This window comes from Tasmannia lanceolata, unplaced genomic scaffold, assembly GCF_043159265.1.
Source record: "Tasmannia lanceolata isolate RefF3 unplaced genomic scaffold, GAP_Taslan_0.1 ptg000019l, whole genome shotgun sequence".
Lineage (NCBI taxonomy): Eukaryota > Viridiplantae > Streptophyta > Magnoliopsida > Canellales > Winteraceae > Tasmannia > Tasmannia lanceolata.
This window is the reverse complement of record NW_027518696.1, coordinates 12,472,163-12,616,341: the sequence shown is the minus strand read 5'-3', so window position 1 is coordinate 12,616,341 and position 144,179 is coordinate 12,472,163. Positions and strand designations below refer to the sequence as shown.

Here is a 144,179-nt window from a genome sequence, read left to right as displayed (position 1 = left end):
ATCCAAACCAAATAGGGACTAACAATTAACAAAGGGAAATGTTATCCGCACTACTATATTTTGATGATCACACTCCTCACTTTATTAAAGTATGGTATGGCTCGCACCATAGGATTATCCAAACCGTCCATTGTCGACTGTGGAGACTATGTCAATGTTGAAAAAGAAAAACCCATATACAGAACTTCTTCAGATGGAACCCAAATTCGAGTTTCGGGTCAGGTGGGATTGCCCGACAGCCCAACCCGACCCGACCCGATTTCCAATTCAGGTTGATTTTTCCCAACCCAACCCAACCCGATTTGCGAAAAAGCTTAACCCGACCCAACCCAAATTCAACCCGTCGGGTTTGGGTTGAACACGTCGGGTTCGGGTTGAACCCGACCCGCGTGGGAACATCCAAGTAACAACGATGGTTTCAAATTATATATAGTGCTAATGTCCTCACTACCATATTTTATAATGGCACTACTCACCGTATTTTGATGATTGCAGTCCTCACTTTATTAAAATGTACGGTATGGCCCGTACCATAGGATGATCCAAACCATCCATTACATGGGCCACTGCCTACATAGGTTGTGCCCCAAAAATAATTTTCATAGGTTGATCCGAACCCTCCGATCTATAGAGGGTTATAGGTTGATCCAAACCGTCCATGTGATAAAACACAACATCAATTGGTTGTGCCTGTAAACTCATTTCCACTGGTTGATCCTAGCCCTGCAATCGATATAGGCTGATCCCTGCGGTTTCCATAATTGTTGTTCCTCTTCAGGTGTCTGGAATCCGTCAATATTTTACAAGTGTCCTGCATGAGTAATATAAGGTAGTTCTTTCGTCATTGTCATATATGTCTTTACCTCTTCTTGGTAGTTTTTTTCCGAAATTGTCATAGACTCGGTACTTTTTGTATGTAGATTACGATTTTACGCTAAAATAATTTCTCATAGAGATAGATGTTAGATATCAGCAAAGGGGTTAATGGTAAAAGAGTAATGCTGACGTGTAAATCCCAGATAAAAAGAAAAGAAATTTATTTTTCCTCCCGCTATATATATATATATATATATATATATATAGAGAGAGAGAGAGAGAGAGAGAGAGAAAACGGTTCCTACACACGTGTAGATAAGTTATCTACACACTAGCTTAAAATACAGTGGGGGCCACATTATTGGGGTGATCAAAACCATTCATTTTTAAGGCCCTCACATAGATAGGGTGTCCACAAAAAATCAGATCCATAGGATCATCCTAACCATTCGAACTGTGGAGGCAAAAAATGGACTAATTTGTGAAGGTTTAAAGACATCCATTTTACCTCCACAAATCGTAGGGTTGGGATGATCCTATGGATCTGATGTTTTGTAGACACCCTATCTATGTGAGGGTCTTTAAAATGGATGGCTTGGATCACCCAAACAATGTGGGTCCCCACTGTATTTTAAGTTAGTGTGTAGAGAACTCTCTACACATATGTGTATGAACCGTTTTCTCATATATATATATATATATATATATATATATATATATATATATATATGAGGAAAATGATTGTGAGCTTGAAGCTCATATAGCATATATGAGCTTGAGGGCCCAAACACATGTGGGCCCACGTTGTTAGGATGATCCGAAGCATTCATTTGAAAGCTCCTTACATAGATAGGGTGTGTACAAAAAATCAGCTCCATAGGATCATCCTAACCCATCCAAAAGTGGAGGGCAAAATAGACAGACACCGTTTGCCACAAATCTGCCCATTTTTGCCCTCCGCTTTTGGAGGGTTAGGATGATCCAATGGAGCTGATTTTTGGTATACACCCTATCTATGATGGGGCCTTGCAAATGAATGGTTTGGATCACCACAAAAAATGTGGGACCCATGTGTTTGGGCCCTCAAGCTCATATAAGCTATATGAGCTTCAAGCTCACAATTATTTTCCTCTATATATATATACTAGTAAAAACCCCGTGCGATGCACGGGCTGATAAAGAACTATACGGACCACATCATAGGTTGATCCAAACCGTCCATGTGATGGAACACAACATCAATAGGTTGTGCCTATGGGGTGTTCATTATTTGGTTATAACCAAATAACCGAAACGAACCGAACTGAATTGGTTCGATCGGTTCGGTTCGGTTTTTTTCCTTTTGGGTTCTGTTTCAGTTGTGTTTTTTTTTTGGAAATTCGGTTATTCGGTTATGGTTTCGATTATCTCAAAAAAAATTCGGTTAACCGAAATTATGATAAAAACCATTATTGTTTTTAAAAAAAGTGCTATATGGGCACTCCTTAGGATGATCAAAACTATCCATTGGTCGATCACAACTTAATTAGGGTGTGCGCAAAAAATCATTTCGATTGGATGATCCTAGCCCTCCAATCGAAACCGAGATTTTGTTTTTTTCCCTCTTTTTCTCACACTACTCAGTTAACCGAAATAACCTGCAAAAATGATAACGTCCGTATGTCAAGATCATAGACTACGATTCTTATCTGAATGCAAATAGAATTGACTTCCAGCTGACATAAAAGAAGAGAGAAATCGAAGCCGGAAAGGGGTAGGCACCACGCATTCCCACGTGAACACTGAGAATGGTAAAACATAGTACCGTTTATATTATCACTAGTAAAAAACCCGTGCGATGCACGGGCCGACAAAGAACTGTACGGACCACGTCATAGGTTGATCCAAACCGTCCATGTGATGGAACACAACATAAATAGGTTGTGCCCCAAAAATCATTTCCATAGGCCGATCCTAGCCCTCCAATCTATAGATGTTTCCATAATTCCTCTTATCTTAAATTGGATGGTCAAGATCACCCTATAGTTTTTTAATTAAAAAACCATAAAGGAGGGGGGTAAGATCGAAATTATACGGCTTTAATGGGTGCCTTTGTTAAAAGCATAAAAGAGGGGGTAGGATTGAAATTATATGATTTAATGGGTGCCTTTGTTAAAAGCATAAAGGAGAGGGGGTAGGATTGAATTTATATGAGTTGAATGGGTGCATTTGTTCAAAAAAGTCAAGAAATGTGACGTGTAATTCTCACGTAATTTTCAAAAAAATCGAAAAAACTCTCTTCTTTTCATCCCAGCTTATTGTAGTATATATATTGTGTGTGTGTGTGTGTGGGGTGGGGGGGGGTGGGGGGGGGTGGAAGGTATCTAACCAGTACTCTGAAAGCATGATGGAATGTGTTAGGCTAGGCCCTAACTAGTCACATACAGGGATAGGGCCACTTAGGACAGTAACAATCAGCCACGATTCCACATCCTCCATTCTAGGCGGTGTACTCTTTTGTGGCATTCACTCTTGCCTTTTTTTAGGTAGTCGTTTCCATAGGTTGCCCCAGCCCTCTGGTGTGACTCACTATGTGGTAACTCTCACTCTGGCTTTGTTTGTTTTATCTGGTAGCCCTTTCTAGGTAGTCCGTTATCTCCACCTGTGATCACTTTTAAGTCTAAAACACGTGACGTTGTGGCTGCTCTAAAACCAAATGTTAGTTATGAGCAAAAGCCTTATGACTGATGGAATGCAATAAACCCCTTAACCATGTTCCATACCTCAGTCCCACCTAGTCTCATAGGCACAGCCCCCGACTTAGGACCGTAAAATTGGAGAAAAAAAAAATCTTTTGAGCGAGTGGAAATCCTAAATTGTTGGACCCTCAACTCAGCTGTGTGGAGTGCTTATAAAGTTTTAGATGCTAAGAATTTTATCAACGATATGACACCCATGTGCTTCGAATATATGTCAGTTTTTCTTTCCACACTCTTAGTAGTGCACTTGATCCCCTTTCCCTTTTTAAAAAGAAATTCTAACACTCAATGACCACCACTTATGCCACATACATGTGATCAGATCCCTTGGTTGGTCGGACGTGACAAGAAATCCAATCGACATTGTTTGTGTAGTTGTCTCCTCAGGATACACAGTCGTTTGTCACTCCTAATTTGAAGAAATCTTTGTTGCATATTTTCTAAGGGCCGGCGATGATTTTTCCACCCCGTGTAGGATTATGTGCCCCACTTTTGACATGATTTGAGGTCAAAAACCGTTGAAAGTTGGCCCATAATTCTCGTTAAAAGGGGGCCGCACAATCCTACAGAGGGCGAAAAAATCATCTCTCTTTTCTAAATATGAGTTTTTTAAAGGGAGGTGATTTCTTCACCCCTCCCCTCTGTAGGATTATGCACCCCGTTTTAACGGAATGTGGGCAAACTCTAACGCTTTTTGAGAATCCTACTATGATTTAAAATTTAATCGGCATATATATAGTGAAACGATATAGGCACAACTATGTTTTGATAAGAGGTGTGAACTCACCTTGTCCTATATGCTGTCAAAACATGGTTGTTCTTATATCATCTCCATATATATATGTGTGTGTGTGAGACATTGGTACAACTCTCTAGCATGTAGATGGGGGGGGGGGGGGGGGGGTGGGGGGGGAACACAAAGGTATCGGATATGCAAAGGGTCATCTGTTAAATGAATATTTTATGGAATACTAAGGCCCTGTTCGTTTCGGATTGTAGCTGTTGTAAAATCTGTTTTGGAGATGGGAGAAATAGAGTAGAGAGGAGATGCTTCAAGGCGCGATTTCGCTTTCCGTAAGACAATATTCGCCCCCACCAGTTAGTGTGCAAGGGGTACCACGAATATGCCTCCAAGATACAATGAAGCCTGGTGTTATCACCACCAAGATATCTGTTGACGTTTTGCACCAAACAGAAACAGACCCAAGAATCACCTTTAGAATGGAACAAGTATTTGAGACCCCTAGTTACTGTTTCTGCAGAAAACAGTACACTAGAATTGTTTCTGGAATAAAATTGTAAACAGTAATTGTAAAGGCTTTTTTATGAGAGTTTAAGGCTCTTGAATTTGTAAAAATCAAGTCACACAAAGTGGATTCCGAATTTTCTTATCAATGGTGAGATTCTGCTCTTTTTATAGAGCTACTGGTGTCTTTTCTGTTGAAAACACACCCCTACAGGGCACCTCTTTAGAGCGGGCTTGATTCTGGCCGTTAGATCGCGCCCATCCGCGACTCTGCGGTCCAGATCAATCCTGGATTGACCATTGGATTGTGTAAAAACCCTTTCAACCCCGCACCCCTGGATGTCATGACCGTTGGGGCGACGTGCGAAGTGCAAAGTGCGCCTAAAAAAGCGCCAATAAAGCCCATCGCGCGCGTGTGCGAACCGTGCGTTGCACCGTCCCGCGGGTCCACCCAATGGCTAAAGCCCATTGTTTATTTAAAACAATAAAGAGAAGAGGGAAAAGCTATTTAAGCTCTTCTCCAACTTTTCTCCAATCCGATGTGGAACTATCTTTCAAAAGCAACTTCTCAAAAAGCAACCCCTTTTTACTAAATAAAAGCATTTTGTTCATAAAATACTTGAAAAACAACTTTGTTTTGAAAATTACACTAACAGTAGCCACTGTCTGTGAGCCCCCAACCGATTATTGAACCAATAATCGGTTGGCGGCTCACAGACAGTGGCTACAATCCGAAACGAGCAAGGCCCTCATTTTTTTACTATAACGTCCAAAATATGAGATTGGACTTAAAATTTGAGTCAAATAATCAATTTAAAAGGAACAAGGCCTAAGTGAGAGCTTATTTCATCTCATTTACAAATCAAAATTATTTGAGTAGATTTATGGTTGGAGACATCATCATAATCCTACCTTAGGCAATGAATCTATCTTCCAATGCCCTGTTCATTTTAGATTTTGCCAATTGATGATGAGTCCAACAACAAATATTGGACTCAAAATTAGGTGGGATTTGAGTCCAATAATCAGATTTGGACTCACAATCGGTTGTCAAAATCTGAAACGAACATGGCCTAGGAGAACTCAAAATCTATTTTCCAAATCTATCGTAAGGTCAATTGCATGTAGGCCTTGTTTCGTTTGGATTTTTAAAACCGACTGTCAGTCCAAAAATGATTATTGTACTCAAAATTAACTTTGAGTTCTCTGTTTTGGACTTAGTCGGTTCTCAAAATCCAAACCGATCAGGGCTTTAATTTTGAGTCCAATGAACTGTTAAGGAAATTGAATTCAAAATTTCCGTATCCAATGAAAAGAAAGGAAATAGGAGTCCATAAAAGTGATAGAACAGTCCTATCCATTGAAAATTCGACAAAATTACCAATTTCTAATAGAAAGTTACGTATCTCGGGAAATTAGAAAAAAAATACTCATATGTCGTGGAAAATGAAAAAAAAATTTGGGGGGTTCGTTCGTCTTAGACATAAGGGGGCTGACCCAATTGAGTTGGACCTATTAAGGAGTTTGGCCCAACACAACAGGGGCAGCTGCTCCCCGGCTCCCCTTATGCCACATGTAGCTCTGCCCTGTATACCATGGAGAAGGAAAAAGTGCCCCTATCTCTGTATCTCATTTTCCGTAATATATGAGTATTTTTGTCATTTTATGAGATTTGGGTACTGTAGTCATTTTATATGAGACAGGAGTATTTATGTCATTTCTTATGACATATGAGTATTATTTTCATTTTCCAAAAGATATGCCTATTTCTATCACTTTCAGTGAGAGATTGGTAGTTTTATCAATCATTTTCTAGATATGGAAATTTTGGTCATTTTCTATGAGATAAAGGTATTTTGGTTTTTCCCATGTGGTATGGATTTTTTTTTTTTTTTTGGGAGAAAGATGAGATCTTATTAATAATAAAGAGTAGAGAGCGTGACAAGGAAGTCAATGCTATAAAGGGTATAACAAGAAAACGAAATCAATGGGGAGTGATAATCGAAGATCTCCAAACTTGTCGGGTAACCCCTGCTCGGGCTAGGTGATCCGCCTCACTATTTGTCGATCTTCGAACTTACCGTGGTGGTAGATTCTAACTAGGTAATGGGCAAGACGATCCTGGATCTAGTCAAATAGCTTCACAAACCCACCCATCTAAAAGCATTGAAGGAATCTCCCTCAATCAAAAGGTGATCCATGTCTGCCCTATCAATCATCCAGACTCCTCAGTATTTTCGTCATTTAAATGAGACAGTGGTAACTTTTGTTATTTTTCCATGAGATATAGATATTTTTGTCATTTTCTACTAGGTATGAGTATTTTAGTCATTTAAATCAGCATCTTCCCCCATCGATGAAGTATGATTCTATCTTTATATTTTTTCCTAATTAATCTGTCTTTCTATATTTAGGCTTTAATTAAGTTAGATTAGGATGATTCTATCTTTATATTTTTTCCTAATTATATTTAGGCTTTGCGTGTTCTATATGAAGTATAAACACAATTAGTCTCTTTGTAATTTAGCCAAGATTAGTGAAATATTATCAAATTTATCAGTATCTATCATCCCTCCCAATATTAAAATGAGTTCCAAATTCCACACTTTCACTGTCTCATCGATTTCGTGCATCAATTATCATCATACCAGAATACTCTACCAAACTACTGAATTGGCAGAAATCAGAAAAATTGCCAACGTGATGCTCACAATTCCGTGTTGTATCACAACTTTCCAATCTCTCTCTCTCTACTCCACAATTGTCTCCATGAGGTTTTTTCTCATATATTTGTTTCCCAATATAAAATAAATTTATGTTATAGAACGAGAGAGGGAAAGACAACATATCTTTGTTTCCCAATATGTTTCCCAATATAAAATAAATATTTTATAGAAAGAGAGGAGAAAGTGTTGATTCACACCACTCCACGTTGCTAGACTGATTGTATAGTTTACCTACTGGTTCTAATTTAATTAAGTTTCAATATCATTTTCCTTTTTAAGTAAGATTTTACTACCCACAGATTTAGAGGAACTTTGGATTAGATTTGAAGATCGTGAAAAACGGGCTCTGACCAATCCCAAAAGCTTCGTGTTTCATGAAATCTCTCTACTGTGAGAAGAAACTCCATATCCATACATTAAGTGAAATGGGTATAAATACATTCACCGTTTGTCCTACTAATCATAGCTTAGTTAAGACAAGCTCTTCATCTTTTATTCTTCCTCTTTACCTTGCCCCTCCTCTACCAAGATCTCAGATAAAGTTCAAAATGGCTAATCAGGTTTCATGCGTTCCAAGCACTCAAACATTGAAGCCGACTATCACGACTATCGCCCGAAGATCAGCAAATTATGAAGAAAGCTTTGCGGATTATGATTTCATTCAGTCATTAAAGTGTGATTACACGGTGATCATTCGCATTCCCTAGTGTTTTTCCCATAGTTTCAAACCTCCTCTGTGTCATCATTGGCTCCTCAGAGTTGACTCTCTTTTACCTTGGCTACATTCTTATTCAGTCCATATATTTTTCCTACAAATTAGTCAAAACTCTTTTGGCTCTCGGAGCTATGATCGTGTCAACTGATCGTAATAGATCACGTCGCACCCGAGTTGATTGGGATTTGCTTTGGCTGAATTTTGGCCTGCATCCACATTTTGTAACATTGATTTTCCCATAATTGTGGTGTGGATCTTATTGTAACTTGTTTGAACATTATGCAGGGTGAGATGTACGAGAGGCGGCTCGAAAAGCTAAAGGAAGAAGTTAGGCTTTTGCTCGAAAAAGTAGACCAAAGTGTAGTAGATAGACTAAAGCTGATCGATACTCTCCAACGCTTAGGTGTGGGGTATCACTTTAAGAAGGAGATCAAGGAAGCACTAAGGATAATCTCAACGGATGACTCCAACACGAGGTTGAAAGACGATCTCTATGCCACAGCTCTCCGATTTAGGCTCCTCAGACAACATGGGTTTGAGGTCTCACAAGGTGCATATGCTCTCATTTCACACAATGTTGCCTATAAACTTTGCTATGATTACTACTTTTTTTTTAGCAAAAGATAACTATATAAAAGAGAGAAAAGATTACACTAGGTCAACGGACAAAGCTTGCCCAAAATACAAGGAATCCCACAAAGCTCATGATTTGGCCAATCGATCTGCAAGATCGCTGGCGCTCGTAGGAACGTCATGGACAAAAGATCAAAATCTTTAATCATACATTGAAGAAATTTCATCCATTAACCTAGCTATGATCTCTAATTTTACAATGTTTGTGAAAAACAGATGTTCTCAATGGCTTCAAGGGCGATAAGGGTGATTTCATGGCATCTCTTTGTGAAGATACAAAGGGGATGTTGAGCTTGTATGAAGCTTCACACCTTGCTTATGAAGGAGAAATTTTATTGGACGAGGCCAAAGCTTTCACAACCGTGCATCTCCACGATGCTCTCAAAGGAAAGAGGATAGAACAGAAGCTAGCAAGACAAGTACATCATGCTTTGAAGCTTCCTTTGCATTGGAGATTGCCAAAGTTAGAGTCTAGGTGGTATATTGAAGAAATATATGTTGAAGAAGAGGACAGTAACCCTTTGTTATTTGAGCTGGCTAAGTTGGATTACAACATGGTACAAGGCATATACCAGACCAACGTTAAAGCCACGTCCAGGTAAGGACATCAAAGATGCCAGTAACATATATCTATCTATCATTATATATATAGGGCATGATAAATTCACACCCCCTGTAGGATAATTCGCACCCCTTTAAGGTGAATTGACGTTAAAAAGCGTTAAAGTCTGCCATATACCCTCCTTTAAAGAGGTGCGAATTATCCTCCAGGAAGTGGGAATTTATCATCGCCCTATATATATAATGATAGAGTGGAGATATCATACATAGTACAAGTTATAATGATAGAGTGTAGATAACATACATACTGTACAATGAAATATGGAGTGGGGACATCATTTCCATCTATAATATAAGTTATAACATATAATCTTATATCTAGGGAAGTAATATTAATTAAAAAGTGGCACTCCTCTCTTTCTTTACACTTTTGTTAAAAGCTGCAATCCCCCAAAGATGTGCATCAAAAGCTAATCCGGAAAGCCCTCCACCCTATCTCGAATCTTATCTTATCTGTTGCTCTTATTTCTTAGGTGGTGGAAGAATTTGGGTCTTGGAAAGCAATTGAGCTTTGCTAGAGACCGTTTGATAGAGTGCTTTTTATGGGCTCTTGGACCTTTATCCGAACCTGAGTTTGGGCTTAGTAGAGAGGTGGTTACAAAAGCATTTCAACTAATAACATCCATTGACGATATCTACGATCTCCATGGCTCCCTAGAAGAACTAGAGCTTTTTACTGATGTTGTGGAAAGGTTGGTAGTTCAATATTCACCATTTTTCTTTTAGACAGTTTGTCAATGCTTCTTGTTTAATTCTCATACTCGCGATCTTTTGATGGAATTTTTTCAGATGGGATGTTAACGTGATGGAACAACTTCCACATTACATGAAGTTATGTTTTCTTGCTCTCTTCAACACTATCAATGAAATTGCTTATGACACCCTAAAAGAACAGGGATGGGAAATTACCCAATACCTAAAGAAACTGGTACTACATTAATCTTATTTCATTGATGCAAAGTCTAATTTAATTATCATACTTGCTAGTGTTCAACTTATCTAGTAAGTGGTTTAATTTCTTTAATTCAGTGGGCAGATTTATGTAAAGCATACCTTCAAGAGGCAAAATGGTACAGCAACAGATATACACCGACGCTTGATGAGTATATTAAAAATGGAGTGATGTCGATAGCAGGACCCGTCGTACTAGGACATGCTTATTTTTCAATGAAATCAAAGATAAGAAAGGAAGCAATAGAATGCATAGAAAACAATAAGGGTATTATTCTCTGGGCATCGATGTTTGCTCGACTTTGGGATGATTTGGCGACCTCAACGGTACATAAGCTATATTTCTATTATTCTTCGTCTTGGTTTTACACTGTTTATGTTGGATATTTAATTTCAAAATATTTTATTTGAAAAATAAGTTTTTTCAAAGAGACACTTCTTTTTGTGAAATAGTATTTCCAATCAAAAGAGTATTTTTAAATGAAAGGGTACTTTCATTTGAAAAGGTACCTTCATGTCTTTTTAATTATCTTCTATAAAAGAAGAAGGCTTAGTGTCTCATTTCCAAAAAAGATTCTCTCCTCTTTCACTCCTCTTTTTTCTCTAAGTGCGGGCATACAGGTTATCTTAACTTTGGGTGCAGCCATTGTTCTTGACGTAGGCATTGTATCATCAGGACTTATTTTCTGGTAGCCACCTGCAAAAGCGGAGAAATTAAAGTCTTTAAATGGCTCTGTGTCTTTCGACGTAAAACTGGACGTAAATTTTGTTTTATGTTCATTTTTACAACATAAAACAAATTTTGGTCCATTTTTACATCGAAAGAAACGGAGCCTTGAGAGAAAGCCTCGGCTTTCCTTGCCTGCCTCCTATTTCTATCTTTCTAATTTTCTTTTGTGTTTCTTGCTTTGATTATTTGCGTCACTCCCTTTTGATCATTCACCATACCAATTTGTCCCAACAGTTTATTTAAATGATAGACTTCACTGCTTGTGTATATATTCTTCTGCAGGCAGAGATAGAGAGAGGTGATGTTCCCAAATCTATCCAATGTTATATGCATGAAACTGGCGCTTCAGAGGCAGTTGCTCGCCAACATATACTTGGTATAATTAGCGATACGTGGAAGAAGATGAATAAAGATTCAATATCTAGTTCCTTGTTTCCAGAACCATTTATCAAGATTGTAGTGGATGCGGGACGGATTTGCCATCACTATTACCATGAGAGCGATGGATTTGGTGCTCCAAACAGCCAAACGAAAGAGCAAATCATTTTACTGTTGGTTGAACCTATTTTGGTTAAGAAATAATATGCCCAGTTGGGTTCAGGTGGTTGTTGAGGATTGATGAGAGTTACCAATATATACCCAAATGTCTTTATGGGCAATGATATTTTCACTCCCCTTACAGTACGCATTCGCTCCCCTTTTAACTTGATTTGACGTCAAAAAGCATTAATAAGGGGAGTGAATGCGTACTGCAGGGGGAGTGAAAATATCATCGCCCGTCTTTATTTGTATACAATGATTTGAGTCATTGAGACATAAAATTGGAATGTAATCATGTTTAAATATTAAATAAATATTAAATTATATATGTCACGCCCCAAACCCAAGATCCTAAGCTCAGCCTGCGACAACGCCGCCACACACCTGCAAGGCCAACCCTACAAGCATGCAAGGCATTCGATATCACAAGCAATACAATCATATGTCCAAAATTGTATCCACGCATACATCAGAGTACTAAAATCAATGTAAAACTAACACATCAATATCTACCAGTTGTCTAAGGTAGTATACTCACTCAAGTGTAAATTGAATGTACTAGTATTTTTCCCAAAATAAAATGAGACTACGCTCCGACTCCAAATCCTTGCAAGAGTCGAGGCTTAAAATCTGAAAAAATATAATCCACGGGTGAGCTACTGCTGAAAAAATATTATCCTCTTTTCCTCTTTTTGATAGACTTTATCTACACTTCCTCTTTTAAAGATAATTAAAGGAGAAAACTTTTACATAGGGATTTTTGCCAAAGGAATTCCGTGGCTGGCTGTTGCATGAGAGAGCAGCCACCTCAAATGAATAAATGAATTAGACAAAATCTACTGAAACTTTTGCAACAACCAGCCGTGAAATTCCTTTATGAGTAAGTCCCTAGCAAATCCCAGTATAGAAGGGATTTGCTAGGGAATTTCTCAGAAAGGAATTTAGCGGCTAGTTGTTGAATGACTTTATGTGAAAGTCCCTAGCGAAATTCCTTTATGCAGAAGTCCCCAGTGGAAAAGTTTGAAGAAAAAAAGCTTTTCAAAAATTTCTTAGTTTTCCATTGGTTGATTACAAATGGAAAAAGTAATTTGTATCACACCAGTTCAAGTTTTATTTAGAGGGACCTTCAATTTACTAAGACATCCATCCAAATATGCGATAATTTTTTATGGGGTGTAAAAAGACCAGCCTATCAACTGCCGACACGTGTCTCGGGGAGGGCCCGCCACAGACACCACAGACCAGCCTATTAGCTGTCGACACGTGTCTCGAAGGGGCCCACCGCAGACCCCGCGTCAGCCGAGGTAGTTTGGTAATTACAGCAGAGTAGGTGAGCTTGAACCTATAGCTGGTCGGCACCTGTCTTGGAGCATTAACTCCCCCAACTACCCCATTTTTCCTCTATAAAAGGGCTCCTAAAGCTCATAAACGGGGTAATAACTTCTTCACCCACCACTCTAAAACTAACTCTGCACTCTTGCTCATACTGACTTGAGTGTCGAAGGGCCTGTCCGGAGTAACACTCCGGTTGGTCATTCTGACCTCGTTGGCTTCTGTGCAGAACGCAAAACGCAGAACGCAGCAGAACTCAGTTCCACAAGACTCATTCCCTTCACTTCGGCTCCTCGAGTCCTCCAGCTCGGCTCTTACGTCACTGTCATATCTGTTACCGATTTTAGGCCTAACAGATTGGCGCCATCCGTGGGACCCCGAACTAAAGGCTGTTCCAATCACTTTACAAAAATGACAGAGCGCAGGAGTGCGCGAGTGCCAACCGCGCGGACTACCCGAGCCGTGCTGCCCCGCAGGACCCGGAGTGAGCGAATCGCCTCGCTGGTGGTGGCAGCTTCTGCTACAGCTGAACAGAGCCAACCTCGTTCGGAACACCTCAACCCCATGCCCACTCCGGAGCAAGTCCAAGCTCTCTTCCAGCAAATGACAACTCTTGTTGGTCAGTACCAGCAGCTACTCCAGGCGCCTCCCCAACCTCCTCCGGAAGCTCCACGACCTGTCCAAGAAAGGCCAGATATCCACAGGGGAGAGTCATCGCACCACGGTGAGGACCGGACTCATCACTCCACCAGACAAGTCCGTCACCCCACAGCCAGGCATGCACAGACAGAGCCTCACAGCCGTCGGAGGTCGCAGTCTCGCTCTGCCCAAAGGCGCCAAGCTCACAAAGAGCGCGCACCACAAGCCAAATCCCGGTCCCGTCATTGGAGTCCGAAAAGCTACTCCGGCTCCGCGACCAGCCGATCGGTGGAAAGAAACAGGTCACCGGACCGTAGAGCTGACCCGATGCTGCAGAGAATGGAGGAGATGGATCACAGGATAGAAGAACTGGCTAAGGACCAAAGCTGGCCCGTTTCTAGAGCGTTCTCAAGCAGAACGCCATTCACCAATGACGTCATGGGTGCCCCAGCACCCAGAGCATTTAAAATACCAACTGTCCCGCAGTATGATGGGACCACCGACCCAATGGACCACCTGGAGACGTTCAGGACGATGATGCTCCTCCACGGTGCGTCGGACGGCTTCCTCTGCCGAGCATTCCCAACGACCCTGACCGGTACAGCAAGGGACTGGTACTCAAGGATCAGGCCGAACTCCATCAGCAACTTCGACGACTTCGGGGAAGATCTAGTCCGCCACTTCATGAGCAGCCGCAGGCCAAGGAAAACGACAGCATCCCTGATGGCCTTGCGGCAGGAGGATAATGAACATCTCAAAGCCTTCGTCAACCGCTTCAACAGGGAGGCACTCCAAGTGCCAAATCTAGACCCCTCAGCCGCTACAAACGCACTTCTCGTGGGTGCTAGATCTAATGATTTCCGCCAAGCAGTGGCCCGCCGGAATCCTCACTCCCTAGCGGATCTAATGGCCGGGGCAGAGGAGTATATATCAGTAGAGGAGACCCTGGCTGCCCTGGACTCTAATTGGAGGAGAACCTCTGAAGACAAGAACCCTGCTAAACACCGTAGGGATGACAAGGCCGTCAGAAGAGAAAAATCCCCCCAGAGGAGGGAGGAGAACTTCACCCCTCTCAACACTTCCCGAAGAAATATCCTGGCCGCTATCAGCGGAGAAGAGTTCGTAAAGTGGCCAACCCCGATGATCTCCAAAGGAAACAGGAGAGACAAGTCGAAGTACTGTCATTTCCACAGGGACCACGGCCACGACACGGATGAATGCTGGCAGCTGAAGGAGGAAATAGAACAGTTGATTAGTAGGGGCTATTTGAAAAAATACGTCCGAAGCGACGCCCGCCGAAGTGAGCCCAAGGAGAAAGGTCCCCAGGGCCGGGGCCCTCGGCGGTCACAACCGCCCCCCGCCCAGGGTCAATCTCCTCCGCCGTCCAGTCCGCAACTAGAGACACACCGTTCCCAACCAAGGGGAGTCATTGGCACAATTATGGGTGGCCCGGCAGCTGGGGGCACCTCGTCCGCTGCTCGAAAAGCATACGCACGTTGTGGACCCCGATCCGAGAGAGGCGGCGGGGACGTGTGCCCCCACGCGAGTCAGTCTCAGGATCATCCACGTGAATGGAGAGCTCTACCAAGGAACTCTCGAAAGAAAGTGCCTCTCACAGCATGAGTGGCGATACAAAGGTGAGATGCCTCTCGATTCGGGGACTAGCCCAGATTCGAGGCGTACCTTAAACAAAGAAGAGTCGCCATCCAAGGAAAGTGGGCCAAGGATCCCATACTATGCTCTGTTGCAACGGATAACCAGAGATATAAAATAGGGTTCGTGCCTGGTTACGAATTCGGAAGGTCTGAAGAGAACATCATCCGCCCAAGTGCAAGCACCTGGTCTCTTATGCCATTTGTTATTGATTTTAAAGAATTTTGAGCGAAAGTCATATGAAATGGGAATGAATATCTCCGAGAAGACGTCTATCTAATCATACATGTCTCGGAGAGGAAATCAAAGGCACACAAGATAAAATAAAAGGAACATGTGTCACCTAAGCATAGCTAGGTTATAAGTGACATGCCTAATGGGTGTCTAAGTTCTGATGAACAAACACATGCATGACACACCAAAAAGTATAAGGTCTGTGCAATAAAGTAAGAAAACACTGCAAAACATAGAAAATGACTCGATACCATACAACCCTAAGACTCTAATTTATACCTAGGCCCGAGTCTTTAGATGATCTGATGTTCATCCAAAGAAGCCTACGTATCCCCGCCTCCACGAGAATCAAGGCAACGTAGTTCTTCGCACCTATTCTAAGCTATGATACCTAAGACATCTAGACCTCTATCCTAGACTCGATCTAAAAGACCGGACTAGTTCTTAAAGCTTCTTGTGTGATTATTTAAATTCCAATGGATTGTAGATTTTAGGACACCCTATATGGCTTAACTAAATGCAGGTTAGCCCTAAGCTAATGCAGGTGGTTTCTATAATCTATGTGTAGCTAGGCTGTATATCCTAAGAAAAAACAGTAGGATCTATCGCATCTTAGACCTAGTCATCAATTGGCGATGTGGATCGCCAACTGACCGGACGGAGGCGTAAAACTCCTAACTAGGACTCACTCCTAACTCTAGCACAAACAAATAAAACACACAACAAACAAACAACGAACAAGGGAGCAACTCCCGACTCAAAAACTCTCTATCTAGGACAACCTCCTAACTCTAGAGGAAGATCTTTTCGAAAAAAATAATATTTTGAAAGATTTTTGTAATTTTGAAAGATTTAAAATGCTTATTTTTAAAGGTTTGGCTGGACTTGGGATGTGGATCCCAAGCTGCACTACGTACCCTGTTGAAAGGGATCAAGCCAACGTAGTTCGGAACAGATTTCCTAACTACTTCTAATGACTCAAGATTTTTGAGATTTTTGGTTTTTCAGATGTTTTTGTTGTTTTTAAGTGTTTTTGACTCAAGGGGGATAAATCCTATCATCATAAGGGGAGGACAGACTCCTGATATCCCGCAAAGGTTGGACAGCATCCTATGCTTTGCGGGGGAAAAGAACAGAAACACAACTCTGCAAGGGTTGGACAGCATCCTATACCTTGCAAGAGTGGATAGAAAAACACATGATTTGACGAAAGGTAGGATAGAATCCTAACCCCTATGATGATAGAATTTGATTCCTGAAAAAGAGGACTGACTCTCTAGACTAAGGACAGATTCCTATGCTAGGGACTGACTCTGAAAATAGGATTCTAAGAAGGAGGTGCTAATGAGATAAAGCCTGTCTCCTAAAAGAAAATGAGTAAAGAAGGGTGCTAGTGAGACTATCAAGCTAAGATAAAGCTCACAAGTAATAAGGAAAAAGAGACCTTGCGCATATTCAGCAAAGGTAAAACACCCAGCCGGGTCGGACAGCTACCTAGCCCTAGGGTGCAACAAATGTGCAACCCAATACCCATAAGGGTAAGGGGTATGTTGCCAAGCCGAGTAAGGTGTTCTCCCAAAATCAAACGACGCACAAAGAGGAGGTTTAGCAAGAGAATGAGACTGGGTAAGTCTCTTAGACACAGAGGTAGGATAGAGAAAAATGCTAGCAAGACTGGGCAAGTCTCCTCAGCATAAGGATGAGACAGAGAAAAATGCTAGCAAGACTGGGCAAGTCTCCTAGGATGGGCTTAGGCTAGCGCCTTCATCGCCCTTGCAACGAGAGGGAATTCTAATATCTAAAGAATTTAACAAAAATCTAAAAGACTGTGTTAGTCTATCAAAGAGAGAAGGAAAGTCTACCAGATAATCACAAATTCCATTATATTCTTATAAAAATAAATCAAGTACTAAACAAAAAAAAAATTCAATTAAACAATACACGATCTATAACAATTATAAAATGATAAACAACATTAATTAGTCCAGACCAGCCGCTGGATAGCCTAATAAAGTAAAAACAATATCAAACACTTCAAAACCAACCACAAATCCCAATACGGGGACTCCAATGAAATCAGATGATGCCAAAGTAATCATCTGATATCAAATACACATGATAATATTTCTAATCCCGCCTTGAGATCAGACAGTACTCATGTCGATAATATCGAACAGAGTAGTCATCTGATCTCCTTCTTCCTATTAACAATTTATTTAAATAAATAGGAATGAGTATAAGAAGCTTTGAGATAATCACACCTGAATAATCCATTTATCTTCAGAATCTAACTCAAAACTATAAGATGAAAGAGAAATATTAAATTTCCAACAGATTATAGAAACACATTAAATGATATTTACATCACCCTAAAAGATGGGCTTGGGATAACTCCTTCATCGCCCTTTATAATGAAAGAATGAAATGACCAAAGAGCTATGGTACGGAAAATGTCAGAACAAAAGAGATTGTAATCATTGATACCATTTGATGCTGCATTCTTCCAGATAAACTTCTCACCGTTAGGGAATATTTAACTATCCCAACATCTGAGTGTTCTTTTTTTAAATTAACCAATACAAGCAAGGGATAAGATGAGCTAATATAGTTATCAAGTCATACTCATATTCACGCTGGTAAATGAAATAGCTTTGCTAAGAGCACTATCATATTATTTAAAAAAATTTAGAAGCTACCACTTAAACCATTACAATTATTTTAATGAAGAGGAATGAGAAACAAAATACAAATGACAGCATATACTGGAATCTTTAGTAGATTATCTAAATTCTAAGGTATTCATGAACAACAAAGGCAAAATTAAACTTACTTGAATCTGGATTGTTTGGATTACCTTCGATCTTCAAATCAGAGTGTTATTCTTGTGCATTGAATTTGCTCTTTCTCCTCTTTTCAAAGGGTCAACGAAACTTCCAATTTCTTTTCCGATGAAGTTTCCCTCAGAAAAATCCAATTCGCTATTGTGGGTCATTGGCCTAACTTTCAAGTGTCTTCATTGTTCGCAATATTTTGGGTCTCTTTCTTCAATTTCAAACCTAAGTGCTGAAGCTCCTATCCTCTGTGCTTTCCACTTGCATGCTCTTACTCTCAGGCTGAAACTTGAGTTTGGTGTAGTCAATTCCTCGACCTTGGCTCTATGAAACAGCGACCTAAGACATTGGGAATTTCGCCAGCAAAATAAAAAGTCACTGAGCTGGAGTCAGCATTTGTGGCACCCAAATAAGATGCTGCTTTAGCTTCTTTTGACATGAGAAGCCTCACTTCTTTTTCGACTCTCAGTCTCATCAAGAGAATTTTGCAATTTCAATAACATCTCCTCCCCAAGTTTTTCTTTGGATCCATAAAGCTGACTTCTCAGCTCTTGCAACTTAGTTTCACACTGTTCTCTGATAAAAGCAATCCGCAAGAACTCCTGCATAGCAACTGATGGGCTTTCGGTATCTGTTTTTTTCACGAACTTGCAAACATTTGGCATCGGCTTTGTCTTTAAGCTCTTTTATATGGATAGACAAGTTCTTGAACTCTTCTGTCTTAAAAATTTGTTCAGAGAATCGATAACTAAGCTCATTGTGCTGGTTTCGTAACTTCATTAACTCATCACCAAATTCCTACAACAATGATATCTGGGCACATTGTTCGTCCAGTTTGGATTTGAGGACTATTGCAGTAACTTCTAATTCAAGCCGTGAGGACCTTAGGTTGTCAATCTCTTCTTGTGAAGCCATTACCACACTTCTCAGTCGTTCAATCTCAACTTCGAGCCTGCCCATCTCTTGACTATAACCAACTTCCACAATCATTTCCCTGGTCTTATATGTCTCAATTTCAACACACATAGCAGTTCTTTTATCCACATAATCCTCAAGTTCTTTTTTTTTTCTCGTTGATAACGGTTTCTAATTCAGACCTCAATGACTGAAGGGCTGTCATCAATCATGCATTTTCTTCAACGTATTGTGCTTCCCTAGCCATGCATCCATCTAGCCTTGTAACTACATCCAGATGCTTTAAATGAAACTCCACATTGTGCCCATCTACAAACTTAAGTTGGTCAAGAAGATCTTGTATCCTGCTATGGAACTGATTTTAAAAAAAAAAGAAAAAAACAAGGGTCTGATATTGGAGAATTTGCAGAAATTAAGCAACACGCTTATAATCTAGCAGATCTGAGGTCACTACAATGGAAAATGATCGGAAGAAATTACAAATGTTCAGATTGTAAGTAGTTCCCTGGATCTACAAGAAAATCATCGGAATTTGAGAAATTCTGATCGAAAAATGGGTTAGGGTTTCAAAGCTTGGATTAGATATCAAAGAACAGAGAATATAAGAAAAAAAAAGTGTAGAAAAGCTTGCTGACTACAAAAATGGCAGAAATCTGCCAAAATTTCACCAGCGATTGGTCGGAGAAGAGAGAAAATGGTGAGGGTTAGCAATTTCGGGTTATGGCTTAAAAAAAAAACAAAAGAAAAAAGAAGGGAAAAAAAAACAGAGCTAATGAAATCAATTAGTGCTTTTTTAGCCGAAATCAAACTGGAGAAGATGATTCGGTCAGAGGTTTGCCGGAATTTTTGATCGGAAACGAGTAGCTCGCCGGAGAAGATGAGATGATCGACCGGAGAAGACGAAGTTCGTCGGAACTCAGATCCGCCAGAAAATAGAAATCTGCCGGAGAAGGAAGCCGGAAAATGAGGATCTTGATCAGAATCCCTGGATCTCGCTCATAAAACGAAGATCTTTGAAGCTACAAACTTCTCAGAACTGAATCTATCATTGATCGGCCACTGACCGGAGCTTTGCCTGAGGCTAGCCGGTGATCGATCGGAGATTTGAGGAATTGGCCAGAGAAGAAGGTAAACATGAAGGTTCGAAATTGGGGATCTCTCTCTCTTAGATTTTCTCTCTAAAAATGCTTTTTTACGAAAATGAAAATTTCCCCTCCCTGCAAAAATGGTTTTTTTCTGATTTTATAGAATAAAGAATGAAGGGATATTGGCACTACTATTATTTGATGGGCGCACAATTGCACCAGAATTTGATAAGCGCGCGGTTCATCGTGTCTTATCCGGATTTGGATTGCCTCCTCTAGGATAATCCACCCCCCTTCTGCGAACTTGCACCACGACATTGCTTGACTCATTCACTAGGCAAACGCGCTCGGATTTCGACGAAATTTCGCAGGAACCCTGGTGGGACCCAAAGCTAGCCTAGGATGAAGCTTGGGACCCTAACTCATTGATTTGATGGGGTTTTGCATAAAAAAGAGAGGTTTAGGGCACGGTCAAAATGGGGTGTCTACACACGCCGAGTCAATGTCGTGCACACATGCAGCAAGAAGGCGAAGACGGAGAATGAGATCTCCTTCTCGGATGTGGACCTTGACAGCCTGATATTACCACATGACGACGCCTTGGTTCTTACCATGGTCGTCGCAAACTGGGAGCTGAAGAAAATCCTGGTAGACAATGGGAGCTCAGCCGACATTTTGTACTATCACGCCTTCGAAAGAATGATGATAGGTGACGACCGCTTAAGGCCGGCGAATTCAGATCTTTTCGGCTTCTCTGGAGAGGTCGTCAAGGTAGAGGGACAAATCGAACTTCCTGTCCTCGTCGGAGAGCCACCGTGCCAAGCTTTCGCCATGGACAACTTCCTAGTAGTAAGGGCCACTTCGGTCTATAATGCAATTTTAGGACGGCCTGGCCAGAACCTGATCCGCGCCGTCGCATCAGCATATCACCAGAAGATGAAGTTTATTACGCCAAACGGCGTTGGAGAAGTCAGAGGGGACCAGCCGCAATCTAGGGAGTGTTATGCGATGGCTCTAAAGGGCAAAAATGCGGTGGAGTCGTTGCCAATTAAGTTACTCGACCTTAGGGATGAAGCCTAGGGAACTCGGCCAGCCGAGGACCTCATCTCCATCCCCTTGTGCAAAAATGATGATGAAAAGTAGTTCAGATCGGCTCCTCTCTGGGCGACGACACTCGGCACACCCTCACCCAATTCCTTCAAGACAACGCAGATGTCTTTGCATGGGCCCCCGCGGACATGCCCGGTATAGACCCGGAGGTCAGTACGCACAGACTCGGTGTTGACCCAACCTGCAGGCCGGTGAAGCAGAAAAGAAGACACTTCGCCCCCGAGAGGCGGCAGGCGATCAAAGAAGAATTGGAGAGGCTCCTGAGGGCTGACTTCATTCGAGAAATCCAATCCCCGGACTGGTTGGCAAACGTAGTCCTGGTGAAAAAAGCAAGTGAGAAATGGAGAACCTGTGTTGACTTCACTGATCTGAATAAAGCCTATCCCAAGGACAGCTACCCGCTCCCAAAGATCGATCAACTGATCGACGCAACTGCAGGTCACGAGTTGTTGAGCTTCATGGACACCTTCTCCGGATATAACCAGATCAGAATGTATGAGTCAGATATACCGAAGACTTCCTTTGTAACAGAGCAGGAGACCTACTGCTACCGTGTCATGCCCTTCGGCCTGAAAAATGCCGGAGCCACATATCAGAGGCTTGTAAACAAGCTCTTCCGGAATCAGATCGGCCGCAACATGGAAGTCTATGTCGATGACATGCTGGTCAAAAACCGAAGCGCGCGAGATCACGTCTCCGACTTGAAAGAAACATGTCGATGACATCCGTCTGCAGAGACGACATCCGTCTGTAGAGAGGTGCCTCCCCTTCTTCAACGCAGTCAAAGGTCTCAAGACCGCGCCCTGGACAGAGGAATGCCAGGCAGCCTTCGAGGAGTTAAAACAATACTTATCCTCTCCACCGCTACTGACAAAGCCGGAGCCTGGTGAAGAGCTACTCTTGTATCTGTCCGTAAGCCCCCTGGCTCTGGCAGCGGTCTTAGTTCACGAAGAGCACAGCCGGCAAAAACCAGTCTACTATGTTAGCAAAAACCTGCACGATGCGGAAGTCAGGTACCAGCGGGTCGAGAAGCTGGCCTGCGCCCTGGTTATGGCAACCAGGAAGTTGAGACCGTATTTTCAAGCTCACACGATAAAGGTCCTGACTGACCAGCCTCTCAGGCAAGTTCTCCATAAGCCGGGCACCTCAGGACGACTCGTGAAATGGGCCGTGGAACTAAGTGAGTTCGACATCCGATACATGCCGAGGCCCGCAATCAAGGCTCGGGCACTAGCAGATTTCGTGGCTGAATGCACCATCCCCCAACAGATCACCGAGCCTGAAGGCGCGCAAGCCCAGGCGGCGGAAAAGGCAATTGCAGCTGAGGAGCTAGCAGAAGATGGGGCTGGAACAAAAATCATCCCCGTACCACCAGCGGAACTGGGTCCTTCAACCACCGAACCGCTCTGGGAAGTGCACGTGGACGGATCTTCGAACAAAGTTGGCTGCGGAGCCGGTCTGATTCTAACCGGGCCGGACAGCTTCACTCTACACCTTGAGGTTCGGATTCCGCGCATCTAACAATGAGGCTGAATATGAAGCCCTCCTTGCCGGAATGAATCTTGCAGTCCAAACTGGCGCCCAAAGATTGAAAGCCTATTGTGATTCCCAGTTGGTTGCAAACCAGATTCAAGGAATATACGAAGCCCGCGACGAGCGTATGATCAAATACTTCTCCCACGTCCGGCAGTTATCCACCAAGTTCAAAAGTTTTGAGGTCGTCAGAATCCCCAGAACTGGAAACACGAAAGCAGACGTGCTGTCTAAGCTAGCCGCATCCGGGTATACGACTCTCGGAAACATATGTATGGAGTTTCTACAGAAATCCAGTATCGAAAGAAAGCCCGCTGAAGTCATGCAGGTGGAGCACGAGTCCTGCTGGATGGACGAGATCATCGACTACCTGCATAGTGGGAAACTGCCTGAGGCCAAGAAAGAAGCCCGCAAAGTGACGCAAAGAGCAGCCCTGTTTTCACTCGACGGTGAGAACCTGTATAAAAGGTCCTACACCCACCCATAATTGAAGTGTATCCGGCCCAGCGATGCCGCGTACGCCCTGCAAGAGACTCATGAAGGAATTTGTGGGGAGCATCTGGGGGCAAGGCCCTGGCGATCAAAGTTTTGCTGAGAGGTCTGTACTGGCCGACATTGAGACAAGACGCACTGACCCTGGTCAAGAAGTGTGAGAGATGCCAGAAATTTTCCCCCACCATTCATCAGCCCACTGTATCTATGGCTCCAATCATCAGCCCACTACCCTTCGCAATTTGGGGGATGGACATCTTGGGCCCCTTCCCGCCAGCCTCCTGAAGGCGCACCTTCGTAATAGTGGCCATCGATTATTTTACCAAGTGGGTGGAGGCTGAACCTCTAGCCCAGATCACGGAGCAGAATGTGCAGAACTTCTTTTGGAAGCCAGTGGTCTGCAGATTCGGGATCCCTCGTGTCTTGATAACAGATAACGATAAACAGTTCGACTGCCGGAACTTGCGGAAGTTTTGCTCCGACTTGAAAATTGAGCAGAGGTTCTCCTCAGTGGCGCATCCACAGACCAATGGACAGATGGAAGTGACGAACCGAATCTTACTGCAAGGGATAAAGAAAAGGCTGGACGAGAAAGCGGGCCGATGGGCAGATGAGCTTTATCACGTCCTATGGGCGTATTGCACCACCCGCGCGCACCAACGGGTGAATCACCATTCAACTTGTCCTTTGGAACAGAGGCAGTAATACCGGTTGATGTAGGCACCCCGTCCCCCGGAGTCATCAACTTCAATGAACAGCTCAATGGTGACGGGCTCCGCGCAAATCTCGACTTATTGGAGGAAGCCAGAGAAGAATCCCGAATAAGAGTCGCCGCCTACAAGCAGAAAGTGTCCCGCTATCATGACTCCAGAGTACGCCCCAGAGAATTCTGAGTAGGGGATCTGGTCTTAAAGAAAGCTGCTATCTCCCAACCCAAGAAGGTCGGAAAACTCTCCCCAACCTGGGAGGGGCCCTACCGAGTAAAAGAGGTGGTTCGTCCGGGGAGTTATAAACTGGAAACGCTTGGGGAACAGCTACTACCCCATGCCTGGAACTCAAAGAACCTTCGCAAATACAACCAGTAGCGAGCTACCCAGCGCAAAAATGACTTTGTAAATATATACTGAATATGAATGAAAGAAGCCCTTTTGCAAATCTCTTCGTACTCATCAAATTGGAAACCCAGTTCACTAAAACTAGGGTACTTGACGCTTGGTTCGCCACGGCTCGTCTCCGTAATGACCGGGAGCCCACTCCTGGTCCGGAACCAGCCCGGATGCAAAAACCAAAGCTCCTTGGAAACCCAGTTCACTAAAACTAGGGTACTTGACGCTTGGTTCGCCACGGCTCGTCTCCGCAAAGACCGGGAGCCCACTCCTGGTCCTGAATCAGCCCGGATGCAAAAACCAAAGCTCCTTGGAAACCCAGTTCACTAAAACTAGGGTATTTGACACTTGGTTTGCCACGGCTCGTCTCCGCAAAGACCGGGAGCCCACTCCTGGTCCGGAACCAGCCCGGATGCAAAAACCAAAGTTCCTTGGAAACCCAGTTCACTAAAATTAGGGTACTTGACGCTTGGTTCGCCACGGCTCGTCCCCGCAAAGACCGGGAGCCCACTCCTGGTCCGGAACCAGCCCGGATGCAAAAACCAAAGTTCCTTGGAAACCCAGTTCACTAAAACTAGGGTACTTGACGCCTGGTTCGCCGCGGCTCGTCTCCGTAAAGACCGGGAGCCCACTCCTGGTCCAGAGCCAGTCCGGATTGTGAAACCAAAGCTCCTTAGAAGCCCGGTCTGCTAGGATCAACCTAAAGCCAGGGCGCCTGTCTGGAGCAATATCAACACAGTATACGGCCAAACGGTATAAAACAGAGACGGACAAGCGAAGAGGAGGTAGATAATAAAAGTTTACTTTCCATTCATGAGTTAAGGCCTCGAAGGACCATTACAAGATTAATGCCTCAAAAGGATGTTACAAAAAGTTGGGCCTCCTAGGGGCCATTACAAAAAGAAATCGCTCAAAATAGAAGGAAGAAGGGGGGATCAAGGCGCCTCCTTGCTACCCTCCGGCGCTGAATCAATCTCCGGGACCACGGGTGCTTCCGTGGTGGCCAGCTCGTCACTCCCAATCGTCGGTGGATCAGGGAGAACCATTCCGGTCAAAACCACCGCCGGATTGGATTCCTTAACCTGCCCAAGGCAGTCAAAGAACCCGATCTTGTAGGCCTCACTGGACAGAGCAAGGAGTTTGTCCTCCTTTGCCTGAACGGCCGCATCCTGCCTCTCTCGGGCTCTCTCTCTCTCTGAGCGTTGAGGGCCTCTGCTACCTTCTCCTTCTGAGCGGCCAACTGAGCGGCAAAATCCTCCTTGAGCCGCTTGTTTTCCGCGGCTGTCTTCTCAGCGGACTTCTTCAGCTCTTTCACCTCCAGTGTCAATCTCCCGTTCGCCTCCTTGGACTTTGTTATAGCATCAGAAAATTTCTGGCTCTTTTTCCGGAGGTCGTTATAGTACAGCAAAATCTGCAGACCGAACAGCGTTAACACAGGAAAGCGAGGCAAGAGCCGAAGAATAAACAAAACTCGAGTATATCTCACCTGGTAAGCGGACGAAAAGATGGCCTCATCGGCCGCAGCCGGCGGTTCGTTAAGGACCTGGAGTTTGTCGTTGCTAAGGAGGACTTTGCTGAGAAGCTCCTTAGCTACCCGGCTCTCACCAAGGCCGGTGTCATTCTTTTGAACGGCCCAATTGGGCCGAAAGACGTTGTCTCCGGACCTCGCCGGGGGAGGCAGGGTCCCAGCTGATGTCCCCGCCGACTTCGAGGACACCGAGCCCCGGCCATAGGCGCCCACCACTTTCACTGTACTTTTTGCTTTGGGAGGCGGCGGCATGTCCTGGGTTGGGGCCGGGCTCGCTGTCTCGGGAGCCTTTCTTTCTTGGCTCTGCTGGACTTTCCCAAAGGCCCCCTTCCTCATTTTATCCACCAAGGACTGCTGCTGCATCTCTGAAAGATGATAGACAAACAAAACAAGTCAGAATAAAGGACAGGAGGAAAAATAAGTTTTGCACAACACTAGCAACGTACGTGCCCGGGTCTCAGTACTAAGGCGCAACCCAACCAGAACCTCTTCCCCTTGGAAGTCCGAACAATCAGTAGGTCCCTCACTGTCCAGCAGCTCCCGAAGTAAAGCAAACGTCCTCACATCTTCACCCTCAAGAAATGGCTTGCGACTCATCGCGACTGTATCCGGGGCACCCCATTCCAAAGGAACCGGCCAGAGCTTGCTGGACTCCCTGTCCTCGACATAAAAGAACCTGTTTCTCCACAAGTGTATCGAGGAAGGAATGCCAGTGATCATTTTCACCTCTGGGCGCTGGCTAATGTAAATCCAACCCCCGCCCTTGTGCCTCTTCAGTTGCGCACACGCGCGGAATAACGGCACTGACAAGTTCCTCTGAAGCTGGCCCTGGACGAGGTACACAAACCCAGTCAGTAACCTCCACGAGTTTGGGGCAACCTGAGCTGGGGCCAGCCCGTAGTGTCTAAGCACCGAGGCGAAGAACGGGTGCAGAGGAAACCTGAGTCCGGCCCTCAACGACTCATCGTATATGCAAACATCAGAGCTTTCATTACAAGCCCTATCTCCCTCCGTCGCCTCCCTCAGCCCAAACCTGGATGGAATGCAGTTTTATCCCTAATCACCGCCATCGTGGACTCACCCAGGTAATTCTCCTCGTTGAGAGCCTGTATGTTGTATTTAGGATTGGCACCCATCCGGGCCCTCGCCACGACCTCAACGGCCCGGCCAGGGAGAAACGTTGTGGACACCTTGTCGGCGTCACTACCAACACTCCCCTCCACTGGGACACAACTATCTGTCGGAAGCGGAACGGTGTTCAAGTCCAATATCACTTCGTCCTCCACCACTTCCTCATCGCTACCTATGATATCCACACTGACATCTGGGCTTGCCATTTTCGGGGCGGGTGACCAGGTCGGCCTATCCTGGGTCCTAATCGACGATCTAGACCTTGGACTATTAGAAGACGACTCCCCCGAACTGGACTCGGAACTAGAGCTACTACTTGACATGAAAGCAGGAAAAGAAACGAATGAGACGCGCTCAAGAAAATTACCAGTCAGGACTGAAATCCCACGGTACCGAACTGAAGGCTCCCGAATCCACCGCCGTTCACAACCACAAACTATACGAGCCGAACTGGCCTTAGCTGAACTAGCAGAGCTAAAGACAGAGAAAAGAAGGAGGAGGAGAAGTAAAAAGTGAAAAAAAGTGAAGGGTGAAAACCCCCTTCTTATAGGTTTACCTAAGGAGGTGTGCATTAAATGAAGGGCACGCATTTCGAGGGCGTTTGACGATGCCACATGTCTTTCACTGTGGAGGATAACTCTCAAAACAGATTCGAGTCCGGCGACAAAAAGCAGTCCGGCCCAAGCCGGACTGGATATGACGCGTCTCGCTAAACGACAAAAAGCAGTCCGGCCCAAGGCGGATTGCATATGACGCGTCTCGCTAAACGACAAAAAGCAGTTCGGCCCAAGCCGGACTGGATATGACGCGTCTCGCTAAACGACAAAAAGCAGTCCGGCCCAAGCCGGACTGGATATGACGCGTCTCACTAAACGACAAAAAGCAGTCCGGCAAGCCGGACTGGATATGACGCGTCTCACTAAAGGACAAAAAGCAGTCCGGCCCAAGCCGGACTGAATATGACGTGTCTCGCTACACGACAAAAAACAGTCCGGCTTGAGCCGGAACTGGATATGACGCATCTCGCCACTTGACAAAAATCAATCCGGCCCAATTTCCGGACTGATAATTTTCGGACTGCTCCAATCTCCGGACTGGTAATTTCCGGACTGCTCCAATTTCCGGACTGGTAATTTCCGGACTGCTCCAATTTATGGACTGATAATTTCCGGACTGCTCCAATTTCCTGACTGATGGTTTCCGGACCGCTCCGATCTCCGGATTGGTAATTTCCAAACTACTCCAATTTCCGGACTACACTAATTTCCGGACTGCTCCAATTTCCGGACTGATGATTTCCAGACTGCTCCGATCTCCGGACTAGTAATCTCCGGACTGCTCCAATTTTCGGACTGGTAATTTCCGGACTGCTCCAATTTCCATACTGATAATTTCCGGACTGCTCCAATTTCCGGACTGATGATTTCCGGACTGCTCCGATCTCCAGACTGGTAATTTCCGGACTGCACCAATTTCCGGACTGCTCCAATTTCCGGACTGGTAATTTCCGGACTGCTCCAATCTCCGGACTGGTAGTTTCCGGACCACCACCAATCAGAGATGTACTCGCCACATTTCCCCAAGTCATCATAATAACTTGGAGAACTGGGGGGCAACTGATGGGGTGTAAAAAGATCAGCCTATCAGCTGTCGACACGTGTCTCGGGGAGGGCCCGCCACAGACACCACAGACCAGCCTATTAGCTGTCGACACGTGTTTCGAAGGGGCCCACCGCAGACCCCGCGTCAGCCGGGGTAGTTTGGTAATTACAGCAGAGTAGGTGAGCTTGAACCTATAGCTGGTCGGCACCTGTCTTGGAGCATTAACTCCCCCAACTACCCCATTTTCCCTCTATAAAAGGGCTCCTAAAGCTCAAAACGGGGTAATAACTTCTTCACCCACCACTCTAAAACTAGCTCTGCACTCTTGCTCATACTGACTTGAGTGTCGAAGGGCCTGTCCGGAGTAACACTCCGGTTGGTCATTCTGACCTCGTTTGCTTCTGTGCAGAACGCAGAACGCAGCAGAACTCAGTTCCACAAGACTCATTCCCTTCACTTCGGCTCCTCGAGTCCTCCAGCTCGGCTCTTACGTCACTGTCATATCTGTTACCGATTTTAGGCCTAACAATTTTATCATTCTCCTCTTCCCAACAAATGTTTTTCCTGCCATCCAAACAGGAAAAGAAAGAGACAACAATGCTTTGGGAAGAAACTCCCAAAATACAATAGGAAAGAAACTCCTTACAAAATATAAACATTTATTAACTATAAAGTCTTACTCCCTCCACTTAAGCCCAAAATCTTACAATCAAGTGATATGGGTAAGTTGTTGGAGTAGAAAATGATCAACCCCAACTATAGGATTCCTTATTTGTCTCCCAACGATGGAATTTCTTATTTATGAGAATTTAAAACGAAGGGGTTTCCACCTCGACCGTTTCCGGAACTTCCTTTCATATGTCTTTGTAACGAAATCTTGGAAGACTCCGTGACATGTCTCCTATATAATTATTGTTGTAGGGTCCAGCCCCATGTGGGTCCTACACACAACGATTCCTATTAAATTAGGAAACGGGACCTTTCCTTATTGAAAAAGGAAGAGAAGAAAGTCGATGGTGTGTGTAGCGTTTGGGAAAACGGAAATAAATAAATAAAAAATGTGAAAACAAGATTAGAATATAGAAAGAAAATAAAAAGGAAAACCTGGAAGGGTGTGGCTCTTTGGCGTAAAGTCATGGGTTTGCTCCCCAGTGACGAGCGTTCGAATCCCCCCTTGCTTACCCGATGCGCTTGGTTTCCGGGTGATTGCGCGTATCCGTAGGGAAATAGTCCTACCCCCGAAGGGGGGGGGGGACACCTTTCGTTACCAAAAAAACAAAAAAGGAAAGAGAGAGGGAAGAAGAAGAGAACTAGGATTTTCTTGTTGGCTCTTTTAGAGGGTTTTTGTGTGGGATCAAAACCAAGGATTTGAAGCGTTCTTCTTGGACATTTTCACCACGCCGTTGGATCATCTCATTGTACGGAGACTTCGTGAGGATTTGGGTTTCTTCGACTTGAAGATCGAAGTGGATATTTTTTGGTGAGAAAGTGGGTTTCGTTGTTCGCAACGAGGTAACCTTTTATCTCTCTTATTTCTTGTATTGGCTCAAGTTTCGGGTGAAAACTTGAGAGAAAGACGTTGTATTACTTATTTTGATTGGTGGATATTTCGTCGGATTCACCCCGTGGTTTTTCCCTCTTCATTGGAGGGTTTTCCACGTAAATCTTTATGCTCTTTTGTGTGATTGCTCTCTTGATTGTTTGATTTCTTTAATCCACATATTTATTTGCTTCGTAATTTGAGTGGGTTTTCTTCGGCGAAAAACCCAACAAGTGGTATCAGAGTTGAAGTTGTTTGGAAATAGTTGTTTGTGTGGATTGAGATGGAGAGTTCTACGGGAACCATGATCAAGCTTACAGGATCAAATTGGAAGATTTGAAAACCAAAGATGGAGGATATTCTTTATTGTAAGGATTTGTATGAACCCATTCAATGTGAAAAAGCCAAGCCTACTAGCATGTCTGATAGAGATTGGCAAAACTTAAATAGAAAGGCTATCGGACATATTAGACAATGGTTGGATGACAGTGTGTTCCACCATATGTCTAATGAAACATATGCATATTCTCTTTGGAAAAAGTTAGTCTTTATGAGAGGAAGGCTGCTGGGAACAAAGCTTTCTTAATTAGAAAGCTTGTGAACCTAAAATTCAAAGAAGGTGGTTCGATCGCAGAGCATCTGAATGAAGTTCAAAGCATAGTGAACCAATTGTCTTCAATGAAGATAGTGTTAGATGATGAGTTGCAGGCATTGTTATTTTTGAGCTCGCTACCTGACAGTTGGGAAACTTTGGTGTGTCACTTAGTAACTCTATTCCAGATGGTGTACTTAGTACGAACCAAGTTACTAGTAGCTTGCTTAATGAAAAGACTAGAAGGAAATCAACGAGTACAGACCATGCACAGGCTCTTGTCACAGAGAACAGGGTAGAAGTAAAAGCAGAGGGTCAAAAAATTATGACAAATCCATAGAAATGTCAAATTCAAGAGAGAAGAAAAAAATGCTTCCATTGTGGCAAAAAAGGCCGTGTAAGGAAGAATCGTTGGGTTTACAAAAGAGAACAAAAAGAAGGTAAAATTCAGAAAAATGATGATGATAAAGACACTACGGCTACCGTATCTAATGAAAATGTGATAACACTCTCTTTTGGAGAAGAAGAGTATCTACATGTTGCAGATCAGGGTATAGAGTGGGTTATTGATATAGGTTCTTCTTGCCACGCTACTCCCAACAGGGAGTTCTTCACTTCATATAAAGTAGGGGACTTTGGTATGGTGAACATGGGCAACACTAGTCTCTCAAAGATTGTTGGATTTGGTGATGTGTGCATAGAAACCAATGTTGGGTGCACATTGACTTTGAGGGATGTACGATATGTTCCTGGTATGCGCCTTAATCTGATTTCTGGGATAGCTATGCATAGGAAAGGTTATGAAAGCTACTTGGTAAGGAAACCTGGAAGCTCACCAAAGGTTCACTCGTTGTTGTAAAGGGGAAGGTTTGTCGCACATTATACAAGACTTATGCAAAGGTGTGCAAGGATATGGTAAATGTTACTAAAAACAGTTCTCCTAACTTGTGGCATAAGAGGCTTGCTCACATGAGTGAGAAGGAGTTGCAGCAAAGAAGGCACATATTCCATTCGTCAAAGGTACGCATCTTGACCCATGTGATCATTGTTTATTTCGTAGATAATATAGGGTCTCTTTTGTTACGTCATCAGAAAGAAAATTTGATATTTTAGACATGGTCTTTTCTGATGTGTGTGGTCCCTTTGAGGTAGAATTCATTGGTGGCAATCGTTATTTTGTCACTTTTATTGATGATGCATCAAGGAAAGTGTGGATTTATTTTTTGAAAACAAAAGACCAGGTGTTCCAATGTTTTCAAAGATTTCATTTCATGGTAGAAAGAGAGACAAGAAAACCTTTAAAGTGCCTCCGTACTGATAACGGTGGAGAGTATACATCAAAAGAGTTTGAAAGTTATTGTTCTAAACATGGTATAAGGCATGAGAAGACAGTTTATGGTACTCCGCTGCTCAAGGTAGCAAACATGTCGGGCCGGGCCGGCATGGCACGACCAAATGAGGCCCAGATAGGCCTGCAGCCCGGGCACGGCACGGAAGGGTTCATGGGCCGTGTCGTGCCGGGCCGAAATCCTTGAGGCTAGGCATGGCCTGCCGTGCCGAGCCGGGCCGGCCCGTGTTTTTTTTTTTTTTTTTGAATTTAAACATATCTCGTGGGATCCCCACGGAGTTCCAAGAATTTTTTTTTGAAACTGAACATTTCTCGGAACTCCGTGGGATCCCACGGGGTTCCGAGAAATGTTCTGTTTTAAAAAAAAAAATCAAATTTTGTGAACAATTTTCTTGGTCCCCTTTTGTCAATTTCTGTTTACAATTTTCTTGGTACACCTTTTGTCAATTTCATTTACAATTACTTTACAATAGTAATTTATAAACAAAGATCAATTGTGCTCGGAGTATTTATCCAGGAACCTGGGCGGCACCTTTAAATTTTATTAATATCAAATATTATAACAAGAAAAAAGGAGCTGAGAATGACATAGAACCTTGGCTCTAACCCTTTAAAGGAAAGAAAAGAGAAAAAATAAATACAACTTTGAAATTATAATAACTTCTAAATTAAAAGTCTTCAACAATCTTCAGATGATGAGCTTGAGCCTTCCAGTCCTTGCATCCTAGCATCTGCATCAAGCCAGTCCTTCAAGCACACACATACCACCAATGTTTTTTATGGCATTATGATTTTTTTGTCTTCTAAAACCCTATTACCTGCACTAAAAGCGGACTCCGATGCTACTGTAGACACCGGGGGGGTTAGTAGATCAGGTGCAATGACGGATAGCACTGGATATGTTTTCTCATTTGCTTTCCACCAAGGCAAAATTTTAAAAGTTTCACATTCTTCGGGATTGATATAATATTCATTTTCCAAATACAATGATAACTTATTGCAAGATGCTTCACCAACACTACTAGGTTTTGCTCTTTTTAGGCTTATTAAAGTAAAAATTAGATTATTTTTAGGCCCCGAGCTCATAGAAGAACTGGGTCTTCTTTGTCCATATTCCACCTCATATATATGATACATAGACCTTAATAATGATTTAATTTCATTTATACTATTCCCTGAATCTTCATAATCATCATTACCGAGGTTGTTATTGCACTCTTCTAACAAGACTTCTAAACCTTGTAACTTAAACCTAAGGTTCATTACTGTAGTGAAGGAATATAAAAGTGGAATTTCATTAAAATATTTTTAAATTTAGCCTCCATGACTTCAATTATTTGTTCATGTCTTTCAGTTCTATTTCTTTTTAAAGTAAGCGATATGTTATATAAGTTACTCATAATTATGTTTGAGGTTGGTTTGTAAACAGCAGAAAAAGTATTAGTTGCAGTATAAAAAACTTCAGAAAAACTCATGAAACCCTCATAAGTGTTCCAATCTAGGAGACCTACAGTGTAACGGAGAGGTTGATGTATATTTTCATTACCAAATGATTGAATTAAATTTTTAAATGGAAGGCAATGTTTCAACATTAAATAAGTTGAATTCCACCTATGTCTAACATCTAATTTGAATTTAGAAAATTCTTTTCCATAACTGTTGCATAATTTTGTAAATTCGTGTCTTCTAGACATTGAAGAATTGATAAATGTAATATAAGTTTTAATATTTTCTATTTGTGGGTCAATAAGAGCTAAACCATCTTGCACAGCCAAATTTAAAATATGGCATGCACATCTAATATGAAAAAGTTTTCCACTTAAAATTGGTTTCAATTCAGTTTTTAATAACTCTACTACAGAAGTATTATTACTAGCATTATCTAGAGTTATAGAAAAAAAAATTTGTAATATTATATTCACAAGCAGTATTTAAAATATGTATTGATATAACATTTTCGGTATGTGGGTAATCAATAAGACTAAAGCTAATAATTCTTTTTTCTAAAAGCCAATTAGATTTGATATAGTGTGCGGTTACACAAATATATGAATAACCCTTTTTGGTACTCCAAATATCAGAAGTAAGTGCAATTTCCCATTAAATCCTTCAAAGTATGAAATCAGTTATTGTTTACGTTCATTAAAAAGTTTACAACTGTCTGATTTTAGAGTGTTTCTAGGTACCCTTTAAAAAATAGGATTTAAAGCTTGTTTAACATACTTTTCAAAATGTTTATCTTCTCTAAAAACAAATGGTTGTTCGGAGTGTATAACGTATGCGGCTAGTTCTCTTCTATTATTATCATGTGAGTAGGAAAATGTTGCTATTGAACTAGACGTGCGACTTAGTTGGGTTTGCTTAGGGTCTAACGGCCCATGCTTTTTACCACAAGCGTCGGCATGCCGTTTTAAGTGGCCCGTTCCACTCGAAATATTACAACTAAGATCCATTTTACAATGTTTACAATTTGCCCTAACTTCTACTTTCCCATCGGGACGTCTTATCTCTTCACGAGTGAAGGTAGACCAAACAGTTGAAGTTCTACCCCTTTTAACTTTAGAGCGAGAAGGAGCTTGGCTCCCACTAGCACTAAGGTTAGGTTCATTTTGGACTTCAAATTCAACCTCGTTTTCACTCCACTGACCTCCAAAATAAGCTTCCATTAACTCATCATTGCCCATGACTTAGTTGTTGTCATGGCCAATGTTGGGGTAGAAAACTTCTTCCGAATCGGCCATTAAGAGAGGTTTAAAAAAAATAGTTAAAGGAGAATTACAATTAAATATTTAAATGGGTACCAACCTCAATCTATTTGAACAAAATCTCATCTTCTTGTTGATCGTCAATCACCGCCGTCGTGTTAATCGCCAATCGCCGCCCTCTTGATGAGGAGTTAGTGCTACTAACTAGAGAGAGAAGTAGATTGAAGAGAGAGAGGGAGAGGTTGATTGGGAGAGAGAGAGGGAGAACTTGATTAGGGAGAGAGAGAAGTTAGTTGGAGAGTTTGACTATTAGAAAGAGAGTGAGCTTTGGTGAGAAATGAAGGGGTGGAAAGTTGTATTTATAGGATTGGGTGGGTTATTTTTTAACTTCCCAAAATACCCCCCAAAACTAGTTGTGGGGGGGGGGGGTTAATTTGGTAAAAGACATGAAATGACTTAAATATGCAAAAAAAGAGTTGTTGGGGAGGGTATTTAGGGAAGGTAAAATATTTAAACAATAAAAATCCAAAATACCCCCCAAAATTAGTTGTTGGAGGGGTTAATTTGTTAAAAGACATGAAATGACTTAAACATCCATCAAAAGAGTTGTTGGGGAGGGTATTTAGGGAAGATAAAAGATTTAAACAATGAAAATCCAAAATACCCCCCAAAACTAGTTGTTGGGGGGGTAATTTGGTAAAAAGCTTTTAACTTCCCAAAATACCCCCAAAAAGAGTTGTTGGAGGTATTTTCAGGATTTTATGAAAATATATGTTTTGGACGAAAATACCCCCCAAACTAGCCGTTTGAAATAACTTTTGGGGGGTATTTTCAGATTTTTTTTAAAAAAAATACATTTTATAAAGGGGGAACCGGGCTCGCGGGCCGTGCCGGGCCGCCCAACAAAGCCTGGCACGGCCCGCAGCTTCATGTCGTGCCGACACAGCACGCGTCATTGTAGCTATCCGTGGCATGCCGTGCTTTGCCTTGCCGGGCCGCGGGGCGGCACGGCCTGTTTGCCACCTTGATCCACTGCATAATGGGGTGGCAGAGAGGATAAACCGCACTATTAGTGAGACAGACAGATGCATGGTGAAGATGGCTAAGTTGGCAAAGTCATTTTGGGGTGAAGCAGTTCGCACTACTTGCTACTTAATTAACAGGTCTCCCTCGACTACATTGGATTTTTATATTCCAGAAATAGTGTTGACAGGAAAAGATGTTTTCTACTCTCATTTGATGGTGTTTGGGTGTAAAGCTTTTACTCATGTGCCGAAAGAGCAAAGGTTGAAGCTTGATGATAAAGCTACTCCGTGCATATTTGTGGGCTATGGAAATGAAGAATTTTGCTACAGACTATGGGATCTTTAAAAAGAAAAAGATAGTCAGAAACATAGATGTTGTGTTCCATGAAGACCAGACTTTTACTTGTTTTGAGAGTGTTGAAAAACCTAAGAGTGTGGTTGATGGTATTATTGATCTTACATCTATTCGTTCTCCATTCGAGCATGTTACACATGGGGTATAAGTGCAAGAAGATGATAGTGATCATGGATCAGATGTGGGTGGTCATGGTATTGTGATAGATCGTGAGCAGGGAGAGCAGCCCCTACAGACAGAGATAGTGGAATCTCAGGTTAGAAGATCTACTAAAGAGCATCGGCCATCAACGAGATATCCTACCTTAGATTATATATTGGTTACTAGTGAGGGGGAGCCAAAAAGGTTTCAGGAGATACAATCTCATAAAGGCAAAGCATACTTGGCAATAGTGGAATGGTTTTTCAGGAACCGATAGATCCATGATGTGTTCGACACAGTTGGTGCAGTTGAAGAAGATTCGTACTGACAAGAATCTGTTTAATATGTTGACTATGGTTGTTTCCAAAGGAAAGCTTGAGCTATGCCTAGACATAGCTCATATGGACTCCAAGTGAGAGTCAAGGTTGGTGTATCCTTCTTCATGGGCCTGGAGAGGGAGATTGTTCTGGGGTCCAGCCCCATGTGGGTCCTACACACACAACGATTTCTATTAAATTAGGAAACGATACCTTTTCTTATTAAAAAAGGAAGAGAAGAAAGTCGGTGGTGTGTGTGTGTGCGCCGTTTGTGAAAACGGAAATAAAAAAAAGAAACGTGAAACGAGATTAGAATATAGAAAGAAAATAAAAAGGGAGAGACAGAGAGAGAGAGAGAGAGAGAGGAGGAGGAGAAGAAGAAAACTAGGGTTTTCTTGTTGGCTCTTTTAGAGGGTTTTGTGTGGGATCAAAACCAAGGATTTGAAGCGTTCTTCTTGGACATTTTCACCGCGCCGTTGGATCTTCTCGTTGCACGAAAACTTTGTGAGGATTTGAGTTTCTTCGACTTGAAGATCGAAGTGGATATTTTTTGGTGAGAAAGTGGGTTTTGTTGTTCGCAATGAGGTAACATTTTATCTCTCTTATTTCTTGTATTGGCTCAAGTTTCGGGTGAAAACTTGAGAGAAAGACGTTTTATTACTTATTTTGATTAGTGGATATTTTATCAGATTCGCCCTGTGGTTTTCCCCTCTTCGTTGGAGGATTTTCCACATAAATCTTTGTGTTCTTTTGTGTGATTGCTCTCTTGATTGTTTGATTTATTTAATCCACATATTTATTTGCTTCGTAATTTGAGTGGGTTTTCTTCGGCGAAAAACCCAACAATTATTGCATGTTAGCTGATGTGGAATTCCCTTTGCTTTCAAAACAAATCCCCCCCCCCCCCCACAAAGATAGAATTTTGTTTGAAAAATCTTACAAATGATGCCCTTTCTCTCTGTTGCCACTTATTGCCCTACTCTCTGAATCTGTGCCACGCAACTAAACAATAATTACTGCTATCCTCTGAGGTAATTCTAGGCAAATCCAATGCTTGTCTCCTCCATGTTGGGCTTCTTATTCCACTACTCTCCAAGTCTACACCACTCATCCAGACATACCCAAGGTACCACAACGAATGAAAATAAATGATTGATAAATTAATAGCTGTGATAAAATTAAATGACTTGAAAGTAAATGATAGTTGGGAATTAAAAAACTGAATTGGAATGTAAAATAAACAAAACGTACTTTGATCTTTCGGCAACAAAATGAAATGATAAATAACCTCGGAGGTGCCGAGGGGTATCGGCAAATGTAAAGACAAATAAAAGTGCAATCGATCGTAGGATCCGGGTGATCAGAGTGTTGCTTCTCCATGCTCAAGACTCGACTATTATGTACCCACTCTGGGATAATCTGTAACGCCACATTAAGCATCTTCGGTTCGTGACCCATGGAACCATTTTCCACCCTAAAGCAGAAATCCCACATCGGAAAAAGTGAGAGATGTGGATGGGCTTATAAGGAATTGGGCACCCTCCCCGTAACGGCTAGCTTTCAAGGGTGAGTTCTACCCGGTTAAATTACCCAACAAGTGATATTAGAGCCAGGTTGTGGTAACCCCGTTGTTGCCTCGAAGGACAGAAAATTCCCTTGAGAAAGATTTCGGTAACCCCGGTATGCCTCCGTGGACGGAAAAAACCCTCGGGGAAGATCTTGTAGTTCCCATATTCCTATAGTGTGGTGGGCCGAGATTGTCCACGGTGCTTCTACGTGTATGGGGAGATTGTTGGGGGTTCCACATGAAAGCAAAGATCCCTCATCGGAAAAAGTGAGAGACGTGGATGGGGGACGTTGGCACCTTCCGTTTGGTTGCCGGGTTTTTTTCTTTTCCTGGGATTTATGTGGGTAAAGGTAGGATGTCGGAGGGGACAAGCATTAATTAGAGAAAGATATTATGATGAGTAGAGAGAGAAGGTAGAGAAAGAAAGAGAGACCACCATTTTTAAGACAAGATTTTGTTGATGTCACCAAGAAAAAGCTGATGTGACCACTAAATATTCTCCAACATAAATCCTAAGAAAAAAAAAAACCCAGCAACCAAACGGAGGTATCGATAATTGTCCATATCTCCTGCCATCACTTAACTCGTTCTTGGGGCGGGGAGCAGCAGATTAATGCTTTTTCCATACGTGGCAGTGCCCTCCCAAATTCTCCTTCCAAATTCCAATCATGTCCTCTAAAACTTTGTGCCGCATATGGGGAAAATACAAACCCAGGGACTTTGTTCCCCCGTGGTCCAAAAAAATCCATCAAAAGCTCATCCAAGGTCTCGTTCAAGTTACTCATGTCCCAATAAAACCATGGGTTTTGTAGTGGTCCATACCTCCCTCCCATTGCTCCATTTGTAGCCGAATCAGTTTCCTGGATAAGCTTTGATGGATTTTGGATCATAGCGGAACCTTAGGAGGGTCCCACTTGTTTCTAAAACACATCCTTTGGAAGAGTAGCACGTGGCAAATCATGGAATTACACTTGAATGATTATTATAGATGACAAATGAGTCTCATGCGTGGGACCCATTGGTGATGACGATATCGAGTCCATCTGTATACGGCTCTATCATCAGTAGCTAGTGGGGCCCACTCTAAGGATCGTATCCCACATGATAACGTTACTTTATAGGGAATTGCTGGCGTCCATTTTCAAAAGGCATTCTGTGGTTGGTCTGTCGCACCTTGTGAATAGAGACAAAAGCTGCTGTTTTCATTCACGAGGCGGGTGGTCTGACATGCGACAGACCAGCTGCGAAATGCTTTTTGTGATAGACCCTTGCAAATCGCTTCTTTCTATACCATGGCCCACAAGTCTTTTAGGCCATTTGAGATTCAGATCAGGAAGGAATTTATCTTTGGATTACTAATAGGCCACATTTAGATTCCTCATGTTTTTGTATTTGCATTTGGATTTGAGTATTGGATACAGAATATATCAATCATCCTTGTGCTCATGTTTTACAAGGAAGGGACATCTTGTTGTTGTTGTTGTAGGCTTGTAACAAGGTCGAGGAGCAGCGAGGGTAAAGGCGATTGCCACAAATATGGATTTCCAAATAATGTCTTGCATAACAGATTTGAAAAATAGATTTTTTTTCACTGTGTAAGCTGATTTGGAAATCTAAGGATCCGGTCCAGATCCAAATCTCAACTACAAATGTGAGAAATCTAAATCTAAATCTTGTGGGTATCCAAATGTGGCCTTAATGTACGAGCGTCACAAGCCTTGTCCATGTAGGCCATTTCATATCCATGCTCCATTATGACCAAAACCTCTCATTTTGCCATTGATCTTAAAAGTAAGTAGCAGAATGCTAAACTGAATGGCGCTCTTGCAAAATTAAGCACCAAAAAAAACTAACAATGGGTGCGCTCGCAGCTTGTTTTTAAAAGGGCGTCCTTCAGTTTAGCATTCCTCGAATAACTAACATTCTCTTACTTTAATATAAACACTACACAAACCTTATCTACGCAACTTAAAGAAAATTATCCTTAAAATCTTATAATCTTGTCGGTTAGAAAAGACAGCAAGTCCAAATGGAATGTTTGAAGCGAGTGGAAAATGAAAAAGAGCGGGTAGAAGCAACGGAACTGCTGCCCAAACCGAAACCAAAAAAACATGGGGCGGTTTCACAGAATCCACGGAAAATTCAATACATTGTTTCTCTTGTCTTTTTCCATGGATATGTCCATGCAAAATCATCATCATCATCATCATCTCTCTCCTTTTTCAAAACCTTATCTACGCAACATAATTTCCTCTCATCTTACTCTTTTTTTTTTTCTTCCTCTTCCTAAAAGAAAAACCTATCTGAATTCTAGAACTAAGAAGAAATCATGGGAACTCCTAAATTAGGGCGTATTCCTAGCATTCGAGAGAAGGTGGAGGACACTCTCTCTGCTCATCGCAACGAACTCGTGTCTCTCCTATCCAGGTTAACCTAGGGTTTTGATAGTTTCTGTTTTGATTCATCTTATTAGGTGCTAGGGTTTTTATAGTTTATGTTTTGGTTGTTTTTTATTAGGTGCTAGGGTTTTGATAGTTTCTGTTTTGATTCTTTTTATTAGGTCCTACGGTTTTTATAGTTTTTATTTTGATTCTACTTATTAAGTGCTAGGGTTTTGATAGTTTCTGTTTTGATTCTTTTTATTAGGTGCTAGGGTTTTGGTAGTTTCTGTTTTGATTCTTCTTATTAAGTGCTAGGGTTTTGACATTGTCTGTTTTGATTCTTCATTTTAGGTGCTAGGTTTTGATTCTTCTTATTAGGTGCTAGGGTTTTGATAGTTTCTGTTTTGATTCTTCTTATTAGGTGCTAGGGTTTTGATAGTGTCTGTTTTGATTCTTCTTATTTGGTGCTAGGGTTTTGATAGTGTCTGTTTTGATTCTTCTCTTTTTTTTTGTTGGTTCTTGAAGGTATGTGGCTCAAGGTAAGGGGATTTTGCAGCCTCATCATCTATCAGATGAGCTAGCAAAGGTAATTGCAGAGGATCCTTCAAGGCAGAACCTCATAGATGGGCCTTTTAGCGAGATTCTCAATTCTGCTCAGGTAAAATCTGGAAAAAGAGAGGTAAAAAACCCTTTCTTTTGCCTCAAATTTTAAATATGTGATGGGTGATTTTGATTTTTTTTAGGAAGCTATAGTTCTACCCCCGTTTGTTGCTATAGCTGTTCGTCCGAGGCCTGGCGTTTGGGAATATGTTCGTGTTAATGTTTATGAACTTAGCGTTGAGCAATTGAGCGTGTCGGAGTACTTGGGATTCAAAGAAGATCTTGTCAATGATCAGTAATATTCGATTTCCCCCCTTTTTAATTATAGCTCTGTTGTTAGAATTTCGCATAATTGTGTGTATACTATGGAATTCTGCCTTGGCCTGATTTTTGTCAACTTGTTTTTTCTTTTCCTCTATTTCATTTTGTTGTGTTTTACTTAATTTGTGTGTTCTGTATTCTAGTCTTCAATTCCCCCATTTTTTAATTATAACTCTCTGTTGTTAGCAATTCACAGATTTGTATGTATACTATAGAATTCTGTCTTGGACTGATTTCTGTCAACTTCTAGTTTTCCATTCCCCCCTTTTGTAATCATAAATCTCTGTTGTTAACAATTCGCAGAATTGTAGCATGCTATGGAATTCTGTCTTGGGCTGGTTTCTGTTAACTTCTTTTTCTTTTCCTCTATTCTATTTTGTTGTGTTTTAATTAATTTGTGTGTTTTGTATTCTAATTTTCAATCTTTCTCCCTCTTAATTATAACTCTCTGTTGTTAACGATTCGCATATATTATATGCTTACTATGGAATTCTGTCTTGGGCTGTTTTCTCTCAACTTCTTTTTTCTTTTCCTCTGTTTCTTTTGTTGTGTTTTAATTAATTTGTGTTTTTGTATTCTAAATTTTAATCTCTCCCTTTTTTAATCATAACTCTCTGTTGTTAGCAATTCACATATTTGTATGTCTTGGGCTGATTTTTGTCAACTTCTTTTTTCTTTTCCTCTATTTCATTTTGTTATGTTTGAATTAATCTATGTGTTCTGTATTCTTATTTGTGCAATAGTGTCAAGGATGCCTTTGCACTTGAGCTGGACTTTGAACCCTTCAATGCCACTTTTCCTCGCCCAAGCCGGTCGTCGTACATTGGCAACGGTGTGCAATTCCTCAACCGGCACCTTTCTTCGCTGTTGTTTCGCGACAAAGATTGTTTGGAGCCTTTGCTCGACTTTCTCAGAGCGCACAAATACAGGGGTCATGTGAGTCTGCTTCCAGACTTAATTCTCCTTTTATCTTTAGTTGTTTCTTTGTTATCAACTACCTCCTTTGTATTGTCTGTTTGATTGTATGTTTATTGTTAGAAAACCTTTTCTGTTCTATTAATGCTTTTTTTGTGGCCGATTCTCCTAGGGTTCTGCTTCATTCAATGTAGCATAGCTGTAAAACCAATTTTACGCCAATTTTCCCACTTAAAAATGGGCATAAGATTTGTTTTATGCTCATTTTACGTGGAAAGAAACAGAGCCTAGGGCACATATTTTACTTGCATTATTCTCTGTGGATCCATCTAAAAGAATGTTCTTGTCACAGTTGTGCTTTTGTACTCTGTTTTAAAATGCATATACAATTATGTAAAGCAGTGGATTTTCATGTAAATAATGGATTTTCAACAAAATTTCATCAATGAATACATTCTATGCTTTGTACTTTACCTTTATTATTCTAGTGGTGATTACGTTCATATGTGACAACCTGTTCCTCTATGTAAATGTTCAAGACTTTGCTTTGCTCAGTTGATTTTTCACGATTGCCAGAGCAAGCACTGTGAAATAGCATTTGAATTTTCACAGCTGATAAGGAGCACGGGATGCCCAATCTCCATGCGTAACATTGCTTTGCATGATGATATAGTTGATATTTTGTTCTATTTTAGTTCATGTTTGTGGACATTGGTTTTTGTCATTCCTTTGTGGTAGTACTACTCATTGTTTCAAAATGTGGATGTGGGTCAAAATACGACCAGAGCAAATCCTAGTCGATTTTGTACGACACGGTTGAGTACTTGGTTGATGCGGCTGAGTACTCTGTTGATGCGATCATATCTTGGGAGAGTCAAAGGAGTTTTGATTGACTTTACGTTGCAAAACGTGGACTCAGACAAGAAGGCGGCCAAGGTAAAAGTGAGTCGACTCGGGGACTCTATGATGATGTGGGGGGGGAGGCTGGTGAAACTATGGTAATACCGAGAGGTGCTAAAGGGGCCGTGAAGTCAAGGGACTAAGGTGTACTCTCTCTTTCTTTGCTTTATCTTGGTGGCTGTTGGGGGTGCAAAATTGCATTATGCTGCACGCTTAAGGCTTTTGAGCTGGTGCCATTTTGGTGTATCATGTCATTGTAAAGAGGACAATCAAGGTTCTACATCCATTGGGTAACTATGCTTGGAGTTCCGGCCCATTGAAAGACAACCGAGTATGCATAGATTTCCTCATTGAGAGCAGTGCTTCTGTTTGGATTGATTGGTTTTACCGTACTACTCCTGATTTGCCTTTTTCGTTTCCTGTTCATTGCAAATGACATTATACTTTCTTAAACTCGTAGTCCTTTCTTATTCGGTCTAACTTGGGGCTAGATGTAGAGCAATGCCTTTGCATTTTTTTAATATGAAACCAAAGCTTAGGAAAATAGAAGCACACACACACACACACAACACACACACAACACACACACACACACACACACACACACACACACACATATATGCAGTCAGACCTCAGAGCTGAATGAGTTCATTATTATGTTATGCAGGTGATGATGCTGAATGATAGGATACATAGCATATCCAGGCTTCAATCTGCTTTGGGTAAGGCAGAGGAGTATCTATCCAAGCTCCAACCTGAAGCACCATATTCCGAATTTGCCTATGTGTAAGTGATCATATGTATGTTCTTGCATGCCAAGGTCCAACTTTGCATGTGATTATGGTGGGGTGTTCATTTCAGGGTCCTCTCATGAGAAACATATTGCTATACAAATATTAGGAGAACTCAAGCATATCAAGTTTTCAAATTGGAGTAGGATTAAATTGATGTTTAACATCTTGAATTGCTTGTTTGTTACTAACATGCAGACTCCAAGAGATGGGATTAGAGAAAGGCTGGGGTGATACGGCTCAACGTGTATTGGAGATGATACATCTTCTTTTGGATATCCTTCAGGCTCCTGATCCCTCTACTTTGGAGACATTCCTGGGGAGGATTCCTATGATGTTTAATGTTGTCATTGTTTCTCCACATGGATACTTTGGCCAAGCTAATGTGTTGGGTCTGCCTGATACTGGTGGTCAGGTATTATTGTTTCTACTTTCTACAGATCATATTATTCCTATTTTCATTTGATCAAACTTTAATTCACCAGTTAACTTGGAAAAAGTTCTGCCATTCCATGTGCGAATAGACCTCGATATCTCTTTACTCTTTTCCCTTTGGATGGCTGATAATGAATCACAAGTGATCCCATCAAGATTGAATGATTATTGAATAAGGCAAGGGTTGATAATAAGAGATTCTCTAAGCCCCAAATTTTGAGGGTGTTGCAAGGATTGGTCACAAAAAGGATCGATTATAATTCATAAGTATAATCTTGTTAAAATATTTCATACATATGAATATGTAGTTTCTTTTACAAAAAATCACATGTTTTGCTTGTATACCAGTCGTTACACTTCATTACAAATTATAGATAACTATTCTATTCAAATCTTTGGTTGTATGGAGATTAAGTCTTGAAGGGAAGAAGAAAAGTGGGTATATCTTTGTTACGTTGGTGATACATATATCAATGGACCCAAGTATTAATTGATTTAATTCTAAGCACGAAATCAATGCTTAACCTTCTCCCTGTAATTCTATTTATCATAACTATTAATTCAAGTCTTGAAGGGAGGAAGAAAAGTGGGTATATCATTGTTACGTTGGTGATCCAAATATTAAAGGACCCAAGTATCAATTCCATGCATGAATTCAATATTTAACCTTCTACCCACAATTCTATACATCATAAGTATTTGAATTCTGCCCTTAAAATTTGTCTGTTGGTATGCAGGTTGTTTATATATTGGATCAAGTCCGCGCCTTAGAGGCTGAGATGCTTTTGAGAATACAGAAGCAAGGACTGGATGTTACCCCTAGAATTCTTGTGGTATATATAGTGCAGTATATTAATTTTTTCTCCTATCATTTGTTACATATGAATTTCTAGGTGCATGGATTCTGTCATATTAGGACTTCTCTTCCATCACTCTGGTGGCTCAAATGAATACAACTTTCAGTTTGTTTCACTTCTTTCACAAACTTTGTTGTATTGCGTATAAATTACGTTGTCTTATATCTTATACTAGTACGTTGGTAATCCCAGGTGACTCGATTAATACCTGATGCAAAAGGGACGACATGCAACCAACGTCTGGAAAGAATCAGCGGAACAGAATATACTCACATTTTGCGGGTGCCTTTTAGAACTGAGAAGGGAATTCTTCGGAAATGGATCTCAAGATTCGATGTATGGCCTTATTTGGAGAACTTTACACAGGTAAGATTATGTTAGAGATTAACTTTCCATTTTCCTTCCCCGGAAAGAATCGGTGGGATTCAATTCTGTCTTCATGCTGCCATGATAACAACCTTTATTTGTTTATTTTTTGAATGGTCTGGATGGAATTTTTATCTGTAATTGTTACTTTATACGTACTTATAGTCTGAATTTTTCTCTAGATAGATTGATGGATATAGGCTCTGCAGAGAGATATTGATCCTTCAGGACTTGTTGAAAATATGGGAGCTGCAAATTATTTAACATACAGTATACATGCCAATCAGTGAAAGCAATTTTTATTGAATATAAACATGCATGAAACAAAATGAAAGTTACCTTTTTTTTTTTGGAAAATGATAGCCAATTTATTTAAAAAAGCGACCGAGATGGTCAAGATACAACGTGAAAAAACCAGAAGAGGAGAAAAAAACCAAGATACAATGGAGAAGAGGGTGAATTAAGGGGGAAGAGCATAAAAAAGAGCTAAAGGATCCTTTCAAACTCCATCTCTAGCATGGCAATCGGCAAAAACACCCAGACCTGAAAGTGTATAACTGTCAAAGCGCATGTGCAGAAGGATGCACTTTGGTTGATTGTTACATAAATAAATGATTATAGTATGCAATTATAATATCAAATCATGATCTCCATCTCTGCATCCCCACCTAATTGGAACATGCAAATGTCAAAGTTATAAGGTGTACACATGCTATGTTGGGTTAAGTACCAGGAAAACTTTTGTCATTTTTACATTAAATATATATTCTCACCTTAGTTAGTCGACCTAATCCCGCCCCCCCCTCCCCCAAACATTGCCATGTTATATGTGTATATTTTGTTGTGATGTCTTGTTGGTGTAGGGTGCTGCTTTTTGTGTAGCCTGTTGTGTGCACCGCCGGAAGAGTGCAGCATGGCTGGTCGGTTTCAAGTAGCGGTGCCACTTGGTGGCTTGTGTGGGTAAGTAGTTGTAATTGCAACCAATAGCCTGTAGGTAGATTGTAAATTGGCCAATGGCCTTGGGGTGGTTGCCAAACTGGCCTATATGTGGGAAAATGCCGCATGGGCCTAAGGCAATGGGGGATTGAGTGTGTTCTTTGAGAGAAGCTTCCTTGTAAAGGCTTTGGCTTCGAGTGGGAGATCTGTAAGAGTGAAAAGCAATAAAGATTGATCGTGGAAGTAGGCATTGTTGGGCCGAGCCACATTAAAAATTTGGTGTCCATTGTTGCTTTGTGTTTGCTTGTGTTGTTGTCCCTTTCTTGAGAGAGCCTCGAGTGTTGGGTTGGCTGACTAAGTTGGGAGACTTAGCGCCATCACGGGTTGCCTTGAGTAGGAACAAAACGGCCCCGTGACAATTACCATCCTAACAGGTAGAGAGGGAGCATGCAAAGTCACCAAGAAAGAGGACAGGTGACATCGTGGATTCATGTGTAGATCCTATTGAAAAATACCCACCTCTGGAAACTAGGTGGTTCATGGATAGGTGAATTTTTCATGCTCCCAAAGCCTATAAAATCTTTTCCATGACATGGGTGGTCTCCTCCAAGTAATTTTCTTGTTTTCTATTTTAACAGAAGTAAAGGATGTTTTCAAAAAGAGGTACTAGACCTTTCTTTTTCTAACCAACTTATTTTAATTTAAAGGTATAAAGCATGATACTCTCACACATAAGTTGCTTCGATATAGATATATGTGGCTCGAGTTCACTGTATGTGGCTGCTTTAGTTCCTCTTGCAAGGATTTCTTTTCTTTTCCTTTTTTGGTATCCTGTCTTGTTTTTGTAAGTTTACAGCTATCCTCTTTGATGGATAATGCAAGAATGTCAGGCTCCACAATATTGTTGAGAACTTCTCGTTCAGTGTCTGTTTACTTTTGTGGACCATTTCCTCTCTTTTGCCTTGCTTATGTTTGTTGAATATTCCTTGACAGTTTTAAATTGTGATTAGGATGCATCAAATGAAATTGCTGCTGAGCTACAGGGTGCACCAGATCTAATCATTGGAAACTATAGTGATGGAAATCTTGTCGCATCTTTGCTATCTTATAAGCTTGGTGTCACACAGGTTCTTTCTTTATTTTTAGATTTTTTATTTTCACATAGGTTATCTGATCTTAATTTTCTGTGGAAACAAAAACATCACATGACCATTCTTATCTATATAAATATGGAATTGTATTTTTGAACTGTTGATGCAATTTGTCTGCAGTGCACTATTGCGCATGCTTTGGAGAAAACCAAGTATCCAGATTCAGACATATATTGGAAAAAATATGAAGACAAATACCACTTCTCAAGCCAATTTACTGCAGATATAATTGCCATGAACTGTGCAGATTTTATAATCACTAGCACTTACCAAGAGATTGCAGGAAGGTAGCTCTGCTCTCTTTCCTTGTTCAGTAGGTACTTCCAGATGCAATTTCTATCATCCATGTTGGTGTTTTGGAAATATTATGTATGCAAATGTTGGATTACATTGTTGTCTTGTGTTCAATATGACTTAAATACACCACTCATCCAGGAAAACATATTGGTATCATTCGATACAATGTTTGTCTCAGATGATACCGTATGATTCCCATTGGATTTCAAGGTCTTTGTGCATACATTAGACATTGTTTATGTAGTAGCATAACATGGACATGCACTCATGCTTAAGTAAACACAAATCTTGTAAAACATAAAGGATGCTTAAGATCCTTACATGACCATGACACCGTGGATGGGTGGATCCAGTTACATGATTGGTAGTTCCTCCGCATTTTGAAAATGCGAGGATGAAAAACAACACAAAACACAAATCCCATGTCTCCACACGTTCAGGAGTGGTCACTCATGCACAACTACTACTAGCACAATTTGAAGTTGAAGTTGATCATTTGTTGCTGAAATCTTGTAATGCTAAAGAAACTTGTTTTAAATTTTTATGCTTGCATGGCATTATTGAACCTTTAGTCTCTTTGTTTCAGCAAAAATACTGTTGGGCAGTATGAAAGCCATACAGCTTACACTCTTCCCGGACTCTACCGTGTTGTTCATGGCGTTGATGTTTTTGATCCCAAGTTCAATATTGTCTCCCCTGGAGCAGATATGGGCATTTACTTTCCATACTCAGAAAAGGAAAAAAGGCTAACTTCTCTACATGGTTCAATTGACAAGATGTTATATGATCCAGAGCAGAATGATGAACACATGTGAGTGCTTTTTGAATTAAATTTTAACTTTTTTGAGATTAATTTCCTGCCAAGTGTTTCTGTTACATATCTTTTTAATAATGGTCTTTTTTGTGTTATTTATCTTGCATGGAGTGTAGATCTTATAGACCCTTTGAGACCTCTATTCTATAATCTCCTCATCATTAATCAAACTGCGAATCAGCTAGCAAGAATGTCATCATTATATTACATCCTTCTGGGACTAGATTTTTGGATATGCTAGTGTTAGGGTTATACTGGAAATGGGTTATAGTTTAAGATAATGATATACTTAAAACTTGCCTGTCTGCAAACTACCATATCTTTTACAATTTTTCCGTGTCATAGGTTTAGTAGTATGCAAACTGTTTAATCCTGACCTTTAAACTCTTTGATCACTTGAAGTCTGTTCCAAACCTAGATATTACACATTAAAATGGGAGTGGAATCTGTGTCTGCCAGGTGGCCGGAATGGAGCAAAATCTGTGAAAATATTAATTTTGCTCATTTAACCTCATGAGCATAGATGAGATTTTGTCCATGAAACTGAAAATTGTATAGTTCAATGTGTAAAGTTACTTGTTTCATGTATAGGTTAAATACGGTTGGTTAGGAAACAGTATCTCTAGCAATTAAGCAGCACACTGTTGACATAAATATATTGGTGTGGCACAGATTAGCCCAAAAGTCACTAATGCTAATTGTTCATTAGAATGATTGTTGGAAAATCTGTTCAGTGTGCATGAAAGGTTTGTATGTGGGGTTGGCTTAAAATTTTGTAGCAGTTTGAAGCTCTACATTGTGTGCTCTTGTGCATGTCTGTGTGGCCATTTTCGTAGGATTCTAAGCACATAAGTCTGTTTGATTTGGACCTGTACATGCATAGGCACATGAGGAAGATTCAGTCATTGCTTACATTAAAATATGAAAAAAGCTATGATATGTGGACACTGATACACGTGTTGAGTGTCGGCATGGTTATGAGGTGTCCGACACGGCAACCCCTAAATATCTATAAACGGGGACACACCTATACACGCACATACAAATAGAATTACTAATTATTAATCATAATTTGCAACAAGATAAATATGGTATTCATTTAACAAACCAATATGGTATTCATTTAACAATAAAAGTGGATAAGGATGCATTCGTTATGGACTTCATGGAAAGAAGAGAAGGGAGGATAGTATGGAAAGTGATATTCAGAAGGATTTTTTATATATTGGGAGTTAGCATCTATTGCAAGATTCTTCGAGGTCCTTGAAGAGAACGACATCAAGCGAGACGGGCAGCATAAGAGGGTTTGGATCTGGAATTCATCTGGAGACTTCACTGTAAAATCCTTCTACAATCATTTGGGGATATGCCCTGCATCTGCAAATCTGGCCAAAGTGTGGTCAATCCCAGTCCCTCCAAGAGTAGGAGTTTTTAGTTGGGCGGCTTGCCTTGGCAGAATCCAGATTATTGTAGATCATTGTGCCCTTTGTGTCGAAGCAATAGAGTATGTTAATCATCTTCTTCCTCATTGGAAAGTGGCCAGGTCGGTTTGGTATGCATTGAGTCTTTCCTGAATCTCTCATTGAGCTACTTCAAGGATGGTCTAACATTCCATGGAAGAAGAAAGAGTAGATCTTGTGGAATGTCTCTTTGTTAGCCACAATATGGGTTCTTTGGAAAGAAAGAAATTCGAGACTTTTTAAAGGAGTCTCAAGAGGTCCCGCTTACCAATTCGTCAATGTTATCGCATTGGCTATATCCTATGTTAAATCTCTTCCATCTTTCAGATTTGTTTCGGTTTACGACCTATGGGAAGGTTGGCTAGAGGTTTGCAACGGTGAGGATATGAGGCAAAAGGTTTGCCAAAGTTGAGATCTCCCTCCTCCTAAAACTTAATTTTGATGGCTCAAGCATGGGCAATCCGGGGCCGACCGGAATAGGGGGGTTCTAAGAAATGATCAAGGAGTATTATTTGGGCCTTCGCGAGACCCATGGATGTGGTGGATGCTTCAGAAGCTGAAGTTGGCGGCTCACCAAGGCATAATAGTGTGGATAATGTGGTGGTAGAAGGAGACTCCTTAAACATGATAAAGTGGCTTAAAGGGGCCCAAAAGCACCCTTGGAGGTTTGACAAATACTTTGATGAGATAGGTGACTGCAAAAGTATAACGGCCCTTTGGTTCAGGCATGTGCGTAGATCGGCCAATGAGGTCGCCGATAACTTGGCTAGGTTGGGGGTGTCGAAATAGTCATTGGCTTTATTTGACTCTCTTCCCCTGCGACTTTGGTTTTTTTATTTTTTATTTTTATTTTTTTCATTATTCTCCTTTTTCTCTTGTAGAACATGACCTTCGATAGGATAGAATGTAAGAAAATGATCCATGTAGACGAACGCAACTAGTGTCAGGATTAGACTTAGTGAATTTGAACCGGGTAGATCCGTTCACTTTCTTAATGAAAATCTTCTAATGGATTCATTAGCCGACCCCAACTTGTTTGGGACAAAGGCTTAGTTGAGTTGAGTTGAGTTGTATTCTCCTTTGTCTCTTTCACCTTATGTATTTTTCTTTTCTGTTGTATCTTGACCATCTCGGTCTTTCTTAATAAAAATGGTGATTATTCAAAAAAAAATAAAAATACAATATTCAACAATAAAACAATGTCACCCTTGACATGGTACAAAAACGTGTCGACACACCCACATTAATTTGACAGTTCTAGGAGTGTTGACATGCGTGTTGGTGCTGATAGATGTCGACGCGCGTGTCAGCAGTAAATTAAGTGTTGGCTAAATTATAGTAAAAAAGACTGAAGAGAAGAGTTGGAATTTTGTGTTTGTTGGATAATATTTTAGCTTATTATGAAGCTTCCTATTATTAGCAAATTCCCATAATTTCTATCAAAGTTTAAAAAACTCGTAAGTTGGAGTCTTGGAGTCAGCCCCTTCTGCTAGAGAATCAAGACTCTTGTGATTCGAGACACAGGTGGGTTGTGATAATCTTCATTTAAGATACTGGTTGAAATATAAGACCATAACCATTTGAAAAAATAACAATTTATCTGGCGTAAGGGCGTAATCATGTTTCATTTAAAAAATAAAATTGAAGTGCATTATGTTTCTGAACTTATAAACCTTAATATCCGCTACATGTAAGTAAGTAGGCAAACTCTTAATTTTATTGAAAAGATCATGGTATACTTAGTTACAAATTTTTTATTTTAAACTCATTTTTCATGTGATGACAGCCAGTCCACTGAGCATCCTGAAATGCAGGTATTTTTCAACTTTTCACAATTTAACTTAAGATATAATGATTAAGAAAATTAAAAGAAAAAGAAGAACCGAGGCACTCGATATCAATGGACAAAGTAAGGATTAGTTTGGTAATAAACTATTGAGAAGTTCCATGGACAGGAGACATACAACTGTATATAGCTGTAGAGATGCAATTTATCTTTTTACCCAGCTACATGTCGACAAATATTCTTTTGAAATTGTTAATTGTAACTTTTATCAGCCATAATAACTCATGAATCCACTCCTTTATTTGTGTTACTGCAGTGGCAATTTAAGTGATCGGTCGAAGCCCATCATTTTCTCCATGGCAAGGCTTGACAAGGTGAAAAACATAACAGGACTGGTTGAGTGTTATGGTAAGAGCACTCGACTAAGGGAACTAGTAAACCTTGTTGTGGTTGCTGGTTACAATGATGTGAAGAAGTCCAGTGACAGAGAAGAAATTGAAGAGATACAGACGATGGCAACCTTATGAAAAAATACAATCTGGATGGCCAATTCCGATGGATATCTGCCCAAATGAACAGGGCCCGTAATGGTGAGCTATATCGCTACATAGCGGATACAAGAGGTGCTTTTGTGCAGGTATGGTGTTAAATTTTTTTTTAAGGTATGGTGTTCAATTCGTATGCTCCTCCTGTGACTCTATATCTTTATATTCTCTAACTTTTGTTATTCTCCTTTGTAGCCTGCTTTTTATGAAGCTTTTGGTCTTACTGTCGTGGAGGCCATGACTTGTGGTCTTCCAACATTTGCCACCTGTCACGGAGGTCCTGCTGAGATTATTGAACATGGTATATCGGGGTTCCATGTGGATCCATATCATCAAGACCAGGCAGCTGCAGTTATGATTGATTTCTTTGAACGATGCCAGAAAGATCCCAGCTTCTGGGATAAGATCTCTTCAGCAGGGCTGGAACGAATCTATGAGAGGTATTACTTTGAATCATTTACCTCATTTGATTCTCGGGGAATGATAGAATGAAGGGCACCCTTGCAAAAATTAGCTTCAAGGGCGCCCCTATTGGTTGATTTCTGCAAAGTCAACACGGTTTCCATCTTTTTAGGCGCCATCCACTTTTTTCGGCGCCACCATAAATGCACTGTGTAGAAATTAACCAATAAAGGACGCCCGTGAAGCTGATTTTTGCAGGGGCGCCCTTCATTCTATCATTCCTCTTGATTCTCTTATGCATGACTTTTTGTTAATTTTTGTGTGGGTGTCATTTGTTGTTCTTCTCAGTCGCTTATCTGTTTGTAAGATGCTCTGTAAATGGTCTAGGTGTGTGTATTCTTGGCATGCAAACATGATGGAGCTGTCTCAAAGTAATGTTTCTTTGACCACTTGTATCTTTTCTCACCATTGTGCTGTCCGCTTTCAAATTCGTAGGTACACGTGGAAGATTTATTCTGAAAGGTTAATGACATTGGCTGGGGTTTATGGTTTTTGGAAGCATGTGTCAAAGCTTGAAAGGCGTGAGACACGGCGATATCTTGAGATGTTCTACATTCTAAAGTTCAGGGATCTAGTAAGTGCACTTGTCCTTATATTCTTGATATCTACATGCACTCTAAATAATAAAGGACAAGACAAAGGATCACCCTACACTAATGAGGACTAATCCAGATAATGAAATTGCACATGGTATTGTGCTCTTGGCTTCTCAAATACTACGAAAGATGCCCCTTTTCCCATGCTCGGAATTCTAGGACCTTACCATTAACATGCACTGATAACGGAGGTAAGGATTAATTCATACAGTATGAATTAGGAAAATGCTAAAACGAAAGGGGCTTTCCTAAAAGAATCTTATCGGGCCCCACAGTTGATCCTAAAGGCAGCCATAAGTCCTACCAAATGTCATTGAGAACACCTTGATTGAATGATCCTAGGCCCTTGATCCATCAAGCTTCGTTTAGGATCCCGCCAATAAAAGATAGAACATCAATTTTTATTGGTCCTTCATCTTATGCATGGGATGCACATTCAGGACGACGAAGACCATGTGGGTTGCCTCATGATGTTTTACAAGATCGGTAGTCTTGGTTTCACATACATTCCCCTTGTGGATCCAAATGTTGCCTTTTACCATTGATCATGAAAATGACTTCTGCATAGCCATTCTTTATGAATGATCATGTTTTAGATTTCAACGGAGAGAACAATTTGAAGTCTATGTTAGAAATGATCTTGCACAAATAACTAACTCCTTGACCTTATAAAAAACAACTAATTCCTTGACCTTGAATCTTTGCTTAGAGGAGCGTTGTAGGCTAAGCAAAGGGAAAAGACGAAATGATCATTTAAATCCCCACTGACTTACTTTTTGAGTTTCTAACGTGGGACTAATCCAAGATGTGTAAAACCCAAAGTTCTTAGGGCACATTTGGCTACCATGAATTTTTTTCACGATGAACTAGTGTCTCCAGGTTGTTATCTTTCAAAAAAAAGAAAAAAAAACTAGTGTCTCCAGAGGGGTAGGGCAGGTGAAGTGGCTAAAAATCAGGAAACTAGTGTCTCCAAGTTGAGAAGTGGTTAAAAATCAGGAAACAAAAAACTCTACTCAAAACAGGATCGACTTTTTCCTGATTTTTAGCCACTTCTCACCCTCATCTCAATCGTGCCCCCTCAAATATCTCTCCTCCTCCCACGCGCCCCACCTCTCTCTCACTACTTGGAGACACTAATTTATCTTGTAAAAAATTCCTGGCTGCCAGACATGGCCTTAAAGATTGAGATTTACACAAATGCCCTTAAGTGACTTAAAACCAAAAAGAGGCTAGGGCAAAAAAAAAAGACCCTTCTCTATTGAAGGTGTTGGTTTTTTACATTTCATACTTATGTGCTAATATAAAAATGCTTTAACTAAAAGTAGTTTCATCTCTCCCTTGTATTTGTTTTCAGGTGAGATCAATCAAGCCCGTCGAGGATGATGAACAGTAAAGTAAATATATTAGTGAAGGAGCTATGCAGGGTGCTAATGGATGGCTATATGCATACTACCTAGATATTAGAATAAAAACCTCCTGGAGTTTAGATGGATGGAAACCTCCTGGACTTTGGATGGATGGAGAAAGTTATTTAAGAAGATGCTATACTTGATACTCTAGGCTCTGATGGTTTATTTTTATGACTGCTTACTCCTGCTCCTTTCTGCTTTGAATGATCAAAGAGTCTTTGTATTCATATCATGTGAATGAACAAATAGAATAACAAGTGTATTCAGAACTATCTATGTAAGGCCATGGCCTTGAGTGTTGGGGACATTAAAGACAGATGAGTTTGGGAAGGTCAAACCAGACTCTGACAATACTCTAGAGCAGTGCAGAATGCTGCATTAAGATTACATAAACAACCAAGGTGAGTAGCTAAATGCTTGGGAGCTGTTTGTATATATATATAAGTTTGTGTGGAATATTATTGTCTTACAAGGTGTTGGCATTTATTTGATAGAAATACCAGGAGCAAGCAACTGCTACAGCCTAAGTGTCTCTTGGTTTCATCTACCCATCAAAGTCTATTAGTACATTTTTCATAAGAAAGAGGCACAAGATCCTAAGTATGATTATGTTTATAGCTACCTCCCCAGTTTAAAAAAAAATGATTATGCTTATAGTTTCTTTTGCATGTAGAGTCAGTCTAATGAGGAATTTGACAAACTTCCTTCTTAAGGGTGTGTTTAGATTGCCAAAATCTGGCTCTGAAATTGACATTCTATTTTAATTCTGTCCAAATCTGAAGTTTGATTAAAAGAATGAACGAAATTAAAGGAGACAGAATTAAAAGGGGAAAAGTGCTAAAATCTGTTTCTTGCCCCAATCTGATTCTGCCCCAAATGTTTATTGGAATTATTTTGAATTAAATTTTGAATTTTAATTTTTATTCCATTCATGAACAAGGAAATCGAAATTGGATGCAGGTTCCTGATTTCGGCAATGAGAATGGGCTCATGAAAAAGCTTGATGCCTGGGAGAAAGGATGCTAAACAATTTCTTTTCAATTTCTTTTTTGAAAGATATTTGCATTTAAGTACATGTTTGGCTGCTATGAATGTTCTTTTCATAAATATTGGTTTATCAAGTGGTGTGAGAGGGCAGGAGTGAGGAGAGGAGAGGAGCGGGTGAGAAGTGGCTGAGAAATAGGGAAAGAAAAAACTCTATTCCACAGAGAGGTTTATTTTTCCTCAATTTTCTTCCACTCGGCAATATCTACTTACTTATGCCCCTTCAATTCTCTTCCTCTCCCACTATCCCTAGGCTTCCCAACACTTGTGTAGCTAATGTTTCATGAAAAACAATTTCATGTTGCCACACATCACATAAATGATAAAGTGGGTTCCAACAGTTAGGACTCATTAGAGACAATTCATTCGATGGATTTCATCGAGGGCTGAATTCCAACAATTCATACTTCTTTAAAAAAGGTGGTGATGCACATCCTAAAGCAATTCATTTACACTTCACTGCTTGTTTTATTTAACCTGTTAGTTTAGCTTGATCCGTTTAGTTTAGCTGTTACCTGTTAGTTTAGCTTTAAAAGTTCAACTAACAAAGTTGCCTGCCAGTTTATAACGCTGTTATTATCTTCTCAGTGATGACCCACCCCAAGTGGTACAATCTAGATGATATGAAGACCCATCCAACCATAGCAATGCTCAGCAACAACCCATGACACTTCCCCTCAAGTTGGAGCGTGAAGGTTACGAATTCCCAACTCAAACATCAGTGCATGAAATTGATCATGACCTAGCCCTTTGGTGAACACAAGCAGTACTGATGGTCCTGTATTGAAGACTTTTGCGAACAATGTGACAATCAAGTCATGGGGCCATAGCTAAAAACCAATGATATACAGTCAACAAATATAATGGATCAGGGGAATTGCTAGCGTCCCAGCGCATAAGGCATTTCTCGGATGGTCTGTCTCTCAGACCACCCACCTCGTGAATGGAGACAAAAGCAGTTGTCTCTTTATTCATGAGGTGGCTGGTCTGACATGCGACAGACCAGCCGAGAAATGCCTTTCACGATGGACCCTAGCAAAACATCTATAGTAATCAATGATCAAATAAGATGAAGGTCCCAATAGCCAAAAATCAATGAGGCCCGCATATATATTAACAAACTATTACTAGTTTTCAAAACCTAATTGTTCTCACATATCCAAATGTTGTTCAACATTTCATTCCCGAAAAGCCACCTCGTGAATGAAGACAAAATCTACTGAAAAGTGAGCCCCGTGGCTGCTCTCACATGCAACAGCCCGTCCGCCAAAATGCCTTTTTGCTATGGACGCTAGCAAATCCCCTTCTACTTTTGCTTTATTTGCCCAAAGAGTCTAGCAGTTTGACAATTTGCAAATAGAGTGAGCAAGTTTGAGTGAATTTTGTTAAAAACACCATGCCATAAATTTGTGACCAAAATGCCCATGGTAGATTTTTCAACTCCCTGAAAAAAGATTAAAATGTCCTTATATGTGAAAAGCCAAAAACATGACCTTCTAAAAAGACAGAAATATACACATACCAGCTTTCTCATGCATTGGAACTTTTAAAATTGTGAGCCTCAGCCCCACCATAGACATGAGCTCGGTTAGAATTCCTAAGACCTATCCCAAAATGTTAAAACCCACCCACCCAACGGTTTGAATTGAGTTGGTGGGACCCACCCTATCAAAACAAATCAGCGAGTCGACCATCAATGACTGTAGTACGTAAAATTCTAACCACCTCGAAACAAATTAAACACTCATTAAATAAGAAGAAGAAGGAGTCGTATCGAGAGAGAATATGTGGTAATGGATAAAGCCACGAACAATTTCTCTCATTCTGTCACAGAAACTATAGTCTTAGTAATCTCCGACGAAATTTATACTTAAATAGCAAATTTATAGTGCCTCTGTTCTCTCTCTCTCTCTCTCTATCTCTCGAGCTAGGGTTTCTAGGGTTGAATTTTAGGGTTTTATACGCTTTCAACGATCTCATGGCGAATCGAACATCTGATCTGTTAAATCACGTGCAGCCGTCACAGGAATTTAAGGAGGATGCTCTTTTTCACTATCTGCATGCCAACATCGAAGGATTCCCTTCATCTCCTTCAAATTTCAAAATTTTACAGGTTTGATTACGATTATTTGTTTATTTATTTTACAGTTGATTATTTATGTTTGTGGAGTTTCAAATCATTAGAGTTGAGCGATTTAAGAGATTTTTGTGTTTGTAGTTTGGGCATGGGCAATCGAATCCGACGTTTCTTTTGGAAGTTGGATTGGGAGAGTCTGTTAAGAAATATGTGTTGAGGAAAAAACCTCATGGGAAATTGTTACAGTCTGCTCATGCTGTTGAAAGGGAATTTCAGGTAAAATGAATCTAACTTTGAAGTGGGTGATTTTGTTTTATGACTATCACTTTTGTTAAGAACATGCTATTGCTAGATATAGAGATTTTACTTATTGATTGGATTAGTTTGTTTGGTTTCTAATTGTTATGTTTCAATTTGATTTTGAAACATACTAGATTACCATGTATTATCTTCCACCATCTTTCACTATGGCTCCTTTTCGTTTGATGTAAAATGGGGGTAAAAAACAAATTTTAAGCCTTTTACGCCCATTTTTACACTAAAAAATGAGCATAAAATTTGTATTACGTCCATTTTACTTCGAAAGAAACGGAGCCTATTGGTTGTCATTATACACTATATTCTTCCGTTATATTGATGCATAAATTTATGTTAATCTATACTAATTATATAAAGCAAGCACCCCATCATAATTTTACTGAGTTATAGAAAAATCAGTTTCGCAATGCCTGAACAAAATTGCTTGAATTTTAAATTTGCCACTTCCTGTGTCTCTTTCTAAAATAGTAAAACCATTCCCAGCCCTCTCTCATGCCTGTATGAGTCTTCCCTACATTGGGATTGAGCCTTTTGCTCAATGGTTGAGTCTCTGTTCTTCAACCCAGAGGTTGGAGGTTCAATCCCAGTTGACCTATCAAAAAAAAAAAAAACTATTTCTTCCACTTTCAAAAACCCTCTTATCTCTCTCTCACACAGATCTTCCTTCCCAATTCAATATCCCCTCCTATTTGATTTCCTTTTCACTTGCTATTGCTGAAAGTAAATTGAAACTCTGGATGGCTTGAAAATTTGCAGGTCGGTAAATTAAGAATATTTCTAGAACTTATACAAAAATGATTCTCAATTCATGATGTCAGAGAACTTCTTCATTGATATTTTGCTAATCATTATTTCCTTTTTCCCCCTTTTGCAGGGTTGTAGTCTTGTGTTAGTTGCTTACACTAGTTAAAATTAAACATGATCTTTTCGTCCTAAATAACTCTCACGATTCTAACCCTCTTAAGACCCTTTTCTTCTGTTTCAACTTTCTGATAAAATTATATCATATCACCCTCTCTGGCAGAAAATGGTTTTGCCCATGGGCATCTATCTGATTGTCCACAAAAGGAACCAATTTTCCATCAAATACCTCTTCTGTTCATGTCTTGGAATGCATGGGTACACCCTTTTTTTAGCCTTGCATGCACATTAAGATGCAATCTTTGTATTATTTGTTATTTGTTAATGCTGGTTATTATATTGAATGGGCTGTGAAATGTCTTTATGTTTTAAAGGTTTTGAGCATTTCTTTGTCACAGGTTCTCGAGGCGCTGGGTGTTCATACAAATGTGCCTGTTCCTAAGGTCTTTTGCCTGTGTACTGATGTCAGCATAATTGGAACTGCTTTCTACATCATGGAGTATTTGGAAGGACGCATATTTCTGCATCCTGATTTACCTGTGAGATGTTGCCTTTGAATAGTTATTTTTTGTGGTCTTAGTGTCCCTCATAGATTTATTACTTGTTCCTTTTCATTTTAATAAACATGTTGTGTAGCTGGCATAGCTTTGTAGCAGGGAAATATTTCTGATTGTTAGTTCTGTTAAGCAACCAATTACTCCAAAAGCTTAAGCTGTTGGAGATGGTGTTATTTAATCTTTTCTACTTTAACAAGTTCCAAAGTCTGATTGGAACATTAATTTTCTTTTCCATCCCAGTTAAGCGGTTGGAGATGGTGTTTTTTAATCTTTTCTACTTTAACAAGTTCCAAAGTCTGATTGGAACATTAATTTTCTTTTCCATCCTAGTCGTAGCACTATAATTCTTCCTCATGTGATCAGGGAATAACCCCGAGCCAAAGGAAGTCGATCTATCAGGCAACTGCCAAAACTTTAGCTTCTTTGCACAGAGTAGATGTGGACTCTGTTGGATTAGGCAAATTTGGGCGACGGGAAAACTATTGCAAGAGGCAGGTCAGTGATTATCTGCTTATTTTGGCTAATCTGAAATGGCTCATCAGTGGACATATATATTTTGTACTCTATGGCTTGTAAGAAGAAGAGATGCTCTTGCAAAATGGATATGGATTCTTGTATTATGGAATGCCTTGGTTGGAAATTGCAGTAACTTTGCAATTTATGAACACTTAAACTTATGAAAATACTACGGATAGAGAAATATTTAAATAATCTTGGCCTTATTTTTATGTTATTTTGAATTTCTAATTCCAAGTACTTATTACTGACGAACCATAGCAATTGCACCTATCAAGACAAGTAAAAGAAGCAAGTTAACTTATCCTAGAATTGGTAGCTTGGAAAGATTAGCTTTAACTGATATATTCTTTTATCTATATCTTTGTTTTCCTTATATGGAGGATAGACTGATTTTATATGTATGTATGTATATATGGATGCATGTAGTGTAGGAAAAGGCCATAAAAACAGGTGGAAGTCATTAATACATATTTCAGGAGGAGAAATAAGAGGGGAAAATAAAACAAAGAGCCTAAATGCAGTTGTATTGCTGACGTCAGTATGAGGATCCCAGATAGGAGATTCTATGAAGCCTTTCTTCTTGCTGGGAACTATATTATTTTCCAGAATTTATGAAGTCATCTAGAAGGGTTTTGAAGGAATGAGTCTTTTTTGGATAAAAATGATGTCTTGGACAGTCAGTTTTATTGGAAAACTGAGTGCTTATTGAATTCTGCACAATATTCCGTGTCTGTTTGATTGGATTTGGAATATCCAGCAAGAAGGCCAAATAAGAGAGGACAATAGTATGGATTTAATGAAATGGGGGTGGGGATACCCTATATCATAAAAAAATAGTATAGGTTTAATGATTTTGAGTGCCATTAGGACTGGATTTCTTTGTAACTGTAATTTCTGTTTTTTCAACTCAGAAAAAGTCAAAGTTTAGTTGATGATTAATAGTAGGATTTCAAGTTCTAGCTTTTATTTGATTAGAAGTAGTTAGTTTTTTACTAGTGCCCAGAAACTTGCTAGTTATATGGGAAGCTCGCTTCTCCAAAAACTCGCCTTGGAAGCTAAGGGCATGTTCGGCAACTATTCTTTTACGGGATTTCCCCCTTTTTTAGGGTGGGAGAATGACGAAAGCCAAAAAATTCTCAAAAATCATTTTCGGCTGCATGACCCGCTAAGGTCCGTTTCCAAAATTTCTGCTACTTTTTCGACTAAAAAATAGGATTCCTTGAAGCGATAAATAACCGTTTCTAAAATTTCTCATCACTCCGTTTCCGCCCGATTCTTTAGGCAAGAATGAGAAGTGTTGCCGAACATGCCCTAACTTATTCTCGCTTTCCAAATTTAGGGGAGTTACACTTCTCACGCGCTTCCTACACGTTTCCTCTTAATTAAAAGTATGCTTCTTATTTATGTATTTTTTCTTAAAAGAGCATTTTCTCCTTTTGACATTTATTTTAAAAGAGAGTATTTAAAATTCAAAAACTCATCTTAAGTTTCAAATGAAACCTTCGTGGATATTATTGATTATGTATACCCACGCACAACCTACAGTTGACTTCCCATGAGGAAGAGAAACCAATTCCCAAGTGCTATTATGGTGAAGGGAAGCCATTTCCTCTTCCATTGATGTTCTCCGCCTAGAATTAGACAGAGCCTCTTGCACAGACTTAGGAGCAACAAAAGAAGAGAGGGAAGAACTAAGACAATGAAAAAGCGGAAGAAAACGATGTATAGGGCACAAACTTTTCAATGGGATTCACAATAGATAAATGAGAAAAAATAGTACAAAGACATGTAGCCTTTCGTTAAATGATAGGAACATCAAGGTTAGTGAGAGGAGGAACTGAAAAAGGAGATGCAAATGGTAAAGAAGTTACTGGAATAGAATCCACATAGGACAGAGAGGACGGTGGTACATGCACTTAAGTGGATAGATCCCGACTGCGATGTGAGTACACATACGGGATTATAGGTTTAGACTTTAGAGGCATTGAGCAGCATAGTCTCTGCATTGGGCACCAGTTTCTTGCAACAGGAAGGGGAAGAAGAAGAGACAAATCCGCTTCAACAAACCAACTTATCAAAAATTAAGGGAACTGATTCAAAAAGGGTCACATCAGCAAAAATATAATGATGACAGAGTGATTCAGAAAGGGTCATATCATCAAAAACATAATGATGACAGAGTACAAGTTTGAAACACATTCCCTTTTTGAGTGATAGAGTAACCCAACACAATAGATTTGACCACAAGAGAATCCAATTTATCAGAACCCTAGCCTAACTAATGAACAAAGCAAAAGCAATGATACGAGGAGGAAGGGTCATATTTCCCCTCTCCTCATGCCCTCTTTTGCATGATTGTTTTCCTTATCATGTTCAAATCTTGGAGTGTGCATGTACATGGTCGTATTTCCCTGCAAAGGCCTAATATTTCCATGTTAAAGTCTGCTAAACTCCATGGCCCTGGTGAATACTTTGACTCCATGATATCACCGTGCTTAAACCTCCCTCCACCAAGAGATTACCACATAATTCTGTCTTGAAAATATAGAAACCTGTGAGAAAAGTCGGAAATGTGTTTCGCATGACTACATTCTTTCGTCAATTTCATTCCAACCATATGTTTTTTGTTTGTCTTTCCGATATAATTTTTTTCCGTCTTGATGGTTATGAATGGCTCTTGAACAATTGTGACATCTATAATACTAATAGGGATGCTTGGAAATGAAAATCTTAAATGTTTCAGGTAGAAAGGTGGGCAGAACAGTATCTTGCTTCAACTGGTGAGGGTAAACCCCAGCGGAATCCAAAGATGCTGGATTTGGCTGGCTGGCTAAGGCAACATATTCCTCTTGAGGATTCATCAAAAATGTCAGGAGTTGGCCTTGTTCATGGTGATTATCGGATTGATAACCTAGTTTTCCATCCCCTTGAGGTCTGGTAATTCGAATATCCTTTTTTTAATTGTATTTTTTGAATGGTAATTCGAATATCCTTTTTAACCACTGAATATCATATACCAATAGTTTGTGCATGAGTGCATCTGAAGATATATATATATGAGAGAGAACTATTGGTGCGCTTAAGCTCACCATTTTTTGGGTGCGCTTAAGTTGTTATAACGCCTCCCATTCGTTTAAATGTTTGGGTCCCACTGGGTCCTGCTTAAGCTCACCAATGGGAGGCGTTATAACAACTTAAGCGCACCAAAAAAATGGTGCGCTTAAGCTCACCAACAGTTTTCTCTCTCTCTCTCTCTCTCTCTATATATATATATATATATATATATATATATATATATATATATATATATAGAGGAAAAGGATTGTAAGCTCGAGCGTACCAACCTTATGGTACGCTCGAGTGCCCAATCACATGGGTCCCACATTTTTTTGTGGTGATCCAAAGCATTCATTTGCAAGGCCCTATCATAGATAGGGTGTGTACCAAAAAATCAGCTCCATTGAATCATCCTAACCCCCTCCCATCCTAACCCCTCCAAAGTGGAGGGCAAAAATGGGCAGATTTGTGGACAAACAATGTCTGTCCATTTTGACCTCCACAAATGGATGGGTTAGGATGATCCTATGGAGCTGATTTTTGGTACACACCCCATCTATATAAGGGCCTTTCAAATGAATGCTTTGGATCATCCTAAAAGTGTGGGCTCACACGTGATTGGGCACTCGAGCGCACCATAAGGTTGGTACACTCGAGCATACAATCCTTTTCCTCATATATATATATATATATATATGAAACTTCACAAAAATGTAATGAACAGTGATTACCCTCCATTGAGTGGCAAATAAGTAACTTTTGTTTGTTTTTCTGTCTCTATGAAATCAAGTTTTTATAATTTAAAAAGGGGACTGATATCTGCACTATCATGTTTTGATAATGGGACAACACCTCCTTTAACACTTGCTGTCATTGGCTGCTTGAGACCTTCTTGGAAATTATAGTTGTTTTTGACAGCTGGTTAAAAAAGTGTTGAACAAGGTGATACATCCCATAAGCATATACAATTCCAGACCACACACCTTATATACACTATACAAGATATGTAAGCACTTTTTGCACACCCCTTCAAATTGATGCATTCGGTCATGCAGCATCAATTTGTAAATCAAAGAATGATGTCGAGCTTGAATCATGGAATTTGTGAAGATATCTGCTAATTTATATGCATACTGAACGTATGGAAGTTTAATTAATCCTTTGGAATAGAACTGACGTCTAAATTGGCAATTGATATCAATATTCTTTGTTCACTCATGGAAAACAGAATGTTCCTTCAATACCCAATGCTGTCATAACAAATTTTTTAGCCCAGAGAAGGTAGTTGGGCCCTTTATCGAGGTAAGTTGGGAGCTTGATATATCCATAAAATTGGGTATGCCAGGTATATTGTCACTCTCCATATCAAAACCAAACTATAGTATCTAAATCATACAATTAATGAATTGCGATGATATTCAGGGACAATCTCACTCACATGAACTAGGCATAGGGACCTTTGACTATGTCTTGATGATGTCCATGGACAATCCCATAAATACGAATAGGGTGTGCCTTTCGACTTTGTCCCGATGATATATAACCATGGTTTAAAATTTCGGTTTCGGTAACCATTTCGGACATTCATAAACCGAAATTTAAATTTCAACCGAAATTCCGAAATTTCGACCGAAACTCCGAAATTTCGACCGAAATTCGGAAATTTCGACCGAAATTTCGATCGAAATTTGGTACTCCCGTTCAAAATTCCGGATAGAAATTTTGTAACGTTTTTTTTTAAAAAATAAAAATTGCATTTTCTTGAAATTTCGGACCGGAATTTTGTAAATGTCGAAATATTTAATATTTAATTTTGCCAAATACCGGTTTCGGTCTGAAATTTAAAACCATGTATATAACCTGCACAGATATATGAAAAATTATATTTACTCCTTATTTAACGCATAGAGGCATATTTATTTGGAATATGATCGGGGACAAAAGTGTTCACACATGATCATCCAAAAAGCTGCCTAAATTAATCTATCACATCATCACCAATAGGAGATCATCCGATCACTATTCCTCTTTGATTTGACCTAAAAAAAGAGGAATAAGGTCATCTAGGCACAGCCAAGCACACAAAAGCAAACCGCCATATGGATTTCTATGCACGAAGAAGAAAAATCCCCAATTCCTATTTGTCTGATCAACGCAAGACAGATCTTGGGTTTCCAAATGGGTGTATATGTACATAAACTCAACTCAACTCAACAAAGCCTTTGTCCCAAACTAGTTGGGGTCGGCCAAATGAATCCTTTAGAAAAAATTTATGAATTTTCTATAGGATTCATTTCATAGAAGAGTGGCAAAGTTTACGGCTGGCTGCCAACCTGATGCCAACCCTCCTCCTTTATCCTGGCTTGGGACAGGCTGTGAAAAACACTGGCGGAGTTGGGTGTATGTGTACATAAAAGAAAAAAAAAGAGATTCAGCAGAGCTAGAGAATTGGATGGATCAATATTCTGATGCCATGTTAGAATATATGAAGAGAAAGATTAAAGAATAGATCTTGAGAAAGAAACGGAGGAGAGATGGTGGAGAGATGGTGGAGAGAAGAGAGGGGAAGGAGGGAAGGGGAAACGTCATGAACAATATCTTGTGAACGGTTATGTCATGAACATTGCCTCACGACTTCTCTCATATATTTTATTAGAATATTGAGAATATTACATATGCCCAGAAAATGACTAATCCAACCATATATCGTAGGCTATGATCTAGTACACGGATTAACATTTCAAGTATGAAATAAGTTCCATGACACGCACGCGCACACGCGCGCGCGTGCACACACACACACACACACACACACACACATATATATATATATATATATATATATATATATATATATATATATATATGAGGAAAGTGAAGCTACACCGCCGGCTTAAAATACAATGGGCCCACATTGTTTTGGTGATCCAAAGAATTCATTTGATTGGCCCTCACATAGATAGGGTGTCCACCAAAAATCAGCTCCATAGGATCATCCCAACCCTACGATTTGTGGAGGCAAAAATGAACGTGTAAAAACCTTCACAAATTTGTCCATTTTTGCCTCCACAGTTTGAAGGGTTGGGATGATCCTATGGAGCTGATTTTTGGTGGACACCCTATCTATGTGAGGACCAATCAAATGAATGGTTTGGATCACCAAAACAATGTGGGCCCATTGTATTTTAAGCCGGTGGTGTAGCTAAGTTAGCTACACCGGCGGTGTAGCTTCACTTTCCTCATATATATATATATATATATATATATATATATATATATGAGGAAAGTGTTTCTAGTCCGGCCGACTAGAGATCATTCTCTAGTCCACCACCCAAAAACACATGGGTCCCACATATTTTGTGGTGATCTAAAGCATTCATTTGATAGGCCTCATCATAGATAGGATGTCCACAAAAATTCAGCTTCATAGGATCTTCTTAACCCTTTGATTTGTGGAGTTAAAAAATGGACAGATTTGTGGCGGTTTATAGCCGTCCATTTTAAGCTCCACAAATCATAGGGTTGGGATGATCCTATGAAGCTAATTTCTTGGGGACACACTCTCCATGTCAGGCCCCATCAAATGAATGCTTTGCATCACCCAAATATGTGGGACCCATGTGTTTTTGGTCGGCGGACTAGAGAATGATCTCTAGTCGGCCGGACTAGAAACACTTTCCTCTATATATATATATATATATATATATATATATATATATATTAGCACGTATAAATCTCACGGTCCCAATGAGACAAGCTATTTCTTGGATGTTGCTTTCAATTCATGGCAAGTGAGCGTCAATTAATCATGGTTGAGATGAGGTATTAAAAAATATAGCGTTCCTCCTTTATGGAGCCCTTAGTACAAGGAAAATGATATGATGAGAAACACATGCAGGGAAACCATTCCATGTGTTACTCACTACGATCTCAGATCAAGATTGCAACGTGATGAGACCGTGGGCCCTACTTGATTTGAATTTTTAAGTAGTAGGAATCCATGGGGTCCACTTCCATCCCATCTGATTTTGACTGGAAGCTGAAAAGATTCACCCAATGTTGATGTCTCACGGTGATCACTTAATATAACAAAATGATTGACAGAAACATAGCTACATGATGGATACTAATAATGCAAATCATACATCTAATAATCTGCTCTTTTCTGCTGCAGGATCGAGTGATTGGTATTCTTGATTGGGAATTGTCGACTCTCGGAAACCAAATGTGTGATATTGCTTACAGCTGCTTGGTACTTAAATAATTTATCACGCAAAGCTACCAATTTATTTCTATTTAATTTTTACCACTTTCTGTGTTTGATTCAGACGAAGCATATTTCTTACTGTCTGGTTCTCTTTACTCATTTATTTTTTGTTGACTTTTGATTGGCATGCTGGATTTGTGGCATGATGCTTTTAATTTTTCATTGTATCTAATCGTTACTGTAACTTAGCCGCATACATGCCTAGTGAATAAACTATTGTCCTTCTATTTCATGCTTTTATGTGGATGAATATTTGATGATCATAGCCAATGGAACCTTTGTTTGTTTCTGTGAAATTGTGACTTTAAAATTTAGTGTGAATGACATTTTATTCTGCCATTCTTGGCAAAACACTCTTGCATCGGCGTACCATTTGTCAGTGGTGAAATTCCGTTTTAGACATCTCTTTTATGCAATTCTACAATTTGATGGATACATCACACAAACTAATAATGAATGCCAAATCTGTATCTTTTATATTTTTGTTATGTTTGAATGATAACCAATAAGTTATCAGAAGAGAAAAGAGTTCAAACAGTATCCATAGAATTTCAAATGTCAAGAATCTCTTCTAAAAAGTATGTATCTTTTTAATCAGATCTTTTGTGATGACAATTAACGTACTTTTGAATTAATTTATGTGAGGCAGCAAGTTTTGGAGTTATTTGGCTGGTGTTGTCTTGGATTTTCCTAGCTTCTAGAATCACACACGCATGTTATACATGTAGGTATAGGGAATTGGTACTGACATCCACAAATTTAGGTATTTTTCACCATGCCATTTTGTCTTGTTTGATTTGCCTTTACTTTTTCAATAGTTCTCACCTTTGCTTAAAACGATGATATATGAGGTGATTGATAATACAATCTTTTGGTGGAACTAATGAGGGTGTGGTGGGAATATGTTGTGGTAAGAATTAGCAGCTTCTTATCAGTGTGTGCATGCGTGGCAAAATGATATGAAGACGAGCTGTTTTATGATTGACCCAAATATCCACCTTGATGTTTCCACGTGTATTAAAGTAGTGGCACATTTTCCATTTTGTGAAAAAAAAACAGGGGTATCCTTGTCATGAGAAAACAATTTCTATTGTGGTGTTGGACACATGGTGCAAGAGGGTGGGCTGTTTGTGGGGACCTCCTGAAATGGGCATGCATTCTAAGCAGCTATCTTATATATATATATATATATATATATATATATATATATATATAGAGGAAAAGGAGTGTGCGGTTGACCGCACCTAGGCTTTGGTGCGGTCGAGGGCTTAAACACATGGGTCCCACACTTTTTGTGGTGATCAAAACCATTCATTTGCAAGGCCCCATCATATATAGGGTGTGTACAAAAAATCAGCTCCATTGGATCATCCTAACCCCTCCAAAAGTTGAGGGCAAAAATGGGCAGATTTGTGGCAAACGGTGTCTGTCCATTTTGCCCTCCATTTTTGGATGGGTTAGGATGATCCTATGGAGCTGATTTTTTGTACACACCCTATCTATGATGGGGCCATGCAAATGAATGCTTTGGACCATCCTAACAATGTGGGACCCATGTGTTTTGGGCCCTCGACCGCACCTAAGCTTGGTGCGGTCGAGCGCACAATCATTTTCCTCATATATATATATATATATATATATATATAGGGAAAAGGTTTCTTTGGTATCGCTCACCCTGAGCAACCCACTAAATACACCATCTCACATGTTGTTTGACTCATCCAACCCATTCATTCTATAGGTTATGGTTAGGATTATGGTTATTGTTATGGTTATGGTTATGGTTAGGGTTATGATTTGTGGAGGTTTTGAAATGGATGGCTAGAAATTAGGCTCCTATAGATTGAATGGTTAGGATTATGGTATGGAGATGGTTTCTTAGGAACACCCTAGCTGTGTGAGGTCCTATGGAATGAATGGGTTGGATGACTCAAACTACATGGAGATGGTGTATTTATAGGAAATGGTTTCTGAGCCCATATATATATATATATATGCTTGTGTGTGTCCAACACAACACACACACACACACACACACACGTGAAAAGGTGGGCATTTCTCTTGGTTTCACCAGTTCAGTTGTATGATGTCATTATGTGCGTGTCAGTGGGTGCACATGGCTTCCTTTTGAATTTTGGCGTAGGGGAGTGTGACAATTGCTTTCTATATGGCTCACATCCAATTTTTGTAAGATCTGAAAATAGTTTGATATGCTCTCTCAAGTTGCTAATGTTACATGCTCTGTTCTTAAAGTCTTACGATTTACGATTTGAATCTTACGATTCACATCGATTCGTGGGTTGAACGATTCAAATCTGATGAATTATCTTTTTCGTAAAAATCTTACGATTCAAGTACGATTCGACTTTGAATCGTGTGATTTTTACGATTCTTTTTTACTATTTTTACGATTCTGCCTGTTTTGGATTTTGAGAACTGATCGTGATTTCAAAATGAAAATCATTTCGAAATGCTTTGTTTATTGCCGATGATGATTATAGATTTGAATATGTGCTTTGTTTACTGTTGTGATAAATTATATAATGATTTATTATATGATCAATATAGTTTGTGCTTTGTTTGGTAATTTATTGTGCAATGAATATGGTTTGTGCTTCTGATTACTAATCATGTATTTTTATATTTAATTTAATAGTTTCAAATGGAAAATAGATAATTACTCATTTTATTCTTATTTTTTACCTTTTTATATTTTTTAATATTTTTTCTCATATATATATATATAAATCTGAAAAAATCTTACGATTTACGATCCGATTTCCGATTCGGTACGATTCGAACCCTGTTACGATTCGATATATATTCCGATTTTCTGAACCTTGTACATGTCCTATTAATATATTCAAATAAGAAAACCAGGTTTTCTTTGCATAATATGCTTTGAAAAGGGATGCTTATTCTGTCAGTGATACCCTAGCCTCTTTTTTTGTCCATTTTGATCAAGAGTTATAACTTTATTAAGAAGAGTGAGATCCTAGCTAATGGTCATAACTAAGGCAGTGTCCAGCAACTGGAGCAGGATTCTCTCTCTCTCTCTCTGAACGACAACAAATTTTATTAATCGAAAAAAGATAAAGACCGAGATGGTCAATACAAAGGAAAAAAGAGGAAAAAGAAAAAGCAAAGAAAAAAAGAAAGAGGAGCCCCTAGACAGAGGCCAAGGGAAAAACTTCAAGGGGCAAAGAGTCGAACATTTCCAACGAGTCTTTACCCACTCCTTCCCTTGCTAGCTTATCGGCAATACCGTTTGCCGATCTATTAACATCCTCTCTTTTTATGCCTGTGTTATTTCCTTATTTTGTGCCTTATGGCACTCCCTTGTTAGTTCTCTCCATAGTTGGTTCTCTCCATAGTTGGTCTTCTATTATTTTCTTGTGCGGACCATTTTTTGGGCATTAGTTAAATTTTGTTTTATCTTTGATCACCAAAAATAAAAAAAATGAAAACATAATAAAAAGGACAAAAAGGGTCTGTTTGTTATTGGTAAGACGAGACATATTGTTGACATTGAAGGTCTCAGGGTAAGTGTGTTCTTCAGCAGAAATATATCAAAGGGAAATCTTTATTTCCACCTTGAGGGGTAATTTGGCATATGGCCTACATATTGTGATTTTCTCTACTGCTCTTTTACGTTAGTTTGCTGTGTTTATCCTTCTAAACCATATTGCAATTTGAATGGTAGCCTCTTATGGATCTCTATTTACTTATAATATGCATCAAACTATAGTTGAAATAGGTGAATAACCTGATGTGCCTCATCATTTATCTTGATAGTGCTTGAAGAACTATGCCATACCTCAAGATAGCTTTAGCCATCATAACGTTCTTTGACCTCGTTGACATTCCCTTGCAAATGACCTAAGGTGCGGAGTTTCAGTTCACAATTCCATGCTCCGCTTCCAAACATGTGATTGAATCTTCAATTTATATACAGACATCATGTCCATTTTACGACATTTTCATCTGTCAGATTTATTTACTCTATTGGGATGTCAGAAGTGTAGGAAACATGAATGCCTGTCTATATATGTATGTATGTATACTAATTATCAAAAAAGAAATGTATGTATACTATTATGAATTTCTGATCTGCTGCGGAAAAAAATGACAAAAATCACTCAGAAGCTAACAATGTAAGACGGAAATGTTCAAGAAGTAATTAATCATCGTGATTTCCTTTCCTGGCAGCATTACATTGTGGATGGAAGGGTTCGTGATGCACAATCATATGATGGATTCGAATTTAGTGGGATCCCTGAAGGGATCCCATCACAGGCAGAATACCTGGCGGATTACTGCTTTGCAGCTGTATGTTTTTATGTTTCTTATCGGACATTTTTTGAGTCTTCTTCAAATGTTTTGTTTTTATTATTGGTTTGCTAACTTTCTACAGGGACTCATATTTTTTGTGAAACTGCTGAAATTTAGGGAAAGCCTTGGCCAGTTGCAGACTGGAAGTTTTATGTTGCCTTGTCCTTGTTTCGCGGAGCCTCTATTTTAACAGGAGTCTATCACAGATGGATTCAAGTAGGTCATTTCTCAGTCTGTGTGTTGTCTTAGATTTGTGAAACTGCCATTTACTCCAAAAGCTTAAGCCGTTGGAGAAGGTGTTATTTAATCTTTTATACTTTATCACTCTCCCTCATGTGTGGCCCTGCTTTTTTAGGGTTTGCCTACACATGGCACATGTGGCCCCTCTTTTGAGTTGTCCATTCCATGTGGATTTTTAATATCGAGGAGGTTTGAACCCAGGGCAATTGCTCTGATACCATGTGAAACTACCAATTACACAGCTTAAGCCGTTGGAGAAGGCGTTATTTAATATTGTATACTTTAACAAGATTATCACTACATATACTCTAGAGTTCATTTTTTTGCACCAAAATCCAGGGAAATGCTTCAGGAGGTGACAGTGCCCAGTATACGTATAAGTTAGCTAATACTTTCATAGATTCGGCTTGGGCATTCATAAGTCGTTCATCTGTTCTTCCTAATCAGCCTCCATATGGTAAGTTGATTGTTACGGTTTTAATAGCATTACTTGATATTATTGTTTTTCGGTTTGAGGTATGCCTTTTCTGTAAGCTTTCTCATAAATAAAATTGATGCCCGCTCTGTATCTTTATTCGGAAGAACATGGCTGGTTGTAGGCTGAAAGAGTGAAATGGTTTTGGGATCTCTTGAAATGTTTAGGGGACATAAAAACATAACATTGTAGTAAAGATCAGTGCTTAGTCATCAATGCAACTGTTTACCAATCGACACAAGTCTTATAATTTTGTTTTGTTCTCTACTAAAACCTTAGTTTTCTTGTCACTGCACTGACAACCAATTATTATTTAAGTTGTAAAAGTATGCCATTTTCACTGATTTGTTTCCTTGAACAACCTGGTAGATTGTCTTATCCAGTCAAGGCTTTTCAAATCGATAAATCAAGACCAGAACCCTTGATCAACACCACCCCCAAAACAATAAAATTAGAACTTGTTTTTCACATCCCAACACTGATAGAAATCACATCAAAATAAAGATTGTTTATACATTCAAGGTTTCTCAAATCCATAAATCAAGACTAGAAGGCTTGAACATCTCCCCCAAAAGAATAAAATTAGAACTTGTTTTCACATCCCAACACTGAGAAAGCACATCAAAATAAAGATATCTCATCCATTCAAGGCTTCTTAAATTGATAAATCAAGACCAGAAGCCTTGAACACCGCCCGCCCCCCCCCCCCCCCCCCCCAAAAAAAAAAAAAAGAAAAAAAAAGAAGAAGAAAAAGAATAAAAGTAGAACTTGTTTTTCAGATTCCAAAACTGAGAGAAATCACATCAATATATACATATGCGCGCGCTCGTGTGTCTGTCTGTCTGCAACCTCTTCTAAGCCATCAAACAGCAAAATATCCCTAAAAAGGTATAATAAAGAAAGTCCTATTAATCCCTCTTCCTCCTACAGATAGAGCTGAGTTCAACCCTTTCATGGTTTGAAAAATTCCCTAGGCTACCAAGTACCCATGTATATATATCCTTTACTTTAGTTGCACAACTTGAATTGATGTGTCTCACTCTTAAAATAACTTTAGACAGCTAAAGAAAAATCAATGAAATATGCCTTATTCGTAACTCTTAACACTTGTTACGACCTTGCCCCCTAGGATGAATGAAAGTTAATAGTGAGAAACAAAAACTTAAAATTGCCCCAAAAATTATCCCTTTTCTTTGACTGCTTGGTCCATCCTCTTCTTTTTCTTCCTTTTTTTAAGTCATACAACTCAAATAGATGTACCCCTCTAAAATGATTTTAGACAGCTATACATAACTCTAAACACATGTTATGACCTTGGCCCCTACATCAAATAAAAGTTAATAGAGAAAGAGAGTAACTTAATCTTCTCAATAAGCCGTTTTCTGCCTTTTTGTTCTACCCTCTTATAATTCTTCCTTTTCCCGTTTCTTCTTTTCCTGGTTTAATTGGTGCACCCAGTGTTTAAAATTTCGGACTTAAAAACAATTACTTTCCAATGTAAGACCAAGTCTACTCAGGTGAGCCAATACTTGACGCGTTCAATTTTTCATTAACTCAGGCAAGTCAAATGAGTTTTCGATTGACTCAGGCTGGGCAAAACTTGGACGCTGAAGTATGCCCCGCCAAGGTAAAACACTGAAATCAAATCGACTCCGGCTTGTTGATGGTTGTCTTGGAATTATTAAAGAGTGGTTGTATCTCCATCTGTCCACACAGCCATCAATCCTCCCGAATTGGCGAGACTTAGTAACTCAATTTTGAGTTCTATCTAATTGCAACTGCAAGGTTCCATTTTTCAGTTTTATTTGCTAATGCTATGTGGGTCCCAAACTCAATCTCTACTTTAGTCATTATGCCAATATTGACCAGGAATTCCTTTGCCATCTCAACATTTAACTTTGCTTGTGATCCCTCAGTCCATCTCTTGACGTGCCAGCGTAATGACCAGTGTTATTTTTTTGGAATTTATCTGTTTAGTTATTTACTATGAAACTTTATAAATTTGATATTTTTTCCTTTTGAGATGAAGTTGGAAACCTATTGTTAGAAGAAAAAATGATTTAAAATATATTAAATTAAAAATAGATAAATTGTGTGTGTGCGCGCGCGCAAATGGTGATGATAAAAACAGCCTTGAAAGAATGTTCACAACCTCAGCACACGCATGCGCGCAAATGGTGATGATAAAAACAGCCTGGAATGAATGTTCACAACCTCAGCAGGAAATGAAACTCATCCTTCTGCTGTAACTCATTGGATATTAAGAGTGGACTTGCTTGGACAGTGATGAAACATCAGAGCTGAAAGAGTGGGCACTCTGTCCCTTCTTGAATGATGCAAGTCTCTTAAAAGAAATTTATCATTTGATTCTGTTGTTGATTAACTTCATTCTTTAGAAATCCTAATTAGATATTTCACATAGGTGTTGATTAACTTCATTCTTTAGAAGTCCTTATTAGATATTTCACATAGAAGCATACTGGCAAAATTTGGACAACAATTTCGTGGCTCACAATTGTTTTAAAATTGTGAACTGATGTGCAACACTCAAGCTAGCAGCTCTGAACAGTTTTGTGGCTTAAAACAGATTGCAGATGTCAACCGCAACTACTGCCTTTCTTTTAGGGTCCGTTTGTAATTGGATGCCAAAATAAAGTCAGAAAGTAGAAGTAAACAGAACTAAACGGCCTATTTTTTTCCACTAAACTGTGTTTGAAGGGCGTTTGGTTTACAAGGAAAGTGTTGTTTCGATAATTGTATATTTTCTTGTTGAGTTTGTGTTGGCCCACGTGGCACTGAAAACCCCTCTGAAATCTTCCGCCTAAGTCGAGTGGATTTAGGCAGAAAATACAATCAAAATACAATATTCATCTCTCTCTCTCTCTCTCTCTCTCTCTCTCTCTCTCATTGCGATGAAAGACGCTGCTTCACTTTAGCCGGCACCGACCTCTAACAACTTTCATATCTCAGAAGCTCCAACCTCAACAAAATCTGAAGGTCTTTCTCGATTTTGGAGCTCTACAAAATTGTAGAATCCGCAGACACGACCATACATTTGGAGGAAATAGAAGATCACCAGATTTGGAATCGAAATTTTCTCTGCTATGAAATTTCGGCACACAAATTTCACTGCCCATAAATCTCTCTCTCTCTCTCTCTCTCTCTCTCTCTCTCTCGTGAAAAACCCTTTTTATCGGATAAGTCAAGAAAGGAAATTTTCTTTTACCCTCTCCACCATACACCTTACGGAATCGGAAAATTTTCAATTCCACTCCTTCCCTTCCCGCATCGGCAACATCACTTATTCCTCCCTATTCCTTTTTCGATTTCTTTTCCAGCGTCTAAACGCACCCTTGGGCCATGTCTGGCAGCCATGGATTTTTTTAATGTAAATTAGTGTCTCCAAGTGGTAGGAGAGGGGTAGGGCGCGTGGGAGAGGGCAACAATGACTTGAGGGAGATGTGGCTAAAAAATAAGGAAAAATTCCATCAGATTTTGAGTGGAGTGTTTTGTTTATTGGTTTTTCAGGCTTTTCCTGCTCTCAAGTCACTCAGTCTCTCTCATACCTATCCCTCTCCCACTGTTCCTCACCATTGGATAAGCTAATATTTAGGAAAAAAATATTCCTCGCAGCCAAACGTGCCCTTAATGTCTTCAAATTGCACGAGAAAACTATTATCATCCACGGTTTCAATTTTGTGACAGTCATCTATGTGGCTCGTTACATGAAAATCCATATGAAATTGAGATTGAAAATGAATGAAACTCACCCATCCTCAATTGTCAGTCATTTTTGAAAAATCATGAATAAGAGATATGCTTTGAAATCAAATGATTATAATGCCTGCTTGAACAAAAACTATGAGATTCATAACATTGTCAGATTCTCATACGAAGGTAAAAGAAAAGATACCTTGTTTATACGGTGCTTTGATTTTTAATAACTTGCATAGCTTCTGACCTATTTCATTACAAATGGTTCAGGTACTTCAATTTTAGGTGATTATCCAAAGAAATTTGAAAAGAGGAGAGAAAGTAAAGGCGTTGTAGGAGAGCAAGGAAAGTTTATTCCTACTCCACAAGTTCAGAATTTGAGAAGTAAATTACTAAAGTTCATGGAAGATCACGTATACCCCATGGAAAATGAGTTTAACAAACATGCTCAATCTAGCATGCGTTGGACAGTTCACCCAGAGGAGGAGAACCTAAAAGAACTGGCGAAGAGAGAAGGCCTATGGAACTTGTGGTTACCCGTAAGCATGAAATATCTCTTTTGTCTTTTTCATGTTTTGATATCTCTAGATCTCGGTTGAAATAGCTCTCCTCTTTGCTTAGCTTATTTTTATCAGAATGTAAGTAATTTAATATCAAATATTTGTCGTGGTTGATATTCCTTAAAATCAGCATGACTCATGACTTGGTGATTTCATATGTAGGTGGATAGTGCCGCAAGAGCGAGAATGCTACTTTTTGATGGGGGAGAGCATGATTTTCCTCAGAATGGGAACAATCACTTACTGGGTGCAGGACTTTCAAACCTTGACTATGGATATCTGTGTGAGATTATGGGGCGTTCATCTTGGGCTCCCCAAGTGTTTAACTGCAATGCACCTGACACCGGAAATATGGAGGTAAAACAAAAAAAAACCTTGATTCAATAGGGATGATCAATGATACTGCATTGTGCCCAATTTACTCTTCTTTATATTCTGGTACATGGGGTATCCATTTTTAGTATATTTTTCTACTAGTTGTTTCTCTATTCTCAAGTACTTGGCATGAAATATTTTCCATTTTAAATGCATTTAATTTTATTCATTCTCATCCAATCACCCATTCAAAACCCTATCCACATCGTTGCTTCAATTTGAAACCCTATTTTTTTAATAGTAATTGGAAACCCAGATCTTTATCCAAATTTCATTGCAAACCCTAATTCCTAGCTTTAGTCCATTTGAAACCGTAATCCCTATATATGTTTCATCCCAAAACCCTAATTTATGCCAACCCCTCATCCAAAACCATAATCCCAGCCCCCTCCTTTCCTTCGAACCCTAAGCTATTCACATGCCAATTTTGAAAGCCTAATCTATTCTTATCATTCATTCAAAACCCTAAATTTTCCACAAACCATTTTCGAAACCCTAATTCACGTTCGTCTCTTTTTTTCTTCAACTCATCACAAAATAGTAACGCTAATTCCCTTTCATTCCTTTTTTCAAACCCTAATTTCAACCCATCCCATTCTCAACCCCTTAATTCCCCTTAATCCTAGCTTCAAAGCCTAATTTCCTCTCCTTTGAACCTTTGAAACCCCAATTACCCCTTTTCATATTCTCTCCCTTTCATACCACTAATTCTTTTTATTTTAAAAAACCTAATTTTGAATGCCTATTTTATCCTCATCTTTCACATCAAGCCCTTGTTCCTCTTTTTCCTCTCTTCGGAATACATATCCTGACATCCATGTAGCTTCTCCTTCTAATTACAAAATTTCTTTACCATCCCTCACCCAACTTGTTACTATTATCTCATGATAACGATCTTCTTTAGAAGGAGCATAATTACTCATGTTGTTCATACCCAAGGATCCCGGATCACTTGAATAGAACTTCTATAGCTCATGCTGAATTTTTAAATGAGGGAGATTTGCGGAGAAGAAAAACCACCCTTTGGGAGAAGGATCCGACACTCAAAAGAATGATTATGCAAAGATCAGTTCATCATTGCATGACTGAACTCCACATTGACGTCGGATGTACTTATCTACGTAATATCTCATCTCGTGATTTTTTGACAGCATTATACTAAACCTATCTGCATCAATCTGACTTTCATATGAAGCAACTTGGATTGGAGCTTCACAATTGTAACAAAGGTTGTCTCTTGATAGCTACATTTCTCAATAAAATTAAGGGTCCCTTTGAGCAATTTGCTGCTATCCAAAGGCCACTTGATTAGCACGATGATGTCTGATACTCTCTCTCTCTCCTCTCTGGTAGACAATGATATGTTGTTAACACTTCGATCCTCATATGACAATCAATATACGTTTGCTGAGTTGCATGTGCTTCTGCTTCAACATGAGGGCCTTATATCTACCACAAAGGGACTTGAAAAACTTCCCACACCATAGTCAAACTCTTAGGACTCCTTTTGAAACTGTGTTATTGGTCCTTTCGATTGCAGACGTGGTAGGGGCTATGAACATGGTCATGGTCAAGGAAACAATTGCAATTAGTAACATGGGTATAAACCCCATATTAGATATACCTGGAGTGTTAGCAAAATCGTGCTACAAGAGTATAATAACACTAGTTTAAAAATTAAATCCAAACTCAAAATAAAACAAAACACATACCTCAATCAAAGACAAGGAGAGCATAATATTGTTCTGCTTCGAAGAGAAACAACGGAGAAAAGAGTAAACTCTTGATAACCTTCAATTTTTGTAATTAATCACAAGATCTCCAAAAAAATTGTTTTACATCATAGAAATGGACTCCTTTTGCCTCTAAAACACTTTCCTTCTTGGCCACAAACATCCTAGACCTTTCCTACACATTTTCTAACTATAAATCACTTGGAAAACAGTCCTAAACAAGCAATCTTTCATGACAAAATATAAACTTTCTGGGGTTGAGCCTCTAGCTCAATTGGTAAGGGGCTTTGTTCCTCAACCATGACCTCGGAGGTTCAATGCCAGCTTACCTGCCAAAAAAATACAAATAGAACTTTCTATATAAAACAAATGCAAAACTCCTCTAAAACTATTACTTTCTATCCTAAATTATTTCTAATTATAAACCAGTCCCCATTCAATCTTTCTACTTCAACTTAAACCTCCTCATTTCAAATATAAGATCTAGCAACTTCTCTATTTCCCCCAAATTATAGGCTTTTGAAAACCCACCAAAAATATTCCAGCAAACCAAATCACCAAAATTCATAATAAATTATTTCTTCAAAATTCATCTTCTATTAATTTGAGCTGCAACCATTCCCTCTCATTTGGAGAAAACTCAACTTGGGCGATTTGATAACCCTATCAATTTTTTTTTCCAAATTTTGGGCGAAGATATTTTGGAGACTCCTTCCACCGAAGGAGGTATTTGAAGCAGAGCTCCACAGAACTTGCTGTGATACCTGTTAATGATGCAACAGAAATAGAATATGAAACAAATTTGAAATTTAAAAGTCCAAACTGAAAATAAAATTGTTGATCGTATTTAAAGCTCCATTGGAGAAAGAAGAGAAGAGAAAAGATGGAGAGGAAAAGAGAGAGTTGAATGGCTTTCCCAGTCATAACATGTAATATATATATATATATATATATATATATATATATATATATATATATATATATATATATATGTGGGTGTGTGTGTCACTAGGGTTACATGTACCATGTCAGAAGTACCCCTAACTGAGTATGTAATTACACTGCTTCATCTTACACTCTCCCTCAAGCTGGAGTGTAGATGTCATACAACCTCAGCTGGCACACATCATTTAACTCTGCTCTCCCTAGTGGTTTTGTAAATATGGCAGCTGCTTGATCTCTTTATCTAGTGAAAACAGTGCGTATTTACCCTTTTTGAATCTTCTCACGAATGAAGTGGCAATTCACCTCAATGTGTTTCGTCATCTCATAAAAGTCTGGATATGAAGCGATATGAACTGCTGCCTTATTTTCACAATAAAGTGATGCTGGGAATGTGGAAGGCAGGCCAATCTCTGATAGAAAAGATCTCAACCAGGTTAGGTCTCCACACTTAAGAGCCATGGCTCGATACTTTGCTTCGGCACTGAATCTAGCTACTACATTTTGCTTTTTGCTTTTCTAAGAGACTAAGTTCCCTCCAACAAAGGTACAATACCTTGTAGTCGACCTCCCGTTTGCAGGAGAACCACCCCAGTCCGCATCAGTGAAAACTTCCAAGTTCATGTGGTTGTGCCTTTTGAAGAACAAGCCTCTACCAAGAGCCCTCTTTAAGTATCTCACTATGTGAAAAACTCCTGCCCAATGAGAGGTACGTGGGAGCATGAACTGACTCACTACACCAACTGCAAATGAAATATCTAGACGAGTCACTGTCAAATAGATTAATTTTTCAACTAATATCCTATACCTGCTTTAAAGTATAAAATTTTAAATAACGCGTTCTCCTACAGCTTAAGCTTTTGGAGTAATTGATAGTTACACATGGTATGAGAGCAAAGCTCCTGAGTTCAAACCTCATTGATGTCAAAAAATCTACATGCAATGGTCAACTGAAAAGTGGGACCACATATGCCACGTGTAGGCCAACACAAAGAAAGAGGGGCCACACGTGAGGGGGAGTATTAAAGTATAAAATTTTAAATTACGCCTTCTCCAACAGCTTAAGCTTTTGGAGTAATCGGTAGTTTCATGTTCCTCTAACAAATCCCCTTGATCATGATACAACTTAACATTAGGATCCATGGGGACCTCAGCCGGTTTCACGCCCAATGATCCTGTCTCCTCTAATATGTCCAAGGCATATTTTCTCTGAGATAGTGATAGTCCACTATGTGAATATGCTACCTCAACTCCAAGAAAGTATCTGAGGCGACCAAGATCTTTAGTACAAACTCTCTCTAAAGGAAGTCCTTTAGCTTTGTATGCCTTCCCTATTACTCCTCGTGATAAAAACATTATCTCTGACTCTACATAGACTACCAAGAAGATGTATCTGTTATCAGACTGCAGATTGAGAACGAAATGGTCTACTACACACTGTCCCATACCAAAGCTCACAACTACGTCATTGAATCTCTCAAACCAAGCTTTAGGAGACTGTTTAAGTCCATAGAGGGCCTTACGCAAATGGCATGCAGATAGTCACATCTCCCCCTGAGCAACATACCCTGGAGGTTGCTCCATGTAAACTTCCTAACTGAGGTCACCATGAAGAAAAGCATTTTTGACATCCAATTGATAGCAATGCTTCATACTCTAGCAATGCTACATCACTCACTATACTCTCTAGCTCTCTATTTGTCCTTTGGCTGTTAGAGGACTTGACCGATCAAGGTTTGACATAGACTCAAGCTCAATGTCGATAACGGTCTCACAGACAATAGCATCCAGCTTATCATGTGACTCAATAGTGTTGACGACTTCCTTCTCCCCTTATTGAGAACTAACCTCATCTCCAAGTGGTAGAGGAGAGGAACTAGTTAAGCGGCTCCTTTGAGGAGAGGAAGTAGTTAAGCGGCTCCTCTGGTCCCATTGACTCATGCGATGCTCTAATCATTTCCTCGCTGCCTCAATTTTGGCTTCTCATTCACGACGAGCTGCGACTTCACGTTCACGACGAGCTTATTCAAGTATCCACTTTTGTTCATACAGATAATAAGCAAATGGCGCATAAGCCCTTATAAACTCATCGCAGACCTCTCCCATCGACAGAATGGAGCCCCGCCTAAGTTATGACTCTCCGTCCATGTGTATGCACAATGACTTAGCGCTTCAGCTCACAGTGTCTCTGACTCGACGAGTTGTCCATAAAATGCTTCCAATAGCGCCTATCCACTACTCCACGATCTACGAGCTAGAATTTGCGGAAATCAACTTTATGATCCGACTGTCATGTCGAAACAAACACAATGCTTTTCATGGATCTCAGACCAGACTCCCGAATGGGCCTGATCGTTGTTCAGATCACAGCCGACGGATGATATGTATAAATAAATTAGCAGTTGTGCTCACTGCAGACCGCTGAGAATGGATTGCATATGATCTTTAGGTCGCCCCGAACAATTCTTGTGTTGATGTCGTGGCCTAATTCTCACTCGAAAGGGCGGTGAAGATAGAGAGTGTGCCGGTGAAAAGAGAAACGAGAGGGATGAGAGAGAAGAAGAGAGTGGAAAGAGAGAAAAGAGATGAGAGGGAGAGAGACTAGAGACAGAAAGAGATAAAAGTAGAGAGAGAGAGTGGAAAAGAGAGAGAAAAGAGTGTGTGTGACTGGAGAGAGAAGAGAAGAAAGAGAGTGAAACATCATTTCTCTAGTCCCTTCTTTTCTTTTCTTTTTTGCATTTTTTTCTTCATTTTTTCTCTAAAAGTTACTGTAAAGGGGAAGCGTACAATAAAAGGGAAATTACTGTAAATGCAAGTCACGTAACCTCAACCTCCTATCTGTCTCGATCGTTTTGGAAAGAAATGAGATTTTCGGGCTCGAGCGCAATGATCGTAAGATCGTGTAGATCTTGGCAGAAACGCATGCTGGAAACTTCGGCCGAACATTGCTCGCCGACGATGTGCATGTCGACGGCGATATTGTTCGGTAAATGTGGAGACAAACACAGGAGAAAAGGACGTCTGTTCCTGATCGCTCGGCAGGTGGCGACTGATACGTGGTGAAAATGAAAGGTTCGGTTGACGGTTCATCGGGAGAGAACCTCTGGAGAGAGAGCGAAGTGGGTGCTGTTGTTAAGGAATGCCTTTGGCCCAAAAATAGACTAGTTTTCACCTAAAAGAAATGGCCGGTTAGTGTAACAGTCTTGTTCGGAAAACATCTAGGATCGGGCCTCCATTCACGAGTACGCCGGAGAAGAACGGTGGATACTACTGGGTTCACTACTGGCGGTTTCTCAATCGTCGGTTATGGCATAGGATTTTGGAAATCCGGTTAGGAATGACAGCAAGGAGTTGTCCGGAAGATCTGGACTTGTTCGCAGGAAAAGGAGGGGCTACCTGTGGTGTATACAAGTTGCGTTGGATCCCATGCCATTGCTCGATCGCTGCTTAGTCGGCGATGCTGTGTGTGGAGACTTCAACCGACAATGGGGAAAATACTGGTTGGAAGGCGATGCCCCTATTTCTGGCTTGTTCAATTGAGTGTCTGGAAAAAACAATCCACAGTTAGAGGTTGATGATGACGAGTCAAGTCAACTTGCCAGGAAAGAGGAAAGCTCCGGTTATTTTTTTTTTTATTTTTATTTTTTTGCCACGAAAACAGACTTGACTTCAATCACAAAAAATTTAACTTAGATTTTTTCGCTCTAATACCAATTTGATGCAAAGCATTCAAGAAAAAAAAACCAATTTGATGCAAGATCGAGGAAGAGGAGGAGGAAGAGGAAGAAGGGAAGGGAAGAATAAGAAAGAGGGAAGAGAAACAAGATAGAAAATTCACTCAATATTATTCCAAAAGCTAAACTCCAATACATGAGGCCCTCATATATATAGGCAACGGAAGTAAAATAACATGGAAGTAAATAAAACTTCTAAATCTAAATAACATGGAAATAAAATCCCTAAAACTAAATAACATGGAAATAAAATCACTAAAAGTCCCATTGGGCAAATATGCCACTTATTGGGCCTCATGCGCCTACGATCCTCATCAGGGAGTCTCCTTCCATGTATTTCATTAGGTTAAATTTTGATGGAGCTAATCTAGTAAGGCTGGTTTTAGGATTTTTTTAGAAAGAATATGGGAAATTGTTAAATTTTTATTCAAGACCCATTTGGCATATAAGAGTCTAGTGAAGCTGAATGCAGGCTCTCCTCACCGGTCTTTGCATTCAAGGCAACTTGTTGCCCATTCTATGGGTTGTCGAGGCTTTTCAAATGTGATTGATTGGGCAAAAAGATTGTCTGCACCTGTGATATTTGGCGAACACTATTTTGGAAATTATTGATCATTATAAGGATTTTTTGCTTTCATTTAACCTAATTCCAAAGAGTGAATGGTGTTGTGTATTCTCTAGCTAGTTAGCATTGAGCAAGCCTCACCTCATATAAACTTTTTATCTTTTCACTTCTTTGGGAGTCATGTCCTTTTTTATCACCGTGTAGTTTCTTCTGGTAATGAGTTTTATCTTTTGTTATCGCTAAAAGTCAAAATTAATATAGAATCCCGTCATGTTATTTTTTTAATGGCAAGTCATATGCAAAGCTATTATGTGATCACTAATGCTTTGTTTTGATTCAAAATAGTCTGAACACTGAGTATTTAATGAGTGCATGACATGGATTATACATTTTTATTTTCATTTTAGGTTTTGTTTCGGTATGGAACAAAGGAGCAACAAAAGGAGTGGCTTATTCCTTTACTTGAGGGAAAGATCCGATCTGGATTTGCGATGACAGAACCACAAGTTGCATCTTCTGATGCGACCAATATTGAGTGCTCAATTGTAAGGTAAGTTCATGGAACACCCTTGATACCATGGTTTAAAGTTTCCTCCCAAAATGACACAAATGACGAAACGACCGAAATGACTAACTTCCTCCCACTCATCCCTCAAAGATGCCTAATAATCACCAACAGATTGTCTCATCATTAAAGCTGTGATATCTTCTGTTATAATGGGTAGCATACGCTGATACAAGCATTCAGCGAAGTTCTGGTTATTTGCACCAACGAAAATAAAGGAGACTCGAATGAACATATCAAAGTAGAATGCTGGATCCAAATGTTTTCAATATTTGTCTAATGAATATCAAAACAATCTTCAGAAGTAATTCAGAATTTTTTTTAATAAAAACTTATAATCTTTAATCAAGACCTTCAAATTATGCCTTGATCAATGTGAGTCATCCATATGTGAAGAAAAACACTAGCACCTGCCTTATCTTCTTATTAGAGTTACAGTGTAGAACCTTTAGAAACTTTCAGTTTTGACTTGCAGCCACTAAGTACTTTTCTTCCACATTGCATTCACAAACTTAGATTGGTGCTACAATCACCCTCTTTTCCTTTTAAGGTATTCATTACGTATGTCTAGAATAAATGATAACTTGTAGCAGACTGATTAGAAAAGTAATGACTAAACAATTACGAAACTAAGACATAATGACTAAACCACCCTTCCAACATTACATTGCAATTTTTTCCTTTTCCTGTTGTGTTCAGTTATATTTGTGATGAAATATAAGTTTATTATTGCATGCTTAGTAATTTCTACTCATTGCAGACAAAGGGATTCATATATCATCAATGGAAACAAGTGGTGGACAAGTGGAGCAATGGATCCTAGGTGCAGGATTTTGATAGTAATGGTAAGTTCTACTCATATGGCTATTCATCGCTCTTTCGTGACAATGGAACAGATCAAGTTTTTTTCTTTCTTTGAATTATTTATATGTAAGGTGGCATTTCATGCAGGGAAAAACAGATTTTGGTGCTGCCAAGCATAAACAACAATCCATGATTTTAGTGGATGTCAAAACACCTGGTGTACATATTAAGAGACCGCTGTTAGTATTCGGTTTTGATGACGCACCTCATGGGCATGCTGAGGTATCATTTACAAATGTTTGTGTGCCGATCCAAAATATTCTTCTCGGTGAAGGGCGTGGGTTTGAGATTGCCCAGGTAAGTAAGTGTCATGTAATGTCTTCTACAGAGTACAAAATGTGCTGTTGCATTTACTTAATGGCTCTTTGATTTATGCAGGGAAGGTTGGGCCCAGGACGATTACACCATTGCATGAGACTTTTAGGCGCTGCAGAACGTGGCATGCAGATGATGGTGCAAAGAGCCCTGAAAAGGAGAGTGTTTGGAAAGTTGATTGCAGAGCAAGGTTCATTTTTGTCTGATCTTGCTAAGGTATTCTCCTTAACGTTTTGGGTCTTACTTTATTCTTCTAATTTCGTTTTACATACATTTGGTTTTGTCTGGCTAATACAACTGAAGACGGGGAAGAATCTGATTAGGATTTGATGGAAGAGCTGATCCTTTCAAAGTGAAGAATGAAGCGGGAACAGCAGTCATAAAAAAAAAGGACCAATTAAGAATATCTACATAAATACTCACATCACACTCAGATATGCATACAATATATGTATGTATTATGTGTCTATATGTATGTATGTTTTATGTATGTCTGTGTATGCGTAGTATTTATATTTATATTAGCTGATACCTGATACCATATTATATCTGACTTGTATATTTATCTATGCATAGAGGGATTTTATAAGCTATTGGTATGTATGTACACCAATGTGACACATATTTGCTGAATGAATATGATACAAGTATTTATTGGTGTTAAAAATAGTCGAATTGTTTAAGTAGGGCTATTTTGGTCATGACCACCATATGTGTGAATATGTAAACCCTATTATTAAAATCAACGAAAGAATAGAACAATTTCATACTCCATCTCCTCTTTTGAAGTATTTTTACATGGTATTAGAGCTGTGAGATGTACGCAGGGGTAAGGCTGCGTACATCTAGCCCTCCCCAGACCCCGCAATGGCGGGAGCGTCGTGCACTGCGCCGCCCTTTTATTAGAGCTGTGAGATCTCACGGATCAAGATCCAAGCTCCCCCATCTTAGTCTAGGTACTCTTGTTCATTTCATTCATATTCCTTTTTAATTTTCCATTCCCTAGAATATTTATCCTTCTACTCTCTTTTTTTCTATTTCGTCACTTCATTCTACCAACAACCCTAGTTTTTTTATCTTTTCTTTATCAAATCCTCTCCTCTTTTTCATATGTTGATTCCGATTCTTCAAACCCCAAAGTTTTTCTTCACATCCAAGAAATTTAGGGGTTTCCCCTTCTTTTCTTTCTATCCCATTAAAATTTTCTTTGCTTTCTAAATTAAGCCTCGCTTGAGTGAGGTGCAAGTTACAAGCCACTTAATCTTTCTTTTAAACCATAAAGAGGTCCCACCTTTCTTTCATTTATGTTGGTGAATTTTGGCACCAAATTTCTCCTTGGGGTAGGTTAGGGTCTCAGTTAGGTCCCCACAAAATTTCAGAAAAATTCGTTGAAAGATGCCCTATAAGGTGAGCCGAGTGAGAGTAGTAGTGCAGTAGGGGGGTGCATTAGCCACTTATCCAGTTAACCAGGGAGGAAGGGGGTGAGAAATCCGAGCTGGGAGTGCCTGTATCAATTTTACAGTCAGTGAAATGGGGGAGCACAAAATTTACCTTTTTACTTGTACCACCTAAATCAAGAAAAGCAAAACAAAAATGTGAAAAGGGGGGATGTCCCAAGGAAACTAAAGGGGGCGAAAAATCACCCAGATGCTTATAAATATCACATTTGAGCTCATTTTTGTTGAGAAAAATCACGGAGCAGAGATTGAGAGAGAGGGTTTGGAGGAGAGATTGAGAGAGAAAGGAGAGAATCATCTTCCTTGGCCAGATTCCGGCCAATTTCCTGCCATTTATCAGCTATCTTCATCATTGCTTCCGGGGATTTTGACCCACACTAGCCATCTCTGCATCTAGATCCTCAATTTACCTTCTTCTTCTTTAATTTCCATCACCATAAACCCACTTATTCCAGCAACAGCTATGGATTCCGGCCAGCTTCTTTTCTGCAATTCATCTTTTCTGCAATTCACAACCTCATCAACACCACTTTCAATTTCAAGATCTGTAAGGGGGAAGAGTTTGTGGATTTTAGGTTTTTATTTGGGAAAATCAGAGGGAGAAAGAGATGCCAAGTTGAAACCCTATCCCACTTTATCCTTTTTCTCCGATCAAACACCGGCCATAACTCCGGCGAGTTCCGACGAGCTCCGGCCAAATTTCAGTCGGCATTTCTTTGCATTTGAGCTTATGATTTACAATGATCCTTTGTTCGTTCTTCCCTTCCATCTCTTGAAACCCTAGTTTTCATTTTTTACAAACCCTAACCATCATTTTCACCATTTTTAAGCCAAGAAACCTCAGCTTATAACTTTTAACTCTAGATCACGCCATAATAGATTGTCATTTTCATCGGAGCTAGTGATCTTGTAGTTCTACTGATTGTTTTGGCAAGTTGCTTTGAGTCTTCTACAATACTTCAGGTAATACTTTGATTTTTCTTAATTTTCGGTTTTAAAATTAGTGTATTGATCTTATGTTTTCTTTTTCTTTCAATTTCTCTTTAAGAAGAACAATTTTTTATGCTTAATTAAATTCTGAATGGATGTATTGATGCTAAATAGTTCTGATCTCTGAATTATATGAGTTCTAATACCTTTGGATCAGACCTTAGTTTCTTGATTTTATCCTATTTTGATTGATTTTGAATGCAGTGTTTCTAGTTTTTTTTTTTTTAAAGCTAATGTGTAATACAAGATCTGTACACCCTTGGATTTTTAAGAGTTAATTCGGTCCAAAATGCTTGCTCACATAGTAAACAGATTATAGACTTTGAAAAAAATTGGCCATTGAAGGACTTTCTCTTATTCATGCCTTGTTGTTAGTATGAGTCTTTTAAATGTCTCCATCACACACTGTGTGGTTTGAGATCTATATTGTTTAGTCAATTAAAAGGAGAGTATTTGATGTCGAAAATAGTTTAAATGTAAAGATCTTTCTAAATGCTTACTTATGCGCTGTTTGTCGAATGGCCTCAAAGGATTTGGGTATATTCTCTTGTTTCTAGTGCATTGATTTCATCTTAGTTTTTGAGATTTTTCGATATAACTGTCCTAACCATACAAATATAGGATTAGTTTTCCAGGTCTTGTTTTTGCCATGGCTGTAGTTTTTTGGGCATGGAGATAGGATTTGGCCGCCCTTCTATAGTTTTACTTTGACCATGTTTCATAATGTGTGCATCCCGGTGAATTTGGAATATAGTCAATTTCCCAACCCATGTTGTGCACAATTTTATTTGCTAGGCATGCACTTTCTTACTCCAATAAGTTCCCCAGTTTTCTTTTCATATTATCTGACATGGGAAATGATATCAGTATGGCAACATCCGATTAATTGTGAATTGGGGGGGATCATTAGTTCGTTTCCTGCATTTTACACATGTTGTTTGTCATTTTGCTGTGGAGAATTTTTTATTATTATTTATGCCCGAGTAGAAATGATTTAATGTTAAAGTCTATATTGCTGTCTTCATTAGCAGTTGCGAGTCTGTCTTCATTTAGCTTAAAGGTCACGTATAATTATTTTATTTTTTCGGTCCATTGAAATTCTGTTTACTTGAGGGGTTATATCTGTTGTAGTGGTTTGTGTTTTTATGATAAGAAATGATGATACTGAGGTAGTGAGAGAAAAAAATAAATTAAGAAGGGGTAAATATTTGAATGAGGTTGTTGAGATGTTATTCCTACTAGGCAGGAATGAGGAGCTTAGTTATTAGGATCCTAGTAGTGGCATTATCTTAGTAGTCATCTCTCATTGTGACTGATTTCTTGACGATATTACTTTAGCTCTTAATGAAGAAAGGATTGACTGAGATAATAGTGTCATTACCCAGATGTTTGGTTGCCAGTCTTGGCCTCTGTTGCCAATACCAACACTACCATGCTTTGGATCTTAATGTTTGCATTGTTGAATTGTAATGGTTACATGAGATTTAAATCAGTGGGAGTTCTTTAGATAAAAAAGTTACAACATAAGGATATGAATTACTTGGATACTTATATTGATTGTACTCTGATTCATTGCAAGGGCAATGAAAGAGCTATCTAGAGCCCACCCTTCAGGGAGACAAGCTATGTCTCAGTGGAAAAGTCAAACCTTTTGGAGACAGACTTTGTCTCATTAGCAAGTTTACTCATAGAAGACTACTCAAGTCTCATTGTTAGCACAACCCTATTAGTTGAGGACCAACTTGGTCTGTTAGTTACCTAAACCCCTTATTTATCATTGCAAGGGGGATGATAAGGATACTCGGAGCCCTCCATAGGATACATGCATTGTCTCATTAGTAATAGTGGTTTCTTCTTCTTCTAGAAAACATGTTTTGTCTGGTTAACACCCCCTCTTAGGGTTACCAGGTTAGGAGTTAGTCCTTTAGTATATGAGTTTGTCCTTAGCTAGAGAGCCAGTCTTTTAGCATAGGAGTCAGTCTTTCAGGAGTCTGTCCTATCGTCATAGGGAGCTAGGATATTGTCCAACCTTTCACAAGTCATGGGATTCTGTCCAACTCTTGCAAAGTATAGGATTCTGTCCAACCTTTGCAAATCTTCCGAGTCTGTCCTGCCCTTATAGATGTTTAGGAGTTTGTCCATTCATTTTGTGAGTTTGTCTTTAGATAGAAGTTCCCTTTTTAGTTATAGGGATTCAACCCTTAGCACTGACACTCTTCCATACTGTGGATCACGGGGTGCAGACATATGGGTTCCCTTTGGCTAAAAGGGTGAAAACACTTTAAAAATTTAAAAACATTGAAAAACTTTAAAAATTCAAAAAACTTTGAAACATTTCAAAACAACAAAAACACTTGAAAACATAAAAATTCAAAAACAACAGAAATAAAAAACATTCTCAAAAGTCATGAGTCATTAGGAGAGTAGTTAGAAGAGCCTGTGTCCGAACTACGTTGGCTTGATCCTCTTCCACGAGGTACGTAGGCAGCTTGGGATCCATATCTCCAGTCCAGTCAAACCTTTCAAAATAAACATTTCAAACCTTCCAAAAATACAAAAATTCTTCAAAACCTTTTCAAAAAGATCTTCCCCGGGAGTTAGGAGTCTGTCTTAGAAGTTTGGGGTGTCTTAGAGTTAGGAGTCTGTCATGGTTATGTTGATGCTTTGTGTGTCTTGTCGTGTGAGTGTCCCTAGAGTTAGGAGGCCTCGAGTCGAGGTCGGTTAGATACTTAGTCGAGCCGATGACTGGACTAGGAAACATTTAGTTAGCCCATGGTTTTCCTTAGGACACACAGCCTAGTTGCACATAGGATGTAGGGCCCACCTGCATTAGTTTAGGGCTAAAAACTTGCATTAGTTTAGGACCATATAGGTGTGTCTAAAATACTTAAATAACTTAAACATGAGCCGTGTTGTGTTATGTTGAGTCTAGTGTGGTCTAGGCACATTTAGGCATTGTAGCTTAGAATAGACTACCGAACTACGTTGACTGTTATTCTTCCCGAGGCCGGGATATGTAGAGCAGCCGGGATGACCATCCTAGTCCGAGTCAAATATCACATTAGAATCTAGGGTTTGTCGTGTCGAGTCGTATGTGGAGTCGAGTTGTGCTGTGTGTTTTGTTATGTTTTCTTACTTTCATGTACAGACCTTATACCTTTAGCTGTAGCATGCATGTGTTTGTCCATCAGAACTTAGACATCAATTAGGTATGACACTCATAACCTAGTTATGTTTAGGTGACACTTCTTTCATTTATCTTTTGTGTGCTTCTTATTATTCATCCCTGGGACATGCATGCTTAGGTAAACGTCTTCTTGGGATATCCATTCCCATTTCACATGATTTTCACCCAAAACTCTTCAAAGTTAATAATAAATTTCGTAAGAGACCGGGTGTTTACACTCGGGCGAATTGGGGGCGCCTAACACCTTCCCCATTTGTCATCAGGCACGGACTTTTGTATCTATAATTATCCGTTGCGATAGAGTATAGTATGGGATCCAGTGCCTACTTCCTTGGATGACGACTCTAAGTTATTTTAGGTACGTCTCGGTTCCGGGCTCGTCCCCGAATCAAGAGGTATCTCACATACATCGCCACTCATGCTGTGAGGGGCACTCTTTCAAGAGTTCCTTGGTAGAGCTCTCCTTCATGTGTGGAGATCTTAGAGGATGGACGGGGATCTCGTGTCCCCGCCAGTTTCCTCGGGATCGGGGTCCACACTTTCTCTTCCAAACACCCCAACTCCACGAAATATTTAATTAAGCCCTTTGAAAATCCAAAACCCAATCTCTTCCTCTTCCTCTCTCTATCGATCAAATCCCCCCAAACTCCTTCGGATTCCATACCATTTTCTCCTCACTTTGATACCACATCTTCTAAATTTCATTCCACTTTTTCTTCCACCCTATTGTCATCCTCTCTACTAGTGATTTATTATCTCTATTGTGGTAACTATTATATTAGTGGTTTCCCATCACTTGGGGGTATAATTGTTACATATACACAAGGGTGTCTCGTACGGGTAACTCTATTGTTTCATTTTTCCTTTGAACTGTCCACTTATCTCCCCTTCTCCTAACCCTAAACGACTGAGAATCAAACTTGGTATCAGTGTTAATTATTGCTGTCTTTGACCAGCCTACTGATCTTCCCTCTGTTGTTGTAATCTGACTTGACCTTCGTTATCACCATTGTTTCACCATCACCGTTGTTGTTGCTATACCATCACTGTTGTCGTCACTATACCATCGTCGTTGCACCATCGTAACATCGATGTTCGTCCTCGCTATACCACTCGTGGACTTCTTCTATGTTCTTGCTCACCATCTTTACTCTGGCTATAAGCATATTCTCAGTATCTTTATTCATTATTCAACCTCCTTTCCTGCTATGATCCCTGCTAATGTCCGTTGACCCTCCTTGCGGCCATTCCTCGGAAACTTCTAATGCCAACTCCTGTGTTCTCTGTCTCATCTTTGTTTCACTATGTGGTTTCTCTAGGCACCTCCGACATTCTACTTTGCACCTGAAGTTGTGACAGCTGCAGGTTCCAAATTTCCAATTGCCCAGTAAGAACAAGTTTTTGCTAGTGGGGGCTTTTTTGAACCCTATTATTCCTCTGTCTTCTCTGTTCCCAGACCCTCTTCAGCTTGTCCATCTGCTGTCTAGCTGGAGTTTTTCTTGTTTCTTCCCTTTACTTGGCTTGACTGGTTTCCACGGACAATAATTGCTTGCTGACAACACTCATTCTCAACTTCGGGGGTGCCAGCACCTCCTCTTTGTTGTAGTCCGACTCAATGAGATCTCTAAATGCTAAAAGGCTATTGTAACACCAATAATGGGCCTCATCTTCCTAGTTAAGTCCTTGATTTTCGTGAAGGATGGTCCCTATCAAGTTCAGTCTATTTGGTTTGGAGTTTGAAATTACATAGGTTTGCTGCTGCTGCTGTATTTTTATATAGCTGAAACTAAATCATGTTATAAGCACTTCAGTCGATAGATGCCTAGACTCTTTTCATTCTCACAGTCGATAAAAGCCACAGACCTGAGAGAGAAAATGAGTTTTCCACCTTCGTGGGGATGGGTATTTGTGAAGGTAGCACTTGATAGTTTCAGAAGAACATTGAAGGCCATAACTTTTTCTATCCTCCTATTCTGTTTATCAACAAAAATGAGAAGTCAGTGTAGGATTCATTTCTCACTTTCTCTCTTCTATTTATATTATTCTAAAATGAATTCATCGCTCTCTTTGTAACAGTTTATTTTATATTTTGCAGTGTCGAGTGGATCTGGAGAAGACGAGACTACTAGTTCTGGAAGCTGCTGACCAGCTCGATCGACTCGGAAACAAGAAAGCCCGAGGGACCATTGCAATGGCCAAGGTAACTTTGTGGTTGTGGATCCAATCCCAGAAAAAAAAAAAAAACACTTTAGCGGCCATTTGAATACGCAGATTTTAGAATCTTGGATTTCCTCAAAATTCTGGATGGGAGACAAGAAGGAGACCGTCCATTTCTCTTCTCTTCAAAATCTTGGATTTTAAGTAAGAAATCCAGGTTTTTGAAATCTCTCCCCCATCCTGAGATGTCTAAAACCTGGAAACTTGGGATGATCTCCTACTGTCTTGCTGGAGGAAAGAAGTGCGAGAAATATCAGAAAACGAGGATTGGTCTCCTAATTCTCTCGTCTCCTATTTACGATTTTGAGGAAATCTAAGATTCTAAAATCTGTGTGCCCCTTAGTAGATCACAGATCTATAATTTTTCTTGTGTTCTCTGCGCAGGTGGCCGCTCCAAATATGGCACTGGGTGTGCTTGACATGGCAATGCAAGTCCACGGTGCTGCTGGTTTATCATCGGACACGGTTCTAGCTCACCTCTGGGCTACTGCAAGGACATTGAGAATTGCAGATGGCCCAGATGAAGTTCATCTGGGAACTATAGCCAAAATGGAACTTAAGAGAGCCAAGTTGTGAACTGTCAAGAGGGGAGAACTTCTGATAAGCAGGGGCCTTGTGTGGAAAAGAATGCAAATAAGCAAATAAAAGGAGTTGGCATTGAACGATGGTAAAGAGAATAAGCACTATCATCTGAGATGTCACAGGATGCTACATTACAGATAACTAGCATCTATATTATATTAAAATATGTAAGGTAAGGGTCAATACATAGTTGTACAATTTTGGTGATTCAGCCTTTTTTCTATTGAAAACATATTTCTTTGTATGACCCAAGAATAAAATGTAATTTATATGTTGGAATTGCTCATGTGAAGTGTCAGAGCAAGGGGTTTGTAAGCTAGATCATGGAAATAATGGAGTTGGAGGATTGCCCATTATAAAATAAGTTTATTTGCTTATGGTAGGGACATAACTTATATTTTATCAAGTGTGTGTGTGTGTATCATAGGAGAATCCTATAAAAAGTTTGTTCTATAAAATGAAAAGTAAAGAGTTAAGAAAACTGAACTGTGTGAGACGTTGCAATTGAATGAGAATAATTGAAGTAGATGAAGTAGAAGAATTCTATAATTTGGAGTTGAAATGGTTTGAGTATGTTGTGTCGTAGAAAATAGTCAAGTGAAGAGGTTTGACTGCTACTTGGTTTTTACTTTTTCTTAAAATGGCAAAACTACCCTCCGATACTATGTGTCATGTAGGAAGCCGGTTCTCGTGGCATCATCTGAATTGTGCGTATAGCAGTAGATGAGTCATGCCCCGAACATATAGCCATTGACATTTTTCTTCGGGGAGTGATAAATCGACTCCCCATGTCTCTTTCTCTCTCCTCTAGGTTAGAGAGAGAGAGAGAAAGAGGAGAGTGATAGACACATGGGGAGTCGATTTATCCATTTGGGGAGTCGATTTATCACTGCCCTTTTCTTTTTGAATGCAAATCTTTGGCATAGTGGGTCCCACCTTTCATTTATGAGAACCGCTCAATTGAAATCCCTTGCTTTAAATCTCTTGTGAAGAGTTGCTTATGTGTAGTATCTGATGGTCCATGTTCAATAACAAAAATTACACATTATTGAATGTTAGGACTAGATTATTGGTCTTTTTTTTTGGCCGTTCGACATTATATCCAAAGCAAGGCCTGTAAAATGGACAGTTCCGATCAATCAAAACTGGGACCCACTACATTTTACCAAAAGTTTGGTCATTTTAGGATATTACGGTGGGTGCCTAATATATAACCTTATCTTTTAGATAGAGAACCCTTGGCATTAACAGCGGTAATGATAAATTCGCACCCCTTGTAGGATAATTCGCTCCCCTCTAATTTTAGCATTTACTTGAAATAAGGAAGCGGGAAACAAATACTGTACACGTAACATAAAATTATGGTAACAAGTTGTTATGGGGCTATCAATATCTGCATAAATATCGGGAAATGATACGCACACTCCCTTATTTTGATAATCTCCTCTCTCTCTCAATCTGTTCTTCATTCTTTCGTAACTGGTTCTAAAGACTAAAGAGAGATAAATAAGAGAAGTGAAGGCGGACGAGTCTCTTCATTCCAACATTGTGATAGCTCATACTCTCTTTTCCCTTCTAACTCTTCTGGGTTCTTGTGAAATCTTTATGTGTTTCTTTCCTTTCTGAATTGCATTCTCGCTTCTTTTCTTTTTACGTGTTCTTGTTAGTGATGGAAGGAAAGGAAATGGAAAATTCCAAAGGAGTTGGAGAGAAAAGGAATCCTGATATTGTGGAGGAGGGAGTGGGAATAACAAATGTGGGGACTGTGGAGAAAAGATCTGTTAGAGATGTATGGAATGCTCTTATTTGGCATGGTGGTTCTGTTTATGATGCTTGGCTTAATGCTGTTGCTGCACAAGTAATTCTTTTCTTGCTTTCTTGTTTGTATTATCGTCTGTAATCGTGCTTCTATGGTCTAGATTATAAGTGGCTTGTGTTGAATCTTTAAAGATGTTTGTATTATAATCTTTAATCATGTTTCCATGTTTCTTTTCTTAAATGGGTTTTGTATGTTACCTTTCTTTTATGATTGGGGTGGAAATTTTGTTTATTTAAGAGAACAAGAAGAGAATTGGGAATTGGATTTTGGGTTATTGAAATATTTTGACTATGATATGTTATTTTGTTTTTATTGAATGGGGTGTTGATGAACTGGTTGGATCTTTAATCCTCACTCTGCCATATACCTTTGCTCAAATGGGTTATGGGTTTGTGGTTGGTTCTCAGTTTATTTATCGTGCCTTTGATGTTGGACGGTATATCTTCTCGGTCTTTTTCATGCTGAGGCTTCTCAGAGAACCAGAGCTACTGGTTTTATTCACGAAAAACATGTTCTTCAGGTTGGTCTTTCATCTAACAATTGGTATTATTATATTTTCTTTCCCTTTTCCTGTGTTCTTTATTTTAATTAGATTCCTAGAATCTAACACGGGTATCCACTTTTCATACTCTGGTTTCTTAATACTATTCTGTCAACGCCAATTTATATCCTTCCTTTAGTGTATCAATGATTTCAAGGCCAATTTATTTTCTTCCTTTGAATTCTTTATACTTTTTGCTTGTGATGATAAATAGTTTGAAATACAATTTTGTCAGCATTTATCACATGTTCTTTAGTGTATGGGTGACTTCAGTGTCAATTTTATGTTCTTTCTGTGAATTGCTTATACCGTCTTTCTGAAGCTAAATACTTTCAAATGGTTCACTGTTAGAATTGTCCCACATGTTCTTTGGGGGGCGTTTGGATATGCGGATTTTAGAATCTTGGATTTCTAGGCCCTTGGAAATTTAGCTGAGACAAAAAGGAGACCAAACTAGCATGGATTGAATTGGGAGTACAAACTAATTGTTCTGATTTTCCAAAAGATAGCATCTGTTGCAGGAGTAGATTTCTAGGCCCTTAGGAATTTAGCTGAGAACTTTAATTTTGGACTATTTTTCAAAATGCTCATCAGAGATTCTTTAACAATTTTATTTATTTATCCACTTTCATATTAGTTATTGAAGAGTAAAAAGAATCTGCTCGTTAATGATTTAATTATTTGATTACCTGAGATGACATACCATATGCTGTCCTTATGCTGGCATTTGATAATAATGTTCACTGTTTCACATCCAGTAAAGACTCTTTGCTAAATGCTATCCAACAAATATATTCTTTTACTATTCATTAGTACATTTATAATCGTAAGTCTTGCAACTCATTCTCCTTTCCTATATCCATTCAATCAGCATCATGAGGTGATCAGCATTGTTGCTGGAAAAGTACTTGGGAACGTGGTTCTGGTATTCAACATGACAGCTCTAACCTTTGCATGTGTATTGCAACTAATAGCTTGTTCCAGGTAATGTATCCACCTCAAGAGAGATGCTTGTACAGCCAATTTCAGAAATTTCAAATTTCATATGCCTAAGCAGTATTACTTTCTTTTCAGAGGCTTTTAACATTCTCTTATATGGTGATGCAGTCATGTCTACTATATGAACTCAAATTGGAACAAGAGGGAGTGGCTTTACTTATTTGGTGCTCTTGCACTTCCAACTGTTCTGTTGCCTTCTGTCCACAATTTTCGTGTTATCACATTTCTTAGTATCATTACGACCAGCTTTACTTCGGCATACATGACAGTAGCTGGTGTTCAACATGGTCAGGTGAGGCTTTTCTATCTCCACTCTCAATTTACTGTCATCATAGGTTTATAGTTAGTTTAAATTTGTCTTTGATATATAAAAACTTGTCCTTACCAAGATTGGTTTTTTGAACTTTAGATTGGACATGTGAGTCATCAAGGACCCAAGAATATGATAGATTTCTTTACAGGAGCAACAAACTGTTGGATATTTTAATATTTTTAAAGCTTTAAAAGCCTTGACCGTTTGAATCAAAACCCAAACGGTTTGCTAGCATTTATTATACTTTAATATTATATACGTTTTGCACAATTTGAATTGCTAATTTATTCACTCTTTAATATTTTTAATGTTTCTTTTTAGTAACCATTTTTGCCATAAAGAGAGAGACGTTGGGGATGGAAGAATAGTTGGCTATATATACTTCCTTTGTGTATACAACAATTCATCTGTGTGATTCCTCTTGTGCATATACATATGCACAAAACAGAACTTCTTTTCTCTTGTTTTATATCCATTCTTTTATACTTGTATTTTTACAAGTTTCAAGCTTTAAGCATTTGTAAGATTTCTTTTGGGCAAATTGTTCGGCATAAATCGTGTTCGCAAGGTCCGAGCCGGTGCGTGCACACCGTCAAAGACAAGTACAGTGGTGTTGTATCCTGGAGATAGGTCGCAAGAGAACCCGATTGCATACCAAGCGTGGTGGGGGCGATAGTCTATCTTAAGGGTAGCGTTATTCCGTAACGTGCCTCTACCACTAAATTCTTCTCAATTTCTCACATATATGCTTTGATCTTTGGTTACGGATTTGCGGTTTACATTTGGGATCATCAAAGGTAACCCTTTCTTTATTTCATTTCAATTAAATATCTCACTAGTTTTGTTGAACTAATCTATTTGACCCATAATTGCCAACAACTTAAGATAGATTATTGGATTAGTTCAACATGGCCGGTGAAGATTACACTCGTCCAGAGAAGTTTGACGGATTGAACTTCAAGCGTTGGCAACAACGCTTATTCTTTTGGCTTTCAACTCTTAAAATTGCCTATATCTTGACCACACCCAAGCCTAGTCCCGAAGAGCATGAGCCCGCTCAATCCGAGGTTACTCAAAAATGGGAAAATGATGACTTTTTGTGTTGTGGTTATATACTTAGTGCCATGTCAAATTCCTTGTATGACGTGTATTGTGGAATGAAGACCGCCAAAGAAATATGGGAAGCTTTAGATAAAAAGTATAAGACCGAAGATGCCGGAGTAAAAAAAATATGTAGTTGGAAACTATCTTAGATTTGAGATGGTAGATGGAAAACCCGTCTTAGGACAAGTTCATGAATTCCAACTCCTATTGAATGAGATCCTAGCGGAAGGAATCAAAATGGATGACCGTTTCCATTCGGCGGCCATTATTGATAAACTTCCACCTTCATGAAAGGAATTTGGAAAAAGTCTTAAACATAGAAAAGAGGAATTATCTTTAGAAGATCTCCTAGTAACACTCCGAATAGAAGAAGAACATAGGAATCGTGATCAAAATGACAAAGAATAGGAACTCCTTTCTAAGGCTAATCTTGTTGAAACTAGTGAGAAGAAAACAAATAAAAACTTTGGGTCTCATCAAAACAAGAAAAAGATGGAGAACCGAAACCACTTCAAAATTAACAAAAAGATAGGCAAAAATAAGAAGAAAGAGGGTTGTTTCAATTGCGGAAAACTTGGACACTATGCTAGATAATGTCGACATAGAAAGGGGAAAGACACTTCCCAAAATGTCGGAAACTCTCAAGCGAAACCCGCTCCTCAAGCCAATATGGTGGAATCTGGAACTGTTATTCACGGAACTGAAGTGAAGAAGCTTATAACTGTAGACTCTGAAGTGAACATGGTGTTCAATGTGAGTGATTGGTGGGTAGACACTGGAGCCACTATACATGTCTGTTGTGACAGAAGTGTGTTCGTCACCTATCATCAAGTAGATGAAAGCGAAATGCTTTTCATGGGTAACTCCTCAACGGCTAAGGTCATGGGGAAAGGGAAGGTTGATCTCAAACTCACTTCCGGCAAGGTTCTCACACTACACCAAGTTCTCTATGTTCCAGAAGTCAGGAAGAACTTAATTTCTGGCTACTTGTTGAACAAGCACGGTTACAAGCTCGTCTTCGAATCTGATAAGTTTATTCTCACCAAGGGTGGGATGTTTGTGGGAAAGGGTTATGCTTGTGGAGGTTTATTCAAGCTCAATGTATCCATCAATGAAATCAATAAAATTTCTGATTTTTCTGCTTATATTATTGAATCGTATGATATGTGGCATGGTAGATTAGGACATGTAAATTCACAATCTATAAAAAGAATGGTGAACTTAAGTATGATTCCAAATGTTTCTATTGAACAAAAACCAAAGTGTCAAATATGTGTTCAATCAAAATTTAGCAAAAAAACCATTTAAATCAGTAGAAAGAAATTCAGAAATTCTAGGACTAGTACATAGTGATGTTTGCGACCTAAAGAACACTATTACTAGAGGAGGAAATAAATATTTTATTACCTTCATAGATGATAAATCAAAATTTGCAATGGTATATCTTCTTAAATCTAAAGATGAAGCTTTAGAAAATTTTATAACCTATAAAACTGAAGTGGAAAATCAGTTAGAAAAAAGAATTAAAATACTTAGATCAGATCGAGGTGGTGAATACACCTCCAATGAATTTTCTGAATATTGTAGAAAATATGGAATTATTCATGAGGTGACGGCACCTTATTCTCCACAACAAAATGGAGTTGCAGAAAGAAAAAATAGGACTCTAATTGACATAGTAAATGCCATGCTATCTAGTTCAGGGCTATGTAGACACCCCATTTTGACCGTGCCCTAATCCCTTCAGTTTGAGCAAAACCCCATCAAATCAATAAGGTAGAATCCCAAACTCCACCCTTAGCTAGGTTAGGGTTTCATCTAGGTCCCTGCAAAATTTCGTCAGAATCCGAGCGCGTTTGCCTAGCAAACGAACCCAGGCGAAGCCGTAGTGTAAAGCAGAAGAGGGGGGTGTGTTTATCCTGAGAGGGGGGCGATTTTATTCTGGAATGATGTATTTTTTTATCCGAATGGGACGCGCAAAATCGCGCGCCCATCAATAGGAGTGCCAATATCCGCATCATATTTTTGATATAAATATTTGTTTTCTCTAGTTTTTTTTTTTTTTTTTTTTAAAAAAAAATCTGTTTTGTAGAGAGAGAAAGAGCGAGAGCTAGAGAGAAAATCCAGATCTTGCCCAAACCCATTTTTCCGATCAACCTATTCTTCATCTTCTCCGATCATTTTTCGGCAAGTTTCCCGTCCGTTTTCATTTTCCGGTAAGAGTAACCTATCATCGGCATATCTCTTTCATTTTTTCATTTCAAAACTCTTACATTCCTCTGTGTAAGTCCTAAGTTCTGTTCGTCCGATCAATCTCCGGCCTAACTCCGGCCGAGTTTCGATCAAGAAATTTCTATCATTCTTCTTCTTATTCCTCTTTAAATCTAGTGATTTCTCTGTGTATTCCCTTTAGAAAGCCTAGTCTATCAGAGCCATAGATATGCTCATTATAAACCTCAGATCTGTAAAAAAATAGATCTCTGTGTTTTCCGATCTTCTTCTCCGTAAAACTCCATATCTGTCTTTTTTGAAAGCTTAAATCTGAGCATCGGAAGCACAAATTCCATTTTCTTAGATTTATTTTATTTGAATCTAAGCATAAACCTTGATCTTATCCTCTTCTCCACTTCTTTTGCTCCGGTCACCTTTTCCGTTTTGCCTCTCCGGCAACTTGCCGAAGCTCCGATTAGCCTCGATCAAAGAAGAAACTAAAAAAAAAAGGGGAAGGAGAAGATATCTTCGTTTCCCCTTTTTAGAGAGAGAATGAGCGAGAGAAAGAGGATTTTAGAGAGGGAAAATAAATCTGATCTCCTCCGATCATCTTCTCCGGCAACATCGTCGGAGTTCTGGCCGAGAAATTTTGTTCATTTTCTTCCTCATTTTTCACTGGATCTGTTGATCTCTCTCAGAAGCTCTAGATTCAAGATCACCTTCTCCTGCAGATCTTCATTTTCCCGGTAAGTTGAAACTTGTTTTTGTCAAGATTAAGAATAATATTCGATTTGCTCATGAAACTCTAAATTCAAACCCTAAAATTCAAGATCTAAACCTTTGTTCGAAATCAAAACCTTAGATCCAAGAGGTTTATGTTCGGATTTGTCTTATTTTTTATTTGGATCTTTGTATTCTAATCTCTATTCATTTTAATTCAAGGAAATCTGAGAAAGAACAAAAGAGAAAAGTCCGATCCAATATAAAACCCTAACTTATTATACAGAAACTTTGAATATATATTGCAAAGCTTTAGATCTGATTTTCTCTAAGATAGATCTACTCATTTTCATCACTTGTTTGCAAATTCTGATCGATATGGATCGTTGATTTTTCATTTGGAGTTTTTATCAACTCAGTTAGGCTGTAATTTCAAATCTGTGAATTGGAGGAAGTGAACGATCTGTGATAGATAAAAAAAACGAGTAAAAGGAAAGAGTATAAACTGAGAATGTAGAAAGAAAAAGAAGAAGATGATTAGTTGAGAGGTTCGTATTCAAGATTGTAAATCAAAATTAATCTATTTAACTTCAATCGTAAGCTGGTAGATTATTTTATTTTTTTATCAGGTATTTTGAATTAATTCTGATTTTATTTTATTTTTATTTTATTTTATTTATGTTGATAGTAGTATTGGTTGAAAAGAATATTATCATGTTCTGTGGGAATGTTATACAGTGATGACTACGATTTTAGAATTTAGGTTTTCTTCAAGATTCTTTGTAATTACCTCATTATTATCATTATTATTATTTTTAGATGAAATATTGAAACTTTTTGATTGTCATATTAACTTGAAAGTTCGAATTTTCAGTAATGATAAAGATCTTTTGAGTTATGTACAAAAATTTCTAAGTTTGGTTTATGTTCATTTTGATAATCTTGGTGAGAAAGACAAAATATGGCTGTTCTATTTTGATCTTCCCTTGGAATTCCAATTTGTTTAATTAGATATCCTCATGTATTTCAGTAAAATTTTTTTATGGTTGATAAACTTGTTGATTTTTCTATTTTGGTTTTAAGTTACTTTCTCATTTCTTTCAGAATGAATAAGCTCTGTTTACCTAGTCTCATCCCATGTCATGTAATTTTTAGTCAAGGCATTTTCATTTGGCTTTTTAGCCCCAGTTTTTTGCAAGAAGGCTTTGTACATTTGATTAATATGGTTGAAAGGAGTAGTGGAGTTTTTTTTTTTAGACCCAAAAATTCTAATTCTGTTCGGATTTTGTGATTATTGAATTGATCATTTGAATGGTGTAAAAGAAGAGGATAGAAAAAGAGAAATCATATTAGGATAGCATGTTTGAATCAATTGGTGTCATCCCTTTGAAGAATAAAAGGCAGACATATGTAAGTAAAATGAATGAATGTAGAATATAGCAGTTTTCTTTTAAGCATTAAAATTAATATATTTAACTGGTATGTATCTTACATTTATTATTATTATGGGTAATCCTTTGTACTAGGTTTAGTATTAACATTGAAAGAAGTTGATATTTACATTATATTGGGTTGGGTTTTAAACTAATATATATTTCACAATGACATGTTTAAACACTTACATTGTTTTAATAGTAGTTCCATAATTCCCATCCCACAACAGATCTCACTTATTATTTTTTATTTTTTCTTCTATCTCTAACTGTGTACCAAAAGCCTCAACTTTCCTAAATGAACTCAATACCATCTTCTTTACCACCACTACCATCATCATCTTTCTCTTGATACTAACAGCCTTCGTACTCCATTTGATATGCACAACAATCCCTATCCCATTTGTATACGGACAACCCTTATACCCCATTTGATATGTGCATTTCTACCTTGTATTGACACTGGTTTAACACATAGTTGCTGTCCACAAGCACATAACTGCTTGCTGTTCATTATTTTATACCATTGGTTGATTCACGAATACATGGCTGCTGCCTTTGTAAGTGGCTATATTCTTAGGTGATAATTCATGTTTGTTTAATTTTTTTTTAAAAGAGACATGTCATTGATAATATTTTGAGTTGGGGTGATGTCATTTCTTTAAGAAAGGTATAGACTACTGACATCTTATTATTTTAATATTTACAATATTTCATTTTTTGTATTAATAAGATCCTCCTGCATTTTTTATTTATTATTATCTCATCTGATCATTTTAAAATATTCTATACAATCTTCTTGGGGACTCCAAATTCGGTAATAAATGGATTTTTCAGGTGAGATTATCTCAAAGCTTATTGTACTCATTCCTATTTATTTAAATAAATTGTTAATAGGAAGAAGGAGATCAGATGACTACTCTGTTCGATATTATCGACATGAGTACTGTCTGATCTCAAGGCGGGATTAGAAATATTATCATGTGTATTTGATATCAGATGATTACTTTGGCATCATCTGATTTCATTGGAGTCCCCGTATTGGGGTTTGTGGTTGGTTTTGAAGTGTTTGATATTGTTTTTACTTTATTAGGCTATCCAGCGGCTGGTCTGGACTAATTAATGTTATTTATCATTTTATGATTGCTATTAGATTGTATATTCTTCTTTGCTTGGCACTTGATTTATTTTTAGAATAAAATTTGCGATTATCTGGTAGCCTTTTCTTCTCTTTTTGATAGACTAACACAGTCTTATAGATTTCTGTTAAAATTCTTTAGATATTAGAATTCCCTCTCGTTGCAAGGGCGATGAAGGCGCTAGCCTAAGCCCATCCTTAGGGGACTCGCTTAGTCCAAGTAGCACTCCTCTCATTTATTTAAAGACTTGTCCAAGTCTTTATGGTGTGTATCCCCTAGAAATTAGAAATCCATTCATTGCAAGGGCAATGAAAGAGTTCCCTAGAGCCCTCTCAGGGAGACAGGCTATGTCTCAGACAGAGAAAGTTGTATCCTTTAGAGACAAGCTTTGTCTCATTAGTGAGTCCATCCTTAGGAGACATGCCATGTCTCGTCAGCACCTCTCTTGGAGCTCATCTTTGTGTTTAGGAGTCTCACCCAATCTCATTCTCTTGCTAAACCTCCTCTTCGTGCGTCTTTTGGTTTTGGGAGAACACCTTACTCGGCTTAGCATCATACCCTGACCCTTATGGGTATTGGGTTGCACATTTGTTGCACCCTAGGGCTAGGTAGCTGTCCGGCCTGGCTGGGTGTTTTACCTTTGCCAAATATGCACAAGGTCTCTTTTTCCTTGTTAACATTTTTCTCTATCCTACCTATGTGTCTAAGAGACTTACCCAGTCTCATTCTCTTGCTAAACCTCCTCTTTGTGCGTCGTTTGGTTTTGGGAAAACACCTTACTCGGCTTGGCAGCATACCCCTTACCCTTATGGGTATTGGGTTGCACATTTGTTGCACCCTAGGGCTAGGTAGCTGTCCGGCCCGGCTGGGTGTTTTACCTTTGCTAAATATGCGCAAGGTCTCTTTTTCCTTGTTACTTGTGAGCTTTATCTTAGCTTGATAGTCTCACTAGCACCCTTCTTTATCTCATTTTCTTTTAGGAGACAGGCTTTGTCTCATTAGCCCCTCCTTCTTAGAATCCTATTTTCAGAGTCAGTCCTTAGCCTAGGAGTCTGTCCTTAGCTAGAGAGTCTGTCTTTCTTTCAGGAGTCAGTCCTATCATCATAGGGGTTAGGATTTTATCCAACCTCTCATCAAATCATGTGTTTTTCTATCCACTCTTGCAAGGTATAGGATGCTATCCAACCCTTGCAGAGCTGTGTTTCTGTTCTTTTCCCCCGCAAAGCATAGGATGCTGTCCAACCTTTGCGGGATATCCGGAGTCTGTCCTCCCCTTATGATGATATGATCCAATCCTCTTGTGTCAAAAACTCAAAAAACACTATAAAACAACCAAAATATCAAAAATATCTTAAAATCCAAAAATATCAAAAATTTTGAGTCATTAGGAGAGTAGTTAGGAAAATCTGTTCCGAACTACGTTGGCTTGATCCCTTTCAACAGGGTACGTAGTGCAGCTTGGGATCCACATCCCAAGTCCAGCCAAACCTTTAAAAATAAGCATTTTAAATCTTTCAAAATTACAAAAATCTTTTTAAAATTTTGTTTTTTTCGAAAGGATCTTCCTCTAGAGTTAGGAGGTTGTCCTAGTTAGAGAGTTTTTGAGTTGGGAGTTGCTCCCTCGTTCGTTGTTTATTTGTTGTATATTTTATTTGTTTGTGTTAGAGCTAGGAGTGAGTCCTAACTAGGAGTTTTACGCCTCCGTCCGGTCAGTTGGCGATCCACATCGCCAATTGATGACTAGGTCTAAGATGCGATAGATCCTACTGTTTTTCTTAGGATATATAGCCTAGCTACACATAGATTATAGGAACTACCTGCATTAGCTTAGGGCTAACCTGCATTTAGTTAGGGCATATAGGGTGTCCTAAAATCTACAATCCATTGGAATTTAAATAATCACACAAGAAGCTTTAAGAACTAGTCCGGTCTTTTAGATCGAGTCTAGGATAGAGGTCTAGATGTCTTAGGCATCATAGCTTAGAATAGGTGCGAAGAACTACGTTGCCTTGATTCTCGTGGAGGCGGGGATACGTAGGCTTCTTTGGATGAACATCAGATCATCTAAAGGCTCGGGCCTAGGTATAGATTAGAGTTTTAGGGTTGTATGGTATCGAGTCATTTTCTATGTTTTGCAGTGTTTTCTTACTTTATTGGGCAGACCTTATACTTTTTTGGTGTGTCATGTATGTGTTTGTTCATCAGAACTTAGACACCCATTAGGCATGTCACTTATAACCTAGCTATGCTTAGGTGACACATGTTTCTTTTATTTTATCTTGTGTGCCTTTGATTTCATCTCCGAGACATGCATGATTAGATAGACGTCTTCTCGGAGATATTCATTCCCATTTCATATGATTTTCGCCCAAAACTCTTCAAAATTATTAAGTAAATGGCATAAGAGACCAGGTGTTTGCACTTGGGCGGATGAGGTGCTCTTTAGACCTTCCGAATTTGTAACCAGGCACGAACCTTATTTTATATCTCTGGTTATCCGTTGCAACAGAGCATAGTATGGGATCCAGGGCCCATTTGCCTTTTTCCTTGGATGGCGACTCTTCTTTGTTTAAGGTACGCCTCGAATCTGGGCTAGTCCCCGAATCGAGAGGTATCTCACCTTTTTATCGCCACTCATGCTATGAGAGGCATTTTTCTTTCGAGAGTTCCTTGGTAGAGCTCTCCATTCATGTGGATGATCCATAGAGATCTTAGCGCGTGGGGCTCGTCCCTCACCGCCGCCCCTCTCTCGGATCGGGGTCCACAGGCTACCACTTAACATGTGGGGGGAAGCCTTATTATCGGCTTGTCATATACTAAATAAAATACCCTATAAAAATGAAAATGGAACTCCATTTGAGTTATGGAAAGGTAGAAAACCAAGTCTTAAATACCTTAAAGTGTGGGGGTGTTTAGCTAAAGTAAGCTTACCTCCCCCTAAGAAAACAAAGTTAGGATCTAAAACATTGGATTGTGTATTCATAGGGTATGCACAAAATAGTGCAGCTTATAGATTTCTGGTGGTAAAATCTGAACATAATTCCATAGATGTAAACACTATATTAGAGTCTAGAGATGCAGATTTTTTTGAGGATGTGTTTCCTCTTAAACAAACTAGTGTAAGTCAATCTCTAATACCTCAAACAGAAGTTGCATCTAGTAGTCGTGGTATTCCTCAAATAAAAAACCAAGAACCTAAAGGAAGAAAAAGAGGTAGAGAAGAAGGTAGCCTAGAGATAGAACCTAGAAGAAGTCTAAGAGCAAAGAAAGCTACTAACTTTGGCTCTGACTTTTATACCTTTTTGGTGGAGGATGATCCATCTACTTTTAAGGAAGCTATGTCTTCTTTAGATGTAAACTTTTGGAAAGAAGCTATAAATAGTGAAATAGAATCCATTATGTCAAATAACACATGGGAGTTAACGGATTTACCTCATGGGTGCAAACCAATAGGTTGTAAATGAATTTTTAAAAAGAAACTTAGAACCGATGGATCTATAGAAAAATTTAAGGTTAGATTAGTAGCCAAAGGTTTTAAACAGAAAGAAGGGATAGATTTTTTTGACACCTATTCTCTTGTAACTAGGATTGCAACAATAAGATTGTTGATAGCTATAGCAGCTATCTATAACTTAGAAATCCATCAAATGGATGTTAAAACCGCTTTCCTAAATGGAGAATTAGAAGAAGAAATTTACATGGAACAACCTGAGGGATTTGTAGTCCCAGGTCAAGAACGTAAAGTGTGTAAACTTATAAAATCTCTTTATGGTTTAAAACAAGCACCAAAACAATGGCATGAGAAATTTGTTAAAGTAGTGTTATCAAATGGTTTTACTATAAATGATTCTGATAAATGTGTATACAGTAGATTTGAAGGTAATTCTGGAGTTTTGATCTGCCTGTATGTCGATGATATGTTAAGCATTGGTACGAGTCTAGATGTTATAAATGACACCAAGAATCTTTTGTCAGAAAACTTTGACATGAAAGATCTTGAATTGGCAGATGTAATCTTAGGAATTAAGATAATTAGAAATTTAGAAGGGATTGTTTTAACACAATCTCATTACGTTGAAAAGATCCTTGGAAAATTTAACAAATTTGATTGTACTCCCTTGAGTGTACCATATGATCCTAGTTCAAAACTTAAGAAAAATACTGGAAAAAGTATATCCCAATTAGAATACTCCAGAATTATAGGCAGTTTAATGTATCTAATGAATTGCACTAGACCAGATATAGCTTACGCAGTTGGTAGGCTAAGCAGATACACTAGTAACCCTAGTCAAGAACATTGGGATGCACTTATCAGGATTTTAAGATATTTGAAAGGCACAATGGAGTTTGGACTCCACTATGGTTGTTATCCCGCTGTATTAGAAGGATATAGCGATGCAAATTGGATTTCAGATTCAGAAGAAACTAAATCCACAAGTGGATATGTTTTCGCTTTGGGTGGTGGTGCTGTCGCTTGGAAATCTACCAAGCAGACCTGTAGAGCACGTTCCACCATGGAATCTGAATTTATTGCTTTAGATAAAGCAGGTGAAGAAGCGGAATGGATTAGGAATCTGTTAGCAGATATTCCTCTATGGTGCAAGCCAATTCCAGCTATATCTATTCATTGTGATAGCCAAGCTACAATAGCAAGGGCTAAGAGTAGAACATATAATGGTAAATCCAGACACATACGTCTGAGGCATAATAATGTGAGGCAATTGCTTTTAGATGGAGTGATTGCAATTGACTTTATAAGGTCAGAGAGAAACTTGGCAGATCCACTGACCAAAGGACTAGCTAAAAAGCTAGTGGCTGAAACATCAAGAGGGATGGGGCTAAAGCCTATCAAATAGAATCGCCAATAACGGCAACCCAACCTATATGACTGGAGATCCCAAGAACTAGGTTCAATGGGAAAAACAAGTTATTCAAGTGATCGGTGAAAGTACTGTATTTAAATTTTCAAGAAAATGAAAGACTTCTCTTGGCCTATCCCTAAGATGTAAATAGTACTAACTGTAACGATATGGAGGAAGAGCTTTGCTCTGAATGGGTCTATAGCTGTTTATAAGCGGGGTGCGTGGTTACAGGTACCCTTGATGGCTTCACCTATATGAGTGTGGAAGTGGGGCCGCTTCATATGAGAATTAAGGCTTGTTCTCTAGAGCGCTCATGAAACAGGACTAGCGCATGGCCGAAATGTGCTACCCCGATAGAACACAGTTACATTGCCGATATTGTGTGTGTAATATATGAAGGTCTATTACTCAAGGTTCTTAGTTCAAGACGTAGTTCACTTAGAACTTTAATAGACTCAAATATATAAACACTAAGTGGAGGTTCAAGTCCACAAGACACCTTCACCCATTGCATGATATTTCAAAGTTGCCCATATTTGATTTAATATATTTGATTTGAATTTTGATTCATGTGGGGGATTGTTGGATATTTTAATATTTTTAAAGCTTTAAAAGCCTTGACTGTTTGAATCAAAACCCAAACGGTTTGCTAGCATTTATTATACTTTAATATTATATACGTTTTGCACAATTTGAATTGCTAATTTATTCACTCTTTAATATTTTTAATGTTTCTTTTTAGTAACCATTTTTGCCATAAAGAGAGAGACGTTGGGGATGGAAGAATAGTTGGCTATATATACTTCATTTGTGTATACAACAATTCATCTGTGTGATTCCTCTTGTGCATATACATATGCACAAAACCAAACTTCTTTTCTCTTGTTCTATATCCATTCTTTTATACTTGTATTTTTACAAGTTTCAAGCTTTAAGCATTTGTAAGATTTCTTTTGGGCAAATTGTTCGGCATAAATCGTGTTCGCAAGGTCCGAGCCGGTGCGTGCACACCGTCAAAGACAAGTACAGTGGTGTTGTATCCTGGAGATAGGTCGCAAGAGAACCCGATTGCATACCAAGCATGGTGGGGGCGATAATCTATCTTAAGGGTAGCGTTATTCCGTAACGTGCCTCTACCACTAAATTCTTCTCAATTTCTCACATATATGCTTTGATCTTTGGTTACGGATTTGCAGTTTACATTCGGGATCATCAAAGGTAACCCTTTCTTTATTTCATTTCAATTAAATATCTCACTAGTTTTGTTGAACTAATCTATTTGACCCAAACATCCTTTTTTCGTTTGGAAGCCTTGGACTCTGCATGTTAGTACACGTCAAATTTATAGTTATTCACACACTTTCTCCCTTATATTATTACATTATAATTATATGGGTTGTTTATTCAGTGACACGGAGATGGCTATTTCTGTTGTTTCGGTGAATTAATGGAGGCTATGTGGAAACCCAAAAACTACAAGTATTCATACATGTTTGCAGTCCTCTACACCTACTTACTAACTATTCCGAATTCTGTTTCGGTTTACTGGGCCTATGGAGACATCCTCCTGGTTCGCTCAAATACATTTGGAGTTTTGCCTCCTTCAAAAATGAAAAATGTATGCATAATTGCCATGATTGTTCATCGGGTAAGCTTTTATTTCGCTCTATTTGAAGAGAATAAAATATCACATGCCTTTGTCTAATGTTGTTTGTTGGTCCTTTTTCCGCGCAGTATGTGTCGTACATGCTGAATGTAAACCCATTGTTTCTGGCATGGGAGAAGCTTGTGGGAGTTCACTTAAGCAAGAGATTCATGGTCAAAACACTGGCAAGGCTCCCTATTGTGCTTCTTACCTGGTTTGTTGCATTAGCTATTCCTTTCTTTGGACCTATTAACTCCATCATGGGTGCCTTCCTCATTTCCTTCTCAGTCTATATTATTCCAAGTATAGCATTCATGAAAGCTTATATTCAAAGAAACAATTACAATCTGTAAGTACTGCCCTGCTCAATTTTATGACCGACCCGCATTCTTTCGTCATTTCCTCTTATTCTTGTTTTGGATTGCTGTTCTATATTGCATTAACCAACCTAAGACAGAGATTGTGTTTTACTCAGTATTGTCCACAAACTCAGACAAGACTCAGAAATCTGTTTCTGGGTTTTTCTCACTGAGTCAATGGAATACTCACCAACTTTTAAAAACACCCAAATCAAAGACCCTTTATATAAAATCTGAGTTTGAAGGTTGGTGCTGGAGTTCGGATCAACCGATTTGACTCGGCCAAATTAATTAAATACTCACTGAATTTACTGAAATTCAGGTGAACCAAGGGTCTTTCCTGATCTTTTGATGTATATTTTTTTTCCTTTTTCTGCAACCAGGTGAACCAAGGGTCTATCTCTGAAATCCCTTAAAAAACGGATTTCAAATGGGCCTTAGAAATTTATTAGTTATTAAATGGCAAAATAATTGCGGATCAGTCTCTAAGAAAAGCATATTAGCTTAACAGTCCTACTTTTAGGAAATATTTGCTAAAAGAAGTGGGTCCACGCACTATGTGCTAAACATCTCAAGCGATCCACACAATCCCTAAGAGGACACACATAGATTCTGACAAAAATCAAATCTCAAAAGCCCTTTGAAAAGAAGTTATTTAATCAACCTATTAAATATAAATATAATTAATATTTAATTTTCATGACTGGTGCCGACACTTCACTCTGGGACGAAAATCTGTTCAGCGTACCAAGAATCTTGTTACACTGAGGAAAGGGTGGAAATATCAAAGAAAAGGGGAACGACCAACTTGCACTAGTTGTTGATTTTTGCAAACTAAAAGGGATTTTGCAAGTCGTTGGGTGGCCCCTCTCACGCCATACGTGGTTCCGCCACTGGTCGGGCGTGGGGTGTGGGTCATGATCCCTGTCACTCTTGTCTTTGTTCTCGGATTGATTTCAATGGTCTACTTCTTTGTACTGGGGACGTCTAATCACCATGGCAAGTTCTTGATTATTGGAATGAAATTGTTACTTTTCAAAAATTAAAATTAAAATGAGAAATTCCAAGGTATTATTAGGCTGCATTTCCCAAAGAAAAATAAGGTGAGGGGGTTCTATTGTCTAATGATCTAAACCATTCATTTGGTTCTCTCCTAATAACTTGCTGCTAGAATTTTTTGTCCCCTCTGAAAGATTTCATGGAGACATCATCGAACTATCCACTGAAATACCCTGCACGACAAATATAATTTTAATTAGAGGGTGTTTTTTTATCACATATAAGAAAATTTTGAAATTTCCACTGACTGGGAAGATTACAAAGAGCCTAATAATTGTTTATATAGTACACTCTAAGGAAAAACATAGAATGATTAGCATAGATTATGGAAGGAGATAAAGATCTAAACATTCTAATTTAACGTAATTACGACATCTAGCTTAGTTGCCTACTCAAGCATATTTCGTAATCTATCGCCCATGCAATCCAAATGTGAGATTTCTCACACTCTAGCATGCCCCCTCAAACATATGCTGATTGAAATTAAAATAAAATGTCCCCAATAATTAACATCCACTTGCTTGATGTACATTAGCTGACCCCAACTAGTTTGGGACAAAGGCTTAGTTGAGTTGAGTTGAGTTGAGATGAGTTGTTTGATGTACATTGTAACAATGTTTGGTGATTGATACTTGTTGCTGATGATGCTAATTATAGTGATTAGTGCCGATTGCCGAAGAGAAGTTGTCGTTGAGCAATGAAGAGTGTTGTAGACCATTGCTTCAATGAACTGGATTGGACTCAGTCCTCAATCGGCGAGTCTTCATATATATAGGCCAGTTTTGAATAAGAAACCTTCTAGAAATGGATCAGAATAGATCAGGGGTCGGCTTTAGATACCATTCCTCATATATAAGCCTTAATGGGCAAGACATCACGAGTCGGCTTTAGATACCATTCCTCATGGAATTTGGAATGATTCTCAGGCACACACCTCAATAAATTGAGACACCTCAACTGAGTATAGCAACTATTTCAGGCACGCACTTAAGTAACCTAAGTAATATACCTCAATTGAAATAGAGAAAAGAAAATAGTAAGGTTCGAAAGTAAGGAAAATAAGGAAATTTTTATAGAGAAAAAGAACGAAATAAAGAGGAAGCGACAATGAACGGCCTGATGATAATGAGAGCAATACAACTACGTAGAAAAGGTACAATGGAGCATGTACTTGGAAGATTTAGACGGTGCAAACATTTTTTTTTTAAAGGAGTAGATCAGATATCAATTATGGGTGTGTATAACATAGAAAACGAGTGTATAATTGAGATTGGCGGGTGCTCTTTTCGCTTGTTAAAGTATAAAAGATTAAAAATGCCTTTCTCCAACAGCTTGAGCTTTTGGAGTAATTGGTTGTTTCACATGTTATCAGAGCAAACCTGAATTCAAACCTCCCGGATAGCAAAATTCCACATGCAATGGGCCTAACCCAAAAGAGGGGCCACATGTGCCACGCGTGAGGAGGAGTGTTAAAGTATAAAAGATTAAAAATGCCTTTCTCCAACAGCTTAAGTTGGTTGTTTCACATGGCTAAAGATAGAAAAGTAGAGAGATGTGGAATTAAAAGAGGGATGTCTCCATCGATTTTTAGAGCTAGGATTGGGCGAAGACAAATGAAATGGGTATGCTAGTCAGAATCAAGGTTTTAAATTTCGACCGAAATCTGAAATTTCGGGTTTCGGTGGAGACCGAAACCGAAAGTGTGTAAAGTCAAAATGTTACAAAATTTAGATCGAAATTTCGTTTCCCTCGAAATTTAAGGGATATCTACAAAAAATCAGTTTTTTATTGATTGTTTAATATTACCCCGAAATTTCAGCTGTAATTACAGAAATTTCAGCCGACATTTCAGATATTTCGTCGAAATTTGGTACTATCTAAAATATTGCTTATTTTAATTTCGACAGATTTCTACGGCTGAAATTTCGGATTCGGTGAGGGCCGAAACGCATTCCAAAACCGAAATTTAAAACCTTGGTCAAAATAGATGGGTCCTATTTTCATCTTTTTTAATGTATAAAGTTAGTGTTTCAAATGTGGAAATAAGGAATTAAAAGAGGGATGTCTCCATCGATTTTTAGAGCTATGATTGGACAAACAAAAATGAAATGGGTGTGCTAGTCAGAATAGATGGGTCCTATTTTTGCCTTTTTTTAATGTATAAAGTTAGTGTTTCTACCTCTTTCCTTGTGCGATTTGATTTTTCCTTATACGATTTGATTTTTCTGAGACTCATTTTCTGAGACTCATCATTGGTGTTGATTACAAAAGCATCATAAGAGAAGTGGGTTACTCTTCCTTGTGTCGGGAATGCTTGAGCCAGCTTGCTTATCCCAACAGGAAGATCCAAAACTGCTTTCTCTTTCGCTGTAGAAATTGTCGTGTGCAATGTCTACCACGGCTTAACTCACATAAATATTCCTCTAGGCCGACTGGTTGAGCATGGCCTCAACTTGTTCCGCCATCTTTACTGCCTCAGACCGCGTCCAAGTTGGGTGATCATTGATTATTTGATGAAAACCTCTTTGTAACGTGTCACTCATTGTGCCACGGTTTCCAAAGTATCGTTTCTAGATGATAGCCGGTAGAACTCTTCTATATAGTCTCGCACCGATCTACTACCTTGGCGATAATTTTGGTAATGTTGAAACAGTACCTCATAATTATCAATGGGAAGAAATCTCTCGCAAAGGATTTAACGCATCCGTGCCCACGTCCGGATTTGTTATTTTCTCATCCTTGCACGAGAAAGTTGAAGTTGTTCCCACCATGCCGAAGTGCCTCCTTTAAGCTTGATAGCCACGACTTTTGTCTTTTTCTTCTCAGGTACCTCCATATAGTTGAAAAATATCTCAACCGCGGCAAGCCAATCGAGGAAATCTTTAATGTCGAGTTAGCCATTAAACTCGGGCAAATCCACCTTAATACGATATTCGCAATCATGAGCCGCTGCTTGCGGAACACGACCACGGGCATACCTCGAATGGATGATTTCTTCAAATTCCTCCTCATTAGAGTAATCGTCGTCGGGAAAATAATTAACTCTAGGGTTGGGGCATGGAACTCGGTAGAGTTTGAGCATGTCGTCGCCGATCACCATCGTCGATTTGGGGTTGCTCGCGCTCAATAGGATTTAATTGTGCCAACTGCCTCGCTATTTGATTAACTGTAGCTTGGAGAGTGTTGAACATCTCCATCATCACGATTTATTGATTTTCTCGTTCTCCGTGGGAAGCCATGGAGAGTAGTAAGGCTCTGATACCACCTAGCGTAGCCGGGAGTGCGAAGAACGCGTTGGGGATTGAACACCATTAAACACCGATCAAATTGATCTTCAAATCCATGAAGGGTGCTTGTCGAATTCACGAAGATCCGTTCTTTGAATCCAAGATAAACCACTCTCAATAAAGAAAGACAAATTTTTCTTAATCTCAACAAACAATAGTAAATTAATCTATGCAACAACCTTGCACGTTAGGTGCTTTTAGATGAAAAAACATGATTCCTTTTTCTACTAGAATTCAACTACGTTCAGACTACTCGAACCCAAATTCTAATCCTATCTGAATTTTCCAACCTTCTAAAACCTCTATCCTAATTGGACTCATTTTCCTAATATGACAAGGAGACATGGGTTACTACACCAAGTCAATTTCATAGGATGATCCAAACTGTTCAATTCTTGGGCCACAACATAAATAGGTTGCACCCTATAAATTATCTCCATAGGGTGATCCTAACCCTCCAATCTACAATGGGATTGCCCGTTATAGAAACCTCTGTAGATCAGAGGGTTAGTATCAACCTATGAAGATGATTTACGCAGAACAGTCTATTTACGTTGTGGCCAACAAATGAACGGTCTGGATCATTCTATGAAGTAGTTAATATTGGTTATCTGTACATTAATACTTGCCTAATCTGCAGTGGTGATGGGGTCCAAAATCTGCAACCAATCGGTTGTTGACACGTGGCCCTCACAGGGACCACTGCAAAGCCAACACCTGTCCCTGCTAGGTATGACACCTGGACCAATCGGGGACTTCCACCTGCCCCTCCTAGGTATGAGATCTGGTCCATACAGGGGCTACCACCTGTCCTGAAGAGGTGGCTCAGAACCACTATAAATAGCCTTCACTTGTGCTAAGGTGAGGGATCTGAGATCAAAACCCTAAGCTTTTTGCTCTGACATTGCTCTGCACTCCTGCTCATACTGACTTGAGTGTCGAAGCACCCGTCCGGAGCACCACTCCGGGTTGGTCTTCTGACCCTTTGTATCCTTGTCTGTGCTTGTGCAGCGCAGGACTCCATTAGCCCTTCAGCTGTGGCTTGTCAGATCAGCCCTTCCGGCCCTACCATAACCTGTTACCAATTTTAGACCTAACAGATTTGGCGCCATCCGTGGGACCCCGGAACAAAAAGCTGTTCGGAACCTCACTCAAGCAATGGTAGGGAAAAACGGAAAGCATGTGCCAACCTCCCGGACGACCCGGGCTACAGCCCCCCGCGAAGGAAGAAACGAGCGACTGGCCTCGCAGATAGAGGTCGGAGCGGTAGGGGAGCAAAGTCCCACTCGCTCGGACCGCTCAGACCCTACCCCGACCCCAAGGGAGATGCGGGCCCTTTTCCAAGAAATGACTGCTGTGATTGCGCAGTTCAGGAATCCGGCCCCCGCACTCCAGCAACACCCAGTCGAGGCTTCTCAGCCCACCCAGAGGAGGGGAAGCTCCCGCAGAGAGCACACGCCCCTGCCCCGGGAGCAGACTCGTCACTCCACAAGACGAGATCACCTCTCCCGGGACAAGCATGTGCGCCCCGAGCCTCGCCTACATCACCGGTCATGATCTCCCTCTGTACAAAGGCATGGCAGCAAGAGAGACGCCACGCACGGAGAAGGATCGCGGCACCGGCGAAGGAGTCCGCCCAGTCAGTCCGGCTCTGCTATGAGCCCGCCGGCAAGAAGAGAGAGGCCCGTACATCGGGCAGAAAAGAGAGACGACCCGATGTTACTAAGGATCCAGCAGATGGACCACCGGATTGAAGAGCTCGCCAGAGAGCAGGGCCGGTCTGCCTCCCAGATCTTCACAAGCGCTCCCCCATTTTCGGACAGAGTGCTCAGCGCGGCAGCCCCCGCGGGCTGGAAGATGCCGCAGATTTCGCAGTATGCGGGACCACCGACCCCGTGGACCACTTGGAGACTTTCAGGACTACAATGCTCCTCCACGGGGCGTCAGATGGATTCCTTTGCCGGGGCATTCCCCACCACATTGACTGGAGCCGCGAGGGACTGGTACTCGCGGCTCAAACCCAGGTCCATGGACAATTTTGATGACTTTGGGGACGACCTGGCCCGTCACTTTATGAGCAGCAGAAGACCCAGGAAGACGACGGCTTCGCTGATGGCCCTCAGGCAGGGAGATGATGAGGCCTTGAATGTGTTCGTTGGTCGCTTTAATAGGGAAGCCCTTCAGGTTCCCAACCTCGATCCCTCCGCGGCCACGAATGCCCTTCTGGCCGGCGCCCCATCAACTGACTTCAGACGAGCAGTGGCCCGGTGCAATCCGCAGTCCCTCGCAGACCTGATGGCCGGGGCGGAGGAGTACATCTCGGTGGAGGAAACTCTCGCCGCCCTGGACTCTGCTAGCAAGAGAAGGCCTGAGGAGAAGAACCCTACCAAGCAGCGTAGGGATGATAAATCTCAGAAGAAGGAGAGAAGCCATTCCCACAAGGAGAGAAGCCCTTCCCGCAAGGAGAGAAGCCCTTCCCGAAAGGGGAGAAGCCCCCACTCGAGAGAGCATTACACGCGGCTGACCGCGTCCAGAGCACAGATCCTGGCAGCCATTCGGGAAGAGGATTTCATCCGGTGGCCGGAGAGGCAGACCTCGTCGGGGAAAAGAAACATGTCCCAGTACTGCAGGTTCCACAAGGACCACGGCCATGACACCAACGCGTGCCTTCATTTGAAGGAGGAGATCGAGCAGCTGATCAGTAGAGGGTACCTCGGCAGGTACTTAAAAAATGATGACAACAAAAGAGAGCGCAAGGACAAGCCGAGGACCAGAGGCAGAAGCCCCCGGGGCGCTCAACCTCTGGGCGACCGCATCCAAGCTCCTGCGCCGGCCAACCCCCCTCCTCAGGTACCTTAACCTCAACCTCATGGTGTTATTGGTACCATTTCAGGAAGGCCGACCGCAGGAGGAACCTCTTCATCAGCCCGCAGGACTTACGCCCGGCAGGTCAACGCCGTCCATACCTGCAGCAAGAGGGCCAGGCTAGAGAACCAGATATCCTTTTCAGGTGCAGATCTCGACGGCCTGATCCTCCCGCATGATGATGCCCTGGTCATCACTATGCTGGTGGCGAACTGGGAAATGAAGAAGATCTTGGTCGACAACGGGAGCTCCGCAGACATCCTCTATTATCACGCCTTCGAGCAGATGCTGATCGGAACTGACCGTCTGAAGTCGGCCAACTCTGATATGTTCGGGTTCTCCGGAGAAGTTGTCAAAGTTGAAGGGCAGATCGAGCTTCCAGTTCTTATCGGGGAGCCGCCCTGCCAGTCCTTCGCCATGGTGAACTTCTTGGTGGTAAGGGCCAAGTCGGCCTACAATGCTATCCTGGGACGCCCCGGCCAGAATCTCCTCCGAGCTGTTCCCTCCGCCTATCATCAGAAGATGAAGTTCACTACACCAGGAGGTATAGGGGAAATCAGAGGGGATCAGCCCCAGTCGAGGCAGTGCTATGCAGCGGCACTAAAAGGGAAGAATGCGTCCGAGTCTCTGCCAATCGAGCTGTTTGATCTAAGGGATGAAGCCCATATCATAGTAAACGAGCTGGCCGAGGACCTTATATCTATCCCGTTGTACAGCGATGACGACCAGAGGGTTGTCCAGATCGGCTCTGCCCTGTCAGAGGCCGCGCAGCAGGATCTTGCTCAGTTCCTCAGAGCCAATGCAGATGTCTTTGCCTGGGCTCCTTTAGACATGCCCGGCATCGACCCTGCAATTAGCACCCATGAGCTCGGGGTTGATCAAACCTGCAAGCCCGTAAAACAGAAGAGGAGGCACTTTGCACCGGAGAGGCGAAGGGCCATCAGAGAAGAGGTGGAAAGGCTTCTGAAGGCCGACTTCATCCGCGAGATCCAGTACCCGGACTGGCTCGCGAATGTGGTGATGGTGAAGAAGTCTAATGGGAAGTGGAGGACCTGCATAGATTTTACAGACCTGAATAAGGCCTGCCCGAAGGACAGCTACCCGCTCCCAAAGATCGATCAGCTCATCGACGCTACTGCAGGTCACGAGCTGCTAAGCTTCATGGACGCCTTCTCAGGATATAATCAGATCAGAATGCATGAGTCCGACATTCCGAAGACATCCTTTGTAACTGATCAGGGGACTTATTGCTATTGGGTTATGCCTTTTTGACTGAAGAATGCAGGGGCCACCTACCAGCGGCTCGTCAACAGGCTGTTCAAAGAGCAGATCGGCCACAATATGGAAGTATATGTGGACGATATGCTGGTCAAGAGCAGAGCTGCCTGCAATCATGTTGCCGACCTCAAAGAAGCGTTTTGAGTCTTGAGGGAACACAACATGAAGCTCAATCCGACCAAGTGTACGTTCGCCGTCGGAGCAGGCAAGTTTCTGGGCTTCATGGTAAGCCAGAGAGGGATAGAGGCAAATCCTGAGAAAATCAAGGCGGTGATGGAGCTGACTCCGCCCAGAACTATCAGAGAAGTACAGCGACTGACCGGGTTAGTGGCTGTCCTGGGGCGGTTCATCTCTAAGTCCGCGGAAAGATGCCTTCCGTTCTTCAACGCAGTCAAAGGTATAAAAACCGCGCCCTGGACTTCGGAGTGTCAAGCGACATTTGAAGAGATGAAGCAGTACTTGTCCTCTCCGCCGTTGCTGTCCAAGCCAGAGCCAGGAGAAGAGCTGATTCTGTATCTCTCAGCGGGACCTTTGGCAGTTGCAGCAGTACTGATCAGAGAGGAGTACCACCAGCAAAAGCCGATCTACTATGTCAGTAAGGTCCTCCATGATGCAGAGACAAGATATCAGCGAGTCGAGAAGCTCGTATACGCCTTCGTTATGGCGGCCAGAAAGTTAAGGCCGTATTTCCAGGCGCATACGATCAAGGTCTTGACGGGACAGCCCCTCAGGCAGATCCTCCACCGTCCAGACACTTCAGGCCGACTTGTGAAGTGGGCCGTGGAGCTCAGCGAGTTTGACATCAAATATCTGCCCAGGCCAGCAATCAAAGCTCAGGTTCTTGCAGACTTCATAGCTGAATGTACAATGCCAGATTCAGACCCCGGGTCGGAAGCAGCGCCTCCTTTAGAAGCAGAACCGGTTATACCCGAGCAGCAGATCGAAGCCGAAGCGGTTCCGCTTCCCGGGCTTGAGAGTGCAGCTCCACCAACCAGCCCGCTTCCGTGTTCTGAAGAGCCGCTCTGGGAGGTATATGTCGACAGATCTTCAAACAAAAGTGGCAGCGGTGCCGGACTAGTTCTCACAGGACCAGAGGACTTTGTCCTGAGTTATGCCCTGAGGTTTGGTTTCCGTGTACGAAGCGCTCATCGCCGGAATGAACCTCGCCATTCAGGCCCGCGCTCAGAGACTGAAGGCGTACTGCGATTCACAGTTAGTTGTATGCCATATCCAAGGAGTATATGAGGCCCGTGAAGAGCGAATGATCAAGTATCTGCAAAGGGTGCGTAGCCTGGCCGGTAAGTTCGGAAGTTTTGAGGTCATCAGAGTCCCCCGGACTGAAAATGCAAAGGCTGATGTGCTCTCAAAGCTAGCGGCATCGGGCTACACCGCTCTCAGAGAAATTCGTATGGAGTTCCTAAAAACCTCCAGCATTGATGGCCAGCCCGTCGTAGTAATGCAGATCGACGATGAGCCGTGCTGGATGGATGAGATCATCAGATATCTGCGCAGCGGAGAGCTCCCCAGAGAGAAAAAAGAGGCCCATAAAGTCGTACAGCGGGCAGCAAGGTTTTCACTTGACGGCGAAGCTCTGTACAAGAGATCTTACACCCTCCCGTACTTGAAGTGTCTCCGGCCAACTGATGCCCTGTATGCCCTGCGAGAGACCCATGAAGGGATCTGTTGAGAGCATCTTGGGGGCAAGGCCCTCGCCATCAAAGTCCTTCTGAGAGGCCTGTACTGGCCTACGCTCAGACAAGATGCTCTGAGCCTTGTGAAGAAGTGTGAGAAGTGTCAGAAATTCTCCCCCGCTGTTCACCAGCCTGCTGTGCCAATGGCTCCGATCATCAGCCCTCTCCCTTTTGCTGTCTGGGGAATGGACATTTTAGGTCCTTTTCCGCCGGCCTCCGGAGGCCGCGAGTTCGTCGTTGTCGCCATCGACTACTTTACTAAGTGGGTAGAAGCTGAACCTCTGGCCAAGATCACCGAGCAGAACGTCCAGAACTTTTTCTGGAAATCAGTGGTTTGCAGATTCAGGATACCCCGGGTCCTCATAACAGACAATGGCAAGCAGTTCGACTCAAGGAACTTCAGAAAGTTTTGTGCAGATCTGAAGATTGGGCAAATGTTCACTTCCGTGGCACATCCTCAGACAAATGGACAGACCGAAGTGACGAACAGGACTCTGCTGCAGGGGATAAAGAAAAGACTGGATGATAAGGCCGGACGCTGGGCTGACGAGCTGTACCATGTGCTCTGGGCGTATCGGACTACCCCACGTACTGCAACGGGTGAGTCGCCTTTCAATCTCTCCTTCGGAACAGAGGCTGTGATTCCGGTTGACATCGGCGTTCCCTCCCCAAGAATTGTTGACTTCAATGAATAGCTCAATGGGGACGGGCTCCGTGTCAACCTCGACTTGCTTGAGGAAGTCCGTGAGGAGTCTCAGATCAGAGCCGCAGTATATAAGCAGAAGGTGTCTAGATACCATGATGCGAAGATCCGACCAAGGGAGTTCCGCACAGGCGACCTAGTTTTGAGGAAAGCGGCCGTCTCCCAGCCAAGAAGGGTGGGCAAACTCTCTCCGACTTGGGAAGGGCTGTACCGAGTCAAAGAGGTCATCCGTCCAGGAAGCTACCGGCTAGAGACACTTGACGAGCAGCTGCTGCCGCACGCCTGGAATTCCAGAAATCTCCGGATATACTATCAATAGTCTTTTCTCTTGCCTTTGAAGGCTTGTAAAGAATCTCTGTAATTAAATTTCAAAGAGAAATAAAGTGGAGTTGTCATTAAACTGTGTTCCTCACTTTTGAGTCACTAATATATGCCAGCTCCTCCAATCAAAGACCTGCCCGGTCTGGCCGTCCACAGCCTAAGCCGGACAGGATATGGCGCAATCACTAGACGCCAAAAGACTCTAAGTGTTTGCAGACTTAGCTCTCAGCCTAAGTGTTTGCAGACTTAGAGAGCGGCAGTGGTGCACTCCGGCGCGTCCAATTTGGTGTGGAGATCAGTTTCAACCACATGGACCCGCCCTAGTGGAGAACCACCTCAAAGACCTGCCCGGCATGGCCGTCCACAGCCTAAGCCAGACAGGATATGGCGCAATCGCTAAACGCCAAAAGACCTGCCCGGCCTGGCCCTCCAGCGCCTTAGCCGGACAGGATATGGCGCAATCGCTAGACGCCAAAAGACTCTAAGTGTTTGCAGACTTAGCTCTCAGCCTAAGTGTTTGCAGACTTAGAGAGCGGCAGTGGTGCACTCCGGCGCGTCCAATTTGGTGTGGAGATCAGTTCCAACCACATGGACCGGCCCTAGTGGAAAACCACCTCAAAGACCTGCCCGGCCTGGCCGTCCACAGCCTAAGCCGGACAGGATATGGCGCAATCACTAGACGCCAAAAGACTCTAAGTGTTTGCAGACTTAGCTCTCAGCCTAAGTGTTTGCAGACTTAGAGAGCGGCAGTGGTGCACTCCGGCGCGTTCAATTTGGTGTGGAGATCAGTTCCAACCACATGGACCCGCCCTAGTGGAGAACCACCTCAAAGACCTGCCCGGCATGGCCATCCACAGCCTAAGCCGGACAGGATATGGCGCAATCGCTAAACGCCAAAAGACCTGCCCGGCCTGGCCGTCCAGCGCCTTAGCCGGACAGGATATGGCGCAATCGCTAGACGCCAAAAGACTCTAAGTGTTTGCAGACTTAGCTCTTAGCCTAAGTGTTTGCAGACTTAGAGAGCGGCAGTGGTGCACTCCGGCGCGTCCAATTTGGTGTGGAGATCAGTTCCAATCACATGGACCCGCCCTAGTGGAGAACCACCTCAAAGACCTGTCCGGCATGGCCGTCCACAGCCTAAGCCGGACAGGATATGGCGCAATCGCTAAACGCCAAAAGACCTGCCCGGCCTGGCCGTCCACAGCCTAAGCCGGACAGGATATGGCGCAATCGCTAAAAGCCAAAAGACTCTAAGTGTTTTTAGACTTAGCTCTCAGCCTAAGTGTTTGCAGACTTAGAGGGCAGAAGTGGTTCACTCCGGCTCGTCCTAATTGGCTTACAGACCAGTTCGGCCAATGACATCCGGACAACCACTCCGGCCCGGTAGAAAGACAAGGAAGAAGCACAGACGTCATAAATACAAAAAGCAAGGCAGCCGTATAGACAGTTGGACAAAATTGAATTTGTATTCATATTACAAAGTTCCCTTTTTGCCGAGCTGGCTTACAAAGAATGAGCCTCATGGGCCATTACAAAAAGTACACAACCAAAAAGAAAGATAGGAGCAAGAGGGCTGCCACTCAGGCCTCCTCGTCAACCACCTCCTCGGTGACGGCCCCTGAAGTAGGGACTGCAACCTGGCCGGCCTCAGTGGTTGGGGCGGTAACCTCGGAAGCCAGAATAACTTCTTGTTCCACCTCGATGGGTTGGGAGGAGTCCGGTTCGTCTTCTCCCTCCTCGTCCTCCTCCTCCTCCGGAGGTGCATACGGGACGGCCAGTCCGTCTAGGGAAATGTCGGGGTGAGTCTTCTTCACCTGCTCGGAGCAGAGAAGGAACCCCGCCTTATAGGCCTGGAGGCCCAGGTTGAAGAACTGTGTGTCCTTCCTCTTCTCAGTTTCCTTCACGGCCTCCCCCACTGCTGTTTTCACAGTCGCCTTGATAGCCGCCTTCTCCCTTTGACCGGCTCTCTCTTGCGCATTTAGGAGATCCTGCACGGCCTGGTTTTTTACCCTCTGCAGCTCCTCCTTCAAGCTGTTGAATTCGGCCTCTTTGATCTGGACGGCTTCGGTAAGCCCGTCCTTGTCCTTCTGGAGCTGGCTCTTCTCGGACTCTATCTGTGTGAGCGTCTCAGAAAAGAGATAACGCTTCTTGGCCATATCCCTCGAGTACACCTGGAGTTGATAGAGGGCGGAGGTGATTGCCGCTTCGCAGGTCTCCGGCGCCTCCTTCTCGACTTCCCGCCGGTCGCATGGGAGGACGCCCTGGTACACCAATTCCGTGGCCACCCGGCTATCCCCCCAGGCCGGTGTCCGTTTTCTGCACCGCCCAGTTCGGGCGGAAGACGTTGTCGCCTCTCGCCGCCGTGGCGGCAAGGATGCCCAGGACCGGCCCGCCGCGTTGGGGCTCTGTCACCCCTGCAGACCCAGAGCTCTGTCCGGCGAAATTTGCCCGGCTCGACTTGACGGAAAGCTTATGCGTCGCCCGGCTACTTTTAAGAGGCTCGGCCAGTGCGGCCATTGCCGGAGTTGACTCCGGTACCTTTCTTTTCTTGCCCTTGGGTTGGGGCTGCTCCTGCGTTGGGGACGCTTGGGAGGTCTGCCTGATCCTGTCCAGCATGGACATCTGCTTCACCATTTCTGAACGTGAGAACAGAACAGAGTTAGAACTATATAAAAAAAAGAAGAGAAAGGAACAGTTCAAAAAATAAAAGCTAGCCTAAAGAGTCTACGTACGTGCCGGCGTCGCACGACTGATCCCGAGCGCTACTAGGACGGCCTCCTCGGAGAACTCCGAGCAGTTTATTTGACCGCGCTTCAGCTCTTCTTTGATCAAAGCGAAGGTCATGTAGTCGTAACCCTTAAGGGCTGGCTTCTGACTAAGGTTCTGGGTGTCCGGCGTTCTCCATTCCAACGAGAACGGCCAGTGGGAGCCCGGCTCGGTGTCCCTAGCGTAGAAAAACCTGTTCTTCCATGTGTGAATGGAAGTAGGTATGCCAATGATCATTTTCACTTCGGGGCGTTGGCTGATATAGATCCAGCCGCCCTCCTTGTGCCTCTTCAGGTGCGCACACATCCTGAAGACGGGTATGGTGGGGTTCCTACGGAGACGAACTCCCAAAAAATAAAGGAAGCCGACCAGCGTCCTCCAAGAGTTCGGCACGACCTGTGTAACCGCCAGCCCGTAGTACCTCAGCACATCGACAAAAAACAGATGCAAGGGAAGCCTGAGCCCGGCCCGGAAGGCTTCTTCGTATAGGCAGAGATCTGCACTATTGTTGCTAGCCCGGTCCCCTTCGACGGCCTCCCTCAAAGTATACCGATCAGGGATACAGTATTTGTCCCTGACGGCCTGAAGTTTGTCCGGCCCCAGACGGTTCACCTCGCGCAGGGCCCCGATGTTGTACTGCGGATTGGCCTCCATCCGTGCCTCCGCTATCACCTTGACGGGCGCGCACGGCAAGCGAGGAACTACCGTCTCAATGTCTTCTTCGTCGCCACTGGTTTCTACCCGGTGCGGTCCGTCCCCACGGACCGGGATTGTGTCTAAATCCACAATCACTTCCTCCCCGCTCTCCTCGTCTACAATTATTATCTCTTCGTCCTCAACACCGGCCTCGGTAGGAGAGGCCGACCTCGTCCTCTCCGACGCCCCGGACCCCGTACTACTGGTCGAACCGGACTCCTTTGAGCCAGAGTCCGACTCCGAACTAGTGCTAGACATTAAAAGGGAAGAAAAGAAAAGCAAAAAGAAATTACCGAACTGAAGTGTTGACCGAAGATCTCCGGGCTCACTGATCCGAAGCGGGCAGAAATTTGACTAGCCGAGCAGCAGAGGAGGAGAGTAAAATGTGAAAAGTGAAAAATGAGGAGTAAAAACTCCGGTATATATAGGCTGGGAAGAGCGGGAAAAATCCCGCCCTTTTCCCACCAGCCGGAGTGCGCCACGTCACCTACCGCATTAAATGCGCCGTCCGCCGTCAGCATTAAATGCGCCGTCCGCATTAAATGCGAGGCACAAGTTCCAAAGTGATTAGGCGGCAAAAGACCTGCCCAGCCCGGCTCAGCCGTCCAGCGCCTAAGCCGGACAGGATATGGCGCAATCGCTAGACGCCAAAAGACCTGCCCGGCCGGGCCGTCCAGCGCCTAAGCCGGACAGGATATGGCGCAATCGCTAGACGCCAAAAGACCTGCCCGGCCGGGCCGTCCAGCGCCTAAGCCGGACAGGATATGGCGCAATCGCTAGACGCCAAAAGACTTGCCTGGCCCGGCCGTCCAGCGCCTAAGCCGGACAGAATATGGCGCAATCGCTAGACGCCAATAGACCTGCCCGGCCCGGCAGTCCAGCGCCTAAGCCGGACAGGATATGGCGCAATCGCTAGGCGACAAAAGACCTGCCCGGCCCGGCCGTCCAGCGCCTAAGCCAGACAGGATATGGCGCAATCGCTAGACGCCAAAAGACCTGCCCGGCCCGGCCGTCCAGTGCCTAAGCCGGACAGGATATGGCGCAATCGCTAGGCGACAAAAGACCTGCCCGGCCCGGCCGTCCAACGCCTAAGCCGGACAGGATATGGCGCAATCGCTAGAAGCCAAAAGACCTGCCCGGCCTGGCCGTTCGCGGCCTAAGCCGGACAGGATATCTGCCCGGCCATGACGCCCAGGAGGTTTGGCCGGCCAGACTTCTGGTCCAAATTTTGACCGGACTGGATCGCCCAGAGGCTCCTGTCCGGCCGTGCTCCTTCAGGCCAAGCTTCACGGCCGGACCAGGCCGCCCCTGTCCGGCCGCGGTTTCTTTTGGCCCCGTCTGAGGCCGGCCTCAGCTGCCCAGAGGCCTTAAGGTCGGCCGGATGCTGTTTTAACCCTCTTTTTGCTTCCCCTAGCCGCTGTCACGACTCGGAGAACCAGGGGGCAACTGATGGGGTCCAAAATCTGCAACCAATCGACTGTTGACACGTGGCCCTCACAGGGACCACTGCAAAGCCAACACCTGTCCCTGCTAGGTATGACACCTGGACCAATCGGGGACTTCCACCTGCCCCTCCTAGGTATGAGATCTGGTCCATACAGGGGCTACCACCTGTCCTGGACAGGTGGCTCAGAACCACTATAAATAGCCTTCACTTGTGCCAAGGTGAGGGATCTGAGATCAAAACCCTAAGCTTTTTGCTCTGACATTGCTCTGCACTCATGCTCATACTGACTTGAGTGTCGAAGCGCCCGTCCGGAGCACCACTCCGGGTTGGTCTTCTGACCCTTTGTATCCTTGTCTGTGCTTGTGCAGCACATGACTCCATTAGCCCTTCAGCTGTGGCTTGTCAGATCAGCCCTTCCGGCCCTACCATAACCTGTTACCAATTTTAGACCTAACAAGTGGCATTATCAAAATCATAGCTACTAAAAATCCCATTTTGGAAGCTTCTTTTTTTTGGAAGAAACGGTCATGCTAACAATTATCAAAAAGCTGTTTTTTTCTTAATTTCTGTCTTTGTTTCTTCGAAACCCAAACAAAAGAAAGCGATAAATGAGCAGAAAGAAGGCCTATTAGTCTCTTCATTCCAAGAATGTGATTACTTTTTCTTCATTAAACATCTCCCAAGAGAAGGACATACTCTCTAGCTTTTCCCTTCTATAGTTTCTGGCTTCTTGTTAGTGATGGAAGGTAAGGAAATGGGGAATTCAGATGGAGTAGGAGAGAAAAGGAATCATGATGTTGTGGAGAAGGGAGTGGAAGTAACAAATGAGGGGACTGTGGAGAAAACATCGGCTAGGGATGTATGGAATGCTCTTATTTGGCATGGTGGTTCTGTTTATGATGCCTGGCTTAATGCTGTTGCTGCACAAGTAATGATTTTCTTGATTTTTCTATGGTCTAGATTATAAGTGGCTTTTGTTGAATTGCTTGGATTGAGGGAATTCTTTTTTATATTCTTATTCTAATCCTCTCATGTTTCTCTTCTCAAATGGGTTTTGTATGTATCCTTTCTTTTATGATTAGGAAAAGAGAGAAATGGTAATTGGTTTTTGGGTATTGGGTTTTTTATTCAAATTATTTTTATGGGACTCTTACATTGGTTGTTCATGATCATGGATTGAATTCAGCTTTGTTCAAAATGATTAAATAACACCAACTCTAACAGAATAAGCTTTTGGAGTAATTGGTTGTTTCACAAGATTTATCAGATGTTATTGAAAGATTTGACTGTATATGATATGTTATTTTCTTTTCATTGAATGGGGTGTTGATGAACAGGTTGGATCTTTGATTCTCACTTTGCCATATACCTTTGCTCAAATGGGTTATTGGTGTGGGGTTGGTTCCCAGTTTCTTTATGGTGCCTTTGGATGCTGGACGGTCTATATTCTCAGCCTTTTTCATGCTGAGGCTTCTCAAAGGACCAGAGCTACTGGTATTATTCACCAAAAACATGTTCTCCAGGTTGATCTTTCTTCTAACAATTGTTTCTCTTCCTGATTTCATTCCCTTGTATTCTGTCTTTGCATATATAACTTTCAATAGGAAACTGTTATTTATTTATTTTATTTTTTTTCATTTTCCTCTGTGACTCTATTTTTCCTAGATTCCTTGATTCTAACACGGGTATTCACTCTTTTTATACTCTGGTTTCTAAATACCATCATGTCACATGTTCTTTGGTGTGTGGAGGATTCCATGGCCTTGAATTCTTTATACTTGATTTTTTCTAGTGATAAATGGTTTGAAATACAATTTTGTCATCATTTGTCGCATGTTCTTTAGTGCTGGTGCATGGATGACTTTAAGGTCAATTTTATATTCTTTTTCGCATATTCTTTGGTGTAAGGGTGTCAATTTTGGCTCGGGCTCGGAACATCGGCTCGAATCCTTAACGAGCCGAGCCAGCTCGCCAGGCTCGTTAAGCTTAACGAGCCGAGCCCGATTTAGGCCAGGCTCGGCTCGGCTCGGCTGTCCAGGGAAGATGAGGGGTGTCTAGGGAGTGAAAGGGGGAGGCAAAAGGGTTGTCTAGGGAGTGAAAGGGGGAGGCAAAATATGTCACTTCTTTTTTGGAAGCCCATTTGTTACTTGGACCACCCCCATAGTGTAAAAAAAGTAGTCAAATTACACTAGACAGGGCTGTCCAGGGAAGATGAGGGGTGTGAACTTAATATAACCCGAGCTCGGTAAGGCTCGCGTGCCTGGCCGAGCCTGACCGAGCCGAGCCGAGCCTGGCCAAGCTCGGCTCGTCTCGGCTCGTTTACACCCGTATTTGGGGTATGTAAAATTTCCACTTTATTAAAGTTAGAAAGTCACTACTTTTGATAATGATCAGTTCAGTCAGTTACATGGTTATAAGTATTAAAGTATTTTTAGCTAATTTTATTTTTTGGATGAAGATAAGTTTTCTTTTATTTTGATCACAATATCTTTGGAGATACATGTCTAAAAATTGTGTCCATTACAGAAGCTTTATTAAATTACTTTTAGACATATTCAACCTGAGTATAGCTCAAACTATTCAGATTATAATATTGAGTGCCAATCATTGTTATGAAATTCATTTTGATGTGTGTGGATATAAATTCCAAGATTCAAATCCTTTGTTGCATTAGTTCTTCCATCAAGTATATAACTACAAACAAACGCGCTGCCAATAGTCACTGAATTTTTGTGGGTAGCACCTAATTATTCTTTCCAAAGTCTAGCAATTTATGTTCAGTGTCTGTAACCCATACCAAGCAGTGGATTAATAAAAGTTGAATTATTTTTATAAGGTCCCTTCCGACTACTATGTCTTAAAGGAGTTGCCAGTTGACACAATGTAATAAATGTTAGTCTTGATGCACTCTTTGAAGTATGGTGCAAGGAGAATGGCCCAGGCACCTTGCCTCAAGGAACCTATGTTCATTACTCAGAACTCAGAAGATCCCCTAATGACATTTTTTTCTGGTTTCTGATGTTTAGTATACAGAGTACACTTTGGAATCTGTATAATTTTGGAAGGACAAACTGGGCTTATAGAAAAACTGAAAAACGATTTCAACAAAGATACAAGGATTTATCGTTTCATTTAGGATAAGTTTTCTGAATATTTGCATCTTCCTTTCTTCCCAGTTCAAAAAAGCCTTCCTTTATATTCCAGTGCCAGTGCTTACCATGGCCCTGTGCTGTTATGAGATTCCATGGCGCCTTCTGTTATGCATATTTGCTAGCTGCTGATAGCCTAGATTTGTTGTTACAGAATACATATTGAATAAATTGTAAGAAATGTTGTTTTTAGAAGTTGCATGATTCTGCTCTAACAAAATTATTTTCAATGAATTTTCTTAGCTTTATGCAGCCTTTCTTTTATATACTACTTTCCTTAAATTTTCCAATTACTAATTTTGAAAAATAAAATTGTTGACGCATACCTTCCATGATTTAATCATATGCATTGTTTTGCATGTCTCCTTTATTCAGACTATTCTATGGATTCTGTATGTTGATTTTATTTAATGACATGAGGTCTCTAGCTTGTTGAATGCTCTGCCAAAAAAAAAAAGGTTCATCTTTTGTATAATGTCAAATTTCCATTACTGCGTACACAGTTATTGAAATTCAATATTATACAAAAGATGAATCTTGGAACTGTTGTAAACGATGACTCTAATAATCAGATTTCTAGGAAGAACAAAACTGCCGCTAATAATTTAAGTCTTGAATTTGGAACTAGCAATGATTGAAATCAGAGTACAAACTATTGGTTCTGATTCCTGTTTCAACACAAACATTCCTAGCAGCAATGAAATTTGTTGAGTAAATTGATTGGCAAAATGACATCAAAATGATTTTAGACTATGCACTTTATGATGTGACACAGATCAGCTAACCCATAGATGTGGTCTATATCTGAGTCCTAGTTTTCCATGTTGGACAATGCATTGCTTGGAAATCGATAGGAAAAGGTCAAGCTTCAATTTCCAAATCCGACATAACTCACTACTAGCTTTGCTTAATCCTCCTAGATATAGATGAGTACCCTAAGCACCTAACTGGCCAAGAATCCACTTGGGTATCAAATTATGATGCCTTGGTCTACTATCATGCCCTCTTATCTGTAAAATTATTATGATTTGTAAAGGATCAAGTGTAAATACTTATGTGAGTTATACTACGATGAATGGCAATGTTCAGACTATGATTTCCATCATAAAGACCCACCATACCAATGATAGGTGTTTTATCTTTCTTTCTATTGCATTACATCATTTATATATCTTCTGAATCAAATATACCCTCAGCAGAGATGATTTTCGGATTTTCCGTAAGATAGCATCTGTTGCGGGAGTAGAATTGTAGGCCATTAGGAATTTAGCTGCGAACTTCTCTTATTTTGGACTATATTCTAAAATGCTCACAAGGGATTCTTTTATAATTTTTTTACTAATCCATTTTAATATTAGTTATTGAAAGTAAAAAGGATCTGCTAACTAATGATTTTAATTATTTGAGTACCTTAGATTACATACCAGGTAATGTCCTTATGCTGGCACTTTGATAATATTCTCTGTACAATTGCATTCAATCAAGACTCTGTTGCTAAATGCTATCCAACATATATATTCCTTCACAATTCCCGTATTACCTTTATAATAGTACAAGTGTTGCAACTCATTCTCCTCTCGTTCTCGTTTTCTTTATCCATTCAATCAGTATCATGAGGTGATCAGCATTGTTACAGGAAAAGCACTTGGGAACGTGGTTCTGGCATTCAACATGACAGCTCTAACCTTTACATGTGTATTGCAACTAATAGCTTGTTCCAGGTAAAGTATCCACCTTAAGAGGGATGCTTGTAAAGCCAATTTTCCAATTGAGAAATTTCAGATTACCTTCTTTTCGGAAGCTTTTAACATTCTCTTACATGGTGACACAGTCATATCTACTATATGAACTCAAATTGGAACAAGAGGGAGTGGCTTTACTTATTCGGTACTCTTGCACTTCCAACTGTTCTTTTGCCTTCTGTCCACAATTTTCGTCTTATCTCATTTCTTGGTATTGCGACAACCAGCATTACTTCGGCATACATGACAGTAGCTGGTATTCAGCATGGTCAGGTGATGACATGTCATCTCTACTCCGAATTTTCTCTCACCATAGCTCTATAATTTGTTTAAATATTTGCTCAATATATAAAAATTTGCTCGAACCAAGATTGCTACTTTTGACGCAACAAGTTAATGGTTTTGTGAACTCTAGATTGGAGATGTGAGTCATCAAGGACCCAAGAGTATGATAGATTTCTTTACAGGAGCCACAAACATCTTGTTTTCGTTTGGAAGCCATGGACTCTGCATGTTAGTACAAGTTAAATCTATAGTTATTTCTACAATTCCTTCTCTTTTATCTTATTACATTATGATATATCGGATGCTTAATTTAGTAACATGGAGGTGGCTATTTCTTTTGTTTCAGTGAATTAATGGAGGCTATGTGGAAACCCAGAAACTACAAGTATGCATATATATGTGCAGTCCTATACACCTACTTCTTAACGATTCCTAATTCGGTTTCGGTTTATTGGGCCTATGGAGACATCCTCCTGCATCGTTCAAATGCATTCGGAGTTTTGCCTCCTTCAAAAATGAAAAATGTATGCATAATTGCCATGATTCTTCACCAGGTAAGCTTGTATTTCGCTCTCTTTATCGAACGGAATATCACATGCCTTAATCTAATTTTGATTGTTGGTCCTTTTTATGCGCAGTACGTGGCATACCTTCTGGTTGTAAATCCATTGTTTGTGGCATCGGAGAAACTTTTCAGAGTTCACTTAAGCAGGAGATTCATGTTGAAAGCACTGGCAAGAGTGCCTGTTGTACTGATTATCTGGTTTTTTGCATTAGCTATTCCTTTCTTTGGACCTATTAACTCAATCATGGGCGCCTTCCTCTTTTCCTTCTCAGTCTACATAATTCCAAGTGTAGCATTCATGAAAGCTTATTCAAAGAACCAGTTAAAAACTGTAAGTACCCTGCTCATGTTTATGATTGATTGGCATTCTTTCTTCCTTTCCTCTTATTCCTTTTTTGGTTTGCTGTTCTATATTTCATAAACCAAACTAAGACAGAGATTGTGTTTCACTCAGCAGTGTTCATAAACTCGGGACAAACCTCAGAAATCAACTTCTGGGTTCTGCTCACTGAGTCAATGGAAAACTCACTGTAAAAGCATCCAAATCAATGACCCTTTATGTAAAATCTGAGTTTGAAAGTTGGAGCTTGGAGGTTGGAAAAAGCGAGTTGACTCACCCAAGTTAATGAAATACTCACTGAATTTACAGACATTGAGGTGAACCAAGAGTCTTTCCTAATCCGTTGATATTTTTTTCCCTTTTTCTCTAACAGGCTGAAAAAGATATTGCGAAATATGGACAGTTGATGTACTGGATGAGTGTCTTTGTAGCAGTGTGGGTATTTATTTTTGGATTCGGATTCGGTGGGTGGGCGAGTGCAACCAACTTTATCAGGCAAATTCAATCATTCGGATTTTTCGACAAATGCTACCAGTGCCCTACCAAGAAGTGAAGATTTTTTTTGTACATACTAATTAGAGCTTTTTCTTGAGCTTCATTGTTATCTTTGGTGGTTTTTGTACATATGCTACTGAAATACGATTTCAAATCCAAGGTGGCTATTTCGAATTGTCTTTCGTTAAAACAACAAAATAAATTACAGCTATAAGAGTGACTAATGATAATGGGTTTTCTACATTTTTCATTCTTAAAATATTACCATTCCATATTTTTTGTAAGATCATGAAAATGATAAATTCCCAAAAGAAAAATAAGAGAAGCAAACTACAGGAGGGGACTACTTGTGCAATGATCTAAACCATTCATCATTGATAGGTCATGGCCAAAAAAACTGGTTAGATCATTGGAAAATCATCACCTAATAACTTTCTGTTGCTAGAATTTTTTTTCCCTCCGAAAGATTGCATGGAGACACCATCATAACTCATCCACTGAAATGATACCTCATATCTTGTTGACAAATTAACAAGTGGGTCTGAATGTATGCGTGATAAATATGTTTTAATGAGAGATTTTTTTTTTTCACACATACATAAAATAAAAAGTTTTACATCAGAAAATTATTCCATAAAGATTTTTATTTTGCACCTTTGCGACAAAATATCTCATAAAGGAAATTGGTTCTTGTACTATAATACATAGGCATCAGAGAGCTTGAATTTTTTTTTCAATTTTGATGATGTGGGATTAAGGTTTTCAATGTACCTGATGGACCATTCAAATCCAAACATAAGCGGACGGGATCTAGACACATTACCAAGATGGACACATTTCTGTTCCCTATCATAAGATCCGGATTTATTTCATCCTAAAGCCGACTTTATTATATTATTTTACAAAAATACACTCCAATTTTTGTAACTTAAGTTTTATTTCACGAGTATTTTAGTAAAAATAAGCGAATGCAAATTTTTTCCACCTATTATTAGTTTTTTAGTATTTTGTCATTCATCTCTCTCGTGTCTGGAGTCACCCTCCACGGTTCGCCCTTGTTCTTGCCCTCTTCTTAGAATTTTAACTGCGTACATTGAAAGTGGACCTACTAAGAAACTCCGGTGGACGGCCCAATTTGAAATGGATCTTGACAGAGGAATTGGAAGTAGGATCCGATCTGAAGTGGATCTTTGACACTCCTGTTTGGGATTTGATTTAGGAGGGAAAACAGGTTTTAAATCGGATATTGAAGCTTCTAGTCCGGGATTTGAGTTTTGAGATACTAAAAAGTGTCCTGCGGGATTTGTCCAGTCCGTGTCGTTCATACACATTATGTGACAAATTCAGTTACAAAGAAATTATGAGGATTTCCTGGCTTACCACGGATTCCTTGGCTTTTTGTTGGGACCATATTTATAAGGTCATCCACACCACACCACACAAAAAACACTTGAAAATGGTTTTTTTTTTGGGTGTTGTTTGAGGGAGGGGGTTGGTTTGGTAGTTTTTTCCAAAAATTATTTCACATTTTCTTTTGAAAATGATTTCTTTATTACAAGAAGTTATGTTGAAAAATGGGTGTTTTTGAAAGTGGAGTTTGAAGAGCTTGTAGAAGACCAATTAGTGGGAAATGATAAATGCCCACCACTCTTTCTACTTGCTTTTAACCCATGCTTTTAGCAAATGTTGGGGACATAGGACGAAGTGGGCAGTGGGTATAGGTCATTAGTGGCATTTTCTTGTGCACTTACACATCATCACAAAGGGAAATTGGACTCATTAAAAACAAATCTGATAAGACCAGGAGCATTGTTCACGATCCATGTTGAGCTCGATTAGTCGGTGTGATGGTATGGTGATTGAATGAGATTGATCACGCTCGAGTGCTATCCAGACTACAGGATTGTGCATAGGTATGTTCCAAACAGTCAAACTCGATCAAGTACGATCCAAACGATAGGATAGCATGGTAACAGTAGAAGGATGATCGGATGCGATCTAGACAATAGGATAATGATGAGACTTGGAGCAATGATCAAAACTCAATCCGGTGTGATCTACACGATAGGATCACAACGAGTCGCATACCAACAGTCAAGTCTCAATCGGGAGTGATCCGGGCCATATGTTGGTGATCGGTCGCAATCCAATGGCCAAATGACAGTAAAAGGGTGGACCAGAGTTCTACACAAGCAAACAATCATGATCAAGAGTCTATCTGTAATGTAAAATCGCGACCGGACGTGATCTAAAGGTTAGATTTATGCCTATGTTATAAGATGCCACTTAGAGATGCAATTCAAGTTAAGAGGCACCATTAGGTCTACAAAAGGTCAGAAAACTAACCATTTGTAGAATAATCTAAAACCTCACTGTGGCTACCATACTAGTGATTTTCAAGCGTTTTATAAACTCTAAACTCTTTACTTCTGTCCTCATCAACGGATCAGCAAAAGGATTCTTCAAATCTTCTAGAGGATTGCGGCAGGGCGATCCTCTCTCTCCTTTTCTTTTTCTGATTGTGGCCGAATCACTGTGCAGACTGCTGGAAAAAGGAAGTGAGTTGGGGCTATATCAAGGGTTCCTTATTGGCGAGAGTAAGGTGGAAGTATCGCTTCTTCAGTTTGCGGATGACACTCTTCTGTTCTGTTCTCCGGTCATATCTCAGATTCTTAACCTTAAAGCTATGCTTCGTTGTTATGAGATGGTTTCGGGTCAAAGATCTAATTTCGCAAAATCTCGGTTGTTCGCAATCAACGTTTCTGAGAGCGATGCATCCTTTTTCGCCGGAATTATGGGGTGTGGTTTAGATGTCTTTCCAGCAACCTATCTGGGTCTTCCTCTTGGTGTGGGTCGACCGAAACACAACCTATGGGCTCCTATTATTCAAAGGATTGAGCGACGTTTGGCCACCTGGAAGCGCCGGTTGGTTTCCAAAGGAGGTAGATTAGTGCTTATAAAGGCCGTTCTATCCAATATGCCGATATATTTTCTATCTCTTTTTCAATGTCCCGCCTCGGTTGCTAAACGCATCGAACAAATTCAGAGACGCTTCCTGTGGGGCGGATCAGGGTCTTCCAAGGGGGTCTCCTTGATTAAATGGAGTATGGTCTGCTTGCCTACTAAAAATGGAGGTTTGGGTATCAGGAGGGTTCAGAGTTTTAACCAGGCCCTTATGGGCAAGTGGCTGTGGAGATTTGGCGAAGAACAATCCTCTTTGTGGGTCCGGGTCATTGGAAGTAAGTATGGTTCAGATCATGGGCATTGGGACTCTGTTGATAATTTTAAACTCAAAGGTCTCACGGTTTGGAGGGACATCTTGAAGTTGAAGTCGTTATTTGCTCCTGGCATCCGATTCAGAGTATATAGCGGGGATCGGATTCGGTTCTGGCAGGATCCTTGGTATTCGGACGATCCTCTTCAAGTGATGTTTCCTGACTTATTCATCGTTTCATCTCAGAAAGAGGCCTGGGTATCAGAATGTTTTGCAAGGGAACATGGGAAGGTGGCTTGGTCTCCTAAGTTTCGCAGAGACTTCTTTGTTAGGGAGTTAAACTCTTACAGTGCCCTCCTCTCCTTATTGGATTCTTGCTTCATCAAGTCTTCGGGCGTAGATCGTCGGATTTGGATTTGGAATCCTTCGGGGATATTTTCAGTCAAATCTTTTTATAACCATCTGATCCCTTCTTTAGTGGAGCATGTGTCCTCCTCGGTTTGGAGACAATCTTGCCCTCCGAGAGTTGCTTTCTTTGGGTGGTCGGTTAGCTGGGGCCGCATTCAAACTATGGATTTTTTGAGGAAACGAGGAATGTGGTTGGTAGATCACTGTCCTCTATGTTTATCCGTTGGGGAATCCATTGACCACCTTTTCATACACTGTAAGGTTGCTCGCCATATTTGGGGTCTTATTTTTTCTCGTTTTGGAATCAGTTGGGTCCCCTCCAACTCTATGGCTGAATTCATTCAGAGGCACCATTAGGTCTACAAAAGGTCAGAAAACTAACCATTTGTAGAATAATCTAAAACCTCACTGTGGCTACCATACTAGTGATTTTCAAGCGTTTTATAAACTCTTTACTTCTTTTTGTCGCTTTCTTTTGGGAAGTGATAAATCTGCCCCTTCTGATTACTTAGGACAGCCAGCAGCAGTGTATCAATGACTGCAGAGGGGCTGATGTACTTTGCGTAAGAAGGATTCATGGGGCTGATTGCCACGTACAGTGCTGCTGGGTGTCCCAGGTAATCAAAAGGGCCGGATATATCACTTCCCTTTTTTTTTCTATTGTTATATGTTATTCTACAGAAACAAAAACAATTATCTCACAGACTTGCAGAAGCCAAAGATACTCCGAATCTATTTCCGTATTTGATTTTTTTTTTATGGCAAATTCGCGGACACACTGTGCTCATCAATTCTATAGTTGGTAGGAGCTAAGGTTGTCTTAATGAAAGTAACCATAGGAAAGCACCTTGAAGCAAGTTTTCTTTGATATTCTTCACCAATCACTCCCTATTTCATACCCAATTATGATCAACATATCAATCCTTCTTGTTCAAGACTGATCATCATCAGAGCTCCATAGTGTTTTCGTGATCAATACAAAATGAGGTGGCTGTAGAAATTGCAAAAAAATGATAAAGAACCCATAGCCTCTCATCACCCTCAGTCTAACCCTTACTCAAATCCTAACTCTAATTACACCCAACCCATCAGGGAGGATAAATCCTAGCCCTCATTATCTAGATCAAGAGGCTAGGATTCATTCATGGAAAGACCAAAGTAGCTTTATACTAGGCAAACAGGGGGTGACATGTCACCAATCCCCATTTAAACCCTAAAGTGGTGACATCTCATCAATCCCCATTTAAACCCTAAAGTGATGAAATCTCATCAATTCCCATTTAAACCGTAGAGTATTTCCCTCACACGTATAAATACCCATTCACCCTCTCTTTTCGAGGGCCACTCTCTTTGATTAGGAAAAAAACTACCCAATCATCATGTATAATTGTCACGCCCCCCAAGCCATACACATACACACATAATTAATACACAAGGCTTAGGGGTGCGACAGTGCTGTACACCTGCAAAGCAAGCTTCACAAGCATACAAGGCTAGCAAAGCAAATATCAAAACCATATGCAATAATCCAATTAATCTAAATAACCAAATTTAAATGTCTTACATCCGTCCTATAATCTAATTACAATTCTTTTCCAAATCTCTCATCTAACCCAAAATCCCACAAAATTAAAGTACGAAATCAAATAACATAATCTCAATAGTCCTAAACAATATTCACTATCTAAATAATATAAAATACTAGAAAATAACGATAGCCAAATATCAGGGTCACTCCTGAGCCTCCTTGCCAGTTCCACGAGGATCGAACTCTGAAAAATATTGAGATAACCACAGTCAGCTGAAAAGCTTAGTACACAAAAACGCACTACAAAAGTGGGATCATTGCATGCTACAAAATGAAGGTTCACAGCTACATAGAGAGGGTATAAGTCACAAGTAAAGCGATTATCACAAATTCAATAAAGAGGGAGCAAAGGTTCATAAGGGCACAAGTCTAGTATCACATCGAAGGTCAATATATTCTAAGGGTCACTGAAGGTAATTAATATGGTTACGATACCACCCTGAGATCATCGGCTTAGTCCAAAAGCAAGTTATTTTCACCCCGACTGCCCACGGGTCCACAAAGCGAGTTATTGCTTACACCGACCGCCTACGGTGTCGGAACTAGTTCCTAGGTTCACATACCTAGCGACAGGGCCAACATTTATCCCCCATTGGCGGGATCACAGTTCACATTTAGGCTAATGCCTATGCCCCACTAGCGGGGGTCTTTTCTGAGTTCACATAACCTAAGCCTCTCAATAGGTGTTCAAAGTTCACACAGTTCGAAAGAAGATGTTCAAAGTTCAAGGCAAGTGTTTTAACTTGATTCCAAAATAGTTTCACAATAAAGATAAATCAATATTCCAAAGGTTCATATATTTGAGAAAACAAAAGGGGTTGAGCATGCAAGATCCAAATAAAGATCTAGAGTTTATCAATAGCTTCACAATTCAGAAAGTTGGGGTTCACAATCAACAATGTCATAGTATTCAAAAGGTAAATCGCAGCACCAAGGTAGTACGAAATTACGTACCTCCAATGACAGATATATTCCTTTCTAGAATCACCTTAATCACCCTGAGTTTCATCATTAGTTTCAGTCCTATTAGGCACTTATGTCCTTCCACTAACACAAGACACCTTTTGGTGTCCAATTGAAAAAGGTACGGTAACCTGTCATATGGTTCTTTTTAGTATTTTGAAATTTTCGTCATCATGGAGTCTTATCATTTATGAATTTATTTTTATCATAAAGTACGTCTTCTGCCTAGTCCATAGAGTACAAAAGATCGAAAACGGATAAGAGATGAAGAAATTATGATTTTTCAAAGTTTTTACAAATTTCCAGGGTTCGGAAGTCCGAAGGCCTTGGATCGATTCCACTGGCTTCCCTTCGAAAGTCCAAAGGTCCCAAACTACGTTTTTTAAGGAAATTCCAGATTCGTCCCTGTGGACCCCGATCTTGAGGAGGCGGCGAGGAAACGAGTCCCCCGTTGGTCCTTTGGGATCTCCACATGTGAGAGAGCTCTACTAAGGAACTCTCAAAATAGGTGCCACCCTCATAGCATAGCACGAGTGGCGATAAAAATGAGATACCTCTTGATCCAGAGCCAAGGCTCGAAACCAAGACGTATCTAAAATAACTCAGAGTCGTCATCCAAGGAAATCAGCCCTGGAACCCGAAAACAAATCCTCTGTGCAATGGATAACCAGAAATATATATGGGCTCGTGCCTGATTACGAATGAGGAAGGTCCGAAGAGTACCCCATCCGCCCAAGTGCAAGCACTTGGTCTCTTATGCCATTTATTTATTAACTTTGAAGAATTTTGGGCGAAAATCATGTGAAATGAGAACAAATATCCCCGAGAAGACATCTACCTAAGCATGTATGACCCGAAGACGGGTAAAAGAAAATAAAACATCCAAGTCCTAAAGAGAAGAGATATCAGTATCATCTGACATTAGAAAAGACACTAGAATTCACCGTCTCTCAAAGAGGCAGAGAAAACTAGCATTTATCAAATATCAAATAACCCTGCTATCTATCTCCACCCATCCCATCTAATATCCATGCCTAAAGAGAACTAGAACCAATATCATCTATCATTAGAATGATCACTAGAATCCACCGTCTCTCAAAGAGGCGGAGAAAACTAGAGTCAATCCGATAACAGATGAACCTGTTTCCAGTCTCTATACATCCCATCTAGTCCTAACTCATCACATCTAGTAAAGCAGTAAACAAACACATGCACATCTATAGCTAATGAGATAAACCTGCACAGTGAACAAACGTCAGTAGATAATAACAAGAATAATAATAAGCAAAGATAAAGAGCAACAGCTAAGCATATAAGAGCTACAACTAAGCAATATAATCGAAAGGCAATAAACTAGTAAACAACAAAGAGCTACAGCTAAACATGTAAGAGCTACAACTAAACAATTATAATCCAAAGGCAATAAACTAGTAAACAACAAAGAGCTACAGCTAAGCATGTAAGTGATCAAGTAAAGAAATATTCACAGTCTGAAAGAAAACACACAAGAAACAATAATAACCACAAACACTGACAACAAACCCTAGGACTCTAAACGTTGTCGCCCAAATCTTCGGATGGTCTGATGTTCATCCAAAGCCGCCTACGTCTCCCCGCCTCCATGAGAATCAAGGCAACGTAGTTCTTCGCGCCTATTCTAAACTATGATGCCCAAGACATCTAGACCATTAAACTAGACTCGACCAAAAAGACCAAACTGATTTTTAAAACTTCTTTTGCGATATTTAAATTTAAGTGAATTGTGAATTTTAGGACTCCCTATATGCCCTAACCAGTGTTCTAAAAAGCGCTGGGCGGAGCTGTGCGGCTGACTGACCTCCCAGCGCTCAGGCCGCCCAAGCGGCGCCTAGCCGTTTTTAGGCGTTTTTTATTTTTTTAGATATTAATATATTTTCATAATATCTTGCATTTTTTATATAAAATATAAATACTTGAATACATAACAATCCAAACCATTTTATGCATAACCACTCAACATTAAATAATAACAAAAAGTCAAAAACATAATAAGAAATTAAGCATAAAGTACTTAATAATTTAAGTATTTAACAATACAACACAAATCCATGACTAAAAAAAGATTAAAATCCAAGTACTTCTTCAATCTTCACCGAAATTTCGTTCGAAATACTGTATTAGAATAAAAAATTAATATTATACGCCGTATATAATTTCGGTCGAAATTCCAGAAATTTCGAGAGTTTCGACCGAAATTTCAGGAAATTACTTTATTTTACAAAAAAAAAAATTAAGAAATGCCGGTCCTCTACGTGTCATCCTTCCCTATTTTTTTTTTGGTCAAAAAATCCATGCCGTTGTATACAAAATCTCCCGATTCTGTCCATTTTCATTGGGGCATTTTTGCTATTTCGCATCCCTGAAGTTACACCAAAAGTCCCGCCACTTGTAAACCTTATCTTGCCATGTGTTTCCGTGAGAGTAACGTGTTGGGTTGCTTATCTCTCTCTCTCTCTCTCTCCCTCTCTCTCTCTCTCTCCGGTGATATTTGCCCATTTTCTTCTCCAGACCACCGCCTCTTCTGGGTATGTAATAATAGAGTACTCTTTTTACCCTGCAAGTTTATTTTTCAAGGAAATTGCCTTGCAAAGCTCGTGATTAAAATATAAAATACAAGGTGAGTTTGTGTTATTATCAAAACATGGTACTGTGAATATTATGAAAATACAAGTGAGTTTGGTAGTAATCTCTCTCATCATCTCCTCTCTTCTTGGTGGTAATCACCCACATAAATCTCCGAAGAGCAATGGCTGCCGAGAAATCCTCATTGTTGAACTCAAATTCTGGAGAAGAAGGTTTTCATACTTGAAATAAAAAATTTGTGGAAAATAAGGGTTTCAACCTATTGTTGAACTTCTGATTCTAATGGAAGGAGATGTTTATTATTTAAAAAATCAGTTCTTTGGGTTTTCGAAATTTCTGGCAAAATTACCGAAATTTCAGTGAAATAATGTATTGTTTCGGGTATAGTTGATTTTGATTTCGGTCTTCACCGAAATCTGAAATTTTGGATTTCGGTTGAAATTTAAAACCATGGTTAAGATCACCCTATAGAATTTTTATTAAA

At 40.4% G+C, this 144,179-nt stretch overlaps 3 protein-coding genes and 2 pseudogenes across 10 annotated transcripts; all 5 read left to right on the top strand.

Annotated features, from left to right (window-relative positions):
* The first annotated feature begins 8,008 nt into the window (after positions 1–8,008).
* LOC143853135 (alpha-terpineol synthase, chloroplastic-like) lies at positions 8,009–12,038 on the top strand. 2 transcript variants are annotated; one of them, XM_077362865.1, is made up of 7 exons: positions 8,009–8,212; positions 8,527–8,791; positions 9,091–9,472; positions 9,969–10,187; positions 10,285–10,423; positions 10,525–10,773; positions 11,459–12,038. In XM_077362865.1, exons 1-7 carry the CDS (start codon positions 8,075–8,077, stop codon positions 11,756–11,758), a joined length of 1,692 nt encoding a protein of 563 aa, XP_077218980.1. In that variant the 5' UTR covers positions 8,009–8,074; the 3' UTR covers positions 11,759–12,038. The 2 variants fall into 2 exon arrangements, with proteins under 2 accessions (XP_077218980.1, XP_077218981.1); XM_077362866.1 differs by lacking the exon at positions 10,525–10,773.
* Positions 12,039–40,526: 28,488 nt separating this feature from the next.
* On the top strand, positions 40,527–56,040 carry LOC143853079 (sucrose synthase 2-like; annotated as a pseudogene). Its single transcript, XR_013237001.1, has 15 exons — positions 40,527–40,924; positions 41,404–41,536; positions 41,622–41,773; positions 42,543–42,735; positions 44,282–44,400; positions 44,604–44,820; positions 45,578–45,673; positions 45,890–46,063; positions 48,010–48,126; positions 48,271–48,437; positions 49,034–49,258; positions 52,824–53,144; positions 53,248–53,492; positions 53,950–54,088; positions 55,465–56,040. The product of XR_013237001.1 is annotated as a sucrose synthase 2-like (transcript).
* Positions 56,041–58,341: 2,301 nt separating this feature from the next.
* On the top strand, positions 58,342–95,443 carry IBR3 (acyl-CoA dehydrogenase-like protein). Of its 2 annotated transcripts, XM_077362086.1 has the most exons (18): positions 58,342–58,410; positions 58,581–58,676; positions 58,782–58,916; positions 60,218–60,358; positions 60,740–60,871; positions 63,639–63,827; positions 68,127–68,204; positions 72,429–72,548; positions 72,669–72,767; positions 73,131–73,248; positions 77,251–77,519; positions 77,703–77,897; positions 85,297–85,439; positions 86,215–86,299; positions 86,406–86,615; positions 86,697–86,849; positions 94,363–94,467; positions 94,869–95,443. In XM_077362086.1, exons 1-18 carry the CDS (start codon positions 58,357–58,359, stop codon positions 95,058–95,060), a joined length of 2,514 nt encoding a protein of 837 aa, XP_077218201.1. In that variant the 5' UTR covers positions 58,342–58,356; the 3' UTR covers positions 95,061–95,443. The 2 variants fall into 2 exon arrangements, with proteins under 2 accessions (XP_077218201.1, XP_077218202.1); XM_077362087.1 differs by lacking the exon at positions 58,342–58,410 and having other exon boundaries at positions 58,451–58,676.
* A 1,292-nt stretch (positions 95,444–96,735) lies between these two features.
* On the top strand, positions 96,736–120,844 carry LOC143852325 (auxin transporter-like protein 1; annotated as a pseudogene). Its single transcript, XR_013236765.1, has 8 exons — positions 96,736–96,924; positions 97,313–97,405; positions 98,298–98,410; positions 98,534–98,717; positions 98,835–98,898; positions 111,626–111,855; positions 111,942–112,201; positions 120,701–120,844. The product of XR_013236765.1 is annotated as an auxin transporter-like protein 1 (transcript).
* An 8,059-nt stretch (positions 120,845–128,903) lies between these two features.
* On the top strand, positions 128,904–135,075 carry LOC143852962 (auxin transporter-like protein 1). Of its 4 annotated transcripts, XR_013236929.1 has the most exons (9): positions 128,905–129,252; positions 129,662–129,847; positions 133,082–133,194; positions 133,305–133,488; positions 133,631–133,728; positions 133,847–134,054; positions 134,139–134,396; positions 134,520–134,658; positions 134,779–134,917. XR_013236929.1 is itself a non-coding variant. In XM_077362643.1 (8 exons), the coding sequence occupies exons 1-8, from the start codon at positions 129,064–129,066 to the stop codon at positions 134,956–134,958; spliced, it is 1,416 nt and encodes a 471-aa protein (XP_077218758.1). In that variant the 5' UTR covers positions 128,904–129,063; the 3' UTR covers positions 134,959–135,075. The 4 variants fall into 4 exon arrangements, 3 of the variants coding, with proteins under 3 accessions (XP_077218758.1, XP_077218760.1, XP_077218759.1); XM_077362643.1 differs by lacking the exon at positions 134,520–134,658 and having other exon boundaries at positions 128,904–129,252; positions 134,779–135,075; XM_077362645.1 differs by having other exon boundaries at positions 134,523–134,920.
* Positions 135,076–144,179: the final 9,104 nt, after the last annotated feature.

Coding starts and splice junctions, on each gene's coding strand:
- LOC143853135 (XM_077362865.1), top strand. CDS start 8,075: ATGGCTAATCAGGTTTCATGCGTTCCAAGCACTCAAACATTGAAGCCG. Junction 8,792..9,090: donor TGGGTTTGAGGTCTCACAAG/GTGCATATGCTC, acceptor TGTGAAAAACAG/ATGTTCTCAATGGCTTCAAG. Junction 10,424..10,524: donor CCCAATACCTAAAGAAACTG/GTACTACATTAA, acceptor TCTTTAATTCAG/TGGGCAGATTTATGTAAAGC.
- LOC143852962 (XM_077362643.1), top strand. CDS start 129,064: ATGGAAGGTAAGGAAATGGGGAATTCAGATGGAGTAGGAGAGAAAAGG. Junction 129,253..129,661: donor TTAATGCTGTTGCTGCACAA/GTAATGATTTTC, acceptor GTTGATGAACAG/GTTGGATCTTTGATTCTCAC. Junction 133,195..133,304: donor CAACTAATAGCTTGTTCCAG/GTAAAGTATCCA, acceptor ATGGTGACACAG/TCATATCTACTATATGAACT.
- IBR3 (XM_077362086.1), top strand. CDS start 58,357: ATGGATAAAGCCACGAACAATTTCTCTCATTCTGTCACAGAAACTATA. Junction 73,249..77,250: donor TCCTAATCAGCCTCCATATG/GTAAGTTGATTG, acceptor CAAATGGTTCAG/GTACTTCAATTTTAGGTGAT. Junction 86,850..94,362: donor TTTTGTCTGATCTTGCTAAG/GTATTCTCCTTA, acceptor TATATTTTGCAG/TGTCGAGTGGATCTGGAGAA.